Source organism: Xyrauchen texanus, chromosome 44 (genome assembly GCF_025860055.1).
Source record: "Xyrauchen texanus isolate HMW12.3.18 chromosome 44, RBS_HiC_50CHRs, whole genome shotgun sequence".
NCBI classification, from domain to species: Eukaryota; Metazoa; Chordata; class Actinopteri; order Cypriniformes; family Catostomidae; genus Xyrauchen; species Xyrauchen texanus.
In genome coordinates, this window is record NC_068319.1 from 24,850,500 (window position 1) to 24,976,835 (window position 126,336).

At 39.3% G+C, this 126,336-nt stretch overlaps 2 protein-coding genes across 3 annotated transcripts; both read left to right on the forward strand.

Annotated features, from left to right (window-relative positions):
* Positions 1 to 8,005: 8,005 nt before the first annotated feature.
* On the forward strand, positions 8,006 to 76,725 carry sh2d3ca (SH2 domain containing 3Ca). Of its 2 annotated transcripts, XM_052117704.1 has the most exons (12): positions 8,006 to 8,128; positions 10,287 to 11,034; positions 24,822 to 24,861; positions 60,539 to 60,667; positions 62,331 to 62,758; positions 64,014 to 64,138; positions 65,180 to 65,670; positions 66,730 to 66,845; positions 67,447 to 67,618; positions 70,157 to 70,268; positions 72,959 to 73,165; positions 74,027 to 76,725. In XM_052117704.1, exons 1-12 carry the CDS (start codon positions 8,110 to 8,112, stop codon positions 74,200 to 74,202), a joined length of 2,763 nt encoding a protein of 920 aa, XP_051973664.1. In that variant the 5' UTR covers positions 8,006 to 8,109; the 3' UTR covers positions 74,203 to 76,725. The 2 variants fall into 2 exon arrangements, with proteins under 2 accessions (XP_051973664.1, XP_051973665.1); XM_052117705.1 differs by lacking the exons at positions 8,006 to 8,128; positions 10,287 to 11,034; positions 24,822 to 24,861 and adding an exon at positions 33,185 to 33,510.
* Positions 76,726 to 83,414: 6,689 nt separating this feature from the next.
* LOC127636922 (ubiquitin-related modifier 1-like) lies at positions 83,415 to 95,375 on the forward strand. The gene is made up of 5 exons (XM_052117723.1): positions 83,415 to 83,466; positions 87,570 to 87,640; positions 92,775 to 92,856; positions 94,273 to 94,321; positions 94,819 to 95,375. Exons 1-5 carry the CDS (start codon positions 83,432 to 83,434, stop codon positions 94,885 to 94,887), a joined length of 306 nt encoding a protein of 101 aa, XP_051973683.1. The 5' UTR covers positions 83,415 to 83,431; the 3' UTR covers positions 94,888 to 95,375.
* Positions 95,376 to 126,336: the final 30,961 nt, after the last annotated feature.

Here is a 126,336-nt window from a genome sequence, read left to right on the forward strand (position 1 = left end):
TTTACGTTTGTGGCTATACATTTGATACGGTGAGTATTTTAACGTTTACAGATTGGCCCCATTTACTTCCATTGTGAGTGCCTCACTGTAACCCAGATTGTTGCTTTTTTGAAGAAAAGAAGGTACAAGTCGAAATACATTTTTGTGGTAATCAACATTATGACTCAAATGCGGTACATTATTAATAAACCATTGACTCATGTCAAACTGATATTGTGTTTGTGTGTGTTGTGTGTGTGTGTTCCAGTGTCCCCATAATTCAAATCGCTGAAAAACTTTTGAAAATGTTTTTTGAAAATGTAAAAATGCAGTACGTTTTTTGTGAGGGTTAGGTTTAGGGGTAAGGTTAGGAGATAGAGTCTATAGTTTGTACACTATAAAAATCATTATGTCTATGGAGAGTTCTCATAAGGATAGCCGTACCAACATGTGTGTGTGTGTGTGTTTGTGTGTGTGGTTCATATGTAGCTTTAAATATCCATGTGTACTTTCACCACTAAAGTACATTCCATTACATTCTATTGTCACAACTGAATCAGACATGCACATTAAACAAAGATGTTGTGAGTATGTCTGTGTGTGTGTGTGTGTGTGTGTGTGTGTGTGTGTGTGTGAGAGAGAGAGAGAGTGAGTGAGAGAGAGATTGAGATAGAGACTGAGCATGTGTGATATCTGTTTCGACTCCCATGTATTGATGAACAATAAGTGAAGCTGTTAATTTAACTCTATTCCTCAGCTTTATTGTAATAATAATAATCAACTCCGAACTTTCATGTACTGATGTGATGTGATATCGGAATTATCCTATGAGTGTAATGGTATCCAGCTGGTAGGGAGCTGTGCAGTGTGTAATCCTCACTCCTCTGGCCTCAAGAGGCGCATTAGCGACTGACGCTAGGGGCTTTAGCCTTTAGCCTCCTCATTAGCGTGCCCACCTCCCACGCTGGAGACGCCGGTTCGAATACCGTTCAGAACCCGGGTGGGAGTGAGGTTTAGGGGGGTGAGTGTAAAGTTAGCCAGCTGGTAGGGAGCTCTGCAGTGTGTAATTCTCACTCCCCTGGCCTCAAGAGGCGAACTAGCAACTGATGCTAGGGGCTGTAGCTTTTAGCCTCCTCGTTAGCGCACCCGCCTCCCACGCCGGAGATGCCCATTTGGAGCGGGTCGAGCAGGGCTGTTTACATTGAGTATTTCACTCAGGTGTTTTGTTGTCAAAGAGAAAACATAGTGCATGGCAGTTTCATTCATGTATATTTCTTGGGGAAATCTTATTTTGACACCGACACAGAATCTGTACACTCTCTCTGCCATGTTGAAAGTTTACATCACCTCACAACTCGAAAAATTGGTTATTAGGTAGGCACCACCATTGATTGCTCCCTCTGTCGTGACTCTCAGCGGTGTTCGGCAGTAATGCTGAAGCTGTTAGTTTAACTCAATTTCTCAGCTGTAGTGTTGCAGTAATCCAAGCGATCATGGAGTGAGAGGAAAGCCAATGATATCAATGAAACTCACACACAATGACAAGGCAGTCTCTCTCAAAGTCAACTCATCTCCCTCATAACACATAAAATACAGTCTTTTGCCACCACCTGCTCGCTAAAATGTTTAATGTCACAGGGATTAATCAAAATGCCTACATCCAGTTGCCCTTACACATCTGCACTGCTCTTACATTTTAGTTTGAAACGCTACAAACACAGTTACAGAAACAGTGAAACATCCCAGTGCTGAAATAACTCCTTTATCAGCACTCTTGTAACAGAATCAAGGACTACTGTTGTGTAATACACATTATAATAAAATCTATGATGTGAAACACCTGATCACTTAGATAGGGTGTATTACTTTTCAACACCAATAGAGGCAACTCTTTACCATATCAAGTCCTTCTAGCAAGTCAGTCCACTTGGCAGCCATCTTTGGAATGCTCACGGGCAGCTATTTTTCTATGTAAAAAGCAGCATACAAGAGCTGCTCCTATCTACTTGAGTGGGAAAGTCAAAAAACTCAAAAACTGTTGGTCAGTATTGATAGGTGATGTCTGTATCTAAAAGGTGATAGGCTCTTTTACCTGTAAGTTGGGACCATTGAGCGTTCCAACTTCCCCCATTCATCTTAATAGAGTCTCTGCTAAATACTCTTTGACCATAGTTTACATGTCACTCACTTAATAAAATACTTTTAAATAAAAACGTGTGTCCTTAATATTTTTATCATGTTCTAACACAGTTGTAAAAGGTATAGGATGCTCAAGGTAGTGTTATATTGAGTAAATAATATAGTCATGGCTGAAGGGGTTGATGGTACTTCATCGCACATGTGCTTAACAACAAATATAGTCCCATAAAATGGGACGATATTTAAAATATGAAGTCCTTCCAAACCTTATTGCTTATTTATGGAATGTATTTAATTATTCATGCTTTAATTCACTAATGACAAATGCTAATAACTACCAAAGTAAAGCTAATGTTTTGTTGGGCACCATAGTATTCTTTGAAGTACCTTGGAGTACCATATTGAATTAATCTGTACAAATCTACATATCAAAACATGTTTTTACCATCTGATAACATTGCTGTAACATATGGTGCCACAGCAGTGTACAGAAAGAATTGTTTGTTTTAATGTTGGACAGGTCAGTAGCTGCCCATGGAAAAGTCTAGCATCTAACATTTATTAAGCCTCTTAAAGTACTAATATAGGCATTAATATAATTGCCCAGTAGATTGCTTCAACAATGACACATCATAAACATCTTTTCTTGCAACTTAGTAGTGCTCCATTTGATGAACTGCCATAAAGTTATTATACGCCTCCAGTTATGAATTTATTCACAGGCTTTCACTTACATGATGTAATGGTCCATGACTGAATTACAGAAGATGATGTTTGCCTAATTTTACTCAGAATTTGTTGCACACGAAACAAAATTAAGGCTAATATGCTGCTAATGTCTGCTCAGTTAATTCTTAATCATGAGTGTAGTAGTTGAGCATTCAGCAGGAGCACTGCTGTCCTCTGATGGTCAAACGGATTATTGCATGTGAAGTTACAGGGATGCACGACTTTAAGTCTTTATGTCTTTAAAGAAATGAAAATTTTTGTTCCAAACCAGTTTAACTTTCTTTCTTCTGTGGAACACAAAAGGAGATGTAAGGTTGAATGACTGGCTCGGTCACAATTCACTTTCATTGTATGGACTGAGCCTAATATTCATCTTAACTTCTCTACATGAAAAAGTCATATGGATTAGGATGGTGAGAAAATGAAGGTGAGAAAATTATGACCCAATTTAATGTTTTTGAGTGAACTATCTATCCATTTAGATCTCTTAAATGATATAGCAAGATGAATTACTTTGCCGGTTTTCAACACTTTTCTGACTAGCAACACCCTTTCACACTTCTTGAATTCTCTTTCCCCTGTTTATAACACACACACACACACACACACACACACACACACACACACCCTCACACACAACTCGACTTTCAACAGGAAGTAACGTTCACAGTGTCAGATAACAAAAACAGAAGTGCAATGCAACACATTTTTTCATTTACCCACATCTTGCTTCTTCTAAACCTGCCACATCACATGTCTTAATGTATGTATTATAAGAGCCTTCAAGTTAATCACAAAAAGATGCATCAGTGTTTATTTTTCATGTGGACAGTATCCATTGTATGGACTGAGTTAGCTTCCACGTATGAAAAACAGTCATAGGTACTTGCGGTTAGATTAGAGTTAGTCCACTACACATTACACAGAGAATATATTATATTTATATTTAACCCAATAAAATAATGCATATAATATTTGATATATGATTCTCTACAGCCCTTACATCATCAACAAGATAATATGCTGAAAAACCTGTTGTATGCAGTATCTACTTGTCAAAATTTTCATGCTTTTCTGGAAAAGACCTTTTAATGCATTGTGATGCAGATGTTTTTGCTGTAAAACCTGCTGATTTTGAAAAAACAGGAGTAACAATAACATTTATATTATTGCTTATATTTCAAAATGAGTACTTGCTGAATTGAAGCAACTTGTGCTTGGTTAAAAGTTTGTACATTATTTTATAGAACAATCACATTGAAATGTGTATCAAATATGATACAACAGGCTTTTGAGGTCTATCACTCAGTCACCATTCCATTCATGCCCACGACAATAAAAAAATTCAAAAATACTGACATATAATTTTTATTAAGATTAAAGAGTGAACTGATATTTATATGTATTTTTATATATGCAGCCTGCTCTGTCATTATAAAGATCTCACTGATTTATATTACAGTTGTTTAACATTTTACATTACAATGTCATCTCACTATAACCTCCTGAAAAAAAAAAACTTTTTTAAACATCAATATATACATTACATTGTGCAATATACATTATGATTAAAAAGTTATAAAAATTAAAAGCAGGGTTGGGAGGGTTACTTTTGAAATGTATTCCACTACAGATTACAGAATACATACTGTAAAATGTAATTTGTAACGTATTCCGTTAGATTACTCAAGGTCAGTAATGTATTCTAAGTACTTTGGATTACTTCTTCAGCACTGGTAGATTGTTTCACTTGTATTGACTATAAAAACTCAATATACACATGTTAAAAATACATTCTCTGAAAAACCTAAATATCTTATGCAGTATTGTTAAATCAAATTGATCTTGTTTTAAGGATTTTTTGATATTTTTACAGGAAAAAAAATAAAAAAATTATTATCAAGAATACAATTTTTGCCCTAATCTGAAAGGTCTTACTAAAAAAAAAAAATTATGATCCAATGTGAATTTTCTTGATAAAAAAATATGATCGTGTCTGGTAACATGTGCATGCAAAATGGCTACAAATAGCATTTTAGCTTAGCGTAAAGCTGACAATTTACACAAGGTTTATTTCTAAATTTACTTTAAACGTACTTCTCTGTCTGCTCGTATGAATGTAATACATCATAAGAAAGTGTTTCACCGCTGTTCAAATGCAGTTTGGATCGCATCATTTATATGTAGAAATGTTTTCCATCTGAAAGGACTAAATATTAAATTAAACAAATGACAATAAAATGCAAAGTAATCTCTTCAGTAATCAAAATAATTTTTGAATGTAACTGTATTCTAATTACCAATTATTTAAATTGTAACTGTAGTGGAATACATTTCATTATATTTTGTATTTTAAATACATAATCCTGTTACATGTATTCTGTTACTCCCCAACCCTGAGTATAAGTTACAATAATGAACAAACACAATCTGTTTTGACTAATAACACACAAATTATTGTATTCATCTTTTACATATCGAAAACATAATTCAAACATTCAAAGTGTAGGTTGGAGAAAGCATGCGAACCCGTAGACTACTGACGTCAACAAAAAACAATTAGAGTCAGGAGTCAGCAAACAAGAAAAGAAATATCCAATGAAAGAAATGAGATTGAAGGTGTGGGTTAGAGCTACTTTGACTTATAAAAAGCACTCAAACATTTTGAGTTTGCTATTCACAAGAAACATTTGTTGATGTGGATCATGCCCCGCAAAAAAGACTCTCAGAAGACAGACGATCAAGAACTGTTGCTTTGCATAAAGTTGAAAAGGTTTCCAAAGTTATCTTGAAGAGCTTAGAGATTCATCTGTCCATAGTTAGACAAAACATCTATAAATGGAGATGATTTAGTACTGTGGCTACTCTCTGCAGAAGTGGCCTTCCTGCCAAGATGACTCAAAGGGCACATTGCAGAATCCTCAATGAGGTAAAAAGTCTAGAGTGACAGCTAAAGACTTGAAAGAGTCATTGTAACTGGTTAACATATCTGTTCTTGAGTCAATTCTTCTTCTTCTTCTTTCGGCTGCTCTCATTAGGCGTCGCCACAGTGGACCGTCCGTGATCCGCATATTTGACTAGGTACAGGTTTTATGCTGGATGCCCTTCCTGATGCAACCCCCAGTGGTAAGGGACTCTCACTTACACCAATTTAGAGTCTCCAATTCACATAACCTGCATGTTTTTGGATTTGTGGGGGAAACCGGAGCACCCAGAGGAAACCCAAGAGGTTGAGCTGGGACTCGATCCCGGGACATTCTTATCTCTGTTCTTGAGTCTACTATACAGAAAGCATTAAACAGGCATGGTGTCCATGGCAGGACACCACGAAGGAAGCCGTAAAAACGGTGGAAGCAGGATCATGATTTGGGGCTGCTTTGCTGCTTCAGGGCCTGGGCCGCTTGCCATCATCGAAGGATCAAGAATTCACTAATTTAGACAAGTGCTGTTAGCTTAAGCAGATTGTGTTTTTCTATAATTGTGGCTGATGAAGATGACATACAATTCAAATAATATAATAATATTTATAGGTCACTAAGCAACTTTGTTCCACTTGGTCCAAAAGTTTTGCAAAAAGGGAATGCAGGCCTACCAAATACTAGGAAATCCATAAATTCATCTAAAATTTTCAATTAAACTTTTCCCTCAAATTGTCATTGTCATGTCATGTATATCATATTTTTTTTACATTAAAGTAGAGAAATAACATTCCTTCTTTTTATGGGGTGCCCCAACACATTCTCATTCCATGTGAAGTGAGACAATCCACTCATACAAACATATGATATTTTGACATATTAGAAAAGTCAAAAATAAAATGATAAAGACCACATTCAAACATTAGTGCAACATTCAAACCCCAAACTACACCCGAACAAACAGAAAAAAGAAAAACATGCACATTTACCCCTTGCACAACAGCGCCAACTGGCGTGCATCCCTCTAAACTCAAACAGTCCATGTACGCCTACGAGAGCAACAGCGACTTTGCCAAGACAGAATTACACAACAAAAGATAATCTATCAAACAAATTCCAGCCAATAGGCAGAATAAACACAAAAAACTTGTAGATTCATTCACACAACTGTCCCGAAGGTGTGTTCCTCCACAAAACAAACTCCAGCCACTAGCGGAACCAGCACAAAAAATTAAAAATAAGTTCAGTTTCATCGGACATCCAAACGAATGTTCAGTGAGCCGGCCCGTTCGGCTGTTACATGAGTGCAACAAATGACCTAACCACTCCAATGTCTTGCAAGAAATACTCTACAAAACAAACTCCAACCAATAGGAGGCATAAGCACAAAGAACATGCAGATTCATCCACAACACTGTCCCGAAGGAGTGTTAGTACACAAAACAAACTCCATCTGCAAAAAAAGAAACAAGAAAGGTGCTCAGTTTCCTTGGACGGTCAAGTGAATGTTCAGTGAGTCGGTCCGCTTGGCAGCAATGTGAGTACCACAAAATAACTTACTCAGTCCATTGACTTTATGAAGGACATCGATTGTTGGGGACATGTAAATATTTTACGGCCATCCTTAGCATCTATTCTCAGTTTGGCTGGAAACATCAGTGCAAATGCGACTTTCCGTTGATGTAAAAGTTTCTTGCAATCCTTGAAACTACCAATTTTCTCTCTTGTCGAATTCGCAAAATCTGGGAACAAGAAAATGCTGTGGCCTCAGGAATTCCAACAATCCAGACATTTTTCCACTGACATTTTCCATATCCTCCAAATTTTCCCAAACGTGCTCCAAATCCACCTTGGTCGCTAGCAGATTAGCAGCTAATTCCTCTCCAATGACTCCAGGTTAGATTTTTCTGGAAACAAGACTTAATATCTTTTGCATCTCAAGTAAATACATCTTGCTTTATGGAACCATTTTTTATAAATTTTTATTTTTTTGCAGTGTGTGCACTGACATACACAGCACATTTATTTATATGCAGATGCAGAGATAAATTCTGGTGGTGTCACCTTTGACAGAGTGACCCTTTAAACTTTCTTGCATGTCAACATCTAGTGCTATTGAGTAAAATGGTATTGCTTGTAAAGTGTATGCACATGTCAACGCCCAGGAACCACAGGAAGTCTTCGTTCACTCTTGCTTATTACAGAGATCAACCTTGTGCAAGAATGTACACACTGTATCCGCACACTCACATACAAACACACCTAAAAGTGCAAGCAGTGGAAAAACTGTAGCTCTGCATCCCGGAAAAGACCCTCCACATCCTGTCAGACAGAGTCAGGCACCATGATCAAACGCAAACTGAGTAAGTATATTTGATTGAGGACTTCCATTGTGGTAGGGAGTTATCATTGAGGGTGCTATTGCTTTGCCATGAGGTTTCTGAATGTGGTTAAAGTCTCTGGTTGGTTAAGAAATACTGTTTATTTATTTGACTGTATTGATTTTCATAAGGGCCTTAAAAGCCTAATGTTTCTTTTCTTATGTAGTTTAGTGTATTTTATTGTACAGTGCATAGAAAAAATACATTAAAGTGGTATTTTTTCTTAATCCATGTGGCATGCCTTGAGGTAAAGTCAAAGCCAGTATCAATTTCATTCTGAAGACAGTGATGGGATATGGAGTACCGTAATGACATTTGAGGTTTCAGCTGCACAAAGCAAATGAGTGTATTTCGAACTAGATCAATATGAACTGAATTGAACATTGACCAAAAGAAAACAAACTCATGATGAAAATAAAAGTCTAGTTTAGATCAGGCTGTGCATTATAAGGGCAAATAAGGGCAAATTGTATATTGTATATGGATAAACCACAACTAAGTGTATAATACTATGACTCTATGAGAGCAAATAAATGTAAAAGCAAACATGCTATTTAAAACCTCATAAAGCCTTAAAAGTGAAACGTTTTTACCACAGAAGGCTTGTGAACAAACCACACACACTAAGTTCTTATGTTTATCATTGTGAAACCAAAAGAAGAATATCCTTAAAGAAATAAATATATTAATATATACCAGTACACATCCTAGATTGCTGTACAGTATTTATGGAAAGCTGTCTAGCTACAGTATATTTACATTTATTTACATTTACATTTATGCATTTGGTAGACACTTTTATCCAAAGCAACTTACAGTGCATTTATTACAGGGACAATCCCCCTGGAGCAACCTGGAGTTAAGTGCCTTGCTCAAGGACACAATGGTGGTGGCTGTGGGGATCAAACCAGTGACCTTCTGATTAACAGTTATGTGCTTTAGCCCACTACGCCACCACCACTCCAGAATTAAATGTAATTATTTTATTAACTCATTTATCTATTCATTCTATTATTGGACGTTATTTATCTTGTGATATGTCATGTGAAAAATCTTTACATATTTGTCATAATTGTGTTTCAATGAGAAATGATTGTCTATGTTTTATTCTCTAAAGTAACAGTAAAATAGACATCCTATTTAAAGAGTAAACAAAAACAAAAAACAACAAAAACATTGGATTTGGTGTTTTGTCATTAGTACTTTATTTAATCTTTAACAGATGTTTGCACATAGAGGAATAATAATTTATGAATAATAATAATGTTTCGTTTGTGGAATCTAATTGTGCCAACATGTAATGTTTGTTCAGGGACTAAATTGAAGAAAAATATGTTAAAGGTAAATGGTATAAATTACTGTATGTAATATAAGGTTAAAAGCTGTTTTGTATTTGCGTTTTATAGCTAACACTTTAAACCTTTCACCAATATTTAGTTTTGCTTTCCTTGATTTTTAAAGGGATGGTTCACCCAAGTATGAAAATTCTCTCATCGTTTCCTCACTTTTATGCATCCCAGATGTGTATGACATTCTTTCTTCTGCTGAAAGATTTTTAGAAGAATATTTCAGCTCTGTAGGTTCATACAATGCAAATGAATGGTGGCCAGAACTTTGAAGCTACAAAAATCACATAAAGTCAGCATTAAAGTAATCCATAAGACCTAAGAGGTGTAATATATGTCTTCTGAGGAGATACAGTCACTTTGGGTGAGAAACAGATCAATATTTCAAAAATGTTGTACTATTAATCTCCACTTTTACTTTCACTTTCAGAATGTGAAAGTGAGAGTGGAGATTGGTAGTAAAATTTTACTTAAATATGTACCTGTTTCTCACCCACATCTGTCATATCGCTTCTGAACATATGGATTTAACAACTGGAGTCGTATGGATTACTTTTATGCTGACCTGATGTGCTTTTTGAAGATTCAGACAAGGTCAGGGCTCATATATTTACTTTAAAGACTGCATGTTGCACTCTCATGTTAAAGGAACTCTTGGAATGACAGAAAATCAAGAATGCATATTTATGCATATAGTACACAGTTATCACTATATAAGCTATTTATTGGCCATTAATGAGGTTTAGACAGAAATCTGTGCTGAGTTACATACAAGATGTTTTCTTATCTCTCAGACTTAAAGTGGTTTGGTAGTCTCAACAACCTGCGACGAAAGTCAGATACCCAAAAGGATGAAGGACCTGATCCGCTGTCAGTTAAAGAGGTGTCGACTGACGACATGGGGATGCATCCAAGGAACCCGAGCTATGCCACTTCCAGTGAAATGTACACCCACATGGGCACCATGCCACGTCACCAGAAAAAGGACAGAGGTTTGAAGAAGAGCAAGTCCAAGGACAAGGCCGACCTGGGTCGGCGCCAGAGCTTAAGACCTTCACAGGACTATGTAGTTGATTCACCCCTTCTAAGTATGCTTTCTGGGAAGGGCTTGGAAGCCCTGGAGAAGCCCATCATGGAGGACAAAGCAGCTATGCAGACAAGAGATAAAAGAGACATTCAGAATCGTGAGCTTCCTCTTCCACCAACTATGAATGGAGGCTCAACAGAGCAAGGAACTGCAGATAAGGACCTGGTACTTGAGTCTATACATCATGTTGATCAGGCAGCTCCATGTCTACAAACTTCAGATGATTTGCCACCAGATCTAAGTCTGACCAAAGAGTTAAAGGTTCAGCCAGTGCTGCCTATGAAGAGACACAAAGGAAACAACTCCATGAAAGGTTCAGAGAAGCCCCATTTGGACAGTAACTTGATTAATTTGCCTCTGAAGTTTGTCAGTCACACAGAGCAGAATAAAGAGCCAGAGGCTAATATGGGATCAGGCTGTAAACAAGACAAAAAAGAGGAGAAGGAACACAACAGGTAGGAATCAGATCAATTTCTTGACTCATTCTTTGAAAAATGGCTGATCTTTGTTTTATTCCAATGAAACTCTATTCGCAACAGATTTTATCTGTGTAATTCATCTATGTATTGATACCTTAAATAACCTAGAAACCATGAGACATCAGTTTGTAGGTGAACAACACCACCCCCCCCCCCCCCATACTTTTAAAGTTGAGATCTGTTATTTACAACTAGATTAATTTAAACACTCAGCATGGATGTGGTACAGAAACCGCTCAACCGAAACACATTTGTTGAACAACCACTGTTCTTAAAGAGACAGTACCATTTTAACATTTGTTATATATAATGTAAACGCAATATAAATACTGCAAATCTATCTATCTATCTATCTATCTATCTATCTATCTATCTATCTATCTATCTATCTATCTATCTATCTATCTATCTATCTATCTATCTATCTATCTATCTATCTGTTGAATGTAGCTGTTCACAGAGTTTTGTTGGCTTACTTTATTAATTTGTTTTCTAGCATGAGTTCTGTGATACCAGCTAATGCCATCTATTCAACAAAACGCCTTGCCAATGATAATTCAAAAGGAAATATAATTGCATTGTGTATGTATTAATATTTCAGTTTAATATTTAAGAGAGGAGAGATACCTAGAGAAATGATGCTGAGCCATATGAAGAAGAAGCAGTCTGTCACATTATTACACCAATCAGGTCAAAGTAAACTGGTCAAGGAAAACCTCATTTGATTGGTTACTAGAAGCAGGTAGTCCCGCCTTCCCACGTCAGCTTGCAGAACTCGTTTAAGTGAGAAATTTGTACCAAAAGTATGATCAAAACAATAGGAAGACGCAACGGTGAATATCTTATTATTTTAGGAAATAATTTATGCCACAAACACAAGTCATTTACACATTTTATTTTACACATGACTGATTCTATGCTGTCAATCCGTTTAGCTGTTCATGACACACTTTCTTTGCTTGCATATCAGTCAGAAGAATACACACCAAATTTACTTTGTGTTAATACAAAATTACAGATTCACAACACATGAATTAAACTTATGCAAAGCATTTAAGTATTGCTAATATTTTTTTCGTATGCTTGCAACTTGATTTACACCTTTACAAAACATCCAGTGTGCATGCATTTTATTTTTACGCTTACAATTTGATTTACGCTTTCCTCAAATCTTACTCCATACATGCAAATCATTTAGGCAATTTTACCTTCATAATTATCGTCATTCACGATAAATTATATTATGCCTTAAAACTTTCAGTAAATTTGTTTAATACATTTTTAGGTGTCTGTTGAGGCTAGTGCTGAGTTTTACTGTAGAATTAGTGAGTGGTGTATAGTATTTTGTCGATTACCATGGTGAATATCTGTAAGGGATGTCAACATAAATCTGCATCGTCACAGTCTCTGATTAATGTGAGCTGCCCAAATTCCATTTCAGTTGAGTTCCGCTGTGTTTTGTGAGTAAGTGACTGACAGGAAAATAGACTGTGGTGAGGGTGTCGAAGAGGTAAAGTGATCTAAATAGAGCGAATTTAAAAAAACACTTTCGTTATTTAGGAGTAATGCTATTGACATAAGCCACAAGTGATCGTGAAAAGATGCTATAATAATTATAATGCACTTGGTCAGAGCTTATTAAAAAAGACTGATGATGAAAGACTGTTTATTGCAAAAATGATCTTCAAATGAGACTGAAGGAGGATGCGGTGGAGGAAGCAAGATAAATGTTTTCAGGAAACCAGAGTGTTAATCTCTTCATGCTTTTGCATTCACTGTCTGAGGACACTGTGTCCCTGATCTGAATATTTTATTATCTCTGAATAACCATTATTTCTTTAATGCTTGTTTACCAAACCTCTTGACATACTCTGCTCTCCATTATAAAGTACTCTTTCTGCCTTTGCTTTTTAAATGCAGAATATTAAAGTCTTTTTAATCCAATTAATGAATATTTATCAATCAAAAACTCATTGTGCTCTAAAGGCCATCTATTAATGGATGGCATGAATGAATTTTATAGGGGGTTTACACTCTTCATCTTAGTGTTATTGTGTGTATATAATTATTGTGTAAGCTTTTCTGCTCAGCATAGTTTTTAGCATCCTGTGAATGAGGGTCATACGCTCTCATGTGGTTCAGTAATTAACCACTTCAGGAAATTCACTTCAGGCATTAAAACATGAGAACAACTTGAGTTAAAGTATAAAAACACTGTTAAAAGATGAACCACGTTAAATACAGTACTGTGCAAAAGTCTTAGGCACATAAGATGATTCACAAAAGCATTTGTCTTAAGATGGTTATTTATATCTTCAGCTTTAGTGTGTCAATAGGAAATATAAATGATAGACTCCCAAACATTACTTCTGCAAATAGAAAAGATTAGAACAGAAGAACAGGGAGCCCTGCAACAGATGTCATGGCCCCCACAAAGCCCCCCACTGAACATTGAGTCAATCTGAGATTACATGAAGAGACAGAAGCAAGTGAGACGGCCTAAATAGAAGAACTGTGGCCAGGAAGAAGCTTGGAACATCCCATCTGCTAACAACTAAGAAAAACTGTGTCCAGGTGTACATAGGAGAATTGGTGCTGTTTTAAAGGCAAAGGTGCTCACACCGAATATTGATATAGCTTTTTTTTATGTTTACTGGACTTTCTATGACATTAAGTGATAAATGAAAACTACTTATGCCATTATATTTGAAGACATCCTCACTATGCAACATTTTTCACAAGTGCCTAAAACTTTTGCACAGTACTGTATGTTTATACGGTATACTTACTGTATTTTAATGTCAGATTCTCTGTGTATTTCCTGCCTATGTTTATTGTTCAGTTCATGTTCTTATGTACTGTAAAATAAATAAGACATCAAATTTCTTGCCCACTTCAAATTCATTCCGTACAGAGCTCTTTTTTCCAAATATAGTAAAGGTATACAAAGTTGGTATTTCTGAAAGTTTGGGAGTATTTTTGAGTGTCTATACACTCCCATGTGCTGCTGGTAATAACAACAGATGTGTTGGTCATGACATTGCTCTTCAGTTTCTGAGCTGAAACGTGTACTCCATTATTTCACTTTGATTGACTCAAACTGAAGCACTGAGTGCATTTATAGCATGTCTTTTCCCTGTTTGGCAGTGGCATCCACACTCTTGTTCTTGTCTGAGACTCTTCCCACGCTCAATGCTGTTTCTTGGCCTCACCTCATGGTGATTTTCTGGTGCACTTTCTTCAACATCCTTTTTAAAATTTCTTCCCACACTGAGGGAATTTTTTTCTCTCATTACGTATAAATTCTCTGGAGGTTAAAAATGTTGAAAGTAGTTTTCTCCAGTGTACATTTACTGAGGGAATTGAAATATTTTTCACCCAAATATTTTTTATATAAATTATAGGGGAAACCGGGGCTATTTGTGCTATTTTTACTCAATTTCTCAGGGTGGGTTTATTTTTGAAAGTCCATTTATGTGTAGAAACATGCCTGGAAGTTTTGACTACAATAAAGCCATTGGACATTTCCACCTTTATTGACCAGAGAGGAAAAAAAGATACAGTTAATTTAACACTCTTTTGATAATAGGAAGTTGTTGGTTATTTACATTGTGTCTGTTTACATGCACAGCAATATGCTGATAGCTCCCAAAAATCATCTTATTTAATAAATAAAAAACCATATTTTTAAAAATTATTCTCAGTTTTTGATGTCAAACCATGAAGAGGCAATTGCACAACATGTGTGTACATTTGATAAGCCAGTAAAAATGCTGGTAAAGGTTTTTACATGGAACACAAAATATGGGTAATGGGCAAAAATCTCCCTGTGCCAATCGGTTTATTTATTTATTTGTTCTCCCCTTTTTCACCCTAATTTGGAATGCTCAATTCCCAATGCACTCCAGGTCCTCATGGTGGCGTAGTGACTCACCTCATTCTGGGTGGCAGAGGACAAATCTCAGTTGCCTCCGTGTCTGAGAACGGCAATCAGCACATTTTATCACGTGGCTTGTTGAGTGCGTTACCATAGAGACATAGCTCATGTGAAGGCTTCATTCTATTCTCCATGGGATCCATGCACAACTCACCACTCACTCCACCAAGAGAGAGAACAAAATGATAGCAACAACGAGGAGGTTAACCCAACGTGACTCTACCCACCCTAGCAACCGGGCCAATTGGTTGCTTAGGAAGCCTGACTGGAGTCACAAGTTCGAATCCAGAGCATTCTGAGTGACTCCAGTCAGGCTTCCTAAGCAACCAATTAGCCCGGTTGCTAGGGTGGGTAGAGTCACGTTGGGTTAACCTCCTCGTTGTTGCTATAAAGGTGTATTAGTCAGCGTCTTTATTTGCTGAGCTACCCAGACCCCGAATAATTGGTTTATTCTTAAGCGGTTTATGACCGAACACTGATAAAGTTTGTTTAATGCGTTTACATGACCACATGTTTTCGGCTCATTAAGAATATTTGGTGTAAGAACACGCTCATTGACCCTGTTTACAGAACTGTTTATTCCAGAATCGGCATTCTGAAACTTAATTTAATTGAAAATGCTGTTTTCCTTATGCTGTTTTGGAACCAGGAACCAGTGGCTGTGTGCCCATTGCACATGGTGCCCCAGCCCAGTTTGGTGGCATCTTTGGTGACCATGAGACGACTGAGCACTTGCTGTAGGGGAACTCCGTACTTCTACTGCCCGTAGAAACGCAAGGTCTGTCGAAGTGGCGGCAGAGCAGTGTGCAGCGTCGCCATGCCCATCTCGGGACTCGAGTCTGAAGCCAGTGCTGAAGCGGTCTCATATGCATCAACCTGAGCAGCGTCATTGCTGCTGTGGAAGCCATATACCCCAGGAGCCTCTAAAGGGTTTCAGTGGAACCGCTGTCCTCCGCCTGAATGACTTCAGGCAGTTCAGCACCAACTGCACGCTTGCTTGTGAGGCACACTATCATGGAGTTAACTCCATACCGAGAAAAGATATGCTCTAAACCCGGGAGAGCTTGCTCTTTTCCCAGTTGACATGAAGCCCTAGACGGCTGAGGTGCCTGAGCACCAAATCCCTGTGCATGCACAGCAACTCTCGAGAGTGTACTAGAATCAGCCAGTCGTCGAGGTAGTTGAGTATACGGATGCCTCTCAAGAGCTGCCTCTGCGACTTTCGTGAAGATGCGAGGTGATAGGGACAGGCTGAAGGGGAGGACATTGTACTGATATGCCGTTGAAATCAAACCGTAGGAATTGTCTGTGTTGAGGTAGAACCGAGACATGAAAGTACGTGTACTTCAAGTCTAACACCTCTAACCAATCTTGATGCCAGACACACGTCAAAATGTGTTTCTTGAACAGGAGTTTGTGTAAGGCCCGGTTCAGAACTCACAGGTCCAAGATTAGCCGCAGCCCACAACCTTTCTTTGGGAAGATGAAATAAGGGCTGTAGAGCCCTTTCCCCATCTCGGCTAGAGGGACAGGCTCTATCGTGTCCTTGCAAAGTAGTGTCGCGATCTCCTCACGCAGGGTGGCGATGTTCTCGCCCTGCACCGAAGTGAAGCGGGCGCCGCTGAAAGAATGTAAACTGATTTGTGTAGCCAAGTCGGATGGTCCTGGCTAGCCACCGTGATGGCTTGGAAAGCGTAAGCCACACGTCCAAGCTCCGGGTGTGGGGTACTAAGGGGACGATCACGTCTGACGTACCTGGGAGTGGGGCCTCGCAGCACATGTCAGGCGACATTGCGTCAGGGAGTGTTGCTTCGACCCGAGGTGGCTGTGCTGAGAGGGAGCTCAAAGCACTTACCTTGCTCTGAGAAACCGGCATAGGGCGGGTTAACGACTGAGGAGGAAGGCCTCTTGGGCCATCCTCGAGACTCGTTACAACCGGCGGGCTGTAGGTGTGGTAGGTTTGCAGGGCCCTGGCTGCAGGTGCTCCGTGGCCGGCGGCCATAACATTTGCAGCTGTGGACACCGATTACGTGATCCAATGAGTGAGGAAACCGCTATGTGACAATGTGAGTTCCGCAGCCCTTTCGGGGTGCGGCGAACAAAAGAGAAAAGGAAACGAAGGATTTACCTCTCGGCCCTCCAGCAGGGGATGGAGTGGTCTGGATACCAGCTCTGTAGCGGACATCTCGCTCCCTGGGTCGTCCACCTCAGGGGCGCTTAGAAGCCTTCCTTCTCGTGCCAGCCCGAGAGACGGGGGGCATCAGCTTCCTGCGGGGGGCTCTACGCTGGAGCTGAGAACTGGGCTCGGATTGAGGCGGAGCTGCCTCGGCTTTCGCTGCTGCAGGGGGACGCCCTCAGTGAGCAGACGGGGTGCAGGATCTTGAGCCATGCCAGGGCAAGATGTGCTGGATGACCTCGGCGGTGTCGTCGAAAAGTCTGATTAGGGATAAGGGTGCGCTGAGATAGCAGGCTTTGTCGGCATCCCTCATCTCGACCAGATTCAGCCACAGGTGGTGTTCCTAGACCACCAAGGTGGACATCGCCTGCCTGAGTGCTCATGCTTTGACCTTCGTCGACCAGAGGGTGAGGCCGGTCGCCGAGGACTGTTCAGCAGGACTGTAGGCTTTGGTCGCCAGAGACGACATAGTCCTACAGGCTCTGGAGGGGAGCCAGGTGGCGGCATTTTGCAGGCACAGGTGCATCGCAACTGCCTTATTCACCTGAGGGACCTCCGTGTACCCTTGGACTGCCCCGCTGTCAAGGGTAGTGAGAGCGGATGAAGCGAATGGTGCCCTCCATGACCTCGTCAGTTCGTCATGCACCTCCGGGAAGAAAGGGACCAGTGGGGTCGTGACCATGAGAGGCCATTACATGTGACATTAAGACATTACGCACATAGCAGCTTTTCTGTTTAATCCTTTCTTTTTGAAAAAAAGTGCTGATTTATGAGTGAAGAGCACAATGTGACAAAAACAAGAGCGTCTTTTTTATCACATAGCTTGCTTGCAAAGACACGGTATAATGCAATTTTTTGTTTCAGCAAATCTGCGACTTCTTGTATTAAAATGTGCTCACACTAAACTCGAAAAGAGTGACATTTAATTTGGCATCTTCTCCCATCTGACTGTCTAAATCCACCACTCTCTATTTTATTCCTCTTCTGCTCTTGGAGCAAATGTATAAGTGAAATTAATATTTGCTGTGATCTCCCATTCACCGCTGTCAAAGTTTACCCTGCAAACGTTTACTTCCGTGTTCCAAAACTCAGAGTGTGAAAAAGGTCTATTGGTTCTTAAGAATGCTAATTCATTGATTTGAGCTAATCACAACATCCTGTTCATAAAGTTACGGTGTCAACAAAATAATCTATTCCTTTATTAGGGTCGACTCCGATACTAGGAGTCAGAGCCGAGGAATCAACTCTTGTGGAGTCGACTTCCCATCTCTATTTGTCATATATTTTAACCAGGATATTTGTAGTAAAACCATAGTAATAATACAGGAAAATTACATTTTTGGTTATTATAGTTTTACTACAAATACCATGGCAGCCAAAAAACAAAACAAAACATGGGCCTACAATGGTCATGGTTAATATAATATTACTATAGAAAAATGATTTCCGCCAAAAACTAAAGTTAGGCTATTGTGGTTTTGTTTTGTTCCCTTATTGACCCAACCGCTATTACAAAAATATGATGATTTTGTAACTAGTTTCGAGGTTAGAATTCTCAGAAGACAATAACAAATTTTTATAATTTAAGACATAAATAACCACTGCAGGTTAAAACAAGCATTTTTGCATTTGGACGTTTGACTCAAACTTTATAGTCACTGAGCCTTTGTGACATCTAGCTCCCATCTATAGAGCTTTTCTCTAGTATTACATTTCACTTAAAAAATCTATAATAAAAATAAATAAATATCGCTAATACATTCCTCTCTTATTCATAACAATTTCACCATACTTGAAATAGCAGTGTTATTAATGGTCAGTAAATAGATCTTAAATGCATATATTCATTAATAACAACAAACACAATTGTTACTTAATGGCATGAATATTGATGATAAGTAAAAAAGTGAATTTTTATAAAGATATGTGCCTATGCTTTCTCCTAAAATAAAGAAAAACAGTCATGAAAGGCTTGCAGAGGCTCACATACACAATTTCACATAAAAGAAAATTTGCATTTCAGATCAAAATTTTTGGTGGCTTTGAACCCTTTTTACAGTTTCTCTCTCTGATGCTGCCTTCCTCTTTTTTTATGATTTCTTTCTTATTGAAATACAAGATTTTATTGGAACAAAATGAGAGAGAATGATTTTATCTTGTCTTTTTAATTAAGTCTTATATAATTATAAAAATGTTCAGGATGTTACTGTTCTCACATGTGTTTGTACTTCCCTATCTGATCTGGCCATTAATGTGTTGTGTGAACATGAACACACAAGTCAGATCCTTTAAATGTTAACAGGGGCTGAAATTCCTTTCTGAGTTTAACTAAGCATTAGTTAAACATTTTGTGACTTCAAAATCTTTCGAAATCTCATAACATCTCCCATTATAAGTCGTCTTCTCTCCATGATTTAAAGCATAATGCTGAGTTGCCTTTTAACATCTTTCATATACTGTACTGTAGGTGTCTCTTCAACTTCGGGCATCTTGATGTCCCAGCTGATTTTTAATAAACGAACAAATCTTTCTTTTTTATATATCTGAAAGTAACTTTAAAATTGACGCATTACATTTTTTTCCTGGCCTTTATCATTATTTTTGCTACCTTTCAAATGGCATTTACAGTGCTTACAGAAAATTAACAAAAACCTTTGGGATAGTCACTTTTTTTCTTATAGCTTAAAATCCTATAGCCTATAAAAATACAGCTTTATTTACACATTTCTCCTAATAACGTTCATGTTGAATATGAAAAATAATACAATAGTAAGAAAATATATAAAAAGATGAAAAGTAAAAAGATATCATACCCATGCATTTAAGACTTCATTGAGCTACCTTCTGCTTTAATGACCAGCCTGATCTCACATAATATTCGGCAAGTTTATGGCGATTTTTCTTTAGACAAAATTTGTATATGATGACCGAATTTGAAAACAAAGTCTCCAGAGGCTAAAGTGTTTCAGAGCATATAACAAGTGTGACATCCATTTATATCCAGGAGAGGTCACCAGAAGCCAGTTAAAAAATAATTGTTTTCAGCTGAACAGGGTGTAAAACAGTGAAGAGAAATGCTTATTTTATTTAATCTACCCCAACCAAAACCCAAATCAAACCCTAACCATTGGTAAAGACAAAATGCAATGTTAGGGACAAAAATGTAAACTTATCATGCTAGTTATTGTGTATACAAATGTGATTACTTCCTCATTTGAATGGGGATTGAACTGTGGTCTCCCATGCAACTGACACAACGTGATACCAGTTGTGCCAAATATGTCAGATGGGAGATAAGGCATGTCAGTGAGTCTGCATACTGTTGCCGATCCTAGGGCACTGGAACTTTCGGAAACAGCATGCCGACTTTCCATGTGATCATTTTGTAATGACAGCCATCAGTCTGTTTAGATATGTCACTCTTAGTTTTGTGCACCTAGTGCCTTGCAGAATTGTTTGAGTTCAGACAAATTGCAGGATGTGCAGCAGTGGACTGCTCTCTTCAAGTCCATCCATAGATTTTCCATTGGGTTTATTTCAGGGCTCTGATTTGGCCCCTCAACGACTTTGCACTTTCTATCTTTAAGCCACTGGTTTTTTTTTTTTTTCAGGCCTATGCCACTCACGGTCATGCCCCGCCCCTGTCCCTTTCTTCCCGGAGGTGCATGAGGAGCTCACAAAGTCGTGGCGGGCACATTTTACTGCCCGGACCCGGTCTCTTAGTTCCTCTGCTCTCACTACCCTCGATGGTGGGGCTGCCAGGGGGTACTTGGTGATTCCCCAGGTGGATAAGGCGGTTGCGGTGGACTTGTGCACAACCACCTGGCAGAACCGTCTGAGACTCCCATCCAAGGCCTGTGGGTTTATGTCGTCACTGGCGACTAAGGCCTATAGTGCTGCTGGACAGGCGCCACTGCCCTGCATGCCATGGCTCTCCTGCAAGTGCACCAAGCCAAGGTGCTGAGAGGACTGCAAGAGGGTAGTTCTGACCAGAGATAAATGCAGGAGCTGCGCTTAGCGACCAATCCTGCCCTCTGGGTGACGAAGGACATGGTGCAGACTCTTGGGCAGGCGATGTCCACCTTGGTGGTCCAGGAGCACCACCTTTGGCTCAACTTGGTAGAGATGAGGGTGGCTGACAAGGTATGGTTCCTTGACGCTCCCATCTCCCAGGTTGGCCAATTCACCAACACCGTCGAGGACATTGCCCAGCAGTTCTAGCAGGTTAAGCAGCAGACAGACGCTATTCAGCACATCCTGCCCCAGCGTGGATCAAGGTCCAGCAACACTGGCTCAACCACAGCCTGCCCAAGTAGGCCGGACCTGGCGTGGAGTCACCCACAGGAAGCAGACGCCACCTGTCTCATGGCCAGCTGCTAAGAACCCAAGGAAGGCTTCGAATCACCCCTGAGATGGGCAACACGGTGAGTCGGAGACAATGACACACCCACGACAGGATAGTTGCGACAGGTCACAAGAATGATTTCCCTTCCCAGACCGATCTTATGGTGGGTATACGGAGCCAGGTAATTGCTTCGATGTCCCTGGACTCAGCTCGGTCATGAGTGATGCCTCAGGCTCCACCATTCTGCGAGGCCCCACCAACCGATACGTCCAATGTGATTGTCCCCTTGGTCCCCCTTGCCTGGAGCTTGGGGGTGTGGCTCATGATCCCCAACCTGTCGCGGTGGCTGACCAGGATTGTCCGACTCGGCTACATGATTCAGTTTGCCAGGTGCCCATCCAGGTTCAACACCGTCCACTCCACTTGGGTGAAATGCGAGAACGCCGCTGCCTTGCGCGCGGAGATCTTGTCCCTTCTACGGAAGGATGCGATAGAGCCTGTCCCTTCAGATCAGATGAAGATTGGGGTTTTACAGCCCTTACTACATAATACCTAAAAAAGGTGGTGGGTTGCAGCCAATCTTGGGCCTGCGAGTTCTGAAAGGGCCTTGCACAGACTCCCGTTCAAGATGCTGACGCAAAAGCGCATTTTAGCAAGCATCCGGCATCAAGATTGGTTTGCAGCGGTAGACCTGTAGGGCGCATACTTCCACGTCTCGGTTGTACCTCGACACAGGCCCTTCCTACGGTTTGCTTTCTAGGGCCAGGCATACCAGTACAAGGTCCTCCCCTTTGGTCTGTCCCTGCCTTCATGAAGGTTGCATTATCTCATGGACTGGCTGATTCTAGCTCATTTGAGCGATTTCTTGTGTGCGCACATGGACCTGGTGCTCAGGCACCTCAGCCGGCTGGGGCTTTGGGTCAACTGGGAAAAGAGCAAGCTCTCCCGGTTCAGAGCATCTCTTTTCTCAGGAAGGAGTTAGGACTCAGTCTCTATGTTGGTGCGCCTCTTGAACGAGCGCATGCATTCAGTGCTGGACTGCCTGAAGTGTTCAGGTGGAGAATGGTGGTCCCAATGAAACAGTTTCAGAAGCTCCTGGGGCATATGACATCCGTGGAGGCGGTCACGCCACTCGGGTTGATGCATATGAGACTGCTTCAGCACTGGCCACAGACTTGATTACCAAGATGGGCATGACACTATGGGGTACATCACATGCTCATCACGCCGATCTGCCACTGCCTGTTCAGCCCTTGGACAGATCCGGCATTTCTATGGGCATTGGTTACCCTAGAGCAGGTGTCCAGGCACGTCGTGGATGCTTCCATGCGTGGCTGGGGTGCCGTGTGTAACAGGCACGCAGTCCCCACCTCCTGGACAGGGCCATGACTATGTTGGCATATCAACTGCCTCGGGTTGCTGGCAGTATTGCTCGCCCTGCGGAGGCTTCAGCCATTGATCCAGGACAAGAACGTGTTGGTCCGGACGGACAACACGGCGACAATAGCATACATCAACTGCCAAGGCGGCATGTGCTCTTGTCGCATGTCACAACTCACCCGCCATCTCCTCCTTTGGAGTCAGCAGTGACTCAAGTCGTTGCGAGCCACTCACAACCTGGGCGACATCAACAGCATGTTGGACATGTTGTCGCAGTTGGTCATGCTCAGGAGAGAGTGGAGACTCCACCCCCTGACCTGTTTGATTCCCGGGAATCCTCCCTCTGCCCTCTGACTAAGGCTCCCCTCGGCACAGATGCGCTGACACACAGCTGGCCCCGGGGGCTACACAAGGATACGTTCCCAACACGTGAGCCTACATGCACAGACACTGTGCAAGGTTAGGGCGGACGAGGAGCAGGTCATCCTAGTAGCACCCTACTGGCCAACCCAGATGGGGTCTCGGACCTCATGCTCCTTGCGACAGTCGCCCCCCTGGAGAATTCCCCTGAGAAGAGATCTCCTCTCTCAGGGACGGGCATCATCGGGCACCCGCAACCAGACCTCTGGAATCTCCAAGACTGGCCCTTGGATAAGACATGTAAGACCTAAGTTGCCCATGGTAGTAGACACTCAGGCTAGGGCTCCCTCTATGAGGCACCTGTATGCCTTGAAGTGGCGTGTGTTCACTAAGTGGTGTTCTTCCCGACGAGAAGACCCCCAGGGATATGCTGTCAGGTTGGTGCTTCCCTTCGTGCAGGAGAGGCTGGAGGGGCGGCCGTCCCCCTCCACCTTGAAGGTGTGCGCGGTCTCTGTAGCAGCACACCATGATGCAGTTGATGGTAAGTATCTCCAGAAGCACGACCTGAACATCAGGTTCCTTAGAGGCACCTGGAGGTTGAATCCTTGCAAACCACGCCTCATTAGCTCATAGGATCCCTCCGTTGTCCTTCAGGGCCTACGGGGAGCTCAATTTGAGCCCCTGGAGTCAGTCGAGCTAAAGGTACTCTCCTTGAAGACTGCCCTCCTGACTGCGCTCACTTCCATCAAGAGGGTAGGGGACCTGCGGATATTCTCTGTCAGCTACACGTGCCTGGACTTCGGGCCGGAATACTTTCACGTCCAGAGACCCCGACCGAGCAATATGCCCAAGTTTCCCACGACCCCATTTAGGGATCAGGTGGTGAACTTGCATCCAAAGCTGCCCCAAGAGGAGACAGACCCAGCCTAGGCTTGGGTGTACAGTGCATGCTTTACGCATCTATTTGGATCGCACACAGAGCTTTAGATGATCTGAGCAGATCATTGTCTGCTTTGGTGGACAGCGGAACGGGAGCGCTGTCTCAAAAATGAGGATCTCCCACTGGGTCACTGACACCATCAATTTGGCTTATCACAACCAGGAAGTGTCGCCTCCCTCAGGGCTACGAGCACACTATACTAGGGGTGTGGTTGGCCTCCTGGGCCCAGACCAAAGGCGCCTTTTTGCAGACATCTACAGAGCAGCGGGCTGGGCAACACCATACACCTTTGCAAGGTGAGCCGGTCTCGTCCTGTGTGTTGTCAGGTACGAGGAGGTAAGTTCCGGGACAGCTGGCCGGGTGTACCACTTGCACATAGTGCCTTTCCCCTCCCCAAGGTGAAGACATGCGCTTTTTACCCTCAGTTGCATTCATGAAGTTGTGGACCCTGAATGTCTTTCCTCCTTAGCCCTGTGAATATGAATATATATATATATATATATATATATATATATATATATATATATATATATATATATATATATATATATATATATTTTTTTTTTTTTTAAATAAGAATACCTTGTGTTAATCATTTGTCACACTGTCATTGTCTTTTTCACAGACAGCTGGACACCACAGATGTCCAAGAAGAATATGTAGAGGTGAGACATTTTGTTTGTTTGTTTCTTTCTTTCTTTCTTTCTTTCTTTCTTTCTTTCTTGTGTAATTTCTGCACCAGAACTGTGAAAACAATTACCTTTTTCAAACTAATTTCAGGGACACTCCCACCTCTACCATTGGTCTAAAAAACATTTAGTCCTGTGTGCAAACTCACACCATTGAGTCAATGTTCCAAGCTGGGTTGCAAGAAATTTTTAAAATAGAAAAACTATTTGTGTGCGTCCTTGTGAATTTTAGCTGCAGGAAATTATGCTTGTGTCTGTATGTTCTTTAATCTAGGCTGTATCTCCAAAAATCTCACAATTTTTCTTGAAGAAGCATTAAATGTGGTTATTTTATGCTTAATTAGGTAAAACATCCATTAAAACCCTGTATTCATTAACTAAAAGCAGCACTTAAAGATGTAAAGAGAAAAGAGTGTGATGAGTTCTTGTGGTAAGTGCTGATTTGGTCCAAATTAATGTCTTTGCCCTGGTCCTTTGCTCTTTCATTAAGATATTAGATTTTATGTGTGTGTAGTAAACTCTGCAACCACTAGATAGAGCTGTACATTGTATATGATTATAAATCATGAAGCTAGAAAACTGAGGTAGCCTTCGAAACACTCAGTGCTACACTTAGGCACATTCACACACCTATTAGGGTTATACAGACATATTAGACACCTCACATGTGCACACAATCTAATGCAGCACAAGACCCAGTTTTACATTTGACATCAAGTGGAAACCCAACACAGTTTGCTTATTATACAAAGGTAAACCAAATTGTCCTTAGAATCAGACATTGAATATTTAATCATTTAAGAACTGTATAGGCCCAACAATATGCTAAAGTGTTAACAGTACTGAACAATTGACAAATAATCACAAATTTTGGTTTCTAAATTACTCCTGAATTTTGATGGTTTCATGCTCTCAGCAGCCAATCATTCACAGCACAAAACACATTGTGATCAACCATGTTTATCCTCACTGCATTTTACCCTTCATAGTTTTGTACATGGTTTTCGAGGATGTGGGCATGTCACCCAACCTGACCATGTTGGCATCTGTCTAATTTGGCTTAGCAAGTTACTGATGAATAGGGTTGGAAATCGAGAACCAGTTCTTTCTCACAACCTCACAAAATACCGGAATCGGATGATCTTCTTGACTTTCGGTTTCGTTAACAGTTCCCCTGTGTGAATGTTTCCGCTGATGCGGCTAAAAATACTCCAGAACTGTAATTAACAATACACAAACACAAAAACTGTGTCCAGAAGTGTATTTCAACAGCAGCGTTGCTCTCTACTGGGTCAAAAGCGTAAAATACACAAACAAATGACTCTTATGTGTCAGCTCTGTTGAATCTACAGTGCAAAACAGACAGCACTTCAGGAATGGTCTGATTCCCGAAAGAACGATTTAGATGAGCCGTTTCTGTTGAATCTACAGCATGAAACATACAGCGAATCCGGTCTAGTCTGGTATAGTATTAATCTTACACCGATGTGTAAGTTATCAATGTCCAACTCGAAATCATATAATAACCGTTGAAGTCTTACAAGCTTGAAGTACAACATTAGACAACAGATCACAGTCTAAACAGTCTCTGGAACTGGTACCATTATGTCATGTGACTTTAGACCTCTGAGACTTTAATCAAGCAGTGCAGTTACTAACTGGTTGTTCATATTAGAGGTCTATAACCTAGGACCCAGAACCCAGGACTTCAGGTCTGGAAATTTTACTAAAAGCCAATTATGCGGGAGAGAGAGACACATGACTGACATGTCCGTAAACTATCTCTCTCTCCCGCACGATCCTCTGCATTCGATCTTTTAGTGGTGCTTTCCTATGCCTAAGTTGCCGCCACAATGTAGAGTGTTGTAGACACTTAACAGGGCGTTGCCAAAAGGTGCTCTGAATAGTTTTTAGGTTGTTAGAATGTTCTGCGTTATCGTTAGGGCATTGCTAGGTTCTTATGTTGTTCTGGGTGGTTACTAGGTGGTTGCTCAGTGTACCAAGCTCATGTTAAAAACTTTTCCAAAATGATATTACTCGTGGCAGTTCCAAAGTGAAATGTTTACTGTGTGGCACTAAAATAGGGTGACCAGACCACCCCGTTTTCCGGGGTCAGTCCTGGTTTTTGACAGTCTTTCCCTGACTGAAGCTGTCCCCGGAAATGTCCCTGTTTTTACGTTCAAAACAGTTCACAATAAAGCCCCTATTGAAGGCTACCAGCAACAAGGCTAATCGTGTGCTGTTGATTTTGACCAACAGAGGGAGCTGCTTGCTATTGCAGCATTAAGTCATTTGTCTCCCTTTACTGATAACTTGTTTGCACCAGTTTTGCCTTTAAGAACTGGACCAGGGAGCAAGCACAATTGAAAATAATCTATCAAAATAATTAAAAAAGAAACAAATCAGCTTCGAGGAGAGGCACATACTTGCTATGGTATAATAAAGAAGTTATATTGTTATGTATTATATGAAATTAATGCATTTAAAATATGAATATGACATTAATAACATGGACAAATAAATGAAATGTATAAAATATTATTTTCAGTAAATGTAAGTTAGCACATTACAGCATAGATTACATTGCGCCTTGTTGGGAAACAAGTGACTGAAATGAAGCATCATAATGCATAAGAGTTGATCAAAATCAACCAGAGTCCCCTAAAAACACCACATACCTGCCCATTTCCTAGTAAAAAAATCTTGAACCCCCAGCCCTCTTCTCAACATCTCCTCAAAAGCCGCCACCAGCCCCATCTCCACACACCACTCCGGAAATTAGGGAGCCCCATCTGACTTCCATCCCCTTAAAATAATCTGCCAAGCATAACAGTGGTCAGGTTTTTATGTGTTTAACCCCACATTTATGACCGTACCATCGCCCAGAATACGGAGTCTGGGGCAAAATTTAATTTGAGTGTGCAAAACATCACATATGACACTCTGAACCTTCAACCAAAACTCTTGGATCTTAACACACCCCCAAAAAAACATGGGTTTTGTCTCCATCTTCTGATTGGCATTGCCAGCAGGTGGGTGTGCCTTTAAGACCAAGCCTATACAATCAAGAGGGGGTCCAATAGAATCTATGTCAAATCTTGAATTGCATAAGGTGAACCTGTGCATCTCTATATGCAGACTTGACATTTTTTAGAATCCTATCCCACACTCCCTCCACCAATACCAAGTTTAAATCTTTCTCCCATAATCTCTTAAGAGATGTTGAAGTTCCGTCCCCCAGACTCTGAATTAGCAGGGAGTAATACACTGATGCCTCATGACCTTTTCCAATAGCAGTAATCACCTCTCCTAGAGTATCTGCTGCTTCAGGGGGGTGTATGATACTCCCAAAAAGAATACAGAGCTAATGGTGCAGCTGTAAATACCTATAGAATTGAGATCTGGGAATCCCAAAATGTTGAACCAAATTTTCAAAAGATCTCAATACTCTGTTCTCATATAGGTCACCGAGTGTAGTAACCCCCCACACAATCCAGTCTGACCAGGAGAAAGGGGACTTAGTAATACATAATTTAGGGTTCAGCCATATGCTTGAGGCAACATTTAAATAAATGTCTGAATGAAACAATCTGGACACTTTTGTCCATACCGAGTGCAAATGCAAGATAACGGGGTGTAACTTAACCTCTCCGGTTAGTTTGATAGAAAGGCTTTGCAATGGCGAAATAGGGGTAAGAACTTCCTTTTCAATACAAAACCAGGGAGGGGCTCTCTCAGGTGGAAGCGACCAATGAGCCAAATGTCAGAGACCAGTATGTTTTATTTGCTACTTTCTCTGTTGTTCAGCAAAATACACCTGAAACATACATTTCACCCATTAATCACACACATGCTCAATGTCAGCAGCACATCAGTTCTCAGGATATCGGACACCTCTGAAAGATGTGATTCACAGTTCAGTGTACTGTTGACTCAATATCTGTTAAGAGCAGCTCATTGGACTGTTGACCCGAGAGCTATTGCGACCCGAGCATTCAGTCCAATTTGTGAACTAGTTGGAGCAGATAATTGCAAAGAAGTGTTAAAAACTATTCTAGGATCATATTGCTCCCAGTTATTGGCTCATTTTGATTCAGAGTGTCAGGCACATCTGAGAGACAGGTTAAGATAGAGTAACTTGTGGATCAGTGTTTTCGCGAGTTGCGAACTGTTTCAAACGATTCAGATTGATTTGATGAACTACCTTCCACCACCCTTGGAAAATCATCCTCCTTTCTTGCTAATAGTTCCAGGACCAAACAGAACGATAAGGGGGAAAGAGGTCACCCCTGCCAGGTGCCCCTATCCAGAGTAAAATAATCTGAAATGAATCCAGTTTGTACTGCCACTACCAGTTGTTTATTTAGTAACTTAATCCATCCCATAAAAGTTTTCCCGAACCCATATATTTCCAAAATCTTAAAAATGTAATCCCATTCTACCATATCAAATGCCTTTTCGGCGACAAGTGAGATGGAAACGACCAGATTCGGATTATTCGCCACTGACCGCATGATATTGCTGAAATGCCTGGTGTTCCAAAAAGAGCTGAGTCCCCAAATAAACCCTACCTGATCTATATTTCTAAGAGATTTCATAAAATTTGTAACAATATTTTTACGTCTAGTTGGATGTAGACAGCGGGGACAGGGCCGGGCTGGAATGACGTACACCCTGTCCCCAATCAGCCTGATGGGGCACGCGAGGGATAAAGGCAGCCGGTGACGACAGTTCGAGAGAGAGAGAATTTTGTGCAGCTGCCCTGTATGTGTTTGTTTGTGTCTTTTTATTTAATTAAATATGTTCTATTATTAAGCCGGTTCTCGCCTTCTCCTTTCTCTTAACCCCCTTACACTGGATCAGGGAAATTGGACAGTAAATCTTACACATGGATCTTTGTCCTTTTTAAGAATCAGAATGATCCGGGCTTGTGTCATGGTTGGAGTACTGTCACATAAGATCTAAAAAATTCAGCGGCAAAGCCATCTGGCCTCGAAGCCTTGCCTGTAGGCAAGGCCTTAATTACCTCGACAAGCTCCTCCAAGTTTATCTCAGAATCAAGAGAATTCTTTGCTCAGTCGTCAGTTTAGGGAGTTCTAATGGTTCTACAAAGTTCCTAATATCTTCATCAGTAGACGAAGACGTGGAACTATAAATATCAAGATAAAATTCTTTAAAAGCATTATTAATATCAATGGCCGAGGTAAATATTTCCCCACCAGCAGTTTTCACTGAGGGAATGGTAGAAAAACTCTCTCTGCTTTATGTATCTAGCCAAAAGCTTTCCTGCTGTGTCCCCAACTCAAAGTATGACTGTTTGTCCCTGAATAACTAAAACTCTACCTGTATCGCCTAAAAAGTCATGCTCTATAGTAAACGTATTTGGAAGACAGCATTGGGTGAGAAACAACTAATAATCTGTCATTGTAGTCAAGATTTGTGTGAAAGTGAATAAAAGTAATTGTCGTTTTAGCGCCTCTAGTGTTCATTTCATCGGAAAACAGAAGAGAAACGTGCAACGAGGCACGTAAAAATTATTTTGCACAAATGTAGGTATAGTAAAGTGATTCTATGAGACCCGGTTGCTAGAGTTAGTGGTTTGTTCAAATTTCCAACCCTGTCATTAATTTGTCATAATTGAATCAAGCGTATGATTAATAGCCATAGTGATCCAGCCAATCAAGACCCTCTCTGCAACATGGACACAGTTGTTACACGTGCATAAACCAATATTTAGAAAGATACAGTGATATAGAACCAGCTGGAGAAAGATTTGGGTGGAGATCGCTCTCTATTTCGCCACCCCCTTGTTTATCAGCATGGAAATGCAAACAGAAGTGCCAATTATTCCTTTAAATCAAATCAATACACAGCTCTGAATTGATTAGCCCAGTAAATTGACTTCACTTTACTCGCTAACATGCTTCCATGGTCTTGTATTACTGCAACAGATCAAACTAAATGACCAATCTGCTCGATCAGCAAAATAGTCCTGACTTGGGCTGGAGCCATACCACATGCCAAACTACAATACCCAGAATTCTAAAGAGGACAAGCTCATTTATATTAATGGAATGGGGAGGTGAGGTTTTTGGGCCCTGTAGGCAGATGGAGGTTTAGAAAGAACACCCTCACCCCCGCCCCTTCCACCTTCCTCATTATCAGTGCACTCACAGAGCCTACGCTCCTCTCTATTGTACTACTGCACCCTGCCTGCAGGACTCTCACTGTGTAATTAATATTTAACTGGGAGAGAGAGACACAGAGAGAGTTTGAATGAAGAAGTGAGGAGGGGTTGTGAAGGAAAAACCACAATCAGCCTAGATACAGAACAGCATGAGGCAAAGTGACAGAAAACAAGAAAATGAGAGGGAACATAGGGAAATAGGTGAAAGAGAGGTTTAAAAAGTTAGGAAAAGTTACTCTTAGGAATGAAAAAGATTTTATATCTCAGTTGTTCATCTAGAGTTATAGAAGATATATTAACAATGTCTAAAACTGTGCTCAGATTTGCCAAGAAACATACATTTGCACTCAAACATCAGAGATTTTACAGTAATTTGAACTCCCAATATTTCTCATTAATTTCTTCCAAGACCAAACTATTATTAACTATTATTAAAAGTTTTTCTATGCATATTAAACTGGGAAAGAAGAAAGTATTTTAACATTTACTGTGAAATAACACCCAACCCCTTTAAATGGACTATGGAATGAAGAAGTATGGAATGCAAGTGAATTATAGAAGTAATTTCCTCTCTCAAAAATATGTTTTCGTGCATACATGTATGCACGTGTGTATTACCATGTGTGTGTCATGTGAATTTCCTCATTATATGTGGTGTAGGAGCACCAAATCCTTAATAACACATGACGTTAACCCATTCCCCGTATTTATAACACATGCTAAATTTCCCTCTTTAAGAGCTTCAACTTGACATTCATCCTCCTTTTGTCTCAAGCTGATCAGCGTTGAACATGAAATTAACATGTTCTCAGAAGAATAGCTGAATATCCACAAAAGCATCTGTGAGATTTCTTTACAGAATTGGTCTCATCTAATTACCTCTTTTTCATTGTGTGGCTTCCATAGAATTCACTGTAAGCTTTATCATTAGGTAAGCTTATCACAGACACACATACACACATATATACTGTAAACGCAAACATGATATCAAAGATGGCGATGTTCATGTTAACAGATAGCCACTTTGAATTCTGTCGGTTAATAAAGTGCAAAACACATAATTTGTATCATGCAACTCATACCATAAAACTGAAACGACTAGCTCTATGGAAGACAGCGGATGGATCTTCTGATAATTCAGAAAAACACTAGACACGCAAGAGTACAGTGCAGCCTGGCTCTCACATTATATGACCAGACAGACAACTAGTTGTCCAGTGTAGTATTAATCACACAGCACGGGTTTGCCAAAAATATGATTTTGTGTCCTGAAAATGTACGGGTGTCAGTTTATTTATAGAATGCGGCTTTAAATAACCAAACTAAATAACTATATTCTGCTGCAGTGTGAACTTGGCCATTTTGGGGTGAACTGTACCTTTAAGGGTGTTGTTGTAAAAGCTTTGAGTTGGTTGCCTTAGCGAGGCATCCATTCTGATGTCACAATGAACCCCATGGAGCAAACACCCCACCCTAGATTGCTGCGCTGAAGTCAACATCATTTAACAGGAGTGGGTGTGTGTGATATAAGTGTGTGTATATGGGTAGTGTGCTATATTCTAAAGGACTGAGGCTCATTAGCAGGTTTTTGCCATTTTCCTAGAAAACATAATTCTATTTCCAAGCACAACTCAGACTCGAACTAGCTCATGCATGCATAGTCCTACTACTTGTGTAAAAATTAACAGATATGTGTGCCTGGATTTAATTGTTTTACTGCATGTGTGACTTGAGAGTGGGAATGTGTTTGTGTGTGTGGGTGTGTATGGACTCTTTTCCCTGACAGCCCCCTCCCACTTCTACTTTTCTTTTACGCTCTTACAAATCGTAAAAAAGAGAAAATTCCTTTGAGTAGGTGCTGAATACATGCGCCACATACCACTGTATCTCTCTTTCTCTCTCACTCTCCCCCCAGCATTGTTTGGAGCCCTGGAGGAGGGGGTGGGTGGGGTCTTGGTGCCTGCAAGCATCTCTCTCTTTCTACATCCCTCCCTCTCCCCCTCTGTCCCTCCCCCCACCCACCACTTTCATCCAAGAGCGATGAGGTAATCCCTGCCAGCGCTGTGAAGCATAGCATGCTCTAGAGTGAGAGTGAGAGGTAGCAGGACAGAGCAAGAGGGATACATTGAGAGTCTGAGAGGGAAAGAGAGATAACAAGACATTGAGAGGAAGAGAGAGAGAGAGAGAGAGGAAGCCGGTGCAGATCTGGGATGACACTGGCTCCAGCAGAACAACGATAGCACTAATCACTTGCGGCGGTGGCTTGTGTGCTGGTGTACACGCGGGGATAGGGGCATGACCCGGTGCTTCTAGTGGACTCCAGGGGTGGAAGAGCCGAAGAGAGGAGGACAGGAGCCATGACGGAACGATGCAGCCTTTGGAGTGCCCTGTCAGCCGCTGCCTGTTGTTTCTACAGGGGCTCATTCATGCAGGTGCAGGTAAGAGGGGGCTGCCTGAGTGCATGCAGCTACAGATTCTGTGCATGCAAACACTGTGTAATGTGGAAGAAAAGGTGTGGATCTGGGTTACATCATCTCTCAGGAGTTCTTGGGCGAAAAGTGAAGGTAGATGCATGTCAGATCGGCAGGGTGTGTGGTGTATGCAAGCGTACATATGGATTCTAGTGCTTTCCTCCAGGGCATCTGCTTATAAGGAAGGGTGCCCCTCAAGGCTATGTGTTTGGCCCGTTGCAATTGTGCACCAACAACTGTGTAATTCCAGCAGTGTGAGCAATGATATCACTGCACAGAGCATGTGGGTGTGTATGTGTATGGGCACCAACTAGGCTGAGCTCACTTTGGCTCAGCTGTAACACTAGTGCTGATGATGCACAGTTGGATGAGCAGGCAGGCAGGACTCTGTTGTCACCCTATGGTTAATTGGTGGATTGGAATGGGGCTCAGGAAACAGAATCCAAAGACAGAGAGCAAAGTAGCTCTGGAGGTCATGCTTTGTATCTGAAAGTGAAGATACAGTATATTGTTTCATGTATGGCTCAAAGTAATAAAAAAAACCTTGCATTACACTGTCAAGGCCTGATACATGATCCCAATATGACACAGGATTTGAGTGGAAAAGCATGAGAGAGAGAATGGGTGTTGTCTAATCATCCTCAACATTGAAGCCAACTTGGACTGGAGAACAGCAATGTTATTTTGGCTGTGTTGAGTTTGGGTGGTGCACTATAGAATTAGGGACAATACTTTTTCCTCATCTCTCTCTCTATCGGTTAGGATTATCACGCTCTGTTTTTTTTTTTTGTTTTGTTTAGTTTTTAGTTTATTTGCTGGTCCATTCAGTTCTGATAAGAACAGGAGTTGTTTACACTTTTTAAGTGTTTGTATTCTTCTATTTGCCAAGTGACCTACTCTATCACTACTACACACCCTTAAAGCACCATAAATGCATAGCTGGAAGAAGATGGTTTAAATGTTGTGAAATATTGACATTTTAGCATATGAGGTTATAGGCAGGTTAGAGTAGTTCTAACCCATAGCCCTAACCCTTAGGTTAAGATAACCCTAACCCTCTTGTAAGTTAACCATAATCCTCTGTATACCTCAAATGGGGGTGCTTTCATGTTTACTGTTATCAACTGCATTCAGGTTAGACACGTAGCTAGTACAAGTCCAGCTCAGCGTGCAACATACACATAGTCCACACTTATATCACAATTTGATATACTAAGAATGAAATGGAACTATTTACACTATCCATGTAGGGGCCAAAAGGGTCTATTTAGTGTCTTTAATGATGTATGTGTTTGTCCCGTTGGCCACCTGAGCTCAGAGAGGCACCAGGAGAGATGATGGTGTCTCAGCTGCATATTGATAATGGCCTTTCTGGCTTGATATTAAAATGAAGAAACAGAACATGGAGATATACTTTTTGTATGTAGATTTCAGTCAGGCATATTGACCTGGTCTGTACCTTTACATTAATCACAGATATTATGCTTTACAGGTTATGGAATTTACAAGAGAGATTGCTGGATTTTATAGTTGTGTTTGTTTTACCTTAGACCTGAGTTTGAGTCCAGAGATCCAATTTGGATCCTGAAGACCAGTGTATGCAGTTCTCACATTGATCCCAGATGTGCTCCTGCCAATACTGATGTTATTTTGCTTTTGGTGCCAATCCATCAGTCTCATTACCATTATAGATGTGCAGTCTTTATTTTAATTGGGCTAGGGTGCTGTGCATTTGTTAGGGATCAACCCCAAATCCCCCATCTGCCTCTCGCAGTTGAACTTTGATTGTTTCAGTCTTTCCTAATCCCCCCTACCCCCCGTTTCTCTGCCGGATGGCAGTTCAGCAATCTTTTCGTCTGTGACCCCACTTGCATTTGTGGTTATGCCAGTTTTAACCCCAGGGGTTGGGAATCGTATTTACAAAGGGAGTCTAAAACTAATACCCTACTACTATTAACACAGATTCCAGACACATTAAGGCTATTGTGACTGTCTGATTTGGTGGGTCGTCACTCTAAGCTGGTGGGTGAATCGGCAAATTCCACCCTCACGTCTCTTCCTCCCAGTCAGTGCAAAAAATATATTAATTTTATATTTAAATATTCAGGGGTACAACCCTCCTCCCCTTCCTCTGGCTTTCTTCTTCTCTTCTTCTTGTTTTTTTCTTTCTGTACTCTCCAAATCCTTCCCCAGGGCTGCCACGACTTAGCAGCTGTTAAACAGAAAAGTTCAAGAGTAAATCTGGATGTTACTGAATGTGAGGATAACCTAATTACACAGGGCTGTTTTCTCTCCTAATGAACGCCATGCAGATTTGGAGTGCTGGGGTTTTATATCCCTCCCCCTAAAGTGCTTTTATACAGAGTTCTCTTCATCCGTCACTCCCCTGCAAGATTACATTTGGAGAGCAGGGTTTTGATGAATGTGGCTGAACTAGAAGCCCCTCGGAGTCTGGATTAGTTTTTTATTCATATTGTTTATACTTATCAGTCTAATGATGTTTGTTCTGCTTTGCTGCTTTACACAAATGAAAATGCTGAAATTGTCAAAACAATCTTACTTTAGACACAGAAAATCTGCAAAAGTTGGATGTTGTAGTAAATCTTAGTGATCCTGAAATATGGAAGGATAGTTATCCTGAAGTTCACAGGATGGTCTATTTCAGTGTTTTCCAATCCTGGTCCTAGAGTACCCTTAACTTTTGGATGTCTCTCTTATTTGACACACCCAAGACAGGTCATGGATCCACAACTAATAAGCTGATTGGTTAAATCAGTTGTGTTATTCAGATTTTCCAGGACAAGGACTGGGAAAAACTAGTCTATTTGATCTTGCAGTTTATAGTCTTCAAATTGCTTCAGCAAATGGTTACTTTCTCTTTCATCTTTGTTAGCTTAATATCCAGGAATTGGTTTCTTTTCTAAGAAGAAAATCAATGCGGTTGAGACTACAGTGGCTTATCCTGACCCTGTTAGTGTACTGTTAATAAAAATATGGGCTGGTTGTATGCTATTTTAGATTTGTTTTACATACGTTTTAGTGGAACAGAAATGAATTAATGAGAGGGTTTTTGTATTTTCTGAACAGAGATCAGAGGGAGAAGATTTTTCTGGCTGTCCGTTAGCAGTCTTTTATGCTCTCATCCTTTTTAGAGAGTGGTGAGATCACAGGTAGACAATGAGACGCTTACAGCTAATCTCCATCCAGATTTTACTGCACACTGCCTCTCTTCCTTCCATTCCTCTACTCATCCTCTCCTCTTCTTCCAAGACAATAACACCATCAATCCAAAAGATCAATATGATTTGTTGTTTTATCTAAATAGGAAGTAGCTGTGACTTAGGCGTCCACTATACTTCACTGACAGCACATTATCAACACCACCAGGAATTAATTTCCTCTGAAAAGGTAGGCCGACTTGTCCTATAGTTTCGGTCCCTCAAAAGGTCTGTTGAGCAGATGGGTGTGGACTGGAGAAAAGGGGGCTGGGTGCTAGAGTAAGCTGGAGTCAGGTCTCTTATGTATGCCCACCTGACCTTAAGTCTAGCTTAACCTCCATGGTCAATATGCAGAGGGACACCCTTTTCTAGTTCACTAATAAAAAGGGTGCATGCATATTTGTGAGGAGGCTTCTCAGTAGACATCCCAAGGAATATAATATAGCTTCTCTTTTAACCTTCATTAGACAGCGAGGAACCTTGTCATTACTCACTGGTTTTGGGCACAAGAGATGGGACCACTTTAAGGCCATCAGTAGGGCCAATTCAATGGTAAATGCTTTGCACTTATATAGCACTTTTTTTAACCTTAGATGTTACCAAAGCGCTTTACACTGTGTCCCATTCACACACACACTCATACACCAATGGAGGCAGAGCTGCCATGTAAGGTGGTAGCAATGGGAGAAACTTGGGGTTCAGTGTCTTCCAAGGACACTTCCGCATGTGTAGTCGGGAATCGAACTGCCAACCCTACGATTTGGACCGGTTGAATCGATAATGCATTCAGGATACACTTGAACATAGATGAGGGTTTAAGACATGGCCTGTCCTTTTTACCTTGCTGTCTTTTTTTACCCAAGTCATTTTAAAACTGTTGTGTAAGTGGCCTTATCTGAATTTGAAAACATGGTGTATATGCAACTTGGTTTCGTGCTTTATCTGTGCACAAGGTTTAGTGAAGTATCTATTGATCTTTAATGTTTTGTTTGAGATGTTATATCTAATTGCCTGTTTTTGTGGCATATCAAAAATGGTTGTACTGTGTATATTTCGCATGGATCAGACATAGGAGATACCTGGTTTGTGGTTAGAAAAGTGTGCAGATAATTAAATTGGAATTGCAGCAGAAAATGGCATAGCTGGAATCTTTTAAGCTTCTTTAGACTGTTGTGTTGGGTGGATTGGATTAGTTATAGACTCGTGTAGAGCATGTAATCTCTAGTTTTGCATTGTATATTACATTTATTTAACCCAGTTTTGCTAGGATTGCACAGGGCAGGGGGCTCTAGTCGTATTTATTGGCCAATATTGGCAGAGGACTTCTGTGAGAAGCAGAAAGGAATGAGGGCATGAAGATCCAGAGGTGTGGACCATAGATTTTTCCTTGGAGCTCTTGGAAGGAATCATATTCATACACTACGCCCCTAGAGCAATTACAGAAATACAATAATGACATCATATGCTTGGTGGATTAGAAGAAAGTGCAGGCAAGAAAACAGAAAAAGGGAAGTTGACATTGCAGTGGGAGATTGCTGGCTAATATCTAGTGTGTGTGGTATGGTTTAGCACATGCTGAGCAGGGATAGTGTACATCTAGTCGGAGATTTGCCAAGTGGCAATAAACACACACATGCACAAACATGCAGTCTGGTGTGTGTTTATCGGTGTATGAGGGAGTTCCCTAGCACTCTCCATCTTTACTCTGCTTCCCCCACTCCAGGAGGAGTGCATCAACATCTGCGACATCGCCATGGTGACAGCCTCACGCTCCAGGACAACCCTTATGTGCAGCCTTATTCCAACCCCCATCAGAGACGCACTGATTAGCTTGCTCCAGTCACCATGTGACTGTGTAAATGTGTGTGTAATGAATGTGTGAACACAGTTAAGCCTGCTTGTGCAGACATATACTTATTTGCATGTGTGTGTGTGTGTGTGTGTGTGTGTGTGTGTGTGTGTGTGTGTGCACGCACACCTGAGCTGTATGGACAAACCCCCGGGTGCTACACTTCCTTTCATCCTATTATAAACTCCCATTAGCACTTCATTCTAGTGTTTGTCTGAAGTATCATTGAGCCAGGACAGTTTTAACTGTGTACCACTATAATGCAACAACCCTGCCTGTGAGGCCATGAGTTGCCCGCCAAAGCATGCCCCACCCCAGCTGCACTAAATCCAGCTCCACACATGAATGAAAGTGAGAGCTCAGCGCTCCGCTACAGTCTGCACTGTCAGCCAATGGCATGCACCGCTGTGGAGCTCTTCAGAAGAGATGACATCATCTCCAGCCAATTGCGACAAAGCTTAAGGGTTGACTGCTGCAGGCTCAACAATGCAATGAGATATACAGAGAGAGAGAGAGAGACACTGAGGTGAACAGGAAGTGAGATAGAGAGAAAAAGCACCTATGTAAGAGGAAGCGAGTTACGATACCCTTCCTTTCATTGCAAACACCAGATATGATGTTGAAATGACCTCAAAGTCATTCTGGGTGCTAAAAGGGGTGCATGACAGGACGACAAAAGGGCAGGTGTGTGTATCTGACAGTGATATCTCTCTGTGATATGCCAGCTGGCATTATGAGGCAGATCTTTTTCCTAATGTGTGTGTATATGTGTTCTACCCTATTGGGGTGATACATATTTGCCCTGATGTTGATGACTAGGCTGTATGTTTAAAATATCCCAAAATCCTGCGAGTGTGGTTCACTAGTTGGATGAAAGAATAAACATGGCATCTGATAGAGCAGGTGAGAGCAGCAATTAGTTTATATGTCCTTATGTTGCAAGAAATAAGCTATGTAGTATCTAAATATTGGCTAGGTTATGTCTAAAGCTAACTTTAAATATTATAAGATCATTTTGGATATGACATTATGGTGCCTTGGAACCAGCATCCTTACAAGGTGCCATAATATGCAAATCGCTCCCTGTGAAGTAATTGACTGACTGGACAGGGAGGCATCAAGACAGCTGCCTAAGCATTGAGACGCAGCCATACTCCGCACATGTATGAAAATGGAGACTCTAATGCTTGGCCAGTGTATTTCAAGTGCTCTTGTGTTCTTGCATAACTATGGCTGTAACAAACCTGCAGGCAATAAAGTTTCCTTAAAGGTGTAGTATGTAAGATTCAGAAACCCTTGTTATTAATGACACCTGTGGCAGTTAAGTGAACTGCAGCAGCTACCTGTTGCTCGTTCTCATGCTCATGCACACACTCCATAGGGACGCGAGCCAGCATAGGCCAAAACAGTGATATAAAGTACAAAGAGTGCGTTACAAGCCGTTCACACATTGTCAAAAAAAGGAAATTGTGAAAATGTTTACATATTGCATCTTTAAAATGTCTGTGCCATTAAACCATGTTATTGTCAGTTAACAAGCTCTACAACATTTATAAGCTCTAACTTGCTCACCATATTTCACCATGGCAGTAGTTGACCAGAAAGAGAAAATTCTGTTTATGCTACTGGCTGCTATAGCGCCCCTTGTGGTACGAAGCGAATGCAACAGATATATGTGTTGTGTTATGAATTGCATTCGGACTGATTTCGGGTCATAATCACACATTAAATTGTGCTTGCGTAGTTAGAAGCTTCTACATTCATGTACTTGCATCATACATCGTGTACATGGTGTCCTTAGCTTTGCTAGATTCCAGAGACAAGCAATTTGTCTGTCCACAATGATTGTGAAATTGCTGCGCGACGTGACACAATCTCAGCCAATCAAAAGTTATGCGATGTTTGATGCATAGTTATAAGGAGCAGGATTTTGTACCAATGAGATTTCACAGAGAGCGGGGCAAAAAGAGAAACAAAGCATCAAAATCTCCTGTCCTGTCGCAGATGGTTAGGACAAAAAGTTAGCTTTATTCCTTACAGCTTTATTGCATTATGCCTGTTTAAGACATTGTGTTACTGAATGCGAGTTGTGCTTATCTGTAATGTCAGGACATCAATAGGTCATCAGTGTTTGTATAGGTGTTTTTATAATGTGCTTAGTGTGTATGGACAGTTTTAAAACATCAGTGACAGCTATGCTACTCTTTAACCAAATGCCCTTCTGAGGGCTGATGGTGTGTGACTATGTGTATGTGTATTGATCAGAGCGGGTGGTGCATGAGTATACATCAATTCTCATGAGTCTCTCTTAAAATTCATTATTGCAAAAGTTCAGTTGAAGGAATATTTTGGGTTCTATTCAAGCTGAACTCAATCAGCAGCATGTGTGGCATAATATTGTTTACCAGCAAAAATCTGGGTTACAGTAAGGCAATTACAATGGAAGTGAATGGGGACCAATCAGTAAACGTTAAAATACTCACTGTTTCAAATATGTCTTTACAAGACATAAACAATATATGTTAACATGATTTTAGTGTGACAAATTCACTTACTAACCTTTTTTGTGTAAAATTATATCCAATTTTACCACTTCATTTCCATGATGACATAACGTATTAAACCCTTAAACCTTAGACAACCATAAAAACAGTTTAAACAACTTATTAGCTCAAATAACACACCAGTTTTAACACAAGAATATATTTATATAGATTTATAAAATTATAAGCTCCACATTTCAGCCTTTAAACCTTCCAAAAATGAGCCCTATTCACTTCCATTGTAAGTGCCTCACTGTAACCTTGGTTTTTGCTATCATAGGTTAGAGTAGACACTGTTAGTAACCCCTACAAAAAATGACATTAAATCATGCTTTGGGTGGACCTATTTGTTTACGACACAATGTTATGATTATACATTTGAAAAATGTTGCCATTTATTTGCCTCCTTGTCCTCGTAATTAATCGCCTTTACAAACCAGTGTCTGATATGGGCAGCATTTAAAAGTCAAATGTATTTTAGCAAAAAATCAGAATTGGGCACTTTGGATTACAATGAAAATGGAGCCATAATCATATGCACACATCCATTCCACTTTAGCGTTCCATTAGCAAAGGTCATACAGTGATGCATGACCTTTGAACATCCTTGGAACATCTGAGGTTGTTACCCATCCTACAAACCACCAGAGGGAGCCCTCTCCCGAATACTGATCTTCACCCATTTCTTCACTGCTCATTTTCTGTTTACCACATGTATATATAGCCATGCAGTTCCACTGTTCATTGCAAATTATTGCCAGTTTACCCTGCCTTACTGAGCATTTTTCCATTGCCACTGCTTCTTGATTCATGTTATGACCATTGCCTGTTTTTCTGGATTTACTGCTTTTGGATTACCTTTTGTTTTGTTTGCCTGGTTGGACTGTCTATTTGGATTATCTACCTGCTTTATGACTATGTCTCTCTGCCTGCTATTTTGGAATGTTTGTTTGTGTCTGTTTAATAAACTTCCTGCACATGGATCCTAATACCGTCTCCATGGCCAGTTCGTTACACTCCTCCACTTCTGGTCATTTTTCATTTTTTTTATATTTATCTTCAGTCCTCCTCTCTGAAGGTCTGAGAGATGGATGATGCTTGTAAAGTGAAACTCATCTATTCCCTTGCATTGATCTTTCAGACCAACCTTTCACTTTGTGACAGCATGGCGATCTGTTCACGTGAATCAGAAACTGCGAAAACAATTGGACTGAGTTAAGCACTAAGAATTATTTCTGAATCAGTCTGCAAGAATCAAATGAGTTGGCCCATGTTCCCAGACCTTTTACTTTTATAACATAACTGATGCTCCCCAGAAGTGCTGCCCAAAGTTTTAATTGAATCTGGTGTCTTCATAATTTCAGCTGGTACAGTCTTCCAGGCTGTGTAATTAATCTACAGCTGACGTTTATTGATTAATCAATCAGACGTGTCTCTATATACTTTCGCCAACTCACCCCCACTGCAGTTTCCTCTGGGGCCATGCCTAGTGCGGAATTGTGGGTTCAGCTCTTTTTAACATAAAACAGCCCCTGGCTTTACTCTTTCACACTAGGCTAACGCACAGGGCTGCTTACAAACACAGACTTTACCATTTAGAGACATGATGCATTCGTAACAGTATCTTATGTGGTTATATTGATGTGCCTTATTAAATTGGCTCCTTATTGGTAGCTCTCTTGGCCCAACTCGCAGAGGTGATGCCGCAGATCGTAATGGTACATTGTGACAGTTCATTAATATTTACGTATGTGCAGTCTGGTCAGGCTACTGTCAGTGGTCCAAAATACCTATGTTTGGGAATTAAAATATTTACTGTTATTGCAACTGACTTGTTACCTCTGTTCAAAACTCAGTGAGCTGGCTTTTTGCCTATGGCATGCTGCTTTTGAGGCAGAATCCTAATCGAATTTGAACCTTGTAAATTACTGATTTTAAAAAACTCTACAGAAGCAACAACTTTGTGTCACACATATACTGTAAAGCTCTTCATGTTAAGCGCACTGGAGACTCGACTCACAATCTATTCAAATTACGTTTACCATTTGCATGTTGCTAAGCTAATGACACAATACTCTAAAAAGCAGGTCTGGGTATATATAGATTAACTGACAGATTTGATCAAATCTATTCTTATTTTGATAAGATTTCATTCGATTCTGATTCTGGTATATTTCATTTATAGTATCCATTTTGCTTACATCATCAAATGATCTCTGAGCAAATGCTGTAAATTAAACAGGGAACCTTGTAACTTGGTATATTGCGAAAATATATATCTAAAAAAAAATAATAATAAGAGGGTCCAAACTATGCAGTTCAATTGCTATTTAGTTAACAAATATAATAATGATCACAAAAAAAAAAAAAAAATCAATATTGGGATTGCTCAAATGAACGTTTATACGTTTAAAATATACACACACAAATACTGAGTAAAATAGTCACATTTTTATTATTTTAAACTATTTATAGGCCACTTTTGTATTTTATTCAGTTTTGAAAGACATACAATTATAATTATGATTAACATCAACAATATTTTTATTCACAATTGTTGTATTTTATTCTGTTTGGAACAGCATTCATGCCAGGAGTTAGCCTGAAGTATGATGCCTCTTGAAATTAACCAATTCAATCATTATGGATCCTCCAATTATTGTGTTTTTGCTACTCTTTGCAGTAATTCGAATCTTGGATGAGGCTCCTGCTGTTCTCATGATTTCAGCTTTGTAAAACTCATTAAATCATGGCATAAAGACGCTATCTGGCTAATGCAGATGCTGTGAATCTTGAGGTATTTATCTGCAGTGATATATCCTCTACATAGCTGTGATGAAAAATAAGTCATGTGTGTTTTCCTGTGGAACTTGCCCCCCTAGATGACAGCATATGTCTCAAATCATCTGAAACACACTCGCTCGGTGCTGCTCCCATAACACACAGAGACCAAACCACCCGTAGACCCCATATGCCCAGATTCCTCCTGCTGCCTTTCCTCCCTCTCTTTCTCGTTAGCCCAGAGAGAAGAGGGTGAACAGGATACTTCTCCTGCGCCTGTCAGAGTAACAAGGCCATGTGTCATAGAGACGCATTACAAACCTGCAGTAGCACACAAAAGATACACATACTGGTGTTGCCAGGTTTCAGTAAAAAATAACAAGCAACCTGGTCTGACAAAACGAGCCCAAAATTAATGACTTGCCTAGCCTACATAAACCTAAATATGCAACCTCAGTTTATTGTGCTTCCTATGGGGGTGTTAATGGATCAAGGAGAATTGCCTGATTTCATTGAGCTGATTTTTATATTATTATTAAACAAGATCGAATTGCTTCTTGTTGCAAAAAAATATTTAATAATATCCCTTTCCAATAATATTTAAAATATCTCTATACTAGTATAATAAGACTTTATAATTTTGTTTGGAGGCAAAGCACTAGCAAGCCCAAATCCATGATTATATTACAGTGTGATGACGCATTTAGGCCTTATTAACTTTATATTTTGTATATTTTTGTAACTACGTTTTAATTATTTAGTGTAAATTTATAACATAATACTTTGTATACTATCACCCTGGCATAAATGTAACAAATGTAGTCACCACCGCTGTAATGGGGTTTCTAATACAGCTGCTGAGTGAGTGACAGTAAATTTGGCATCTTTCTCGTTTCTGACTGCCATAATCCACGCTCTCTATTCTTTCCTCCTATAGAAAGTTGTGGAAACATAATAGTGAATTTTGTATTTGCTGTTGGTGTAAAGGGGAACGCAAATTTAATAATCCCATTCACCACTATGTAAGTTTATCTCACTATAGTTACCTTTGCGTTCCATTCCCGGCAATGTGAAAAGGGTCCATTAATGCAACTGACAACTGCATATTTATTTAGCCACTTGATAAAAAAAACAAGCTCAATGTTACTAAGTGGGCATGGTACTGTCATCCACACACAAACACAAACACACAGGTCCCTACTTTAAGAGTTGTGCTATGCGATATGTCATACTTGTAAAGTCAGTGGGCATGGCCGTAGACAATGAACCACAACGAAATAACACAAGACAAATCACACAGAAAGATAAAATAGAGGGAGAAACAAGGAGGGTGACAAGGTAGACAGATGCACATACTGAACTAATAACCAGGCAAACGAGTGGGCGGGGTTAAGAAACAAGACAAAGAACTGGCAGGAGAGCACATGTCAAGAGAACCAAAACAGAAGCAATGTGATCAACACACAAACAAAAGAAGTTAAGGATATCATGATCTTGACACGAGGAACTATTAACCAATCTGACTGAAGTGACAGGATCCTGACACACAGAAACTCCATAATGCAGCAAATTCAAGTCATTCCCAATGTTCTTGAGTCAAATTAGAGGTGTGGAAGCTAATTCATAATTGATGCTTCATTTTCAATCTCAACTGAATGATTACCTATGCATAGGAAATCATTCAAACCCCCAGGCTTGATAGACCACAAGAAGCGTTCATGGTATGCAGACAAACTTGAAGTGGAAAACCATAAACCAGTGGACTGGACCAGTGGAAGTAAAAACCATAAACCAGTGGACTGAAATTGTGTGGAGACCTAATTTTGCGGACAGAAAAGCTGGCTGACAAGTGTTGTCCTCATCCAACCTGCATTTCACTCCCATTTCCCACATCCAGACTGAATTCCCCTTCATTACCCCAAGACGCAGCTCATCTGACCTTGAGTCGCCCTAACAGAAGGGACAAAGCAGCATTTCAATGACAACAGCACACCCAGGTCTTTGGTCTGAGAGAGCTGAAGTCACAATGTTGGCACATGACATGTTGCCCTCTTTCTTCACCCACAGAAACAAACTCCATACTCCCTGTGTGACCCTTGGGTGAGCACAACAAAACAAATGTCTCCAGTGGCATGCAGCTGACTGATTGTGTTTGACAGGAAAGAAACTTTCTACAGGCATTTTCACACCTGGCTTGTTTGAAGCATCTTTTTTTTCAGAACCTGGTATGTTTTCTCCCTTAGTTTGGTTCGTTTAGGCAGATATTAACAATGCAATCGCACTCGGATCCTCACACAAACAATCGGTGGACGACCACATGGACGAGATAGTCTCGGTCCAATTGCAAATTAACTCTGGAGCAGTTCGCTTGTGGTGAGAATGTACCATGCGGCAACGTTTTGCATTACCATGACATAAAAAATACTCTACAATTTGTACCGGCTGACACATTGTTTATAGGGGTATCATTTTAACTGGTATATTGATTTATTAACTAAATCCTGGAGCAGCGCATAAACATTCTGACCAATGAAGGGACAGTTTGCTCACATGTGACCTTTAATAATACTGTTTCGGTCTGCTTTGAAATTTTACCTTCTTAAAGTGAACTGAACCAAGAAGAAACTGCAACATTGTAACAATTTTAGGCCCTTGTTTCATAACAAGTCAAATGAGCTACAGGTCTAAAAATGCCCTAAATCTCATACACTCACAAAACTGTCTGCTGTGGAGAGGAGGACTGGTTTAGATCTGCATTGCTCGACAAGAGAAACTGATCTGGGATCAGTAAAAGATTATGTTTTAGGGGGTCAGACATCACAGTGAGCATGCAAATCCATTCACAATGCAAAGCGCATCATTCCACATACATTTATAAAATGATTCTAGATTAATTCTCTCTGCAGTCTTAGCACTAACCATGTGCTCTAGTTCCTCAAGGTATTACAGGCCAGTGATTAAGCTCTTTGCTAGAAGAATAAAGATGAGAACTGTCTTACCCTCAGAGTTAATATATGCAGTGCTTATTTACAGTGAAATTACCTTTAGCTTTGCTGAGACTGTCTGAATTCATGGGGAACTGAAAGAGTAGTAAGCTCTGTGGTGAACTCTTACATAAAGTACCTTAAAATGCCTTTGAATGTAGGATTAAGTTTTGAACAAACCTAAAGGAATATTTCACCCCAAAAAGTAGCTTGACAAGCCCTGATCACTGCATGATTCATTGTATGGAAATAAGCATTGCAAATATTTGAATATTTGGCCCGGTTGCTAAGGAGGGTAGAGTCACATGGGGTAACCTCCTAGTGGTTGCTATAATGTGTGGTTCTCGCTCTCTGTGGGGTACGTGGTGAGTTGTGCGTGGATGCCGCGGAGAATAGCATGAAGCCTCCACACGCACTATGTCTCCGCAGTAATGCGCTCAACAAGCCACATGATAAGATGCGTGGATTGACGGTCTCAGATGCGGAGGCAACTGAGATTCATCTTACGCCACTCGGATTGAGGCGAGTCACTACACCACCACGAGGACTTAGAGCGAACTGGGAATTGGGCATTCCATTGAATTTTGCAATCTACAGTATATATATATATATGTAATGTTTTATTTTACTTGTATTAAAAAAATGTGTCCATGATGTATTAAATAGCATATAGCATAGTCTGCTCACCTTATTAATATTAAAAAGTAATTAAAATATGTTTTAATAAATAAAAAAAGAGTGCGGCCCTTAAGTCTAAAGGGATCCTGCCCTCTGGATCCCCAGCTTTCCAAAGTTGAGTACCCCTGCTCCAGAGGGTGTGATTGCGGGTGTGTGTTTGATAGAGAGACAGACAGACAGAGAGACAGTCTAAGCAAAACAATTTGGGATGTTGGAATGAAAACCAGTGATGACAGATAGGAGGATTTGGTGGAGTTGGGTGGTGTAGCGAAGCAGGGATATAGGGATGTTAAATAGAGGGATAAGGCAAAGTTGGTTATCTGTGAGATAAAGGCATGATAGGGGGTTTAAGATGGTTTAAGGTGGGGGACAACAACATCAGTGGACAACAACACCGCATGGGCAGCAGATGGACCACATTTTAAAATCAAGACCCCCTAGGTCAACCAGAGGGAAATGTCATAGGACTGTATGTGTGTTGCCGTGTACATGCAGATCTTATATTTAGTTGACTGGTCTCAAACCACAAACCTACAAAATATCATGCAAAACCAATTTATAATCTAAACGTCCTATTACCATTGTCCAATTAAGTTGTTGTGGCTCATCTTCATGTCTTGAGTCATTGTTCTAATGATTTAATGCTCAGTTGCTTTTTGAGAAAGCAGTCAGACTGCAATTCGGACCACAGCGCAAGTATTGCATTCTCAGCGTTGCATCGACGGGTGCTAAAGTGACCATTAGCTAAACATTTCTTCTACTGAGAGTTTTCTCTTTTATGTCAACTACTGTAACAGCAGAACTGTTTGAAGAGAATCTTGCTGAGCAATCTAGTTATTGCTCAAATGTCCATGCATTTATAGTAGGGCTATCAATCGATTAAAATACATTTTAATTGTCGATTTTAATCAAATGTATTACATGAGGTTCCAATTAATCTAATTAATTGCAAAAAATTGCATCCCCAGTGTGAGTTCTTTAACCCTTGTGCTGTGTTTAAATTATTTACTTTATTTGGTGTTCCGGTCAAAAATGACCGGCCTATTAAAAATGTGCTTATAAATCTCTCGTTATGCTATATTATCTCCAAATATTGGATTAGATCTTTTTGTCAATTTGTTGTCTTTCAATTAGAACAGGTTTTGTATTTCTTTTTGGAGCTTATTGATCATAGGCCTCATTCACCTGAGCTTATGAACTTTTGAGTGAAAAAAAAAACATTATTTCAGTTAAGACAACTCTCGGTGTAGTATAACATATATGTTTTTTTCTATATTCTGTATATGACATGGTTTGGGCTTGGTCTTAGTGACTAGATCTGCTCTACGCATGCTGCTGCTGCCTCTACTTGACATGAGTATATATGCTGCTGCTGTTGCATGGAGCCCATGCTGCTGCTGCTGCTGCTGCTGCTGACAGAGAAGTATGCTGCTTCTACTGAACAAACATAAAATCCTCCAAAACCACGTTAAAAGAAAATAAACAGAAAAGACAAGCAAATAAGGTGACCAAATGTCCCCACAATGAAAGTAAAACATGCAATACTCAAAGAGATTGTGCATGTACATGAGTATGTGTGTGTTCATTTTGGCACGCACGCTGTGTGTGTTAGTGTGCATGTGTTTATGTGCGTGTGCACAGATCTGAGGCCTTTATGTTTGCAAGCACACATGCACATATGTGAACACCAACATATAAGAAAGCATGTAATACAAGATTTGTGTGCGCTAGTGTGCGCTAGTGTGTGTGTGTGTGTGTGTGTGGTAATTTTGGATGGATTAATTGATGTTGGATGCAGTTCAGGTTAGGATAAAGTTAATCGCTGTGAAAAAGAAAGCATATAATACTCAAAAAAGTTTGTGTGTGTACTTGAGCATGTGTGTGTGTGTGTGTGTGTGTGTGTGTGTGGTAATGTTGGATGGATGAATGGATGTTGGATGCAGTTCAGGTTAGGATAAAGTTAATCGCTGTGAACAAGAAAGCATATAATACTCAAAAAGGTTTGTGTGTGTACTTGAGCATTTGTGTGTGTGTGTGCGCATGTGTGTATGTGTAAGTGCACATGTGTGTGTGTACAGGTGAAACTCGAAAAATTAGAATATCGTGCAAAAGTTCATTAATTTCAGTAATTCAACTTAAAAGGTAAAACTAATATATTATATAGACTCATTACAAGCAAAGTAAGATATTTCAAGCCTTTATTTGATATAATTTTGATGATTATGACTTACAGCTTATGAAAACCCCAAATTCAGAATCTCAGAAAATTAGAATATTACATGAAATCAATAAAAAAAAGGATTTTAAATACAGAAATGTCGGCCCTCTGAAAAGTATAATCATGCATATGTACTCAGTACTTGGTTTGGGCCCCTTTTGCATTAATTACTGCCTCAATAAGGCGTGGCATGGATGCTATCAGCCTGTGGCACTGCTGAGGTGTTATGGAAGACCAAGATGCTTCAATAGCGGCCTTCAGCTCTTCTGCATTGTTTGGTCTCATGTCTCTCATCTTTCTCTTGGCAATGCCCCATAGATTCTCTATGGGGTTCAGGTCTGGCGAGTTTGCTGGCCAATCAAGCACAGTAATACCATGGTCATTGAACCAGGTTTTGGTACTTTTGGCAGTGTGGGCAGGTGCCAAGTCCTGCTGGAAAATGAGGTCAGCATCTCCATAAAGCTTGTCTGCTGAAGGAAGCATGAAGTGCTCTAAAATGTCCCGGTAGACGGCTGTGTTGACTCTGGACTTAATAAAGCACAGTGGACCAACACCAGCCGATGACATGGCTCCCCAAACCAACACAGACTGTGGAAACTTCACACTGGACTTCAAGCATCTTGGATTGTGTGCCTCTCCATTCTTCCTCCAGACTCTGGGACCTTGGTTTCCAAATGAGATGCAAAATTTGCTCTCATCAGAAAAGAGGACTTTGGACCACTGAGCAACAGACCAGTTCTTTTTTTCTTTAGCCCAGGTAAGACGTTTGACATTTGAAGCCCATGTCCAGGACCCGTCTGTGTGTGGTGGCTCTTGATGCAGTAACTCCAGCCTCAGTCCACTCCTTGTGAAGCTCCCCACACATTTGAATGGCCTTTTCCTGACAATCCTCTCCAGGCTACGGTCATCCCTGCTGCTTGTGCACCTTTTTCTTCCACACTTTTCCCTTCCACTTAACTTTCTATTAATGTGCTTTGATACAGCACTTTGAGAACATCCAACTTCTTTTGCAATTACCTTTTGAGGCTTTCCCTCCTTGTGGAGGGTGTCAATGATGGTTTTCTGCACAACTGTCAGGTCAGCATTCTTCCCCATGATTGTGAATTCAACTGAACCAGACTGAGAGACAATTTAAAGGCTCAGGAACCCTTTTCAGGTGTTTAGCTGATTAGAGTGTGACACTTTGAGCCTACAATACTGAACCTTTTCCCAATATTCTAATTTTCTGAGATTCTGAATTTGGGGTTTTCATAAGCTGTAAGCCATAATCATCAAAATTATATCAAATAAAGGCTTGAAATATCTTACTTTGCTTGTAATAAGTCTATATAATATATTAGTTTCACCTTTTAAGTTGAATTACTGAAATTAATGAACTTTTGCACGATATTCTAATTTTTCGAGTTTCACCTGTATGTGTGCATGCACAGGACCGAGGCCTTCATGTTTGTAAGCACACAAGCACATATGTGAACATAAACATGATGAACATGCTCCTGAACATTTGTTTATGATCTCCCCCATTCATTTTCAATGGCCATTCAATTTGTGACTTTTTTCACTCAAAAACGGAGGTGCATAAGCTCAGGTCAATAAGGCCAACAATCAATAAGTACCAAAAAGAAATACAAAACCTGTGCTAATTGAAAGAAAACAAGTTGGCAAAAATATCTAATCTAATATTTGGTGATAATAAAACATAATGAGAGATTTATAAGAACATTTTATAGGCTGGTGATTTTTGACCTGGAACACCAAAAGTGTTATGAGGTGAAAGTCAGTGTCTTGCATCAGTTGCATTTCATTTTACTTGATGTCAGTGTCTCTACTCATAAATGCTGTATTTTTGGGACACTGTCAAGTTAAACCTAGTTTGAAACTCTTGAAATTCCTGCATTCTCCTGTGCTCTGTCCAGCTGTCTCTGTGCATGCACCATCTGTGGAAGACTGCAATGCCTGTTGCACTTGTTGGTTTGACGAGGCATGTTGCCTGTTCAGCTGGAGGCGCACTGACTGCCCCCTTCTGCCACAGATATGCAAAAACTTCAAAGTGATACATCAAGCCTGAATTAGGAACAGTTGTAATTATGGAATTTATGTATGGGTCGTGGCTTGAGTAATTAGGTAAAAATGTTAACCTGTTGTTTTTCATTTAATTAATCACTAAATGAACATGTTAAAACAACTGCCCAATTTATAGCTGTCTACTGAATAATAATAGAACAGCCATTGAAGGGAACTCTGCTGAGCACTGAAGTTTGCTATTGCCACAGTAAACGCAAAAACATGTTAAATATACACAGTGACGTGCGGTGATGTCTTAAAGAGGATAGGCACTGAGTTATGAAAGCCAGATTACCTGATTGTTTAATATAATAATACGTAATAACAGTGAACGTTACGCACAAGCGCAGCATATCAAGAAATGTACAAATCAGGATGTATATAGTGTGTACTCTCTCTCTCTCTCTCTCTCTCACACACACACACACACACGCGTAAACAGTGAACATTACGCACAAGTGCGGCATATCAAGAAATGTACAAATCAGGATGTATATCGTGTATTCTCTCTCTCTCTCTCTCTCTCTCTCTCTCTCACGCACGCACACACACACACACAAGCGCACAGCCACATAGCCAATCTTTTCTTACATACCAATCAGTTTGAAATGATCGGATAATTTTTGGGCCCTTTTGCTGTACTAGTCCATCTAAGGCTGGCGTAGACCTCCCTCTTGCAATTAACTCCTATTTGGAATTAAAATCGAGCTTGGAAAAATTTCTTAATTCCGTGATTACGGCTGGTGCTGTCATTTTGAATTTTGCGGGATTAGGCATGTACGCTAGCTGTGGTGTAATGACGTTAGCTACGCAAATGTCCAGGAATATCTTGATTTTAATTGGTCCATGTCTGATACGTAACGGAGATGATTACGGGCATAACATATTTACGTCAAAAGGCACAGCAGATTTGTGCTTTTTGCCGTACGTGTTAAAGAATACAGGATCGAAGTGCGCATGCGCAACATGGGTTTTCCGCTTGTCGTCTGCAATGAATGGATCGTAAAAGCACTGCTTATTCTACCATTTGTTTTTAGTTGATTATGCGTAACTGCTACATTTGTCATCATAACGTCTAAACAATTGGAATAACACACATATTGCATATATAAATCACAAGAATAAAAAGTAAAAATATAAATACAAGTTTATTATTTAATAAACATTTTATTTTTGAATTTTGGCAGGGTAGGCAGTGCCTAGTTTGCCTACCCAGACCGCACGTCAGTGAATATACACAACAGCATGCTTGCAGTGCATTGACCAAGCATTCGTATCTGCTTTTGTGTACTTGCATAGAGTATTAAGCTCCCCTAAATCAAATTCCAGTGTGGCAGGTGATTTTAACACCAGCTGTCCCGTTATCTCTCAAAGCATTGGGTCAGTGTTCAGTGGGGCTGACTGGATTAGCTCTACCCCAGAGAGCAGACTCAATGGTACACGCTGACCCATGATTCTTTATCTGCCATATCTACGGTTTGTGTTTGCCTAATGGTTTTTTTTGTGTCTATGGCTTTCCTTTCACCCTGAGAGGCAGCTGCAGTCAATCACACGGGATCTGACTGATTGCACAGGTTCCTCTCATTGGTGGAGATGAAATTAGGGAATGAGTGTCAGGTTAGATAGAGTGCTGTGATTTGTGGGTGGAGAGAATGGGGTGCTGAGTGAAATTGAGTGATGAATCATGCTTGGATATTATTCATGACAAGCAAGGACGGCTTAAAACCTGAGAGGCCCAAGGGCTGGTACACCGTGGAGGCCCCCATGACATGACTACATTCACCTTTATGCGCTACAGGACGCTTGGCAGATTTGGTCGGATTATGAACCAATAATTATGAACCAATCGAATATCATGTGTTATTATTAGTGGTGTGCACTGTATTTAAATACCAAAATCACTATTCAGTTATTCTGAACATGTTCAGGGGTCTTCAACCCGATTGGAGTCCGATGGTACCCGACAATCACACCAGTGGTGCATGATACACATCAACGCACCAGGCCGACTCACACACAAAAGGAGGTTTCCAAGACAACCCAATATGTATATACAGTGGGTACGGAAAGTATTCAGACCCCCTTAAATTTTTCACTCTTTGTTATATTGCAGCCATTTGCTAAAATCATTTAAGTTTTTTTTTTTTTTTTTTGCACATTTATTAAAAAAGAAAAACTGATATATCACATGGTCCTAAGTATTCAGACCCTTTGTTCAGTATTTAGTAGAAGCACCCTTTTGATCTAATACAGCCATGAGTCTTTTTGGGAAAGATGCAACAAGTTTTTCACATCTGGATTTGGGTATCCTCTGCCATTCCTCCTTGCAGATCCTCTCCAGTTCTGTCAGGTTGGATGGTAAACGTTGGTGGACAGCCATTTTCAGGTCTCTCCAGAGATGCTCAATTGGGTTTAAGTCAGGGCTCTGGCTGGGCCATTCAAGAACAGTCACGGAGTTGTTGTGAAGCCACTCCTTCGTTATTTTAGCGGTGTGCTTAGGGTCATTGTCTTGTTGGAAGGTGAACCTTCGGCCCAGTCTGAGGTCCAGAGCACTCTGGAGAAGATTTTCGTCCAGGATATCCCTGTACTTGGCCGCATTCATCTTTCCCTCGATTGCAACCAGTCGTCCTGTCCCTGCAGCTGAAAAACACCCCCACAGCATGATGCTGCCACCAACATGCTTCACTGTTGAGACTGTATTGGACAGGTGATGAGCAGTGCCTGGTTTTCTCCACACATACCGCTTAGAATTAAGGCCAGAAAGTTCTATCTTGGTCTCATCAGACCAGAGAATCTTATTTATCACCATCTTGGAGTCCTTCAGGTGTTTTTTAGCAAACTCCATGCAGGCTTTCATGTGTCTTGCACTGAGGAGAGGCTTCCGTCGGGCCACTCTGCCATAAAGCCCCGACTGGTGGATGGCTGCAGTGATGGTTGACTTACTACAACTTTCTCCCATCTCCCGACTGCATCTCTGGAGCTCAGCCACAGTGATCTTTGGGTTCTTCTTTACCTCTCTCACCAAGGCTCTTCTCCCCTGATAGCTCAGTTTGGCCGGACGGCCAGATCTAGGAAGGGTTCTAGTCGTCCCAAACGTCTTCCATTTAAGGATTATGGAGGCCACTGTGCTCTTATGAACCTTAAGGGCAGCAGAAATTTTTTTGTAACCTTGGCCAGATCTGTGCCTTGCCACAATTCTGTCTCTGAGCTCTTCAGGCAGTTCCTTTGACCTCATGATTCTCATTTGCTCTGACATGCACTGTGAGCTTTATCTTATATAGACAAGTGTGTGGCTTTCCTAATCAAGTCCAATCAGTATAATCAAACACAGCTGGACTCAATTGAAGGTGTAGAACCATCTCAAGGATGATCAGAAGAAATGGACAGCACCTGAGTTAAATATATGAGTGTCACAGCAAAGGGTCTGAATACTTAGGACCATGTGATATTTCAGTTTTTCTTTTTTAATAAATGTGCAAAAATGTCAACAATTCTGTGTTTTTCTGTCAATATGGGGTGCTGTGTGTACAATAATGAGGAAAAAATTAACTTAAATGATTTTAGCAAATGGCTGCAATATAAAAAAAAGAGTGAAAAATATAAGGGGGTCTGAATACTTTCCGTACCCACTGTATGTGTGTGTGTGTGTGTGTGTGTGTGTGTGTATGTGTGAGCATGTATTTATCTCTTTGTGGGGACCAAATGTCCCCATAAGGATAGTAAAACCCGAAATTTTTGACCTTGTGGGAACATTTTGTCGGTCCCCATGAGGAAAACAGCTTATAAATCATACTAAATTATGTTTTTTGAAAATGTAAAAATGCAGAAAGTTTTCTGTGAGGGTTAGGTTTAGGGGTAGGGTTAGGTTTAGGGGATAGAATATAAAGTTTGTACAGTATAAAAACCATTATGTCTATGGAAAGTCCCCATAAAACATGGAAACACAACATGTGTGTGTGTGTGTGTGTGTGTTGTGTGTGTGTGTGTGTGTGTGTGTGTGTGTGTGTGTGTGTGTGTGTGAGCGTGTATTTATCACTTTGTGGGGACCAAATGTCCCCATAAGGATAGTAAAACCCGAAATTTTTGACCTTGTGGGGACATTTTGTCGGTCCCCATGAGGAAAACAGCTTATAAATCATACTAAATTATGTTTTTTGAAAATGTAAAAATGCAGAAAGTTTTCTGTGAGGGTTAGGTTTAGGGGTAGGGTTAGGTTTAGGGGATAGAATATAAAGTTTGTACAGTATAAAAACCATTATGTCTATGGAAAGTCCCCATAAAACATGGAAACACAACATGTGTGTGTGTGTGTGTGTGTGTGAGAGAGAGAGAGCGCATGCATGTGGTCAGGTTATTTCCCCCAGCATGCTCTTCATTAGACCGGCAGAAGTAGTTTCTCTGTGGAAAAAAGAGGGCAGTGAGAAAGACGTTTTAGCCCTCAAGGAGCAACTCTTAGTAGGGCAAAGGGAGTTGAATCAGCCCAGGTGTTACACTGGAGACTTCATAGATCAGCTTTCGAAAAGCAGAAAGCAGCTTGCACTCTTTCAGTCTGTCTTCAATCTTTCTACAGAGCTGTCTGAATGATTGTGAACCTCTGCTGAAATTTCAAACCTGCATGCTAAAGTAGACTCCTCTCAGAGTGCCAGAGATATTATCCTTCTCTTCTCATTTTGTCATCTCAATTGTTCTCATCTCTTCTTGTGTCATCTCATTTGTTCTTGTCTCATCTCGTCTCATCTTGTCTCTTCTCATTTATTCTCATCTTGTGTTGTCTCGTCTCTTCTCGACTTTATTTCTTCTTTTCTCATTTTATCTCCCCTCTTTTCTTCTCTTTTTGTTGCATCTTGTCTCATTTGTTCTCATCTCTTCTTGTGCCATCTTGTCTCGTTATGTCTCTTCTCATCTCGTCTCATTTTTTCTCTTCTTGTCTCATCTTGTCTCTGCTAATTAGTATTCTTCTTGTCTCATCTCATCTTGTATTTTATCATCTCTTCTTGTCTTGTTTGGTCTCATCTCATCTCATTTGTTCTCATCATGTCTCTTTTAATCTCTTCTCATTTGTTCTCTTCTTTTCCATCTCATCTTGTCTTCTCATTTATTCTCATATTTTCTTGTGTTTTCTCATCCCTTCTCGTCATTTTTCTTCTCTTCTCGTCTCTTTTTGTTGCATCTTGTCTCATTTGTTCTCATCTATTCTTGTGTCATCTTGTCTCGTTATGTCCCTACTCATCTTATCTCATTTTTTCTCTTCTTGTCTCATCTTGTCTCTGCTAATTAGTATTCTTCTTGTCTCATCTCATCTTGTATTTTCTCATCATTTCTTGTCTTGTCTCATTTGTTCTCCTCTCATCTCGTTTCATTTTGTCTTGTCTCATTGTTCTCTTCTTATCTCATCTTGTCTCTTCTCATTTGTTCTCATCTTGTGTTGTCTTGTCTCTTCCCGACTTTATTTCTTCTCCTCTCATTTAATCTCCTCTCATTTCTTCTCTTTTTGTTGCATCTTGTCTCATTTGTTCTCATCTCTTCTTGTGTCATCTTGTCTCGTTATGTCTCTTCTCATCTTGTCTCATTTTTCCTCTTCTTGTCTCATCTTGTCTCTGCTAATTAATATTCTTCTTGTCTCATCTCATCTTGTATTTTCTCATCTCTTCTTGTCTTGTCTCATTTTGTCTCATCACTTCTCATTTGTTCTTATCGCTTCTTGGGTCGTCTCATCTTGTCTCTTCTCATCTCATCTCATTTGTTCTCATCTGATCTTGTCTTTTATCATCTCTTTTCATTTGTTCTCTTTTTCTCTCATCTTATCATCTTTTTTCTTCTCATCTCATCTCTTTTCTTCTTTTGTTGCATTTTGTCTCATTTGTTCTCAACACTTCTTGTGTAATCTTGTCTTTTCATGTCTCTCCTCATTTGTTCTGATATCTTCTTGTGTCATCTCTTCTTATCTTGTTTTGTCTCATCTTATCTCATTTGTTCTCATCTTGTCTCTTTTAATCTCTTCTCATTTATTCTCATATTTTCTTGTGTTGTCTCATCCCTTCTCGTCATTTTTCTTCTCATCTCATCTAGTCTCTTTTCTTCTCTTATTGTTGCATCTTGTCTCATTTGTTCTCATCTCTTCTTGTGTCATCTTGTTTCATTATGTCTATTCTCATCTTGTCTCATTTGTCCTCTTGTCTCATATTGTGTCTTCTAATTAGTACTCTTCTTGTCTCATCTCATCTTGTATTTTCTCATCTCTTCTTGTCTTGTCTCATTTGTTCTTGTCTCATCTCTTTTCCTTTTGTCTTGTCTCATTTATTAGTACTAGTACTAATAAATGTAATTAGTACTCTTCTTGTCTCTTCTCATTTGTTGTCTTCTCTTTTGTGTCATCTCTTCTCATCTAATTATTTTCTTGTTTTCTCTCATTTTGTTTCATCTCGTCTCATTTGTCTCATCTCATTTTGTCTTTTTTTTCTTCTCGTCTCATCTCATCTTGTCTCTTATCTATTTTTGTTGCATCTTGTCTCATTTGATCTCAACTCTTCTTGTGTCATCTTGTCTTGTCATGTCTCTCCTCATTTCTTCTCATGTCTTCTAGTGTCATCTCTCCTTTTCTTGTCTTGTTTGGTCTCATCTCATCTCATATGTTCTCATCTTGTCTCTTTTCGTCTCTTCTCATTTGTTCTCTTCTTGTCCATCTCATTTTGTCTTCTCATTTATTCTCATATTTCTTGTGTCGTCTCATCTCTTCTCATCTGTTTTCTTCTCGTCTTATCTCTTTTCTTCTCTTTTTGTTGCATGTTGTCTAACTGTTTTTTCATCTCTTCTTGTGTCTTCTCATCTCTTCCCTTATCATCTTGTCTCTTTTGTTCTAGTCTTATCTCATCTTGTCTCTTCTCATTTGTTCTCATCTTTTTGTGTCATCTATTCTCGTCTAATTTTTTCTCTTCTTCTCTCATTTCCTTTCATCTTGTCTCTCCTCATTGTTTCTCATGTCTTCTAAAGCTATCTCTTCTTGTCTTGTCTTGTTTTGTCTCATTTCATCTCATCTAATTTGATCTCATCTCATCTTCTCTTTTCATCTCTTCTCATTTGTTGTCTTCTTGTCTCGTCTTATCTTGTCTCTTCTCATTTGTTCTCATCTCTTCTCATGTCATCTCTTGTGTCATCTCATTTTGTCATCTCATTTGCTCTCTTCTCATCTAATTTTACCTCTTCTCGTCTCTTCTCGTTTTTTCTTTTCTTATCTCTTCTTATATTGTCTCATCTCATCTCATTTAATTTGTTCTCGTCACATCTTAGTGTCTTATCATCCCTTGTCATTTTATACTGTCTTATCTCATTTGTTCTCTTCTTGTCTCATCTCTTCTCATTTGTTCTCATCTCTCCTTGTTATCTAATCATCTCATTTTCTTCATCTTGTCTTGTCAATTCTTGTTCTCATCTCTTCTTGTCTCTTACCTTCTCATCTCTTATGTTGTCTCTTGTCTCATCTCTTCTTGTCTCATCTTTTCTTTTTTCTTCTTTTCTTTTCTCATCTCATTTCTTCTCTTCTCATCTTATCTAATCTCATCTTGTCTCATCTTGTCTCGTCTCATCTCATCTTGTATCTTCACTTTTATTTATTTTATTATTTTCTTGTGGTCATAACATAGGAAATTCAGTATAGATGAAACTTCTAAACACCAACTCACTTGATGAAAGGCACCTCTTTTATGTCAATATGAACTCCTTCATATTACTTGCAGACTGTGGGTTTTCCCTATGGTCCTAAATACAGAATATATGAGACCAGAATCTTGGTGGCCGTCTTCAAGCAGCGAAAGGCAATTACAGAAACCTATAAGAGATAACAGAGAGGCCTTGTTAAGCCCAGGCAGTGGATTCGCCCTTGGAGGCAGAAGCAAACTAATAATTCCCTATACTTGACCCTGCCTCACCAGATCACATTTATACACATGTACACACACACATTTAAACACAACCAATCAAAAACAGTGGAAGAGCTTAAATCTAGCATCTTCCCCTGTGTATCTAAGATCTAGGATCTAAGAGAGAGGAGGCAAATGTCTAATCTATTTACCTTAAAACGAGAGAGGATGAGACCATCAGAGTTACCCAAGACAGAAAAATTGATCCTGCATATATCTCAAATTTACCCTCACACACACACACACACACACACGCACTGCTCTAATATTCTTCACAATCTTATACAGAGATTTGCAACCTATTATTGCTCTAAGCTTTGTCTGTTGTCCTTTTTATTGACTTGATTGCAATGCTGTCTGTGTTTGGATTAGTTTCCATGTGTCACTAAGGGTCAAGTCCTTGGCCTTGAACTGTCACACGCTTGGGACGGTGTTGATCTATTGAAAGATAAGCAAGTGTCACATCTTGCTGTGTGTATTTTTATATACCAAAGAGGTGTAGACATCTATAATGAAGCTCTGCATGACTCAGATTACTTTTTAATCTCTTCTATGTATTGATATGTCCATTTTATAAGTGAGACAATAAACCTTACAATTCCTGTGCATGAATGTTTAGTTTATCTTTAAATGAAATGTATGTCTTACAAGTGCACTGTAGCTTAGGCAGATGCAGGTATGTACAGTATGTGTATTTGAGGTTAGATGATATAATTAATTTTATGTTTTTGTATATTTTTACAGTTCTCCAAGGAGAAGTACCTCCTGGAGTCACCCCCAGAGAAACTCAAGAAAGAGCTGGAGGAGGAACTCAAGCTCAGTAGCAGTGACATGAGGAGCCACGGCTGGTACCATGGCCATATTCCACGAGAGGTCAGGTTTAGCTTTCTTAGTCATTTAATTTTTGGCCTTTTTGCCACTTTTAGTATGGGAAACATTGTGTGCAGGACTCAAGAGGAAAAGACAAAAAGTTTTGTGAATGTATGTTTATTTATTTAAGTGTTCTGCAAGTATCTTTGTGTTTTCTGTCTGTGATTATGTTTGTGTGTTTATATGTGCCTATTTTTTACCATACAGCCCTAAAACCGCTGCCCACGCTGTCTATACAATGAGACCTAACCCTAACCGAGCCATCTGGGCATTAGCATAATGTATTCCAACTCCAGCTGGAGTAAAGAGAAACTCCAGCCCTCTCCATTTAAAACTAGATCCAGTCACCATGGCGATACGCCCCCATGCTGCACTTCTGACCTCAAAAAATGTGCTATGGGGCCATCTGCTGGAGGACAGAGCATAGACATACAGTACAAAACACCTATGTGGCCTTAATCCACTTTACATTAGAACTTTATTTGGAAAGTATACATTTTACAAAGTACTAGTATTGGTGCAGGTGGCAAAACAATGAAGGCAAAACATGTTTTACGCAAATAACAACATCACAAATTGAATCAAGCTGACATGCATTTGTTAACCAAGGAATATTATTTGGACTTGTACCTCAGTTTGTACCACCAATAACAATATTTCGATAATTTCAACTAAAGCTAAAGTTCAGCTAAATGCTTCACTGTCCCTTCCACATACCTCCCACATCATGAATACTAAGTCATTTACTAAATATGAAATTATATTTGTATTAAAAAAAAGAATCTTTCATTAATGTCCAATAAGATTTTTTTGCATAGTGACATCATTTGCAGGACATTTTATGCCCTAATTTTCACTCCTATAACATGTCTGAACATTTTACTTTTACCATTCTCATTATTTGCAATGAGGATTCTTATTTACCAAAATAGTCATTTTTACTGTATTACATTAAAAAAGACACTGTTGCACAACGCTTTTTTTTGCCCACTTTATATTAGGTGTCATTAACTTATTATCTACCTAAGCATTAGATACAATGTTCTTATTATGTACATGTGTTGTTGCATTGTACTTACATTTAAAGTTCCTGCATTTAATTACATCTGTAGTTACACTGTTAACCTACCCCTAAACCCTGAACCCTAAACCCTAACCCTATCCCAAACCTACCCATACCCAAACTTCAGTGCAGAACTGTCATGAAACTAACATCACATTGTAAAAAAATGTAATGGCTCTAATTTAGGCCTAATTTGCTGTATACAGAAATAAACAAACTAACAGTGCTTATTCTGTACGAAAGAATCAGGTTTACGTTAGACATCAAAATCTGTACAAAAGAAAGAACTGTGGGCTGTTTAGAAACATATTTAAGTCAGAAATATGTAATGCTTTTGGAGCTGTGGCCTTGCAGTTAGTGCAGGTGTTCTGACGCATTGATCTATGGTGATCATGCAGACAATGCAGGTTCAAGTCTGGCTTGCAACATTTCTCATAATTAAAGTGGCAAAAAAGGCCAAAACGAAAATGTGAGAAATGTGCAAAGACTGTGCTAAAGTTGGCCTCACTCTGTGAAACAACAATCTGGTTACTTTTGGCTTTCCTCTTCTCAGACGTGTCATTTTCATTTCTACTCCATCTTCTTTCATTTGTGCCAACACAGGTCTCTGAAACTGTGGTCCAACGTAGCGGCGACTTCCTTGTCCGGGACTCCCTGTCCAATGTGGGCGACTACATCCTGACGTGTCGCTGGCAGCAGGAAGTGATTCACTGTCGGATCAGTAAAGTCCTGGTGAAGAGCGGGCAGAGTAAAATCCAGTACATGCTAGAACATGAGAGCTTTGACTCTGTGCCCACGCTGGTCAGGCACCACGCTGGCACGGGTCGATCCGTGTGCCCACGTACTGGCGCACAGCTACTGTGTCCGGTCAACAGAACGCTGCCGCTGAGATACCTGGAGGCGACGTTTGCGTTAGCAGGTGGAAGACCAGGATCCGCATATTCACCATCGACCCAGAGGGGGGCCCACATCAAGAGACGGAGCGTTACTATGACTGATGGACTCACAACAGAGAAGCTTATTCCTCACAGGTAGAGATGCAACCTCCATCAACTCATCTTTGATAATGTAGCTACTAAACCGTATTTATGGTGCCTTTACATCATTGGGAACGTTACAACTTCAATTAGTGTCTGTAGTTATCAACAGGGGGTAAATTGGCATTCTGGTCCCTTGATTAGTATGTACAAATATTATAGCAAAAGGGTTCAATAGAGGACTCCACAATCACCACCAGATTTAAGGGTTCCCCAACCTCTAAAATCCCAGTTTAACCCCTCGTGACCACAAAAGTTTGTCATCAAAAACAGAACTCGAAGGAATATTGAAACTTCTGTCACCCTACATTAATGTCACTCAAAAGCACAAAAAAAGCCATTTTATAATGTCTTCACAGGGTTTATTATCCATTTAATGAAAATGAATAGTGACTATGGTCTGTCAAGCTCGAAAAAGAACTGAAAAACACAATAACACCTAAGTTAATCAATACATCTCAATGCGGCTTATACATTTATTCCAAGTCTTCTGAAGCCATACGATCACTTTGTTCCATGAATAGAATGAAATTCAAGTCGTTATTCACTCTCAAATCAAAAAATGAATAAACCACTTAAATCAAATATGGCGGCTACATCGATATCTTCAAACCTTATTGGTTCTTGTGACTTGATGATGTTTTGATGTTTGTTCATGAGACTACAACGAGGAATATTTGTTTACATACTTTAAATTTAGGTATCTCAGGTCTATGATAATGTGTGTTGATAAGTACACATAGTGTTTTAATAAAGTTGTACACAAGTGTGCCATAGATGCAGATGTGATTTACTCATGTAGGATGTCTTGTATCATCAGTGCCATCCAGTCTACAGAGCCAGATAAGTCTCTGACAGTCGATCCTGAAGAGAAACCGGTGGAGGGCAGCAGCTGGTGTGTGTGTGTGATGTGTTTACGTGTGTGTGTGTGTACGCAGCTGGCACAGATCACTCAGCCCCCTGATTCACTTATTTCCAAAAATATTTGGCCACATGGAAACTATCACTTCACCTACTTGTGTGCATGTCTTCTCTCATGTCACAATACACACAATCACAATAGTAATGGATGTGTGTAGTTTAGAAGGCTTTCTGCTATGGCTTGTGCCTTATTGTGTTCACCTGACTTGTTGTTCATCAAATCAAAGGTCAAGAAATGTACACCTAAAACCTCCACAATGGATTTTGAAGTATCAAATGTGTTTTGAGAAAAGAACAAGGGATTTAATAGTGTGTTTGTGTTTTCCAGCCCTTCTACTGTGCACCATAAGGATGCAATGAGGAACTGTGCCATGAGCATGGATCAGATTCAAGAGTACCGCTACCCACTGTCCCCGGTGGGGGAGACTCCCCTGTCCCCTGCCTACAGCTCCAGTGAGTTTAAACACACACACACATACACACACAGTATATCTGGATATTTAATCACATTACATTTTTTTTCGATAACTGTAAATACGGTGTCTCTGTGGCGCTATAAAAAGTCCTCTGTTTGTTTTGAGCGGCCCATCCAGCCCGAGACAATTACATTGACTTAACCAATGGTGTAAGTTGGGGCGGGACTATCTGTTAGTTCGATCTACAGCAGATGGGGGCCGTATTTGGAAGGCTTTATTTTTGCAATTCCATTTGTTGGCGCAGAAGTTTTTTTTTTTAAGTTTTAAATGAATAGTTCATCAAAAAGTTAAGGTCAACATTTGCTCACCCTGCTGTTTTTCCAAACCTGTGTGACTTTCTGTCTTCCGATGAACTTATAAAGAGATAAAAAGTCCTCAAAATGTTCATGCTGCTCTTATCAATACAATGAAAGTGAATGGGGACGAATGCTATCAAGCTTCAAAAAAGCACCATAAATGTACAATAAAAGTATTCCATATGACCCGTGTAACATAATATATTAAAATGAGTCTTCTGAAGCCATACATTTGCAAAATGTAAAGCATTATTTTCTGAAAATCTTGCCCTCTTCTGTAGCTCTCAACTCTCATTTGCTCTTGCGTATAATCAAAATTGCTGCACTGCACTTGGTTACGAGACATGTGACCTAATTGACCTTAAAGAAATGGCAAAACACATCTCCGCATGACATATTTATAATGTACACAAATGTTAATGAGATTTGAGAGAAATTTAATGACTTAAATTTCTATCTGTTTCTCACACAAAGTTATCAGACTTCAGAAGACTTGGAATGTAGTGCACAAGTCACATGGACTACTTCTCTAGTGGTTTTCTAATGGTTTTCCAGTGCTTTTTTGTCATTTATGGAGCTTAACAGTATCCGTCTTCATTCTCTTTCATTGTATTTAAAAAGTTTGGAACAACAAGTGGTTGAGTACATGACAGAATTTTTTATTTTTGTGTGATCTATTCCTTTAAGTCATAATTTTCTTATCTGTTTGTGTGTGTATCCAGTCTCCCGCCACAGACATGGCTCCGGTGGGCGTGTCCTCGCCGTAATCCCACCTTCCCCCGTTTTGCGACGCTCTAGCGATCCCCATCTCTCACCCTCATCCTCCAATAACAACCTTCCCTGCTCGGACATGCCCCCTAGCACCCACTCAATGCCTGCCCACGGTTACCCCTCGGAGAGTTCAGAGCCTGGTGGCAGCTACTGTGAACTGAGACCCGGACAAGCCCCCCCACCACCCTGCAAGAGCTACGTGGAGAGGCTGAGGGTGGAAGAGGGCCAAAGCCTGGGTTCTGGAGCTCAGGACGGGGTGGAGGGCTTCATGCTGCCCCTGGTGGAGGCCAGCTCCTCTTTCAAACCTGGCAAGTACCAGTCAATTCTTCTGCCAGCAGAGAATAAACCACTGGAGATGAGCGTGTTGAAGAGAGTGAAGGAGCTGCTGGCAGAGGTGGATCCCAAGACAGCTGCCAAACACATCACCAAGGCAGACTGCATGGTAAATAATGCAGCTAAACATTTAACAGCATCATCACTTTTTGAAAGTGATGCAGGTCACATCGAAACTCCCACACAGTAGAAATTAAAAGTGTATAAGAGAACTCACAGGGCCGTTACTTGAATTCACAGGGCCTAGGACAAAAATTCCTGGGTTGGCTTGACCTACCTGACGATAGACTGGCTGGACCTTACAAAAGTTGATTTATCACCATCTTTCCGAATCTTGATAGTTTGAATCCACTCAATGAATTCAAAATAATGTTGATATTTCCTCCTTGTTCATTGTCGCATGAAAATCATACATTCAACAATATGCATAGACACCTCAGTGACACTTTAGCTGTCACAAAAAATAAAAACACACTTTATACATAATATTATTATAGATTAATGTGTAACACAAGTAATGTACTTAAAAGTAATTAACTTAACTGTAATGTGATTACACACATTTAAAATGGAATGCATACAATCCTTTTCTGACTACAATGCATTTAGACCTGAGACACATTTTCCAGTTAATTGTTCCAGCACTATTTTCAATACCCCAAACCAAGGTCGTAATCAGATATTTAAGACTGGAGGGACCAAATGTAAAAGAGTCAGAATCAATCATTAAAACACTTGACGACTATTCAAAATATTGAGAGGACATATCCCCATCAATATCTATGGTGGTAACGACCCTGCCCCAAACACTCCCAAAGAAGTACAAAGACAGGGAAAGACAACTGCAGTCAGATAGCACCACTCTTTACCATTGTTATTTAATCAATAAGAGCTCAGACAGTGACAAAATCCCAACAGGCAACATTCCATCTCAAGCTGATTGATAAAGTCTGGACTGAACCTTCATCTGTTTGCACTCTTGCAGTGACATCTAAAACTTCAGTTTTAATCAACTCTGAGCTGAACTTTCCACACTACTGTTTACCACATTCATCATTTGATGTTAACTTCTAATTAGATGTCTTCACTGTGAAAATATTATACATACGAAAATATAAAGGGGTGGGGGTTGAATACATTGCTCTTTTAAATGTGTGGCCATGCACAGGTCGCTAGGATTCTGGGCGTTACCAAGGAGATGCAAAGGATGATGGGAGTGAGCTCAGGGCTGGAATTGCTGACTCTTCCGCATGGACATCAGCTGAGGCTGGATCTACTGGAGAGGTTAGAAAATAAACACACACACAGCTGTGTAAATAAAGACTTTCTATTCTATAATTTGTTCTTAAAGTCTGCTTTATGGTGCGTACACATCATGTCGGAATTACAGTAGTTATGAGTTCATGCACATTCAGGTTTGGAGGTTGCATTTTTGCTCTAAAATTTACTTTCTCCATTGAGGGTTAGCTTTAGGGTTGGAGGTAGGGTTAATAAAATGTACTGTACTGTATATTCCTTTTGACCGATTGACATAATATACAATTAAAAATACAACTTGCTTTTGGTGCCAATCTGTGGACATTTAATGCGGAAACTGAAGCATAACCATGCCCAAATGTTCAACAACACTTCCAGCTCAGCCACGGGGGAGCAGTGCAGAAGCAGAACTTTTGACCTACTGTCGCCGAATTCACAGTGCGATCAGTCTGTCATAATACAGCAATGATCAAGAAAGACATAACTCCAGATGGGGTAGTTTGTTAGCATCATGTTAGACTGACCCTCTTTCTCACTATGAAACATGTGACTTAGTCATCACTGTATTTGTGTTAAATGTATTGGTGTGATCATCTGTATTGTGTTATCTTTGTTTCTCCTTCTAAAGGTTTTACACCATGTCAATAATGATGGCGGTGGATTTGCTGGGCTGTACAGGGAGCACAGAGGAGAGAGCCACCCTCCTGCATAAAACCATCCAACTAGCTGCTGAACTCAAGAGCAATATGGGCAACATGTATGGATTTGCAGCAGTCATGAGAGCCCTGGAGCTACCGCAGGTGAGAGAGAGATAAGAAACCATCTGCAGGAAAGAAAATAAAAGTGAGGATGGTATAAATTTATAGATAAAGATCAGGAATGGTAACTGAAAGGTTGTAGGTTTAAATCATGCATGGGTTAGTCCATGAACTACCACTATTGTGAAGTGTACTGTAAGTCACATTGGGTAAAAGTGTAAGCTACATTACAAATTTTTAAAATCAAGGAAGGTTTTACAGCATAAAAACAACTAGATTTGTACATTTCCTGAAGAAAATAAATGGCCCAAGTCAAAAGAGCCCATTCCAAACGTGTGGTCTCTAAATGTGTTGTAGCTCAGGTTCCTTCTTCAGTGTAAGTCTATGAGAATTTTGTGTATTTTTTGGCCTGTTTTAAGTCGCAAGACCAATCACTTAGACTAATAGCACACCTCTCCTCAATAAGTCGCACAATTTAAGGTATTATTTATGTCCTTAGCACAAACAGTGAGGGATGAGTTAGTCACCGAAGTTTAATACTGATGAATGGGCAACATTATTAGTGATGCTTGCCTTAGAAAACACAATTAACAAGAAATAAATTGAAAGCGGGGAAGAACCTGAGAGAACTTATTGTACTTATTCTGTGTGATAGTCTGTAAAACAGAGTGTTATTCAGATGAATTATTCAGCAGTGAAAGTGGTTTGCAGCTCGGAGCTGTCGCTGCGCTCTTGTCTTCGTTTGCACTGACATTTACCACAACAGCAATTAAATCACATTCTATTACAGCCGCATGTGGAGTCATAACAAGAGAATTGAAGGGCAGCAAGTGGAGAGGGAGTGTGGATGGAGATAAATGTGGAGGAAAAGATCAGGGAGGAGGGTTGAGAAATGAACAGCCTGGACTCGTGTACGGATCGAACAAGCATCAAAATGTCAGCAAGACATGAAGACAAGAAAAGAAACTGAAATGTATAGTGTCTCAAGAGGTTCTGGCAGTGGGTAGGTTTAGGGGTTTGCAAAACCAGCAGAGATACACACATTTTCATCGCCATTTGGTATATGGGAAACATATACCAAATGTGACGGACGGACAGATAGATGGATGGATGGATGGATGGATGGATGGATCAGGGCCCCCCTCCCTGGAATTTATGCCCCTGGATGGATGGATGGATGGATGGATGGATCAGGGCCCCCCTCCCTGGAATTTATGCCCCTGGATGGATGGATGGATGGATGGATGGATGGATGGATGGATGGATGGATCGGGGCCCCCCTCCCTGGAATATATGCCGATGGATGGATGGATGGATGGATGATAAATAGATAGATAGATAGATAGATAGATAGATAGATAGATAGATAGATAGATAGATAGATAGATAGATAGATAGATAGATAGATAGATAGATAGATAGATAGATAGATTTTTACCTATACATTAGCTTATACTGGACATACACTCACCTAAAGGATTATTAGGAACACCATACTAATACTGTGTTTGACCCCCTTTCGCCTTCAGAACTGCCTTAATTCTACGTGGCATTGATTCAACAAGGTGCTGAAAGCATTCTTTAGAAATGTTGGCCCATATTGATAGGATAGCATCTTGCAGTTGATGGAGATTTGTGGGATGCACATCCAGGGCACGAAGCTCCCGTTCCACCACATCCCAAAGATGCTCTATTGGGTTGAGATCTGGTGACTGTGGGGGCCATTTTAGTACAGTGAACTCATTGTCATGTTCAAGAAACCAATTTGAAATGATTCGAGCTTTGTGACATGGTGCATTATCCTGCTGGAAGTAGCCATCAGAGGATGGATCCATGTTCTCATTCTGTTTACGCCAAATTCTGACTCTACCATCTGAATGTCTCAACAGAAATCGAGACTCATCAGACCAGGCAACATTTTTCCAGTCTTCAACTGTCCAATTTTGGTGAGCTCTTGCAAATTGTAGCCTCTTTTTCCTATTTGTAGTGGAGATGAGTGGTACCCGGTGGGGTCTTCTGCTGTTGTAGCCCATCCGCCTCAAGGTTGTCGCGTGTTGTTGCTTCACAAATGCTTTGCTGCATACCTCGGTTGTAACGAGTGCTTATTTCAGGCAAAGTTGCTCTTCTATCAGCTTGAATCAGTCGGCCCATTCTCCTCTGACCTCTAGCATCAACAAGGCATTTTACGCCCACAGGACTGCCGCATACTGGATGTTTTTCCCTTTTCACACCATTCTTTGTAAACCCTAGAAATGGCTGTGCGTGAAAATCCCAGTAACTGAGCAGATTGTGAAATACTCAGACTGGCCCGTCTGGCACCAACAACCATGCCACGCTCAAAATTGCTTAAATCACCTTTCTTTCCCATTCTGACATTCAGTTTGGAGTTCAGGAGATTGTCTTGACCAGGACCACACCCCTAAATGCATTAAAGCAACTGCCATGTGATTGGTTGATTAGATAATTGCATTAATGAGAAACTGAACAGGTGTTCCTAATAATCCTTTAGGTGAGTGTATATCTACTGTATGTACCTATATATATTTATGCAATATGTTCTACGAAATATGTTTATTTTAGATCGCACGGCTGGAGCAGACATGGATAACGTTGCGACAGAGACACACAGAAGGGGCCATCCTCTATGAGAAGAAACTCAAGCCATTCCTGAAAGCCATGAATGATGGCAAAGGTAAAACATATTGCCACTTTAGTAAGACAGAAACACAATACAAAATCATCCTTTACTACTTACCTTTAAAAATACCAAAATAATGTTCTCATTCTACACTGCAAGAACATTTCTCATGAGTGCAGATCAATAGATGGCAGTCTAGAAGAATCGCAACTTTATACAATTATAATAATTATAATTATAAATGTTATTTATTTAATTCAAGGTTTCCTAGACTTTTTGTAGCTAAATTCAAAATTTTCACATATTTTATTGAAATATCTTCTGAGATTTAAAGTTCTGTTCTAACCTTCAATTAGGGCTGTCAACCGATTCAAATGTTTTATTGAATTAATTACCTGGTGTGCCGATTAATAAATCAAATTGTTCGCAATTAATCGCAGTGGTGGCTCAGTAGTTGAGGCTCTGGGTTACTGACCAGAAGGTCGGGGGTTCAAGCCCCAGCACCACCAAGATGCCACTTTTGGGCCCTTGAGCATCTGCTCCAGGTGCGCCGTATCATGGCTGACCCTGCAATCTGACCCCAGCTTAGCTGGGATATGTGAAAACAAATACATTTCACTGTATATATGCAAAAATGTATTTATAATGTGTGACCAAAATAAAGGCTTTTATATAAATATTTGCTGAGAAAGACCCTCAAATAACAATAATTCAATATATAAATTTGAAATAATTACAGATAATTATATTTAAATAATTACAAATAATATATGATTCACGTTATTGTGGCAGAGGTTAAGCATTGATGAAACAATACGAAAAGTGACTTTAGAATCCAATGTATTATTTATTTTGTCAATTTAAACCAAAGTCTTTCTAGCAAGTCAGTTCACTGTCAGCCATCTTTAGAATGCTCTCTGTAGTCTATTTCCAGTCCTGCCTGTGCAGCTCCTAACTACTTGAATGGAGAAAGACCAACATCTCAAAAATGGTTGGTCAAGATGATCTAAGTGTTGCCAACTATTTTCAATGGAAAGTAGCTAAAGCCTGCTCGAAAAGTAGCTAAATGTCGCCAGATGACGTCATGCGTCATTAGCATATTAATGACGTCATCGCGTCGTATTTGCATTCTGCCTAATTTGTCGGTACTGTAGCCTACTTCAGTTTATAATAACGGTTATCTCCCCTAAACCGTGCTCATACTGTTTTTATATAAGTATATAGCCGAATGTCCAGTAAAACGGTTCTCAATTACATATTTTCTGTTAGACAACGGAACGGAACGGAACGGAACTTAGCTACCGTTACATGTTTATGAGTTTGAAGAAGGTTTATTGTTGTATTTGGATAAGTAAAATGTATAGAGTCTGTAAATATACGATCTGAAGACGGAGAGTTCAGAAACCAAACCGGAATGAACTAAAACTCTGATTAGTAGTGAATATAAGCGCATGCCAAGAAAAAACGGTCAAATTAAATGTTTTGAATTAAAACAAAGGAGAAGGCAGCTGCTATGTGATCACTGATTGGTTCCTGCTAACACAGCGTGCACATGCGCAGCTCATTCATGTCTATGTCCGCTGGCGTGCAGTCAACGGAATGTGCTGCTCCTCTCAGCCGCTCACTGAACAGAGCAGACGCAGCGGGGAAGTAAGACCTCACGCTTGCAGTACTGGCGATATTTGGAATTTGGAAAGTTGCTAAGGTTTGTCCAAAAAGTCGCTAGATTTGTCGCTAGTCGCTTTTTTGAAAAAATGTCGCTAAAGGGTCTGAAAAGTCGCTAAAAATAGCGACAAAGTCGCTAAGTTGGCAACAATGGATGATCTAAAGAAATTGGTTTGTTCTCTGTATTGACTGCCCCCTGGAGAAAACAGGTGGTACTTCAAGCTTGAATTGCTCAGGAATCTTTCTTATTATAGCCCCTAATCAGGCTAATCAAGCCTCAGAGAGGGATAAGGGCCGACCGGAGACTGCAGTGCGACAGAAAGAGAGATTTACGGACAGCTGTCTGACACCTTTGTGTGTGTGTCTTTTTGGTTCAGTTTATTATTAAAATAAGATTTATATTGTCAAGCCGGTTCTCGCCTCCTCCTTTCAATTAATTCCTTTACAGTATTTAAATAATATTTGTAATTATATATTATTTTTAGGGCTGTCGATTTAAAGTGTTCATTTAGTGCAATTTCTTATTTTAAAAACAACACTTTAGATAAATTGACGCACTTAATCAAGCTCCCTGGCCCATACGTAAATTCCATAATAAAGGTATGTACAGCATTTTTCCTACCATCTGAGCATTTCAAGCTTAAAGTACATGTAACTTTGTGATTTTATGAGCTGCGTCAGTGGGGGCAATGCGATTCAATCTGAATCATCATAGTAAAAGAACGAGTGTTGGAGGTTTGATTTTCCCATTGATATCCATATGATTTGATATGAAGAGCCTGTAACTGTTGCGTCCATGACACATTATTATAGGTATTTACAGTATAGAAGGGAGACCATTTGTTCTTCATACTTAATATGCGCACAACGCTGAGGCCAGATATGGTCCGATTAAGGTCTATACATGCTGGACAAAGTCAAACTAAAATCTCATCATCTCGGTCAGTTAGACCATCTAAGCAAAAATTAGACTGCGTTTACATGACATTAAAAAAAACTATTGCTTTAATTTGATTAAAATCGAAATTTTAAAATGCATGAAAATGTATCGACTGATATAATGAATGTGTCTCCCTCAGAGACATGTGTGCTGTCCAACACGTCCTTCCCTCACGTGGTGCCGGTGTTGTCTTTGCTGGAGCGTGGTGTGGCGGCTGGGGAGGTGCTGGAGTCCTGGGAGAGTGTGGAGTCTGGGGTGGACGTGGTCATGAGTCACCTGGAAGCAGCACGCACAATTGCTCACCACGGAGGACTTTATCACACCAACGCTGAGGGAAAATTACATGGTAAACAATTACCCTGAGTGTAAAATTTGACTTGGGCTGCATCCTGTTTCTCACTTCTACTACGCGCTAAAGGTACGCACTTTAGTGGTGATGGGAATGTTCATACTTTTGAGTACACACTAACACAGTGAACAAGTATTGGGACATAATGCAATGTCATATAATTCCATCTCACTACCACAGACCCTTTAGCATGTACAGGCTTGCAATTGCAAGTAAGTGTTAGCATCTAGCTAAATTATTTACATTAAAATGAAATATTACGTCACATTTATTTTAATACATTTTAAAACTGCTGTAGTATCTTCAACCTTACATACCTTTCCAGTGTTTTACAACTTTTAAAAAGTCAAGAAACTCGTCACAAACTCCCTATATATTAGGATATATTATATATTAGCCTAAAAAGCTTAGGTTGGGTTAGGGTTAGGGTTGGGGTTGGGGTTGGGTTAGGGTTCACTTCTCAGAGATTCCAGTATAATCCCTGGCCGTATGAGATGCCTATTGTCCCATATTTTAGAGACCCTTGACCCCAAGACAGATGGTGAAACGCTTGAGGGAGACTACATTTGCTACTAGTTTTAGCATGTTAGCCAACCTCAGTCCAACACTTATATCTCAAATAGTAGGCTTACATATTCACAAGGCGTGGGTTGATGGTAAAGCTTTGAACTCACCTTTGTAAGGTGCTGTCTTCACTGAAGTTTCGCTAGTTGCCACATTCACCATTACTTACAATTGTTTTGTCAGGCCAGCATCATGGCCCCATATTTCCACCCCTTCCACTACACTGGGCAAGCCATTTATTTGGTGATAACTCTCTTTCTCTTTTTTCCTTTTTTTACCACATTCTCCTTGTAGATTTCCAGGAGCGCAAGGAGGTGCTGGAAATCTTCTGTACAGAGTTTCAGATGAGGCTTCTATGGGGCAGTCGAGGTTCGGAAGGCAACCAGTCCGAGCGCTATGAGAAGTTTGACAAGGTCCTCACCGCTCTTTCACACAAGCTAGAACCTCCCATACGACACAGTGAATTATAGCACCCACCCTGATCACCCCTGCACTCACAAATGGTATGATCCCTCACCTCTCTGTCGCTTCCACAACTGGACTGGATTATTATGGGGGGCTTTTTTGGGGTGGGGAGGGGGGGCTGTACGGCAGAAATAGAGAATATGACAATGACCGAATGACTCACTTTTCAAAACAAGGCACAAAATGGGAGAGGCTTTATGCGAGCATGATAGCGCCCCCTATATAAAACAGATGTGAACTGCAGCAATTGAATGAAATAAAAACCTAAAGCCAAAATCTTCTTCATTGGTTGGACAAAGAATCCAAGGAAACATATTGTGATGAAGGGTCTCAGCACTTCTTTTTCAAAAAGAAAGGATGTGATGAAGTGCAAGTTGACTCAAACTAGAATGGGACTGAATCCTGTTTACTGTGAATCGACGATTTTTTCGCCATCAGCTTTTATGTCAATGAGAGCAAATACATCTCCCATACAGGTTGTTTGCTCAGAGAGGAGTTATGATTTACTGCTGGAATTGACTGAACACACTCACTTGTCAAATGTCTGAATGTATGTTGCCAAAATGTGAATTTAAACAGATACCTGCTGGATGCAGTCTTATTTTTTTGCTAATTTCTGAGGCAAATTCACTACTGTGGTTTTTGATGCTTTTATGGCTTTGTAAGTAGACAGTTACTGTGAGGAATTGGGTCTTGATTTTGTAAGTAGTGTCTTTCAGACATTCACACTCTCTACAGGTTTGACAGCATCACTCCTCAGAGCGCTTTGGTGTCTGTATGTTTTAGAGAAAGAGTGTAACATGATTTTTCTTTTTCTCTATTTCTGTCATTCTGTTGTATATTGTTTTTTTATTATTATTATATTTTATTTAAAGACCCCATGAAATCAAAATTTAAGTATATTCGCTTTAAGGCCATTTATATGCTAGTGATCTCTTAAAAGTTGACTAAATGAACTTTTGGCAAATATATGTAAAATTTACAGACCAAAAATATTGATTACTCATCTGGTTTGCCGGAGCATAAACTTTTGTGGTCTCTGAAAAAAAGAATGTCACCTACCCCTAAATTATACTGTAAGTACAACCAGCCACCGACTAGTTCACACCTGTGACGAGCCCTTCAATGTGTCCCTCCCAAATTTCTGTTCGTCAATTGAAAATACGTCAATACAGGAAAGAAAGCTGCTTGTCAAACCATTTCATGGAGTCTTTAATGTATTTCGTCATAGAGCATTTTTGTCATTACGACCATAGCTTTTCGTTTTTTTGCTGTCTTTTAAACACATATTCTCAATGAGAGATCACAATGAATGTCAGTTTGTATGAAATCATACAAGAGCCCCATGTAGACAAATTTTGAGCATTTTCCAACCCTATTCTAACCCTATTCTGGAATTAATATACTCCAGGTTGAAGTTTATAAATGAACAGTCGAAATGAGCAATCTAAACTAGTCATGCACCATGCTTACTCCATGTCATCATCAATTTAGTAGAGACATTTTCTTTTTAAAGGAATGTTTTGGGTTCAATTCAAGCCGAATTAGCTGCATATGTGGCATGATGTTCCACAAAAAATAATGTCAACATGTTCCTCCTTTAAAAACATTTTTAAAAACAATAAAAATTTTTTAAAAAAACAGCAAATATCATGGTAACAGGGAGGCACTTAAAATGAAAGTGAATGGGGCAAGTCCACAAACGTTAATATTGTTTATAAAGTAGGGCTGTCGATTTAACACATTAATTCAGTGCGATTAATTTTATAAAAAAAATAATGTGTCATGAATTAAAAAATAACATCATTTATCATGTCCCCAGACAGTAAAAAGGAATATTCTTACCATCAGAGCAATTCACTCTTGAAGTACCACCAATTTTCTCCAGGGGGCAGTAAGCAAAACTTGCTGTATAGGCAACGTGCAGCTTATACAGAGAACAAACCACACTCACCAACAACAGACAGCACAAGATGAAGACGGGCATTCTTGCGCTCAAAAACAGCTTGATAGAGCGCATATTCGAATGCAGGGATCTCAAGTTGTTTTCTAAGTTTCAAACTATGTTTAACAACTTGACACAACGAACTAAAAATGGAATGTTTATGATGCGATGCAACCAAAGCAAGACACTACAAAAGCATCCGTCTGACCCATGTGTACATTGGCACATCCTTAGAAAGTCCCTCTTAATAAAACTGCAAAATGGATTGCTCTGAACTGTAGGTCAATGATTGGCTTATAGTAATGTGGAAATAAACAATATATTGGATTCTAAGCATTCTTATCAGTGCTTTACTCGTCTGCCACAATAATGTAATGCATTTGAACTATTTATTATTGTATATATATATATATATGGATTTAATTATTTTCTGTAAGAATTAACATTATGCCACATATACTCTTAATTGAGCATTACCTGTTTTGAACCTGGAACCTTCCTTTAAAGTTTTTCGTTTTTCCGCCTATTACATTGAAAGAACGAAACATTCTAAATAATGTTACGCAATAATTTATATCGCAACCTACTACATGGAGGATATTTACGGGTTAAGCATCACTATTGCTATTCCTCATATTTAGGTTCACTTTGGCAGAAGATGAAACGAGCTAAAAACTCCCATAGACTTACACTGAAGGAGGGACCCAAGCCAAATCTTGGGACCTGAACTTCATAGGCACTTGGGGGTGGGCTCTTTTAACCTGGTGCCAGCTAGCGATTAAATAACAACCACTCAGAAAAACAAAGCAACCCCATAGCAACACCCTGGCAATCACCCACAACACCCTATAATCATGGTGTAGACTTTTGCACTGGCAAGTACCATTCATTTTCTACAGAAAATGTACAAATCTCGTTCAAACTGAATGATAAATGAAAAAATAATGGAGTTCTTAAGAGTTCAGCTAACAGCAAAGCACCATGGCAACATTCAGTAGCTTACTTGTATTCAGATGCCCTTCTTGGAGTCCAGTGCTGTTTTCATATTTTGGTAGATTTAGCCAAACAAAACCCAAAGTCACACACACACACACACACATATATATATATACCTCTGTCAGTAATGTACATTTTATACCCTTATTTTGGGGGTAACAGCACTTACCCATTAAGAGTAAAAGTTCTACTGTGATCTGTTGCGTATCACTTACAGGCTGCTTTTCTTCACACCCAGTCTATTAATGCATATTTCCAGGGAATTTTCCAGAGGTATTTTTCAGGTATCTTAATAAGGGCACATCTCAAACTAGATGATGCTGTCATTGATGGGAGAGCATTATGGGATGAACGTCGCATAATATGCAATTCCACTTTTAGCCAGCAGAGGGCTCTCTTTAGTAAGGTAAAAACAAACAAATTGTCGTTTTGGACGTTTTGAAACTTTTTTTTTTATTATTTTTTTTTTTTTTCAAAACTTTTTTGAGGCCTACTGGTCTAGGACTATAACTTGTGTTTGGTTTCTCTATTTAAAAGTTTCTGAAAGGTAAACGTATGACTATTTCATTTTGTAAACTCCTCAATGGTCGATGGTGGAGAAAGTGGACATGATTGCATCCATTTATCTGTATATACTGGTATGTCCTGTTTTGCACTCTTTTTTCAGAAAATAAATACATTAAGCTTGTATCCTACTGTCTTTGTGATTTTTGCTCTGACAATTATTTAATGTAGTATTAAGACATTTCTTGCATTACTTTATGCTTCATAACTATCATTGTTTACTCTAGTTTCAAGTTAACAGTCATGTAAAATAGAAAGAATGATATAATTATTAGTTTAAGGTGCTGTAATGATTTTAGCCGTTCTGGAACTTTCTTTCTTCTGCTGAACACAAACAAAGATTTTTAGAAGAATATTTCAGCTCTGTAGACCCATACAATGCAAGTGCATGGTGACCAGAACTTTGAAGCTCCAAAAAGCAAATAAAGGCAGCATAAAAGTAATCCATACAACTCCAGTTGCTTAATCCATGTCTTCAGAAGTGATGATAGGTTTGGGTGAGAAATAGATAAATATTTAAGACCTTTTTTCCCATCAATTCTCCTCCTGGCCCAGTAGGTGGCGATGTGCACAAAGAAGGAAAATGGCCAAAAACAAAAGGAAAAAGTGAAAGTGAAAGTAGAGATTTATAGTAAACAAAAATGACATAAATATTGATCTTTTTCTCACCCACACCTATCATATTATTTTTAAAGATATGGATTAAATCACGGGAGTCTTGTGAATTACTTTAATTTTGCCTTTATGTGCTTTTTGGACCTTCAAATTTCTGGTCATGATTCACTTGCATTGTATGGACCTACAGAGCAGAAATTTTCTTCTATAAAGCTTTGTTTGTGCTCAGCAGAATAAAGAAAGTAATACACTTCTGGGATGGCATGAGGGTGAGTAAATGATGAGAGAATGACATTTTTTTTGGTGAACTATCCCTTTAAATCTAAATGATCCACTTCAACTACTATTAGAACGAATAAAATGATTGACAAGCAAAAACAGATCAAAGTCTTCTGATTGACTGACCAAAGCATGTGTCAGGGTCCGCTGTCACATTTCAGTTTGCACAGTCTAGTGCTGTCACAGAGACATCTTAGGACACTTCTTCTTTCGGCTGCTCCTCTTAGGGGTCACAACAGCACTTGTCACAGGTGTTACACCGGATGCCCTTCCTGACACAACCACCAGTGGCTGGGGGACTCTCACTCACAGGGGCAATTTAGAGTCTTCAATTTACTTAACCTGCATGTTTTTGGACTTGTGGTGGAAACCGGAGCACCCGGAGAAAACCCACATGAATACAGGGAGAACATGCAAACTCCACATACAAAGGCCCAGTTAAGCCAGGACTCGAACCCAAAACTTTCTCGCTGTGAGGAGACAGTGACAACCGCCACCGTGCTGTCCAGATATCTTAGGACACTAATTGCAGTGATATCTTTTAGGAAAAGGAACATTTTCTATCCCATAAGAAATCACTTACAGGACCTATACATTTATGGATGGTACTAAATTGATACATTTATGGATGTACCAAACCATCAGATGGGGAAAAATATTTTATCTCAAGGAGTTGGACTGTGGCGTGATTGTTGGTGCCAGACGGGCTGGTTTGAGCATTTTCTGCATACCATCACATAAGAAGATCACTTACATAAGAAATCACTTACAGCACCAATACATTTATGGATGGTACTAAATTGAAATGAATTATATAATCATGTGTTGATGAAGCATTAGTTCCAGTTTGTAACACTGGTTGAACATGTTCCCTAACCAGGGGCGTATATTCCAGTGGGACTTGGGGGGAGGTAACCCCCCAATAATCATGCCACGATCAATGGAAAAATGTAAATGCTTCACGTTGCAAGTTCGAGGCCAGTCGTTATTTACTTATTGATACAGTGCGGCTCTGCAGTATGACCACACGGTGGCAGCGGTGGCAAGCCAGAGCGCTCAATATGGTATCAAGTGCGTCACGCTGTGACGTCAGTATTCACAGCAACTCACAGAACTTGGCCCTATTTCACAGATGTTATTATCTGTTTGATATATATATATATATATATATATATATATATATATATATATATATATATATATATATATATATATATATATACACGAGTTTAATAATGTAATTATTAAATATGATCTCTTCGAAGATATATTAGCAATGTTAGAAAGTTTCTCTAATTTAGCGCTTCTAGCAGAATTGAGCATATAAAATCTGATTGTGAGACTCTGAATGTCAATTCCAATCATAACACATGCCTGCATCTCTCCAATTCAACAAGATTACAGAATTACGCATATATATATATAAAGATGAAATATGTACATCTAGCTATTTTATATAAAAATAACACCCATCTGTAGGTATGTGAGTGTGTAGTTTTGAATACACTGCGACACAGAGCATGCATGTTGGCTTTGAGTTGTGAGTGCGTCAGGCTAAAGTGACTTCACAGAGACAAGATGGTGGCTACAGAGGGGAGGGGTGGGGTGGGGGGGTTGCAAAATACCATGATGCAATCTCACAGTGTATGTTTGCGTGTGTGTTTGCGCAAACACTTGCATGCGTATGTGTGTGTGCTGTCCCTTGCACAGCTGTGTCAGTCAGAGCGAGGTCCACCAGGCACTGCTGGCAAAGCGGGCACACTGACAGAGATGCAGGGGCCACTGTTCACTGAATGCCCGCTCACACAGCACATAAAGGCACAGCCGAGCTGTCCGTCACACATCACTGTGTTAAATTATTGTGGAAATGCAGATTAAAATCTTTTATCAAAGGCTGCTTTTGAGTATTCAGTCAAATGACAGCTTAGTAAATAAATATTATATAAATTCTAGGCTATATAAATATTGGACGATTATGCAATCTATTAAAACAGATACAGTATGTTTGATATACTTATAAACAGTAATGAGGTTTACATTTCAGGTTTTGTGTAATTGACATTAAATACTTTTGAAAAGCTGAAATGTCCTGCTATGTGACATGCTACATCTAGAAATGTTTTAAACAGCATTTTGCTAATTAGCTTATAATTATTATACATGCTGTTTTATGACCTCCATTGTCCAAGAGATTACTTGGAATACCTGCACTAAAATTTGTGTCACACATTTAAAATTAACTAGTGAAGCAAAATGGTGATTAAAATGGTGAAAAGCACTTTATTAGGAACACCTGTACTCCTACATATTCATGTGATTATCTAATCATCCAATCGTGTGGCAGCATGCATAAAATCATTCAGATACAGGTCAGGAGCTTTAGTTAATGTTCACATCAACCATCAGAATAGGGAAAAAAATATCTCAGTGATTTGGACTGTGGCATGATTGGGCTGGTTTGAGTATTTCTGTAACTGCTGATCTCCTGGGATTTTCACACATAACAGTCTCTAGAATTTACTCAGTATGGTGCCAAAAACAAAAAACATCCAGTGAGCGGCAGTTCTGCGGACGGAAATGCCTTGTTGATGAGAGAGGTCAATGGAGAATGCCCTGATTGGTTCGAGCTGACAGAAAGGCCATGGTAACTCAGATAACCACTCTGTACAATTGTAGTGAGCAGAACAGCATCTCTGAATGCACAACATGTCGAACCTTGAAGTTGATGGGCTACAACAGCAGAAGACCACGTCAGACACTTTATTAGGAACATAGAGTTCATAATAAAATTCTGAGTGAGTGTAATTTTAACCTAAAATGTTTATGTTTTTTATTGTAGTTATACATTAAATATAGTTACAGTATATTATATTAATTATAGACTTTAGTTAGACATTATGTGTCAACTGCCCATTTATTTTGGTAACTGAGAAGCTTGAAAACTTGATCACAAACGATACGTTGCCTTTGTCTTTTCCTGGGAATATTTCTTTCTACCTGGAAATAGACGACTCGGACACTGAAAGCCAAATGCAATCTTTAAAACAAAAATAAATGGTTCAAGGTGAACCTGCCGTTCAACAGCAATATTATATTACGTGACTTTATTATTTGTTTTTCAATCTTTTGAAAATGCTTTTTGTGTGCCTCTGGGCTATTTGTGGGCAAACTGTTTTTCAAAACAACCGGGTTTTGGGGTTGGCATTACTGTTCTGAAAATGCCTTAGAAATTGTGTTAAAGCAATCGAGGAAAACCATGACATGCAGTTTTAAATGGGGTGAAAAACATGTGCAACTCAATTGTTACCCAGATTACAGCAGGTTACAGGTTATACCATCTTCTGTGGTTTTGTAGGGGTGAATATATGTCCTTCTTTCTTTCTTGTTTTTGGAAGCAGATTTATTTACAGACGAATCCGATGGTGACAGCAAACGAACAGCATGTCATGTTCTGAACAGCTAAGTACACGTGAAGCGACTGGATTACATGTCTTGGTGCTTTAACACTTTGCCATCTAAATCCAGAGCTCAAACCGCATCCTACACACACACACACACACACACACACACACACACACACACACACACACAGACAGACACACACACACACACACACAGACAGACAGTGTTGAGTTTTTTTATTATTATTATTTTTATATTTCCCCAAATATATTTTATATCCCCTAACCCTACACCGACCCCTAAACCTAACCCTCACAGCATTTTTAATGCATTATTTTTTTCTTTACATTCTCATTAAGAAATGATTTAGTTGCCATTGTCATGAGGACTGTTGGCTGGTCCCCAATTTAGGTTTTCTGTCCTTGTTGGGACATTTGGTTCTCACAATTTTGGGAACACCTGACCCACAAACAGGCCTAACCCCTGCATTTAAAAAAACAAAAAAAAACATTTTTTTTTCCCCCTCCAGTATTTATGAGCCAAATTTCCAATTTAGGATGCCTCTGAATGTCTCCAAAGGGTGATTTGGTCAGATTTAGCTCATTTTTGTAGACAGTTCTGTCCCCCAAAACAAGTAAATACGTATGTACGTGCATACACAAAAATACATCTAAGGCAAACTGTTCATCTATATGTATTATCTTTGATACAGGTTTAGTTCACATTTAAAATTCATGTGATACATATGAATAGTCTACTCTTTTTGGGAGTCCGTCCTGATCGTCCTCTCGTGTGACTCTCGGTGGCCTCTGGGCCCCCCTTGCCCCTCAGACTTCACATTACCACATAAATGACCGGCTGCAAAGGGCCAGTTCAGCCTTGGACGCCAACAGAAGGCAGGAGATTTGCAATTCAATCTACTCCTAGTCGGGACAGACCTGTCACCAGTGTGACAGAGGCAGAGGGGGTGGGGGACCACTGCAGCACGCCACCATACATAACAGCACTTCCCCCTTTCATTTTCATGTTAAGATAGAGACGCATTTGGGATATATTGTAAAACTATTATTAATATGATCGTTTTTGTCATGTAATTATTTAAACATTTAAAGAAACATCACCATTAGTTACTCGTTTAATTCCAGGCTGCCTCAGAAAGAACTGTAGAATCACAACTGTTTTAGTACCTGCAGTTTAGTGCATTCAGAGATTTTAAATATCAGCCTACATGTTCGAATTTCATTGTAAATTCATTTTAAATATATTTATCATTTTGTGGGGGTTAAGAGTTGTGGGAAAAGAAGACCCACCCAGGGGTTTTCTGTGGGTCATCACACAGACCCGCCCTCTCCAGTAAACTGTCCAATGGGAACCTCGGAGGAAGACGGAACTGCCGGTAAAGATGCGAGATTACTTCCGGGTTTAACAGCAACATGGCAGCGCCCTTAACTCTCCACCTGGAGTTTGGGTCTGTATTTAACGCTTTATTCATAAACCAGAACATATTACGTGCGTTTCCGCAGCTGCGTTAATATACGTCATGCCTTGACATCTCTTTAATACGACTCGATGATTAAACGGAAACTTTATCGTTGATACCTGGTTGATGAAAGCTGCTTCTTCAGAGGTGTAGCGGGAATGATGACAGGAAAACAGTCTTTTAATCTAAAATATTACTTATTATAAGTTATATTTGACTTGTTTGTTTTCATGGAGCAGCGTGTGTGCAGGGTCAGAAATTAACGGGCTTTTGGCACAAATGCCCCCATAAGGAACTCTTCTGTGTTTAATTTGTAACATTGAATTCTAAGCTTAGATATACCCTACATATTATTGCATAGAGAATTTATGTTCATAAATTGGTTAAAGAATTTGGCATTATTCTTATTTTTTATATTCGAAAATATGCCCTCGTGAAGGTAAAACATGCCCCTAAAAATTATATCCAGAGGGGCAAATATTCCGCCTTAAAGTGATAGTTCACCTAAAAATTTAAATTAATCATTTATTCACCATCATGCCATTCCAGATTCCAGACTGACTGACTTCTGCACAAACTAATGAAGATTTTTAGAGGAATATCTCTGCTCTGTAGTTTCCATACAATGCAAGTGAATGGTGACCAGAACTTTGAAGCTCCAAAAAGCATATAAAGGCTTGCATAAAATTAATCCATATTTGAATTAATTTCTTCAGAAGCAATATAAGTGTGAGTGAGAAACAGGTACATATTTAAGTCTTTCCCCCCCCCATAAACCTCTACTTTTACTTCTACATTCCTCCTTTTGTTTTTGGCAATCCTTGCATCACCACCTACTGAACAGGGGGGAGAGTTTAAAGTAAAAAAAAAACTTAAATATTGATCTGATTATCACCTACGCCTAGAATATTACATCTGAAGACATTAATTTAACCACTGGAGTCTAATGGATTACTTTTATGCTGCCTTTGTGTGCTTTTTGGAGCACAGAAATGTTTTAGCACCTAATGGATCTACAGAGCTGAAATATTCTACAAATATGGGGTGGCATGAGGTTGAGTAAATGATGAGTGATTTTATTTATTTTTTCAATGGAAAAGATCATTTCTGACTCTGGTGTGCTTTTGCAGTGGACCAGAATGATTGATGTAAGATATCTGATAGGGTACTAATATAATTTATGATCAAGAAGAATTGGATGATTTTCATCAGAGGTGGATTAACTGATTGAAATGTGTCCTACCTTTTTAAGTTTTATATTTTTACATATAAATGTATATAGGAAATGTTGGGCAGAGAAAGGGAATGGGATCAGAAAACGTTGCGAGACGGATTCTAACTTCAAAACCGCATAAGCGCTACAGCTCAGTCTGTCAGAGCATGTGTTACCAGGCTGATCTCACAGTGAATTCAGAAACAGTAGGTTGACTTTTCTTAAGCTAGAATCGGTCTGTGCTTACTGAAATTCTAAACACTGCCCCCAGTGGCCAAAACGGTAACTGTTGTTGGGCATATGGGCATGTGTGAGCTCCATTTTCTGGGTGAAATGTTCACAGAGGGGTACCAAAAGTGAGTTGCTTTCAGCTATACAGGCTGTAATAGTTAATAGGAATGCATACTTTATAAACTGAACCCTTAAACCTAACCATCAGTGGAGTAAGAGGGAAAAATGCAACCTCCGAATTGCACAAGTCACTGTTTATGCAAATTAGATTACCTTCTGGTTTCAACCCTGGTGTCCTACACTGCTAACACAACGCATTTCCTGTCGAGCCACAGGGGAAGGTAAACACTGGAGCCGATGCAAAAATGTCTGATTGGAGATGCCGCTTGTCTGTGAGCTTGCATAATGTGGCCGATCCTAGGCTACTGGAACTCTCAGAAACATCATTTCGACTTCCTTGTGATCATGTTGGTGCTACTCGCTGTTCTCTGTATTTCTGTGGAGAAACTTAGTCTGTTTGGAATTAAACATGAACTTACTGTTCACTACATACTGCCAGAGACTATTTAGCAGAGGGGGGCCACTTCTGTTAAAAATGTATGAGAGAAATTGGATTGGTCAACTGATGTAGAAAGAAAGTTCTGCCTTACAGGTACAAGCGGCTGTAAGGTGAACAGTACTAAAGAAATAGTATGAGTAGTATGTTATTATGCAATTGCAAACAGAGAGCGACAGAGAGATTGCAGGGAGAGCAGATTGCATCTTAGTGCCTAAGAGAGAGCATCTCAAAAACAATTCTTGTCCAGAGGTCATCGGGTGCAGAAAAATGTTGTATTTGGCACTCGGTCAAAGATTTTGATGCTTTTAAGTTCCAACAGAGTTCTAAGTGACTGTCCATGGACAGAGGTGGTGGTGTTTGTGAATGGCCATTCTGAGGCTGACACACAGGCTGGCTTCTCTCTGTACTGCTAGAGTACAGGCACTGCGCCAGGCCTGGCGATCTGGAGGACAACTGGGCATTCTCCAGGAGATGTGAGCACTCTTTATTGGGCCTGCACCTGCTACATGAGTCCAACTCTGACTTCATGTTCCTCACTATCTGACTTTTTTCTCTGTCACGCCACATCTATCATCCTTACATGATTATGAAGGGGATATGTTGGTCTAAACAAATTCACAGGAAAAATATCAGCCACTCTGCTGCCTAGATTTTGACATTGTTTACTGAAAACCCCAAATCGTTCGATCACTATTACAGTGATGGTATAAGATATTAATGCCATGGTACTTTGATAAATACCATGGTATTTATGTGGTACATTAAAGAACACCATGTATTACCATCAAGGTATGCCTAAAAATGCTATGTGGTAGCCTATGTTTACCATATGTGTTTAGTGGTGTATTTCGATTCACAACAGAACATTTGGTTCAGTCTGTCCGATTTGGATGCAATGTTTCTGAAGGAATGTTCCAGGTTCAATAGAAATTAAGCTCAATCGAACACATGTGGGATAATGTTGATAACCACAAAAAATTATTTCAACTTGTCTTTATTTTTTTTATATATATTTATATCTTGGACAGATTGACAATTCATTTGCGAAATGGATTGCTGTTGTGTTTGTTCAATAATATGGAAATAAACAATGTATTGCCTTCTAAAGCCACTTTTTTATTGTCTAATCAATGCTTTACTCCGCTACTGTGATATTGTAATGTTTTTTATTTATTAGATTTAAATTATTCACAAATCAAAACAAATTATTTATATTTGGGGCCTTTCTCTGCAAATATTGATATATGCGATAAATTCAATTAATGATCAGCACATCATGTAATTAATTTAATAATTAAAAAAAAACATTTGACAGCCCTAATAAATATTATACATGTTTACATGATTTTAGGGTGATAATATAAGAGATTTACTGCCATTATGGCACATACCAGATTTCAGGGTTTACCAGTGTTACGACGTCATTAAAACAAAGTTGTAATATTGGAAGTGATTTTGTAAAAATTTAATAATTTGAACACATATACTATTTACATGTTATGGCTATACTTTTGAAACCGTGTCTATTTTAATGTTAATGGACTGGCTCCATTCGCTTCCATCTTAATTGTCTTACTGTAATCATCATTTTTGCTTTTTTAATAATAAACAATTGTGAAGTAGAAATTATTTTTATGGCAATCAACATTATATCACAAATGCTGTTGATTGATCTTAACTTGTATGGAACCCGGAAAATTCCTTAACGCACAGCACTAGCAGTTGTCTGCCTATAGTTCATGAATGAATGAATGGTTGAGCAAACAGAGAGAGAGATGGTATGGTCTGCAACCCTTAATGGGAATCTGTAGGGTGCTCTCTTGACTGACCTAAACTGTAGTTTTAAGTTCTTTTAAACAGGATTCTTTTCTCCACTGCTTAAAATAATGGTATTTCTGTGATGTGTAAGATTTTAAAGGAATGGAATCGGTGAAGTTTCTGTTCTAGATTAGATGTGTTTTGTTTGTATTTTGCTTAAGGAAATAAAAATTATATTATTTAAACATTAATATTGCATTGTTGCATAGTAGATGGACCTGTATGAGGAATTTACTAAATTCTAGGCATTGTATTTTCCCCTTTTTTTAGAGGAGGAGCTGAACTTCTGTTTGATGGAGTCAAGAATCATCATGTGACACTCCCCGGCCAATCAGATCCCTGTGAGTATAGAACAATGTGGTTTACAGTTGTGTTGTTAGTGGTGTTTGCTAATGTAAGCATCAATATTACTTTTGCTCATATTTAGGGTTAGGAATTTAACAAACCACTAACCATAAGCACTTCAACGCATATCTAATCCTGCACCAATTATGCTATGAGCAGGAAAGACACTTCATTTCATCTGTTGAGGAGAGGAATGCTATTAAGTGATGGGACTTTTTTGCTTGGAGTCACATAAAATCCAATAGACATTAAGGAGGGACCTGAGCCATATCTAGGGAGCAGAATAAAGACTTGGAGGTGGGCTTTTTTGACCCGAGTCAGTTAGCAACCACTCACACCACCCTAGCAACCGCATTGCAATGACCTAACATTCCCTCAGAACAGTATAACAACCCCACAGCAACGCCCAGGCAACCCCCCATAAAGCCCAAAGTCGCTACTAAACTGAAGGAGATGAAAGTAAAAACCACAACAGAGGATGTGCAAGTCAAGAGCGCATGTTTGAGGAGGTCTGGAGATACCTGCCTTTGTATAACTTGAATCTGAAGGAATAGACATCTCTATGAGTCTAAACTCATGAAGAGAATGTCCGGTGTTTCATAGCAGACGTAGCGCGCATGCGCCAACAGTCTGTGTATGTGTACACTGTTATACGGAGTATACTTTGACAGGCACATGTTCGACTGTATGCAGACACTGAGTGTTCACATCAAAATGGAAGTAAACCCAGGGCTTAACGCCCATGCTTTCTTGTGGTGAGTTTTGCATGGAAAGCACCACTTACATTTTCTTCAGAAGTGTACATTTTCAGATTTAAGTGTGTTGTTCAAAAAGTATTACGCTTACAATGCCCAGATGGTCTTGAGTTTGCTGAGTATTTTAAGAGATTTCTACCAAACTTAAAATGTTGGCGCCTTTTACCCGACAAATCAATGCCTTTTCATACCCAGCACTGATGGCTTAATTAGTTCCAAATCTCTCCACCCTTTCTTTTCCAGTGCCCAAGAATTGGGGTGTGGGATTCACTTACTGGCCTTTTGCCCTGCTGGAACTAAAGGGTGCCTTTTCTTTTGGCTATTTCCACAGGAAAAAAAGCCACACGAATTATACCAAATTATGTGCCTCTTTCTCCACATATCTCTTTTTTTCTGCCGTTCTTCTGCCTGATGCTCTTTTCCCATTCACTGCTTTCCCTCCCCTGACCTCTCCAAGCCCTGGTTCACACGCTTCCCTGGACACCTTTTCTTCCAGGCAGTATTGCTTTCACCCTGACGTTGGGCCAATAGCGAATCAGTGCTGGCCTGCCATCACAAATCGAGTTTTTTTTTACCCTCCACCCCTCCCTCTGTAACAATGGAGCTTGAGCCCCTTCTCCATACATCCCACCTCCCCCTCAACCACCACCAACATCTGTGAGCCTCCCTGCGCCGGCTATTCTTTGCCTAACTGCTCCATTATTGGGCCCCTTTCACTTGTAAATGCAGCCAGTGATACTGTTGATGGATCTTTTATGCCCAGTGCTGGGGTCACAGGAAAGGTATGGAGAATGGAGGGCCAGTAAAGGAGGGAGGGACAATTGTTACAAAGCACTAAGTCCTTTTTGTGTGCAGTCACTTTTTGGGATGCCTGACACTACAAATGCCTCACTCCCGCCTTGCATTCCTCCAGCTTCTTGGTGGGACATTGGGTGAAAGTGGTAGGATGTTTGGTTGTGGGGATTGCTGGCATTGCCCCAGTATTTAGGCAGAGAGTGGGTTACATGTTCTCTGGCATCTCCGGATTGAAACTCATTGTTTGACAGTCATTTGCAAAGAAGACACATTGAAGATCCAAGACCTTATATTCCATGCACATCCTAATAAGTCCCTGGAAGATTTGTAGATTATTATTTTTTTGGACAGGTTTAGTGGTCGACCAATATGGCAACCATTATATTTTCAAAGGTAGGTAGCAATGTCAACTACTAGAACTTATGACCAAATATGTTAGTATACATTGTTGCATCCCCATCTCAGCTCAGTATTTGGGACAGTTCTCGTATATGTGTACTGTGGTGGCCTTGCAAACCTCTGCTAACAAGAAAAAGGTCAATCTCCACCACACTGAAGTATCCATGACAACCTGCCCACAAAAGTGGATGGCAGGAGGGAATGTGGCTACCAAGACCTCGCCGGGACCTAGGGGTTGACCTTGGAGCACATTTGAAGCCCATAGTCCCTACGTTTGTTTGTGGGTATGATTTAAGTATGTCACGGATGGCTAGCTATGATTGCTAAGGCTGACACTGATGCTCAAAAGTAATCCTTCCTACATTTTCTGTCTTCTGGTCCAGACCCCTCTGAGTGATTGATGAGTAGTACTGAGCCCCCCGCTGCTGGACACACAGAACACACACATATGATTGTCACAAAAAAATTTCTTCATTACCTCCCACCCGCAGATAGTGGCGATAATGACAGTCGTCATGCTAAAAGAAGGGAAACAGCGCAAGCTATCCAGCCACTATGCTACGCAAATGGCGTCACCCTCCCACGCAGGATATATCCCAGCATGCACCTGTCTGTGATGACGCACCCACCACCCCCACACGCATGTTATTCCCCCTCCTCCTACCCTTACCACAACTTCTCCAGTCCTTTTCGCTGTACAAGAAAAGGGGGCAACTAAGATGTGAGGCATCTTATTGACCCCTCACTCTTTGCCCCTTGCCCACATAAACCACACTTTCTTTGAGAAAATGAAGCAGGCAAATTTCGCTTCAGTCTTTTCAAATCCCCCCACCGACGGAATGATTCGGGTGAAAGTGATCACGTATGTTTTTCTCCCCTGCTTTTGGCGTTAGTCGATATTCATTGTGGTAGTGCAGCACTGAGGCAAGCATCACTCTTCTTTATAGGTGTAGGAGTGCAGGCTAGCCGAGCTGCAAGGTAGAGCGATCGTTACACAACTGAAGAGGCTGACAGCGATCCAATTAACCTGAAACAGCCACTGTTTCTCGGCCCCTGCCTCTCGCTGAGAAGCACGCCATGTGCACACACTTGCACGCATTGGTGCTGACATCTCTAAAAGCTTTAGTTCTAGTGGAAATTTGTCCAGTTAAAAGTATTGTGTAGACCTGCACCCACTTGCCCTCCTCATTCATCCTATTGCTAATTATTTGTTCTGGTCTGATTATGCTCAATAGCATAGCCAGTTAGCTGTAGCACAATGGCGACTGCAAATCCGCTGGTTATCATGTATCCTCCAACCCGTCTAGGGTTTCCCAGCCCTCCTCACAGGTTCTGGTGAAACTTGCCCAGTTGAAAGTCTTGTAAAGAGCTTTTCTTCTTCCCCCACTTGCCCTCGTCTTTTGTCCTCTTGATTATCATTTGCCCTGGTCTTATTATACATGCTAGTATAGCAGGTTTACTTTTGTAAAATGGCGGTAACAACTACAAGTCTGTTGGTCATCATGTCTCCTCAAACCCATCAAGGGATTCCTAGCCCCCCCAGGTTGTCTTGTCCACCCTCCAATGGTAGTCACTATCGCCCACCTGAGAACTTCTATATCCCTGTCCATTGCTCAGATCGGGACGGGTGTCAGTAAAACGGGTATCGCTACATGCACACAGAAATCAAAAGGATGACATTCATCATTAAATGTTGCCAAATGCCCATTTTAATGGACCCTTTTTTTATTTAGAGCCAAGATATATGCTGACAAGCATAAGAGGAAACACCTACACACACAGTGCCAGATATTCTTTAATACCCCTTTATATTGAATACCTCATAATGATGTAAAATGAACAAGATGGTGATTTCATTACAACCATATAATCTTATTTGCATCTTAATTGTTTTGTTTTTTTTAAGATTTAGGTAAGTTACAAAGATTGTTGTAATGTATTTCCTAGATTTCACACAGTGATTGAGCAACTGCAATAGATTTTGTTGCAGAGCAGTAATCGGCACAGCTGCGTCTATATGCATGTTTTGATATTTTTACATGAATTTGCGCAGGTGAGTGTTTGCATGTTTTTAGATGGGATGGGCAGTGCGGATTCTATATTTGACGTGCTTCAAAGCTCTGTCTCTGTCACATTTCCAATAAAAGAAATAGCTTTTCATATTGACGAACTCGTGGGATCCAAGAATTTGCCATTTGTGGAAAGCGCAAACAGCGTTCAGCCTCATATCTTAACAATGCCAACTACAGCAAACTCACAAATAATGAATTCAAGCTCCTACCCAAATCTACGAAAACAAAATGGTCTTTTTGTTTTGTTTGCCCGTGTTTCTTTCCCTTTCTTACTGTTTCTCTGTCTTCGTCTCCACACCCCCCCCCAGAAAACTGGTATGTTCCAGACATGGACGCTGATGATACAATGTTGATGTTGGACCAGAGACATACTGACTTCGCCATGTTGCGCAGTAGAGCTTCAGTGCTCACACACATGCGTTGATATAAAGCAATCCTCATTCATCATCACATGCTAGATTTATCACAAAACACACAACACACATCTTGAAATCTAAACTTTACCCTTGCTTGAGTTGAATAACAACCAATAGCTGTAATTAGACTATATTTGCATCATTTGAGGTTCTGATTTTTATTGTGTTTTGTTACGTAGTATCTCTTTGCCCAACATTTGAAATAACAAAAACTAAAAAGCATGCAAATGTGCGAAACACTACAAAAAGGTGTCCACATTGTTTACCATAAGGTTACAAAGGTTGGCTTTCTAGCACATTTCGTTTTTGTGGGGGAGGATGTGCAGACATCCTAAATTTCATTTGAATTTCAACATGGGCGCTTTGGATTTATATCCATCAATCATCAACACCCTCCTCTTTAATAGATATTTAGGCTGATTTTCTGTGCTATACTTCTGTAGTGTAAAACATACCTATATAGTCACATTTACCTGCTCAATGCTTTCAGACCGCTACGGCTACAGTCTGATTACGAATCTGAATTGAATTGGCATCACTGCAAAGTTTTAAATGGTGTGCTCGAAAATGACAGTGGCCGAGTCTATTCTTGATATTCCTTCTATTAAATCGAGACTCTGTCGCGTCACATCGACTGTGGGGCTGGCTCGCTGAACTCTGACCTGTAACCTTTGACCTGTGGTGCTTTTACAGGGGACATGAAGCAGCTGCTGGCGTGGATCCGAGGAAACATGCTGAAGGAGCGCCCCGAGCTCTTTATGCAGGGCGACACTGTGTAAGTACACACACACACACACACACAAAGATGCAGAGTAAATATGTTACCTATGCAGGATGATGCTCAGGCAAACATACTGACTAGTGCTGACTTGCATTCGCTGTCGATTCGCTGTGAGGTCAAGGAAGTAGAATCATACAGCCGTTCCCCTGTGTGGTGTGTTTTAACATAAAGATGAATTACTTCCTTGACTTCCTTTTTAATGCATCAGATGCGCTTGCTTTCAGTGTAAAAAATGTATTTGTGTATGTACAAATTAACATTAACCAAGATTAATAAATGTTGTAAAAGGATTGTTTGTTGTTAGTTCTTGCTAAATTTTGTGTTAAAGGTATATTCTGGGTTCAATACAAGTTAAACTCAATCAACAGCATTTGTGGCATAATGTTAATTACCACAAAAATATTTGGACTCGTTCCTCCTTTTCTGGGTTACAGTAGGACACTTACAATGGAAGTGAATGGGGCCAATTTTTTTGTTAAGGTTTAAAGACAGATATGTGAAGCTTATAATTTTATAAAAGCATTTGCATTCATTCGTATTATTGCATTTTGTTTACATCTTATGGCTATACTTTTGAAACTTGAGTATTTTAATGTGCATGGATTTTCCCCATTCACTTCCACTGTAACCCAGATTTTTTCTTTTTTTTTTTCTTTTTTTTTTTTTAAAGGAGGGACAAGTTGAAATTAATTTTTGGGATAATCATCATTATGCCACAAATGCTGTCAGTTGAGCTTAATTTTTATTGAACACAGAAAATTATTTTAATTTACATTAACAAATGCATCCTTAGTAGAAAGTGTTAACACGTATATTCCAATGTTTGCTTGTTGTGTAGCAAAATTTGACTTTCTTCAAATGGTTTTGTGGAGACAATTGTCATTGATTCCATAAATTACATTAATATCTGTAGCTAAAGAAAATATCTGATGGGTAACTGCAGTAAACAGTGTACACTATTTAGCCATGAGGTACCGACCATTCACCGACCTACATATAAGAAAAGATTTGTTATTAATATATATATATATATATATATATATATATATATATATATATATATATATATATATATATATATATATATATATATATAAACTGGTATTAATGGTTAAATACAAAGCAGAATCCAAAGTGTTGTCGTTTTGCTTTATTGCTTTTTTGGATTTTGAAATTATAAATATTATGCAAATTATTTTGAGAGGATATGCTATGTATATTCTTCACTGTGTTTCAAATTGCACATGTCTGTTTGTACGAGAGGCCATTCATTCAATGAACTGCAGATGCAAGTGTCTTCGAGAAAACGCAGGATTGGCTATTTTTATTGTGTATAAACAGATTGCTTTATATTATCAGTGAGCTGCTTTACTGTCTCTTACATGAGCTTTTCTTTTTCTATACACACAGTAGACCAGGTATTCTTGTATTGATTAACGACGCAGACTGGGAACTGATGGTAAGTGTGTGTGTATGTGTGTATGTGTGTGTGTGTGTGTGTGTGCGTGTGCATCCTCAATCACTCCCTCCACTCTCTGTTTTAATGACATGTTCATTTTAGGTCCAGTGTCAGCTCCTCTTCATTCATCTAATGTATATAATGGTTGTGCTAGGCTGTTCTTTCAGGAAAACGTGTATTGCATCGGTGCGTAATTTAAAGAAACGCAATCAATGGAAAAAAGTCAATGTCTCGACAACTGTCAATGATGATGGAAACCAGCAAATCAAGTGTCGATATAAAGTTAACAGTCTCTTCACATCAGCCTAGTCTTTTTGTGTTTCTAAAATACACATTAAATATTTACTCTTCTCTATTTGAATATACTAGTTCTTCAGCTTAAAAATGTGGTAAGATTGATGTTCTTTATAAACCAAATATTGACATTTTCACCACTAATATATATATTGTGTGTGTGTGTGTGTGTGTGTGCGCGTGCGCACCTATGTCCTTTGCAGGGAGAATTAGAGTACCAGCTTCAGGACCAGGATAATGTTGTCTTTATCTCCACACTTCATGGAGGTTAACTGACTCTTAAAAAAGCACCACCGCACCCACAGGAGCCCCTGCACCCTTCAAAAGGTCAAATATCAAATGATCCATCAAAAATGGCTGTGTTTGCTGATTTCAATTCTGACATTGGACTTCTCGACCAATCCTGTAAAAAGACGCTGATTATTTTGGTTTTAAATCCAATCAAATGTAACTTCATCGGGCTGCGGGGTGAACTGTTCACTGGCCCCTGCACCTTACAGGAGTATGGTGGGGTTAGGATGGGAGAATGTGCTCATTAGGAAGGTCACACAGTCTAGCCACTGTCCAGATGGATTCTCTGGAGACACGGTGGAACGGTTGCCCCATGTCAAATGGCACAGTTATAATTTTCAATAGTTTTTTTGTTTTCAATGCCTTAATAGTCATACATTTTTGGATGCTATGTAAGCCTATGCTTATTTATTTTAATCAATAAATATTTTGTCATTTATATATTTATTTTTTTACTCAATACATTTCGGGGGGGATGCATGTTTTATTATTATTTTAATATTAAAATGAAGATATTTCTGTAAATGCTGTCCATCTTGTGGTGATTTTTTTTTAAATATTTGTATATTAAGTATTCATGTGACCATGCTGCACTTATATACTGCTAATATATATACTGTTTAGTATACGTCAACATAGTCTAATAGTCAGACGTCTACTTTTTTTTTTCAGTTTACCATCTTGAAATGGTACAAAAACAATGACACTTTTCTCAGAAATGCCGCATTTGCCTTTTAATGTGGGGATTGATTATACTTCCTTGTCCAGGGGTTCACCTATAGAATAGTCATTAGAATAAACTATATAGGATGACTGCGGGAGGTCGAGCACTGAGCGAGAACAAATCTATCCTGGCAGAAGACTCGATTTGCAACGGAAACCCGTATGATAATATGCTAAAATAAAAAAACACACACACACACACACACAAAAACAGATGCTAATAATGTCATGAAAAATTGCGTAATGTCAGCGTTTGTGTGTGTGTGTGTGGGGCGAGAAAAGGGACAAGACAGCTAAACGGGGTTCTCCTGTACTGGGACCTGTTGGAAGGCACATTTTACGGAGATTTAAATTATTGGCTCGTGTAGGCGAATCCCTACTTTTTTTTCTTCTTTTTTTTTTTTTGCGTATACATTGATTTTGAATTATTTAAGACATTTTACAAATCTGTTATTTTAAATGTTTTGCTGTATTATTTTATTTACCATATATGCTATAGGCCTACGTGGAATCGTACAATTTCACCTGAAAACATTTTCCGACATGGCTATGAAGTGGATATTAGGCTTTGGAGATGTGGTTTTTCTATTTGTTTGATTCATTGCAATTTATATATATATATATATATATATATATATATATATATATATATATATATATATATATATATATATATATATATCTCATATACCCTATTTGAGCACATATTTAAAGCAGTTATATTTGTTCCTAAGGTATTAAGAAAATATGTTGCATTCTTTGTTAGGCTATACTTATAGCGAAAGCATAATGAACATTATTTGTTTAGCATGTAATGTCATATCTGTCTTAACCCCCCTAATATCCTAATATCAATTCAAACTGCAAGTATTAATATATAATCTCTCATCAGAATTCTGTAAGCTACGAATACTGGACTTTATGCAGTCCTATAGCATAGACATTATTTATAGGGAAGACCGGGGTTAGATGTTACAAGTGCTAAATCTCAATAACAATACGGGTTTGAATCAAACGTCAAATGAACTGTTTTCTCTAGCAGTGATTTGTATGTTGATATCAAACTCGTATTTTGTCTAGTTCAGCTAAAATTGCTATAGCTGTTAAGTTAACACGTGAACACAATACCAAATACATGCCAAGGTTAACGAATAAACAACAGGCTAAAAACTGTGTTCTCAGGACAAGGGTATTTAGGCTTAATGTCAGGACGGGGCAAGTTGTCACTTCCGTTTTAAAGGTTATAAATGTATACAATGTATTCATTGCTATATTTGGTGGACAAAACAATGGTTTGAGGTTGTAGGGCCTATTAATTGTTTCTTGATTTCTGCTGTTTCAAGAATTGTTCTGTGTTTCATAATTGTTCTCAGTTTTAATTTCTGCTGAAAATCCTATATTAGGTTAGCTGGTTCCGTGTAGTATGTCCACAAAAGGTCTACGGGGCAAACCTCTGTAAAGTTTAAATCCACCTAGTGTTGAAATGGTTAGCCAAGAGCATATCTTACCATAGGCCATGTAAAAAAAGGACAACACAGGAATGGTAATTTTACAGTGCAAAGAGCTAAACTATTATCAGTTAATATGTCAACCCATTTGTCAACGTAACTGATTTCTACCTCGATTTTTTTATTTATTTGAAACACTCATTACAAATATAGTTTTCCCGTTCATTCAATCTATATTTTACATGAAACTTGTACTTGTGCTCGCTTTTGCGTCGATGCTTATATAAGTTCGTGACTGAAATGACAAAAGACAAAGCTAATGCTACGCAGAGCTACCCTGACTTTAGCCCTTCTACCTCTGTCACGATTCCACCATTATGCTATCACGTGATGATGATTTTAAGTTGATTGTTGCATGCAGGGTTTATTCATTAGGGTGTCACGTGATGATGATTTCGAGTTTTGATGATTTAATGTAGGGTTTATTCATTAGGGTGTCACGTGATGATGATTTTGAGTTGATTGTTGCATGTAGGTTTATTCATTAGGGTGTCACGTGATGATGATTTCGAGTTTTGATGATTTAATGTAGGGTTTATTCATTAGGGTGTCACGTGATGATGATTTTGAGTTGATTGTTGCATGTAGGTTTATTCATTAGGTTATCACGTGATGATGATTTTGAGTTGATTTTTGCATGTAGGTTTATTCATTAGGGTGTCACGTGATGATGATTTTGAGTTGATTGTTGCATGTAGGGTTTATTCATTAGGGTATCACGTGATGATGATTTCGAGTTTTGATGATTTAATGTAGGGTATATTCATTAGGGTGTCACGTGATGATGATTTTAAGTTGATTGTTGCATGCAGGGTTTATTCATTAGGGTGTCACGTGATGATGATTTCGAGTTTTGATGATTTAATGTAGGGTTTATTCATTAGGGTGTCACGTGATGATGATTTTGAGTTGATTGTTGCATGTAGGTTTATTCATTAGGGTGTCACGTGATGATGATTTCGAGTTTTGATGATTTAATGTAGGGTTTATTCATTAGGGTGTCACGTGATGATGATTTTGAGTTGATTGTTGCATGTAGGTTTATTCATTAGGTTATCACGTGATGATGATTTTGAGTTGATTTTTGCATGTAGGTTTATTCATTAGGGTGTCACGTGATGATGATTTTGAGTTGATTTTTGCATGCAGGTTTATTCATTAGGGTGTCACATGATGATGATTTCGAGTTGATTTTTACATGCAGGATTTATTCATTAGCATATCAGGTGATGATGATTTCGAGTTGATTTTTACATGCAGGATTTATTCATTAGCATATCAGGTGATGTTGATTTCGAGTTGATTTTTGCATGCAGGGTTTACTCATTAGCATATCAGGTGATGTTGATTTCGAGATGATTTTTGCATGCAGGGTTTACTCATTAGCATATCAGGTGATGTTGATTTCGAGATGATTTTTGCATGCAGGGTTTACTCATTAGCATATCAGGTGATGATGATTTCGAGTTGATTTTTGCATGCAGGGTTTACTCATTAGCATATCAGGTGATGATGATTTCGAGTTGATTTTTGCATGCAGGGTTTACTCATTAGCATATCAGGTGATGATGATTTCGAGTTGATTTTTGCATGCAGGGTTTACTCATTAGCATATCAGGTGATGATGATTTCGAGTTGATTTTTGCATGCAGGGTTTACTCATTAGCATATCAGGTGATGATGATTTCGAGTTGATTTTTGCATGCAGGGTTTACTCATTAGCATATCAGGTGATGATGATTTCGAGTTGATTTTTGCATGCAGGGTTTACTCATTAGCATATCAGGTGATGATGATTTCGAGTTGATTTTTGCATGCAGGGTTTACTCATTAGCATATCAGGTGATGATGATTTCGAGATGATTTTTGCATGCAGGGTTTACTCATTAGCATATCAGGTGATGATGATTTCGAGATGATTTTTGCATGCAGGGTTTACTCATTAGCATATCAGGTGATGTTGATTTCGAGTTGATTTTTGCATGCAGGGTTTATTCATTAGCATATCAGGTGATGTTGATTTCGAGATGATTTTTGCATGCAGGGTTTACTCAGTAGCATATCAGGTGATGTTGATTTCGAGATGATTTTTGCATGCACGGTTTACTCATTAGCATATCAGGTGATGGTGATTTCGAGTTGATTTTTGCATGCACGGTTTACTCATTAGCATATCAGGTGATGGTGATTTCGAGTTGATTTTTGCATGCAGGGTTTACTCATTAGCATATCAGGTGATGTTGATTTCGAGTTGATTTTTGTATGCAGGGTTTATTCATTAGCATATCAGGTGATGATGATTTCGAGTTGATTTTTGTATGCAGGGTTTATTCATTAGCATATCAGGTGATGTTGATTTCGAGTTGATTTTTGCATGCAGGGTTTACTCATTAGCATATCAGGTGATGATGATTTCGAGTTGATTTTTGCATGTAGGTTTTATTCATTAAGGTATCATGTGCTGATGATTTTGAGTTGATATTTGCAGGGTTTATTCATTAGGGTATTGCGTGATGATGATGATTTCGAGTAGATTTTTGCATGTAGGGTTTATGAATTTCAATAGGATATCATATGATGATGATTTCGAGTTAATTGTTGCATGTAGGGTTTAGTCATTAGGGTATCACGTGATGATGATTTCGAGTAGATTTTTGCATGTAGGGTTTATGAATTTCAATAGGATATCATATGATGATGATTTCGAGTTGATTGTTGCATGCATGGTTTATTCATTCATGTGATGATGATTTCGAGTTGATATTTGCAGGGTTTATTCATTAGGGTGTCACATGATGATGATTTCGAGTTGATTTTTGCATGCAGGGTTTATTCATTAGGTTATCACGTGATGATGATTTTGAGTTGATTGTTGCGTGTAGGGTTTATGAATTTCAATAGGATATCATATGATGATGATTTCGAGTTGATTTTTGCAGTGTTTATTCATTAGGGTATCACGTGATGATGATTTTAAGTTGATTGTTGCATGCAGGGTTTATTCATTAGGGTGTCACGTGATGATGATTTCGAGTTTTGATGATTTAATGTAGGGTTTATTCATTAGGGTGTCACGTGATGATGATTTTGAGTTGATTGTTGCATGTAGGGTTTATTCATTAGGGTATCACGTGATGATGATTTCGAGTTTTGATGATTTAATGTAGGGTTTATTCATTAGGGTGTCACGTGATGATGATTTTAAGTTGATTGTTGCATGCAGGGTTTATTCATTAGGGTATCACGTGATGATGATTTCGAGTTTTGATGATTTAATGTAGGGTTTATTCATTAGGGTGTCACGTGATGATGATTTTGAGTTGATTGTTGCATGTAGGGTTTATTCATTAGGGTATCACGTGATGATGATTTCGAGTTTTGATGATTTAATGTAGGGTTTATTCATTAGGGTGTCACGTGATGATGATTTTGAGTTGATTGTTGCATGTAGGGTTTATTCATTAGGGTGTCACGTGATGATGATTTAGAGTTTTGATGATTTAATGTAGGGTTTATTCATTAGGGTATCACGTGATGATGATTTTGAGTTTTGATGATTTAATGTAGGGTTTATTCATTAGGGTATCACGTGATGATGATTTCGAGTTTTGATGATTTAATGTAGGGTTTATTCATTAGGGTGTCACGTGATGATGATTTCGAGTTGATTTTTGCATGCAGGGTTTATTCATTAGGTTATCACGTGATGATGATTTTGAGTTGATTGTTGCGTGTAGGGTTTATGAATTTCATTAGGATATCATATGATGATGATTTCGAGTTGATTTTTGCAGGGTTTATTCATTAGGGTATCACGTGATGATGATTTTAAGTTGATTGTTGCATGCAGGGTTTATTCATTAGGGTATCACGTGATGTTGATTTTTTCACGTAGGTGTTTATTCATTAGGGTATCACGTGATGATGATTTTGAGTTGATTTTTGCATGTAGGGTTTATTCATTAGTGTATCACGTGATGATGATTTCGAGTTGATTTTTGCATGCAGGGTTTATTTTTTGGAGGCTCGTGTATCCAATGGTCAGTTAGGAGTGCGCCATTTTCAAGCTTAGCTATCATTTTTGAAGTGTCAGAGAAATTCTTTCACCTCCGATTTGTTTTTTCGAAATATAGCCGTATATTCAACAACACATCCATCTATTTGATCACATGTTCGGTTTTTATATTATTTAAAGTCAAACTGCAATCTGTTAGTCTAATATTGTTAAAACACGGAAGAGAAAATATGCTACTAGTAGCCTGTATTTTTTATTATTAATTATTATTATTTTTTACTTTGTATGAAGATGATAAAAATGTGGTAAACTTTTTGTGACGTAATTTACTATAAACAATCCACGAAAACCCGCTAAATTGATATCAGGCCCACACTGCAGATGGACCCGTTTGAGTTGAACTTAGTCATGAGGTTTTAAATTAAAATCGTATATTTCCTAAATGCGTGTATTTTTTCTTCGTGTCTGTATCACTTGTTATACTTCTACTGTTGATATTTTACGCTGACATTATCAAACGCGTGTAAACAGCTGCTTTATGCAAAGATCCTTTGGGACCCCTTTATGTCAACTAGTGGGCAATAGTGCCCACAATCTACAAAAGTTTATGAATAAACGAAATGGTAAAGTGGAACGTGTTGGCGTGTGAATGTGTTTCTGAATATGATGTAAATTATTCTTGAATTTCACAACCACACGTGGTGCAGGTGCAAAGGTTTAATCCGTCTTGGTAGCATTTCATAAAAATAAAAAAAAAATAAAAAAAAATCGTGTCGTGTCTTTCATTGTCAAAAACGTCACTGAAACTACTTTGTAGTGTAATTAGCAATGTATTGATTCAGCAAGTGGAAAGTAGTTACCAATACAATCAATCGACTTTCTGAAGTGGAATACAAAATCAAGGCAAAGCTTCCGTCAGTTGCCTGTTTCTTAAAATACATTGAAATACTATTTTAGAATCACCTATTAATTACTTTCGTTGAGAATCAGATGCCACACACACACACACACACACACACACACACACACACACACACACACACATTTTTGCCTGACCCTGCAGTTGTGGTACAGGCCTGCAATATGCGTAAAAACATTGCTGAATCCAATCTTAATGCTAAATGAAATAGTGTCTCGATCAAACATTATCTGCAGTGCTGCAAGTGATACATGAGATTGAAAAACAATTAATGCAACAAATGGCGTTTTAGTTTACTAAGTTTCATGGAGTCCTTCACCATGCAGCTTTAGGCAAAAGATGGCAGTCTCACTGAATGAAAAACACAAGCATGCTCAAAGCATTTTCCCACCATGCTTTTATAATCAGCGTGACTTTTTATTCATCTACTAAACACAACAAGAAAAGCATAAATTCTATGATAAACACAACATATTGTGAGAAGTTTAGCAGTCAACGAAATTCGTTTGGGGAATTCTTTTTACAAATCTAACAGCATTCAAATAAAAATTAACCTATACACACTTGTTCGTTTCAGCAAAAGTAAAAATATTAATAATAAAAAAATAAGATTTCCCAAACGAATATGATTAGGGATGCAGATGCATCAAACAACAAATTTTGGACAATGATTTTATTTTATTTCATATCATATCCACTCTAAAAACGAACATGAATTCAAACTAATACGAATAATTGATCAAATAACAGCTCCAGTGTCTTAGGAAAATCATCTTAGCTTATAAATACCTTTAAGAAAACGAATATTTAGCGCACAGGATAACAAGGCTAATGTCCTCCAGAACGAAGATGTTTGAATCTCCAGCAACAGATGTCCAGGCACAATTCTTGGATTTAAATGACATTTTACAAGAATTGCGTTTGGACAATCAATCTCTGGGACTCTTTGAAAGCGACAGTTTGGCCTCAACGTATTTAAAATGCTCTTTGGAAATGTATTGCATGTATAAATCAGCATACTAACTAACACGAGTCTAAACTGCCATCTATTGATGTGTTCCAGTGGCTATTCGGAGGATATTTCACACAAAATGGCATTGCTCTTTTAAGCCTGCGCTCAAATGCTTTAGTTCCGCATGTCCCTCTCTCTGGATATCTGTCTGTATCTTTGCTTTTAAATGTAAGGAAATGTAAAGTTTATACCGTTATTTGTTGCAGTGGAATAAATGACGTACTGGCGGTAATTTACAGCGTTGGTGCTACGTGAATTTTTACCTCAGGATTTGCGAAGAAATCTTAGTATTTTCTCAAATTAAAATAGGCCTAATTAGGCAACCATTCATGAATAAACATTCATTTTGTCATTTTTTCGAAAACGTATTCAAAACAGCAAATTACAGGCTAAACTTAATTTTTTATTTACTTTGTTGTCAAACTCGAAAGGCCAATTTATCTTCCATTTTTTAAGGCTTTTCCTGTCGTTAAGAAAAGAGAGTTAAAAGTTTGACGCGCTTTTAATGCGTCTTCTAATAATCTGTATAAACCGCACAAGAAAAAAAAAAATCCAGAACTTCTCTCACCACATTAGAACAAGCAACACTTTTGAAGAAGAAAAAAAAGAAGAACACACACACACACACACACACACACACACCAGCTAAGAGAGCAGTTTTATAAAGTCCAGCTTGATAAAAGAGGCCAGCTCTTCGCCATTTCTGCACCTGTAAGGGCGCACATCCTTGTAGTTCCACCTTTCGTCATCAGGCGAAGAAAATTGGTTGCATCTTCTTATATTGGTTAAGACAAAAAAAACTACGAAAAACATGTTCCCAATCGACGCGTTTCGATACTTTTGTTGCCCATAGTATGCTGATGTTTCAGGAAATCGTGCCGCTTCGTACCTCGCTTTGGTGATGAAACTGAAAGGAAGGCTCCGGTGCGTGATGTGTCCGCGCGCTCGCTGTATCCTCTGTAATGCACGCGAAGAAAATGGTCAAACGCAAGAAGGAGGGATCGCTTTGGGTCGCTCGAAGAGTCCGCACGCCCTTAGTAATGCCTTGGTGGGACGGTTCTTATGGAATGGCACGGACTATCACGTATGAAGGCTTTTCTCAGGCTCCCGTAACAATACAGGTGTTACCACGACGAGCGGCGAGAGGGAGTGGGGATGATCTTCGCTTGGTACTGAATTTGAATAACACCATGGGGTGATAAATGTCCATTGTGCTGTAGAAGTAATGAATCTCCACTGTCTTCTATTGCACACAAGCCAGCAGCTGCGAGCGAGGGACCAGCAGCCTCTTAAAGACACAACAGCCCCATTTTCTCCTCAAAAGCGATCACAATCCATATACACTGTTTTATTCTGTCAACACACACTGCATGACGTTTGTTTTCTGGACACCTTTACTTGGGTGAGGAAAGCTAGTACAACACTGTAACCAGGCACTTACGGAAAATGCATGCCCACTTGATAATTTTAAGACAAATAAAATTTACGATACTTGAGAAATGTATAAATCATTTTTGTATTTTTTTTTCATTCTTGGATTGCATAGCACTGTTATTATTGATGTAGGCCTAGTTATTATTACTGATATTATATGTTATTTAAGTAATGTAGGCCTACATATGCAGAATTTTTAATACTTTTAGACGTTGATTAAAAGATGACTAAAATAGCTATGAAACATCCTGTTAAAAACTGGTTTTAGTTCAGTAAAAAAATAATAATAAAAAAAAAATATAGGCCTATATATATAGCCTACTATAGAAAAATTAGCAAAACGAATTATTTTAGTTGGCACTAAATAAAGATATAGGCTAATAAAGAAAATGTTTTCTTGCGAGGTGACATCACGGCATATTGATGTTATTACACAACACTATGTCATGGGGTTTAGGTGGTAACTATGGCATGTTTATATAGTTTTTCCCCTAATCCAGGAAAACTTTATTTGTTTGTATCTACGAATAATAGCCTCCAACATTTAAATTCCACAGCAACTGGCTTTAGGTTAAATTACAAGTACATTTTTAAAGGTCAAACAATTTATTAATACCATTTTAAAAAAATATCTAATCAAATTAAGATCGTGTGGGCTATTTGATGCTTGGATTATAAATGACCATCCTCACCTAAAACGTTTTTCTTATGGCTATGAATGTAAACCTATTTGAATGTGTCATATGCGAAGTCCAGTGTTTCACCTCAGATGTTGAGTAATTTTCTCCTTTGTGTGCATTTGGTAAGCAGGTGTTTCCATTGAGGTATTTGAAAGTGCAAGAAACAGATTATTTACTAGTTCTACCACCTAACCTACTAGAAAACCATTTACATTTCAAAAAGCTCTGATGTAACATCAAAATGCTATCATCTAATATATTAGCCGTATTTCCCGTTCCAGCGATCAGCCCATCAGCGTCACTAGTGCAAGCTGAAGGATCCCCTTGCTGTCCCTTTTCTTCTAATAAATCATGGAGTAAATCCCGCCCCTGGGCACTGCTCCTCCCCCTTAAAGTGAAACTATTTCATCCTTTCATCTGTCTCTCTGAAGTAAGCGAGTTAACCTCCTCTTCAGTTCTGCGGGGTGCCTCGCCCGCGCACAATCCATTGCTCATTTGGCGCTAAAAGATTCTTTCCCGCTGCCGCCTTTTCACAAGAGTTTCACTAGCGTTAAAGCTGAGTGCCTACCTGAGGGGGTTAAAAGCAATATAGAGTAATAATACTTATTTAATGGGCGTATTAAAGGAACCCCAGAGGCACAATGTCCTTTGACTTAATTTATGGCGTTTCTGTAGTTTAATGAAATATATATATATAGCCTATATATAATCAAAATGTAAACATTCAAAACACTATACACTAGACTTGGGTCATACTTGTTATGCAGTAAATTTTAGCTCCATAAAATGCTTGTGTAGTTGTTATAAAATGATACACCAATCTTTCCGAAATATACGGCTAAATAAAGATCTAAAGCTAGCCATTATGGGTGATTGAGTGTTTTCTTAGCCTATATGAGGTTATATCTTGTCAACATGAAATTCATTTTGATATTTTAAACCAGCTTTTGAAAAGTTTGTTATTGTATTATCATACAGATTTATGCTATTTTATCAAACAGGATGAAATACAATTTTTTTTTGGATAAAATTGGTCTGTGCTTAGCGAAAATCGAAACACTGCCCCTATTGGTCAAAGCGTTAAGAGCTGTTGGGCGTATGGGCACGTGTGAGCTCCACAGAGGGGCGCCAAAAGTGAGTTGTGAAGCAAGTTGTTTTTAGCTGTAGCCTACATGCTGTAATAGACCAATCCAATTGTTTACAAGTGGTGGCAGAAAGCCGGCAAACTGGTGTGTTAGATTTGACAGATTAGACGATTAAAAAACTATGAAACAAAGCCATCATAAATACACAAATATTCTTAGCTATTCAATTATTATAATTATTTGAGCTAATAACATAACTGTAATAATGTTCGCTATAAATATTTGCTACAAAGCCATTTGAGAGTTCAAATGACCAGTCCAGTCAACTCTGTTGGTGGCTTGAAGCCACAGGTGTCTACGAGAGCCCTCAAAATTCTTTTTTAACGTCGGAATCCCATACATGTTTACTGTTTGCGCATGGTATTTGCCACCACTTCCATGTGGGACATAAGCGGTGACGTCGCCAAATGATTGGTCTATGTGAAGAGGAATGCATATTTTATAAGCTGTGCCCCAAAACCTAAACCTAACCAACAATGGAGTAAAAATATAATAATAAAGGGAAAAATGCAACCTCTCATTACTGATTATGTGAATGTGAATGCTTCATGGTTTTAACGAGGGATCAGAACCTGGGTCACACAATCTGCTAAAACAATGCGCTTCCTTTTCCACAAGGAAAGAAAAACACACTGGAGTCAATTCAAAATTGTCCGATAGATGCTGCTTGTCAGTGAGTCAGCATTATGTGGCTGATCCTAGGGTACTGTAACTCTTGGATGCAACATGCCAACTTTCCATGTAATCATTTTGTACAACCTCAAAATATCACAGAATTCATCAAATCAAACTCTAATAGGCTTACCGGTACTCATGTTTGTGCTGTTGTTTTCCTACCCAAAATGATGTCACTTCCAGTGTTGGATAAGTTACTCAAAATGTAATTCACTACAAATGACTAATTACTACTATATACAATTTAAATCGGATTACTTTACTAATTAATGTACTTTTAAGTAACTTTTTTAAAACACTATTTACAGAAAGTTTTTTTTTTTTTTGCTCAAGTAAATAAGATTAATTGGCTGCGTCTGAAACCAAAGGTAGCTGTCTTGTTGCCTCGCATACACAACAGACAGAGTTTGCATGAAAGTACCTCCAGAAAATGGATTTAGACAGGCTACAGAGGCAGCATAATGTCACATCGTTGCTAGGATACCAGCAACTGATTATTGCCATCTGGTGCCCACTAAAGGTAATGCGTCTGCTTCATTCAGTTCAACCGAACCACAAAGGTCTTATAATCTAGAACAAAATCAAGAGAGGTTTGGCATTAACCAAATGTATATTTAATAACATTAATACAACTCTCTCGCTAGAAATGGAATCAAAAGTTGGAAAAAGTGAATAAAAACTGAAATTTATATACAAATTGGCTATCAACTGCCTCTTCGGTCACCTTTTTTTTCTTCTTCAGTTCAGCTGCTGTGGAAACGCATGCACAGGATTGTGGTATTTGATAGGCAGCGAAAGATACATATACTGTATGCTGCTTTCAAAAATAGATCAGATGAAGGTATCTCAGTAGAAAGGATGTGACATGAACATTGGATTCGGACATGCCTTGATCCCTTTCTACCTCCACATACAGCCTCAGGAGGTAGCTTTTTCCTGGTTTCAGACACAGACTATATTTCCCCCTAGTTCATACATTCAGCACCACACGTTTCTCCCTTATAATGACTTATTGGGCTTACGCCCTTTAGCTGTCACAGAAATGCAAAGACATGTACATATGTGTACATAATCATAATTCATGTTTTAAATTCTACATACAATAAATAATACTATTTTTGGAATATGTAACCCAAGTAATGTATTTCAAAGTAATTATCTTAATTGAAAGTCAGTGACTATAATTTAAAATGAAATATGTGTTGACTAAAAAAGTAATCATATTACTGTAATTATTTTGTAATCGGATTACACCCAACACTGGTGTCTGCGTAAAGTCCAACATGAGCCTGGCAAAGTAGGCTATACTTAATTTGACTGTGCGTGCTTACACAGGCAGCTGGCGCATGCGCTACGACTGCTATGAGATACTGGAGTATTTCTTTTCAGGAGTTTATACACATAAAGATGTCTTTATATTCATTCAGACTCGAGTTATACAAATGCAGGTATCTCCAGACCTCTTCACACAGGCACTCTTGATGTGCACAATCACTGTTGTTGTTTCAACATTCATCTCCTTTTGTTTATTGCTTTTCCTAGCCTTTCTTTGTAAACATAATTGCTCAAATGTGAGTGTTGCCACCTTGTGGACCCACTAATTAGTGTGAATAATTCCAGGTGCATGTGAATTCTGCACATTCAAAGATGCATTTAGAACTATCGGACAGCACGCATTCAGTGCTTGAGCACTCTGCTGATGATGAAATTTGCATCACGGGTCCTGTGCACAGACTTTGGGCTTAAGGAACTTGATTTTATTGGTTAAAGGTTAATTATGTCATTTCTGTGCAGCTAGCATTACTAAATGGAATAGCAAAAAGTTCAAAGTTTATAGCGCCTTAGCCATGAACACACATGGCGAAAATGCTAACATCCGTTCAAACCAATGTAATAAAGTCATTTCAAATTGAACCCTGTGTTCACTTAAAGCTGTGTAACTTTTTCTGTTAAAATACTTTCTTTTCCCAGCTATAGAGATAACTGTAAATAAGCCATTCATAGTTTGATACTGTAAACACTAAGTGTGGTGCAATAAAATTTTCATCTGCTTGTATGTTAGAATATTTCAATCAGAAGAGGGGAAAACTCATGAAAGCTGTTTGAAACGATGTTATTTGTGCCAGAAATATTTGGTGGCACTGGTAGCACAGAAATTAAGCAATTTCCCTTTAAATATGATGAAATAAAACTAATATGATTTCAACTTTAAAAATTGTGCTTTTAATTTTATATTCAATATACACTATTAAGTCATATGAAAATGTGCTCCATAGTAGCAATGATTCAACCGCTATAGAGAATAATAATACTTAAGGCAGTATTAATGAAATCCCAGAGGATCCCTGTAGGGAAAGATGTTGAAATGCATGTGTTCTCTGTCATTGGGTTAACTTGAATATCTTTATTCTTTCTAGGCTCTGCTTACAATTCTATGCATAAAACTGTCCAAAGTTGTTATCCACATTGTTACACACAACAAATTTGAAACTCTTATGCGACAATCCTCTAGCAGGGCGAAAAATACACAAAATTTGAGTTCCCAGTGGGCAAGCTGGGCAGGATATTGTCAAGTCATGCATATCAGGACAGTGGGAAACATTGAATTGTTTTGGCACTGTGCTCGCCCTATTCACAGATAAATGTTTAACCCAGGAGCTGAAAGGAGCAGTGGGGGTGAGGAGCCCATATCCACAGGGTAGGCAATGAAACGGCCCCTCTGAGGAAAGGAGGAGGGAGGGCAAACAATGGGCCAGGGAGAATGCTAAAATAAGCCTCACCAGATGAAGGCATCTCAAGCCTGCTATATACACGAAGCAGGATCGGGTGGATCAATGTACACCTCTTACCATCTGTGAAAGAATGCTTATAGAGGATTATCAGCTTCAGAAGGTTTAATAGTTCTGTTTATGTATCATGACTGGCTGTATATTACCATAAAAAGAAACACGGTTGTCTTAGATTTGTTTGCTATTATTGTGCTATTGTGACATTTTTACTTGTATTCACCCATTGAAGGCCTCAATCACTCAGCATATCAGAAGTGGATGAAATAAACATTTTGCACAAAACAGCATCACTGTAAATCATACATAATGTGGCTGTATCTAATCATAAAATGTTTTTCTAAAGAATAGATTTGCACTGGGAATTATGATGATGATGTCGATTCAAGAATGAATTTTTGTCAGTGTGTTTTAGCTGGGTGACTGAAATTGAGTTTGCCAGATGTAAGTTACGTGTGTCTAAAACAGCACAATCTGGTTTTCAATAAAACAATATTCTTCTCACCATGATTATCACAGTTTATATTACATTGCATGCCATTGGCTTTATTCCAACCTACATTATAGATTTTCTTCACATAAGCACAATCTATAAATAGTATAGAGTATCTGCCTGAGCTGGATATATTATAGAACAAAATGGTGCGAACAACATCCCCAGGAAATCTTCTACATTGACCATTTTTATGATATCTTTGATTTTACGAGAAAGATCAGCTCCTCAAAGGAGGGTATACATTAGAATTTTTGTCTATATCTGCAGGTCTGGAATACAATAATTATTGTATAATTATTGCGTTATTGAGCTTTTTAGGGCAGGTCTGACTGAGTCCATTAAATCGAGTGTCCCAGATCATGGTGAGGGTGGGAGACTTATCCAGACCATCAGGCTGGCCATGAAATGGGATGAATTCATCACAGCCTGTGCCTCGGAGGATTTCCAATGTTCATCCCAACTTGAGGATGATGACACCCCCACGTGGAAGTGGATGCCTTGGCCTGTCCTGTTCCCTGTGGTTGTCGATGAGCCTGTCCAGTTCCCTGTAGTCATTGAGTCTGTCCAGTTCCCTGAGGCTGTCGACGAGTCTGTCCATTTCCCTGAGAATGTCAACAGTTCTGCCCAGTCCCCTATGCCCAGCATTCAGCCTGATCACTCTCCAGCGGCCACTACTCTGCTATACAGTCCCTATTGGCTGCTGCTCCAACTGTCCAGTCCCAAGTGGCCACCGCCCAGTCTGCTGACCCCTTTCCAGTGTCCACTGCCCAGTCTGCTGACCCCTGTCCAGTGGCCACTACCCAGTCTGCTGCCTTTTCTGTCCTTGCCACCCTCCTCTCCTCCCTCGTTCCCTACCGAAAACCTCATCCCCAGACGCTGGACCATGCCCCTTTCCTGAAGCCCCCTCCCTAGCCGCCGGACCCCACTCCCTTCCTTAAACCTCCTCTCTGGCCCCTTCCACTGGTTCCACCATGGATTGCCCTGCCGGTTCCTCCCTAGTCTCCCTCCCTTCTTTTGTTCTGCCAATGCTCCCGGCCTCATAGGCCGTTCCCCAGCCACTGCCAGCATTCCCAACCACGGCAGTCGCCACAGAGCCTGTCCAGTTCCCCGTGGTCATCTAGTCTGTCCAGTTTGCGGAGGCTTTTGATGATCCAGTCCTGTTCCCTGTAGCCATCGACGATCCTGTCCTGTTTTCTGTGGCTGTTGATGAGCCTGTCCTGTTTCTTGTGGCCTTCGACGAGCCTGTCCAGTTCCCTGTGTCTGTCGATGAGCCTATCCAGTTCCCTTTAGTCATTGAGTCTGTCCAGTTCCCTGGGGCTGTCGACAAGCCTGTCCAGTTTCCTGTAGTCATTGAGCCTGTTTAGTTCCCTGAGGCTGTCGAAGAGCCTGTCCAGTTCCATGTGACCATCGACGAGCCTATCATGTTCACTGTGGTCTTCGACAAGTCTGTCCAATTTCACATGGTCATCATGTCTGTCCAGTTTCCTAAGGCTGTTGATGAGCCTGTCCTGTTCCCTGTGGCTGTTGACGAGCCTGTCGAGTTCCCTGTAGTCACTGAGTCTGTCAATTTACCTGATGCTGTCAATGAGTTCATCCAGTTCCCTGAGGCCGTCGACGACCCTGTCCAGTTCCCCATGGCTGTCGACAGCTCTGCCCAGTCCCCTGTGCCTGGCACTCAGCCCGATCACTTCCTAGCAGCGGTTGCTCTGCCTAGTGGCCGCTGCTTCACCTGTCCACCCTCCTCTTCTACCTCCTTCCCTACCTAAAACCTCCTCTCCGGCTTCTTGACCATGCCTCTTTCCTGAGGCCCCCTCACTGGCTGCCGGACCCCGCTCCATTCCTTAAACCTCCTCCCTGGTCTCTCCAACCAGTTCAACCATGGACTGCCCTGCTTGTTCATCCCTGCCCCTCCCCCCTGTTTTGTTCTTTCTGTTCTTTGTTAGTGTCTGTTCTGTTCTGTTTGTCTTGTCTGGTGTTTGATGTTCCTCTTTTGGGATGCCAGGAGGCATCCCTTTGAGATGGGGGTAGTGTCAGGATCCTGTAACTCTGTCAGTCTGGGTTTTTGACAGGATCCTGACATTCTTATTCTGTGTCTGTGTTGAGCGCATGGCTCAGGGTTTTTCTCCAGATCATGTACTCTACCTGTCCTTGTTTATTTGTCTCTATGTGAGCACACGGCTTGAGTTATGGTTTCCCTGTCATGTGCTCTCCAGTTGGTTTTGTGTTTCATGTTTGGAGAATGGTGTCTGGATCCTGACCCTTTCTGGTTTTCGGTTTCGGTACTGTGTCGGGATCCGGACACTCATGCTCCATGTCTTGTCTTTCCCCCACCCTCTCTCCCCTGGACGGTTCCTTAAGATGATGGCTGTGGATGCCAGGTGGTGTCAAGTCAAGTAATTTTTATTTGTATAGTGCGTTTCAAAACACACATGATTTCAAAGCTGCTTTACAGGAAATCAGGCATTGACAAAAACAAAAATGTATTACAGTGATCATTGTGTAGTTTGATTAAAGAGGATTGTAAAATGTGTATAGAAATTAAATAATTAAACAATAATTGTATTTAGAACCCCTGTGAGCAAGCTGAAAGCAACTGTGCAAGGAACACAAAACTCCATGAGATGTGGTTTACTGGAAAAAACCAGTCACCCTGTGGGGGCCAGTTCCCCTCTGGCTAAACAACATGAATATAATGCCAATATTAGTTATTTGTGTGCAGTGCAAGTCATGGTTTTAAATTATTAAATTAAGGTCCAGTGTTTTAAAAATAAAAAGAGGCCATTTATTGCATGATTCCTGGTAATCTCTCCCAAATAAAGCATGTATAATTAGAATAATAAGGTCTAAAAACTGATCCCTGTGGCACTCCATACTTTTGTTTGATTTGAAAATTCCTCGTTTACACATACAAAGTGGTAGTGGTCTGATAAATAGGACCTAAACCATGCTAATGCAAGTCCACTAATGCCAACATAATTCTCAAGCCTATTCAAGAGAATGTTGTGATTTATCATGTCAAAGGCATCACTAAGATCTAAATAGATCTATAATAGATATAATAGAGTTAATAATATTAAGAAGAGGTTCTGAAGGGGTTCCTGGTTATCTCAGCGAGTATTGACGCTGACAACCACCCCTGTAGTCACGAGTTCGAATCCAGGGCGAGCTGAGTGACTCCAGTCAAGTCTCCTAAGCAAATAATTTGGCCCGGTTGCTAGGGAGGGTAGAGTCACATGGGGTAACCTCCTTGTGGTTGTGATTAGTGGTTCTCACTCTCTATGGGGCATGTGGTTAGTTGTGCATTATCACGGAGAGTAGGATGAGCCTCCACATGCTGTGAGTCTCTGCGGTGTCATGCACAGTGAGCAACGTGATAAGATGAGCAGATTGACTGTCTCAGAAGCAGTGGCAACTGAGACTTATCCTTTGCCACCCGGATTGAGGTGAGTAACCGCGCCGCCACAAGTAGTGGGAATTGGGCATTCCAAATTGGGGAGAAAAGGGGATAAAAGAAAAAAAAGAATAGGTTCTGAGATGACTGCGAATACCACTTTTAAGAGCATAGTTAGTATTGGATCTAACATACATGAATGTGGCTTTTGATTTTTTTATAAGTTTTGATAGCTCTTCATGACCTATGACAGCAAAGGAGTGAAGTTGCTAGTGAGCAAAATTATGAGACTGTTTTCTGAGGTACTGTGACAGTTGATTGCACTGTTCCAATTTTATTTCTGATTATTTCCATTTTATCAGTAAATTCATGAAGTCATTACTATTATGCTGCAATGGAATATCTGGTTCAGTCGATGCTTTATTCCTAACCAATTTAGCTGTGGTACTTACCACAGTAAACACCTAGGATTGTTGTGGTTATTTTCTATGAGTTTACTAAAATATGCTGGCAGCTTTTAGTGCCTGTCTGTATCTACAGACACTATCTTTCCATGCACTGCAAAATACTTCAAATTTTTCTTGCACTACATTTTCTGAGCTGCTCTTTTGAGAGCACGATTGTGCTCATTGTACCATGGTGTATATATTTTTGAATCAAAGTGGGGCAACACTTTCAAGAGTGCTAGAAAAGACTATTTTATGTTATTTCATCAAGTTCTTCTAAACATTTTGACTTACTGAGTATTTGAGACAATTCTGGAAGATTATTAGTGAAGCTGTATTTAGTGGTCAAAAGATTAGATCTCGATACGTGACACGATAGCGTGGTGTAGATTATGTGACATTAGCTGATCGCAACAAAAAAAGAGACAAGGTAGTGATCTGAAATGTCATTGCTCTGCAGTAGATTTTCCATAGTATCAGCATCAACTCCATATGACAGAATTAAATCTAGCGTATGATTATGGCAATGAGTTGGTCCTGTCACTTTTTGTCTGACTCCAAGAGAGTTGAGAATATCGATAAATGCTAATCCCAATGTGTAATTTTCATTATCTATGTGAATGTTGAAGTCACCATCAATTAAATCTCTTTCTACATTAACTACTAGATCAGATAGAATATTTGCTAATTCACCAAGGAAACTAGAGTATGACCCGGGTTATCTATATAATGTAGCAAGGGCAAAAGATGACAGAGATTTTTTTATTTATAACTGATGTGTCATTTTAAGTATTATTAGTGCAAAAGACTTACATCTATATCCTTTCCTCTGAGTAACACCAAAAACTTTACTGTAAATTGTAGCAGCACCTCCTCAACCTTTCAGATGAGGCTCATGTTTATAACAATAACCTGTGGGAGTAGAATCATTTAACCTAATATATTCATCTGGTTTAAGTCAGGTTTCAGTCAAACAGAGCGCATCCAAACTATGATCTGTAATAATTTCATCAACAATTAGTGCTTTGGTTGAAAGATATCAATGTTTAGTAGCCCTACCTTTATATGATGTTTATCTTTTTTTTTCAAGTTTCACCTTAATCAAATATTTTCTAAATGATTTAGGGAGAGTTTTGTGTTTGGTTTTTCGGGGATATCTAGGTGATACAGTCTCTATGTGTTGTAGTTTATGTGACCTATGTGACGTCTCAAGGCATCTAGCAGACATTCGTATTAGCCAGTTTTTCTGCTTCCTGACCTGGGTCCCAGTTAGTAAAATACTATCATTATTCAGACTATGAGACAAATTACTAGAGAGGAGAGCGGCACCTTCCTTGGAGGGATATAGTCTGTCTCTATTTAGCAGTCAGGTCTACCCCAAAAACTCTTCCAAATGTTTATAAATACTATGCTATTTTCCGGACACCACTCAGACACCCTGCTGTTCAGTGACAATAATCTACTATAAACCTTGTCACCATGAGGAGAGTGATGTTTACACACTGCAAAGCTATCAAAAACCAGCTTGTTACCATTACACAATGAATAAGCAACCTATGGGGAGACTAGTTCTTTCAATTATTCAAACGTAGACTTTGGGAAACGTTTAATGTTACTTGAATATGTGATATTTTAGAGCATTTCTATCTTTATACCGTATAAGGCTTTGTTTGGAAAACGTTAATAAAGCATTATATTGTAACACATTTTTTTGTTTTCCTTCTTTCGACAGAATAAATGCATTCTGAAAGGAAAATAAATATATTTAGAGTAAAATTTTAGCACTCAAAATCTGTGATTAATCGCAATTAACTAAGAAGAATTATGTGATTAATCACGATTAAAAATGTAAATGGACTGAAAGCAATAGTTTTAATATTTCAATATTAATATTACATAATTAAGCCCTATAGGATTTATTAGGAATTCAAGATTCATGTGACTGAATAATTCATTCATAACTGGACTAACCAGAGGGCCAATCTGAAATCCTGCTCCAGTCAACCTGAAATTACATTGTCTAGAAAATCCAAAGCCTGCACAGAGCTTCCAATGCAAATAAGTCGAATACAACCTTTAACTGTGTTGCAGAGCAGGTTTATTGACACTTATGAAAAATAAATTATAGATCCGCACGGCAAAGACATAAGGAAGGAGGAACGCACACACATAGTTGCTCCCAGAACTGTGTGGCACGCTGTTGCTCCCAAACATGTCAACATTTTCTTTACAGTGTTTTATTAATAAATTAAAAAAACACAGTGGAAACAATTTCTCTATATATTGTCAGATTTTTTTTTATTATAAATACTATTTTACGAAGCAGTTTCCAAAAAGCTTAATTCCTTTAGATTCTGTCATATTTTGTTGTAAAAATAATTCAAAAGAGAGGGACAATACTATCATACTTGTAAATGTTGAATATATTGCCCAGCCCCTCAGTTTTGTATATTGAGTAAGCTGAAATATTAGAACTTTAAATATTTGATGACATCATTAAAGATAATGACATGAAGTGTGTTGCTGTGGATACATTTCTGGCGCTTGTCTCCAGCATTCCGCACCCTTCTTGTTAACTTCCGGTACCCCACGGTTGGTTGGCAAACTGGTTCTTTACACACTCCCTTGCACTCTTTTCTGACTTTCTCCTTGTCTCCCCTGCACAACAAGGCAAACAATTTCTATCACTGTGGCACTGTTGGCTGGTTGCCAGGCAACAAGGAAAGTACGAGAATCTGTGGTGACTTAGGTTAAAAAGAGTACTGAGAGAAACCCCCTATTGTGGGTTTCACAGAGCCACAGTGCCTTAAGTACACACATCCATTTCCGCAGTCTCCTCAACAAAGTCATAAGCACAAAACACTAAAACAACAAGGAATGCTGGCTTTTCATTATAATCTAAATTGTATCCTAATAAGTTTGTAAGTTAAAAGTAGACAGTTCATGCAAACCACATTCACAGAAGTCAAGAAACTATAAAGCAAATAGAACTTAAAAGGAACGTTTTCTAAACTGCTTTTATTTTGAAATTAACATCTCTGGGCAGTTCATTTAAGAGAGTTGCCTGCAAATCCTGAAAGGACTTGATTAGGTAAGTGAACCATTTGCCAGCTGTTAAATAATAGAGAAGGTAATAAATCAACAGAGAATATGGGACTATTTGGAGGCCTCAGGTGCACTTGGTTTCAGCATTAGCATTAGCATTAGCAATTGCACTGTCCATTAACATGCTGTCCACAAAAGCCAAGAAAACTTTGCATGGTTTTGCAGAATAAGTTACTGTTATATGTTAAAGGAAAGCATGAGAACTTTTTATTGCGTTTTGAGAATAAAAGTTTGGTTTGGCTCATTCCGTGTAATGCAAGGCCAAATTTGAGATCCATGAAATCCATTTGTCATTGAATAATGTCTCTTTTAATATCCTTTCTGTTCTTTACAATCAGTTGTTTATCAAAAATAAACATTTAATTCTAATCACACATAGCACAGATGCAGTAAAGAATCTGTGGGATGCGCTTCATCAAAACACTTCTGTGAGGTGCTCACTGAACTGTTGATTTTCTTAAAGAGACAGTACTGTTTTAACCTTGTACTAAATATACCACTTTTCTTATAATAATATAATATATGCTATATAATATATGAATAGAATGCATGCAATTTCAAGACAACATATTTATTAATGGAAAAAATTTTATGTATACATTTTTAAAAAGCTAAAATGTGACCAAAATTCTGAAAAACTAATGATAAAATTAAATTTGTAAAATGTATATTTTAGTAATGTACCAAGTTAGAAAGTGCCCATCTGTAAGCAAAACAGACATTATAACTGAAATTAATCTGAATCTAATCAAATCCTCAAATCTGTCTCAATACCTAGCCCTTCAAATAAGCACCATACAAATAAAAACATGCAAATTTACATTTAAGTCATTATTCACTTAACATCTGCTGGTGTAACTCTCAAATCTCACTAACATATTTGCATATTTCAAATTTATGTCACACTCGGTTAAGAGAAATGTGAGAAGCAGTGGCATTTGGTGTCACTTCAAACCAAGTTACAAAATGTGCATGTTTGAATGAGATTTAAGAGCTACAGCGGATGCAAAGATTTTCAGTGAGAAAGATTTCAATCTGTTTTCCACGTACATTTATAGTTTGGCTTCAGAAGACTTGGGCTACGGTAATTTTATAGAGCTTTTTGGGGCCTTTCAGTATGCTTCTGTTGTTTACAAAGAGCAGAATTGTTTTTTTTTTTTTGTGTTCCACGGAAGAAAGAATGTCATACAAGATAACAGTATAATAATGCTTTGGCTGAACAGTTTTGTTAAAATAAATGCATTTTATTGCTAAAGGCCTCTAAATTGCTACATAAAGCCAGGAGACACTATATGGATCAGCAATATTCATCAACCGGTACATCACGTGTAATATTCGGACCTTGTTTGATAAAGCACATTGAACTATTCAGCAAAATTGCATGGAACATAGTTACTTTAATAAGAAAAAGCAATGATTTCCAGGAATGTGTGAAGCAATCTGTGTGTTCAAAAAGGTGTTAGACTTCTTCTAGAATCCCACACTGATGGAACAACATGTCTACAACTGCCTATAGATTTACAGAGGCTTTGTCATCCTGCAGTATTGGTCAAAGGGAAACATATGAGCTGCCAATGGCCTGATTACCAGTCAATTTATCTGTACTGACTATATCAATACATTCCAACAAGCTTTCTTTTTCTGGGACATATATGCCTGTCTGCACTATCTACAAACAGACAGAAAAGAACTGAAATGCACAGTATTTGCACAGTAGTACTCTTAGTATTATTAGTCAGTCAACATTTTTTGAGGTTGAGAAAGTGATGGGCATTTTCGGAATGGTATAATACCATATTATTCATACTCTTTTTTTTTTTTTTGCAATATGCAACATTATCAACTGTGAATTTCGCCTTGACTCATTATCCGACACAAAAGCTGATTACCAGCATAATAATCATATTTATATCAGATTCATAATTAAAGGACAGTTGCCGAATTAAAAGGACAGTTCTCCCCATTTATTCACACTCAAGGAACACAAAAGGAGATATTTTTTAAAGAATATTGTGATCACTGATTTCCATAAAAGTGTACAGTGACAACCAAAAATGTCAAAACGCAATTTACAATAAATTAACTAATGAATAACTATACAAATGAACAATAAATGACTATAAAAAAACAACAAAATATCTATAAACAAAAAATTATTAAAAACAATAAATATCTATAAAAATAAAAATAAAAAAATCGAACAAGAGAGGGGGGCCCTAAGCGGCCGCTTAGATTGCTTATAGTTAAAAATGGCCCTGGATGTTATTGACATTTCGCCATATTTGATTTGGGCTCAATATACATTAACTGATCAATGATTTGATTTGATTTGATTTGAGAGTGAATAACGACCTAAATTACAAAGTGTTCATATGATTAAGTGAACACTAAGTCTTGGAAAATTAAACACAAGCCACATGGACCACTTGCGTACACATGCGTGGATGTTGTATTTTGGCTTCGCTATATGCAATGCATAATTGAAATTGATTTAAACTGACTGATCTCAGTTCAGGAGAATATGTGCTGTCAGTAAAGGGTTAAACTGTCCACATGGCGCCGACCACAGTAGAGTTTGTGGCAGAAACGCAATGTTCCCTAATGTGTGCTTTAGCGTATTTTTCGTATTTTTTCTATTTACTGGGCATTATCACACTGAGAATCAATGGGTTCATCAGAGGCTTTATATGGAGTTAGGATGAAAATAAGGTGCATTTTGAGCTTTTTAGAGACCAGTGCAGACAGACAGTACACTGGAAATCCAGTAATTTACAAAATAGGGAGTGAGAGAGCATCCTTTAATTCTCTATGCATTCACTCCTAAAACAAGATCAAAAGTTCAGTTTCATGCTGCAAATTATGTTTGAACCACTCAACATGTTTGGCAGACATGGAACAATGGTAATCAGTTCAAAGATTCATTTATAATCTATGTAAATGTATAATGTTTCATTTTATTTTTACATGGTTGGCAGTGGTTGGATGATGCTGGCCATTACTAGTTATGCTAATTTCGGATGTAATGTCTGTAATGTCTCAGAATATGAATAACCAACACTCATGGAAACATGATACACAATATGATTAAAAATGGCCCTGGATGTTATTGACATGAGTGAAAAAATCAAACTTTCTATAACTTGGTATTATTTTAAATTTTTCAACTAAGTCCCTCTATCCACATATGTAGACATACATTTTTAGGAAAAAAAAAATATATATATATATTTTTTAAACATGTTTATTAGGTGTTACTAGTTGCAAATCAAAAAGGGAAATGGAAAATGCAAACAGCATTCACCCTCAGGTCTCAGGAGGTTAGGTGCTTTTTTTTAAAGCTTTAAAGTGAGGCACTGTCCACTGCTATTGTATTGAAATCAGCGACTGAAACATTCTTTAAAGTATCAACTTTGTGGTGCGTGGAAGAGAGAAAGTCATATGGGTTTGGAACGACATAAGAGTGAGTAAATAATGACAGAATTCACTATTCTTTTAAACTGTAAATATAACAATCTTGTTACAACAATACAGCATACTACTGTTTGAAAGGTTTATTGTTGGATAGTATAGAGTAAGGATGTCAAAAGCACCAGCACTTCACTACCAACTCAATTTCAAGCATTGTTATTTATTTTATTACTGATGGTTAACTACTGTGTTGATGGGGGTGTGGCTGAGCAACATCTGTGGAGAGCGAGGCCGATAGAGGAAGAGTGATAAGGATAGATACCTGTGGGAAACCACCTTTAACAGCTGTTTTGTGCTGCAGTGAGAGCTGGAGGGGAATAAAAGGGCAGTCCAAACCACCATAGGGGAGAGAGGCAGACACATGAAGCTGACTGTGTGTATTTATGTTGAGCTGAAAAGCAACCCATTTGTGTTAAGCTGAAAAGTATTGTTTATAAAAAGACTCATATTGGATTGTTTCCCCGGCTCCAACTTCCTTCTTCAAATAGAGTTTGTGACTTGCCACAATGGTGCCGAAACTCAGGATTTGGAGGAAGATATGCCATCATGGAGTCCTCGCCCTTAGCCAATCTGATCAGGACCCTCTCCAGCATCCACCAAATGCAACATCAGGCTCTGCTTGAGCTGCACCAGGAACTGGAGCAGCAATTCTGGGTCATCCTTCAAGCTCAAGCAGAGGACCGGCAGGTGCTACGGAGCTTGCTACACCAGGGGTATTACACTGGCTCGACCTAGGCCAAGCCCCTAACCTACTTCACGCTCGTCAAGTTGGGACCAGAGGACGACCCGGAGGCTTTCATGGAGCTGTTTGAGCATGCGGTGGAATCAGCGGGATGGCCGGAGTTCCAGCGGGAGTTCTACCTGCTGCCACTGCTGTCGGGAGAAGCACTACTAGCAGCCCAACAACTACCTGTCGCTAAACTTCTGGGGTATCAGGACTTGAAGCAAGTTATCTTGCAACAGGTCGACTGTATCGCAGAGCAGTACCGCCTACATTTCCACTCGCTGATGCTTGGTGAGCTCAGCTTGCCGTTTGCCTTTGCCCAACAGCTCCATGACTCCAGCCGGCGGTTGCTGCTGGCAATCAAATGCAAATGGGTCCAGTGCCACTGCCCGGCACCGTGCGATGAGGCGGTCCAGCTAGCTGAGGACCATTTGGTGGCGTATTCAGGGGCTGGCGAGCCCTCTTCTCTCTCTCTCTCTTCCCTCCCCCTTTCCTTCCCATCATCCTGTTCCAATCCCAAAACCGGTTCTCCTGTCCCATGGGCCATTTTCCCCTAACCCTCTCTGCTCTCCCCCACAGGCTGGTGAATCCGCTGCCTGTGGTTGTGGGCGTAAAGTCTGGGCCGGTCTGCTGGAGCTGCAGGGATCCTTGGAATTTCCAAGACCAATGGCCCGCGATGGAGGTGGAAACATTGGTCTGGATCCCTGATGCGCCACAGGCCTCCCCCGATCGAGCATGTGACTGATAGTCAATGCCTCTAACAAACCTTCATATTTTTCAATTATCAAGGAATTGTTGTATTGTGTGACGCAGGACACTCAGACAAAGAAGGATACAACCCAATTATTAATATCTCTGAGCCATCAGGAAATGTTTTCCAGACGGCTCATTATAATCCGATGGTGGGTCACTTAGGGCAGGAAAAAACACAAAACAGTCTAATGGCCTGTTTCTATTGGCCGGCCATTCAAGCGGCATTGAACCCCCTTCGGTTGATCGATGTCCCTTTCGAAAGGGTATCGCTTTGTGCTGGTTCTTTGCAACATTTCAGTGCAAAGTATTATTTCATTGCAAAGTATTGCGGAGGGACTCTTCAGAATTCTCTCCCGAATGGGGATTCCAAAAGAAATCCTCACTGATCAGGGCACTACATTTATGTCACGTACACTATGCAAACTGTATGAATTATTGGGGATTAAATCGATTCGCACCAGCATTTACCACCCCAAATGGACAACTTGGTCAAACGATTCAGTCAGACCCTAAAGAATATGATTTGTAAGTTTGTGCATGAAGATGATTTAAATTGGGACAAGTGGCTCGAACCCCTGTTATTTGTAGTACGAGATGCCTCCACGGGGTTCTCCCCATTATAGGCGTCGACTGCGCGGTGTGCTCGAATGAAAATTGGGAGGAGGGACCTTCAACAGCAAAAAGAAATTCAATAAGTTCTTGACCTGAGAGCTAAACTCTACAAACTGGGGCAATTAACACAGGAGAATTTGCTCCAGGCTCAAGAACGTCAAAGCCGGCTGTATAATAGGGGTACTTGGCTATGGGAATTAACACCTGGAGGTAAAGTCCTTGTATTGCTCCCCACATCAAGCTCTAAATTACTCTCCAAGTGGCATGGACCCTTTGAGGTCACACAGCGAGTTGGGGAAATCGATTATGAGGATAAAAGAACAGATGGAGGCAGAGCACCTCAGAGTTTCCACCTCATCCTCCTAAACCTGTGGAAAGAGGCCATCCCCATAACTTTGGCAATGGTGGTTCTGGAGAGGGAGGATTTTAGATTGGAGATGAAGCCACCAATCGAGTCACTTGTGGAGACCACCTCTTACCATCCCAAGTCACGGAGGTTGCAAGGTTGCAAGGAGAATTCTCAGAAGTGTTCTTGCCTCTTCCGGGTTGTATGAATCTAGAGCATCATATCATAATGACCCCAGGGGTAGTGGTACGTTGTCATCCCTTCCGATTACCCAAATACAACATAGTAACAGGCCAGATGGCCCCCGCCTGAGTCGGGCGATGGGGGTGTGGCCGAGCAACATCTATGGAGCGTGATGCTGGGAGAGGAAGAGCGGTAAGGATGGACACCTCTGGGAAATCACCGCAGTGAAAGCAACAAAAAACAGCTGTTTTGTTTTGTGACTCTTTCTTCCGGTGAGCACAAACAAAGATTTGTAGAAGAATATCTCAGCTCTGTAGGTCCATACAATGCAAGTGAATGGTGATCAGACAATTTCAGCTCCAACAATCACATAAAGGCAGCAAAAAGTAATCCATATGACTCCAATGGTTAAATCTATGTCTTCCATGTGATATGATAAGTGTGGGTGAGAAACAGATCAATATTTATGTAATTCTTTTATTATAAATCTCCAGATTCTGAAAGTTAAAGTGGAGGTTTATGGTTAAAAGTACTGAATTATTGATCTGTGTCTCACCCAAAGTGATTGCATCGCTTCTGAAGACATACAGTATATTAGACCACTGGAGTTGTATTGATATCAAAAGTGGTTTTGAGAATCTTGAAACTGTTGATGACATATAGGCCTAAATAAGCAATTCACATACATGTCTTTTCCTGAACCAAACCTCTTCAAACAGTCAGTAAAGATTCAAAGAAACATAAATTATAAAGATAAATCATTCAGTGTTGAGCTGTCATGCCATGACTTCTAAGTTCTTGTGATATAGCTGACCGTGGGACCGTGAGTGACAGTTATTGAGCTTATGAGCCGTGAGACATCTGTATGGGAACACGATTATCGATTATTGCCATGCTGATCTAAGTTTGAGGCTTTCCCAGAGTGTTGCAGCTGCCCTTTCAGGGATTTTGACTGACCCAGTAAAGAAAAGGGGAAGACATGGAGAAAGAGTCTGCAGAGATTCTTGGACCGTTGGACTTTCCTGCCCCCCATGCACTTTGAAGGCCACATGTCTACTATATATCCATAGGCTCATGACAGACCCCCCACTAGGCATAGGATAAAGTGGCTTAATCAAAGTTGTCCAAGGGGAACAATGCCTCCAACCTTTTCTGAATAAATGTTTGGGCCCAGCTAGTTGTTTTGTGTGGCTTTGACCCCCGCCACACCCTGTTGCCCTGTTCTTCAGACCTTTGACCCAGCAGTGAAAAGTTAGTTGGGATGTTGGTGAACTCTCTCAGGCTTGGCTGTGCTGAAGGCGCTGGGAAAGTGCCCTTCGAGGGCCAAGGGTTGGAGGGGTAGGCGTGGGGTACCATGAAACGACACTCCCTTTGACCCAAGTCTCCATGCCAGGCCAGAGCATGGTGTCTAATTTAAATGTTACAGATAGTGCCACTGGTCAATGACACAGATGCAACTTGAAAGCTTCTAAATTCAGTTTAGCTGGATGACAGCTCACTCAGTACCTTTATCTCTTGGTCCTGATCATTCCCCATCCATGCTGTTTTCTTTCCTGATTACACCCTCTAAAGTCTTCCTCTTCAACTCCTTCCTCTAGCCTCACCTTCCAAGTCTGGGATGAGTGTCTGAGCATTCAAAAAGGAAAGAACTCAATAGAGTGGATTGCCACTGATACATTTTACTTTCCTTTGCAAGTGAACAACTAGTAAAAAATGCAAGATGGAATCAATTTTGTATTGTGCACACTTTTGTTAAAGTGTTTTATTTTACAGCCAAGGGAAGCCCATTTCCATCACATTTAAAAAAAAAAAAAAATTATTTAAAAAATAATAATAATAAAAATGCTAAATCATAATTATGAGATACTAAATCATAATTAAGAGATGCTAATTCATAATTATGATATACTCTAAATCAGAATTATGAGATTACTTTGTATCTGATAATTATGATTTTTAATCTCATAATTATGGCTTTTTATTTAAACATTAAGTTTTATCTCAAAATTATGGCTTTTTTCCTCATAATTGACTTTTATCTAATAATTATAACTTTTTATCTAATAATTATGACTTTATCTCAAAATTATAACCGTGTCTCATAATTTTTACTTTATTTCAACATAATATATATATAATAATATAACTTGCTTTGTCAAATTAAAATTATGAGATACAAAGTTATAAATTTGACATGAAAGAAATCATAATTATGAGATAAAAAGTAATTATGTTGAAATAAAGTGGCAGGACTGGGCTTCCATAATACATGAGACACTTCAGGGTTAGACCTTTACTCGATATGGCATGTGTTAACATCTAAATTAACTGTTTTTATTAAAGTAAAAAAAAAAAATAATCTGACTAAATACACCAGACAAATTAGGTTACACCAAACAAAAGAAATGTATAAGGGTTCAATCAATTAAAAATAGATCTTTGAGGTAACAGTAGATGGCAATCATATTTGTGTGTGTGTGTGTGTGTGTGTGTGTGCATTAACACATTTCTATTATTATTATTAAGAGGCAACAGAGCAACGTTATACTTAAATTCTCGCCATCGGTTGTAAAATAAGCTCAACACATCCCTCTTGAGGTCATTCTATGAAAGTAAACATTCCATGAACGTAGTTAAGAGAACTTTACATGGTGGTTTTGGAAAATAAAAGCATTTTCTATTAAAGTAGTGCCTTTATATATATATATATATATATATATATATATATATATATATATATATATATATATATATATATATATATATATATATATATATTTCTTATTTCTTTAATTCTGTAAAATACTTTCACAAGGTTTTGGTTGTTAATAAACGCCAGCTTATCTAATTAGTATTTTATGAAACGCTTGTTTTAGTTATGGCTTTTAATTTGTTATTTTACACGTTTATTAAATACGCAACGCAACAAATTATAATATTAAGAAGCGTATTACTCTTCTTAGCTTATTATTAGTTAAAACTAAACGTAAAATAATAATAAAAAACAGC

Bases quoted from the DNA above. Each gene is read 5' to 3' on its own strand.
- sh2d3ca (XM_052117704.1), top strand. The intron at 11,035-24,821 runs GTAGGAATCAGA...TCTTTTTCACAG, and splicing joins GAGGAGAAGGAACACAACAG to ACAGCTGGACACCACAGATG. The intron at 62,759-64,013 runs GTAGAGATGCAA...TGTGTTTTCCAG, and splicing joins GAGAAGCTTATTCCTCACAG to CCCTTCTACTGTGCACCATA.
- LOC127636922 (XM_052117723.1), top strand. From the start codon at position 83,432: ATGGCAGCGCCCTTAACTCTCCACCTGGAGTTTGG. The intron at 87,641-92,774 runs GTGAGTATAGAA...GTGCTTTTACAG, and splicing joins CCCCGGCCAATCAGATCCCT to GGGACATGAAGCAGCTGCTG. The intron at 94,322-94,818 runs GTAAGTGTGTGT...TGTCCTTTGCAG, and splicing joins ACGCAGACTGGGAACTGATG to GGAGAATTAGAGTACCAGCT.